Raw genomic sequence first — 104,508 nt, 5'->3', positions numbered from 1 at the left:
AGTCTTTTGAATCCTGCCCACAATCCCTGGAAGCAGCTTGTCCAGCAGGGAAATGTTGGCGTAAGGTGGGGGTTGGGGGGTGGGGGCGGTCAGGCAGAGATTCAAGCTTCTTTAGGGGACGTGGCTGGGGGCACAGGTCACCCTCTTGCATCCCCAGGAGAAACACTCACCCATGGGTTGGAGGGGGGCAGGAAGTCCTTGTGGAGGCCAGTGGTCCTCCACGAGGAGGCAGGTACGTTCAAGGTCAGCCGCAGTCCGCTCCAGAGGACACAGACTCCCTCTGCCCAGTGGGAAGCCCTGCTGTCCACAGGACCAGCTCAGAGCACTCTCTCAGCTGTGTGCTAAAAGGGAGGGGAAGAGTGGGGAGGGAGGCAGATGTGGGGTGAATCTACATCACTGGTGGTCACGTCCTGGGCATGGACTCCAGCCCCGTCCATAAGTTCTGCACATCTCAGGGGCTCAGAGCCATAACTCACAGTGGCTTCGTCAAATAGTTTTACTTAAGCTTTTTCTCCCCATTCTATGGGCCACAGTGCTGAGAATGGCTCCTCACTCACTCCAGCACTCTTGGTTCACAGTTCTTTCAAGAGACTCTGGCAACCCTTAGGGCACTCTCAAGCAATCCTCGAGGCCAGCTGGTGGGCTCCATTAAGGCGGAGACTGTGGCTACTGGGCTTACCATCACGGATGGCAAATGTGGCCCCTAGCTCACATATGGGATCGTAAAATGTGTGTGGTTGAATCTTAAATGTGTGGGTAGAAAGTCCCTTAGCCGTCTTCGTCCCTCCCCTCCACACTAACCCTCTAACCCTCCTTCATCTAGCATCATTGTCGCTTTGCTGAGTACTTTTCTGCCACCGTTCTTTGGGACCTGGCTTTCTCTCACCCCCAACCTCACACAGGGCAACAAAATACATACGATTTAATATAGCTATCTAACAACAGAGTGAGAAAAAATCTAAAGTTATAAAATATGCTAAAAATGGTATGCTTCTATAATATTTTGTAATCCTGTAATAGCAATAAGCAGCATATCTAGGCTCTCTCTGCATCATTCCAAATGACCCGCTGCTTCCCAAGCACCATTCCCTTGGGCAGCAATCCTTCTCACCCCCAGTCCATGAAGTAATCTCTGCTCAGGTGCGCACATGCTGCTCAGGTCCCCGGTTGTATGTTCTTCCCCTTCTCGTTGCTCCGCCCTCACCTTCATCGCTTTCTGCCCTTTCTCCAGGCCCTCGTGTCCCTGTTTTCCTCCTCCTCCTCGATCCAAGCTTTAGCTGTGACAGCTTCCTTTCCTCCGAGCATCTTATTGTTCCATCTTCTAGGAGAGGAAACCTCTGACTTGACAAGGCAGCTTCATATTCAACTTGGGAATTTTTATTGTCTCCCAAGTAACAGGGATCCAGTGGAAGCGAGGACTCCAAATATCATGGTCAGGGCCTTTGTTTTCCTTGTGATCAACGCAGTGAAGGGGTGCTATAGACCACAGGCAAATTCTAAAATTCCCTCAAGTTAACCAAACTCAGGGTTTTACTGCTTCCCTCTTTTTCTTTTTAAAGACATTTATTTTTCAATTGCAGTTGACATACAGTATTATGTTAGTTTCAAGTGTACAATATTGTGATGATACATTTATATATTTATATACCTTACGAAGTGATCGCCACGATAAGTCTATTACCCATTGGACACCATACACAGTGATTGCAATATTATCAGTTATATTCCCTGCGATATACTTTACATCCTCCTGACTATTTTTATAACTGGCAATTTATACTTCTTAATCCCTTTCCCCTTTTTCACCCAACCTCTCAACCCCCTCCCAGCTGGAGACCATCAGTTTGTTCTCTGTGCCATCTTTCTTGGAGATGTTCTGGAGGAGAGAAGAAAGGCCTTAAAAGAAAACTCAGAGCAGATAGAGTGACAATTCTCATGATTTGAATGGGACTGAGGGCTTCCCGGCTGAACCAGGACAGTTGGTTCCCCTAAAGGGACAGGGGTTAGAGTGCCAGGGAGAGGCCTGGCATGAAAGAGGGCAGGGGACCAAGAGGGTGACGAGACAGTGACCATGCCTACAGCTGATTTTTTGGAGCAGTTCAGGGCCTGGATGTGGTCCCTGCTTTGGGGACTCTAAGACTTTGAATATGTAGCTTCAGGGAGTGTCGGGATCGGGGGAGAAGACCTCCAGGGACTTGGGACTGGAGAGGAGCCTGATCGTTTGTGTGCAGCTGGTCACCACAGGCCCATGTGGGGCTGACACTGGGCAGCTGTGCCTTCTGTCCTGCTTTCAGGACCACTTGCCCTTACTGGGGCCTCCTCCTTGGCTGGCAGGGGTGCCCAGTAAAGAAGTAGCCTGGGCAGGAAAAACAGAAGGAGCTGTCCAAGCAGTCATGGCAAAGATGCGGGCACCGAGGCTCTTCAGGCTGACACTGCATGGAATGGTACCTTGTCCACTTCTGGGAGTGGGGAGAGGGGAGAATGAAGGACTGTTGACTTGGGCCCTGGAGGGGAGGAGGTCTGAGGGATAACTAGCACTTTTAAAAATTTTTTATCATCACGAGAAGCTTTTGTTCGGCTCAGTCCATTTGGGGGGCACACGTAAGCGCTGGGATTGACTGCGGGGCCTGTAGTACTGAGCCTATTTCCCTGAACTCCAAGCTCTGCGGTTGGGCAGTTGTCTCATTGTATGATGCCTGGTCATAGTAAGGTTGTAAGCCACTTTAGTGTTTCAGATATTTCTACCCTTATTCCCCAGAGCAAAGACTCCAGGCAGCCTAGCTGCTAAGACTAAAATGACTTAACTTAAATTTGAGCTGTTACTCATCTCAAGGCAGTTTGAGGTAAGCCAGGTTAACTGCCTACTTGAAAAAAGGTAATACTCTTTGCAGGAACATCACAGAATCTATAGTCTTTAGAATGTATCACTCATCGTGTCCAGGATACAACTCAAAATTACTGCAAATATAAAGAAATAGGAAAACACAAGACATTCTCAAGAGAATAGACAACAGAACCCATCCCCTAAAATGACACAGATGTTTGCTTTAGTACCCAAGAATTTTATTATACAAAGATGCAAAAACAAGCACAAAAACAAAACCTCGTTTTACAAAAAACGGGAACATAAGCAGAGACATAGAAAGTTTTAAAAAGAATCCATGTTAATTCTAGAAGTGAAAGATGCAATATGTAAAGTTAAAAAAGATCACAGGAGGGTCTCAATAGAAGAATGGACATGGCAGAAGGGTCAGTGACCTTGACGATAGATAAATAAAAATTATCCAATCTGAAGAACAGAAGAAAAAAAAGTTTTAAGTGAACAGAAACTCATGGACCTGTGAGAAAATATAAAACACTCTAATATACATGTTCTTGGAGTCCCAGGAGGAAAGGAGAGAACGAGGCAGAAACAATATTCAAAAGAATAACGGCTAGAAATTTCCCAGCTTTTGAGAAAGGCATCTTGATCTTCGGTAAACTCAAAGCAGAATTGAAAAATAACAAGAATGCACACATGGGCACGTCACAGTCACACTGCTAAAAACGAAAGATAAAAAGAAAATCTTGAAAGCATCCAGAGAAAAAGGGCACAGATCATTTTCAATGTCACTGCTTTCTTCTCAAAAACAATACATACCGGAAGGCAGTGGAACAACATCTTTAAAATGCTGAAAGAAAAAAAAAATTATCAACTCAAAGTTGCTTTTTCCAGTGAAAATATTCTTCAAGAATGAGAAAAAATGAAACCATCTTTAGAGAAAAAGAAAACTTAGAGAATTCGTTGTCAGCAGACCTGCACTATGTGAGATGCTAAAGTTCTTTAGGCTGAAGAAGGGATCCAGAGGGAACAAAGATGGGGCAATGGAACTGCAGGATGGAGAGAGAAGTGGTAAATACATAATATGTATTTTTCTTCTTAATGTCTTTAATATACACAGGCTTGTTTAAAGCAAAAAATTATAACTATATTGCTGGCTTTGTAACAATGTAGATGTAATATACATGAAAACTGTAGCGTAAAGGGTGAGAAAGGGACTCATATCAGGTTTCTTCACACAACATTAAGTCGAGAAGACTCAGAAATGAGGGATGCAGTTCTCTCCAGAGCAGTGGTTTTCTACCTGTGGTCTGGGGAGCTATGGGGGTCCCCGAGATCCTTCTAGGGCAGTTATGAGTCCAAAACTACTTTATAACAATACTAAGATGTTATTTGCTGTTTCCTCTCTCATCTCTCATGAGTGTATCAGGGGATGACCAGAGGCTAAGTGAGGTGTGACATCACCCCTTGACAATAACAGAATGTGTGCTTGTGTATCCTTGTGTTTTAAAATTTTCTCAGTTCTAATTTCTGCTACAGTGACTGAGTAGTTAGAACCTACATAAACAAAGACTCTTTGGCTTTCTCAATAAATGTTTAAGGGTATAAAGTTTGAGAACAGCTGCCCTGGAGTGACTAGCAAAAAAATTAAAAAGGCAAAGAGGTATAGTTAAGGGCCAATATATAAATCGAAATGGAATTTTGAACTCTAAACTGGTTTAATTTGGGGAAACTTATTTGTAAAAGGGCGACCTATTAGTAAGCGTCCTAGTTTGTCTGGGACTGAGGGGTTTCTTGGGACATGGAGCTTTCAATCCTAGGCAGGCTTGGACAGCTGGTTATTTCTAGCTCTTCAATCATCTATTTTTCTCTCTTTTCGCTTAGCTAAATGTGAGCCCCTAAAGAGCCAAGGCCACATCTGCTCTATTTGTAGGTCCCCAAATATAGGTAAGAGGACTGAAAAAAGGAAATGAGCTACAAAACTGTAAGTACACTGTTTATAGAAATAGAAAAGATCAGAACGATATGAAATAACTGTGACTGTATTGAAGTATAGGGCCACGGGCAATTTAAGAAATGTTTCTTTGTTTAGTACAATTTCTGACTGTTATTAAATTACTCTAATAATAATAAATTGTTTAAAATAATAATCATGACCAGATGGCCCCTTCTAAGTCAGACAAACTAACAGGATGAGGTCGTGGACCCTGAAGATGGTTCTGGACTCTGGCTCCCGTAGCAAATTTAACCTGTGTGATTAAAGAGAAAGAACTTTGGTCATCGGTTATAAGCTTAGGTCAGGCAGGATCCTTTTAACCTTGGGAAGCTTATGTCTGAAGACAAATTGATGTCTTGCTGTCTCAACTCTCCCCCTCATCTCTAGTTCTCACACCTTCTGAGCCTGCTTTTGGGTCCATTGAATTTTATTTCTCATTAACTGAGACAGGGGCAAAGGGCAGAAGCAGGGAGAGGGGAAAGTCTTCAAAACTGTGTTTGTGGGGGATGGAGAGAAAGCAGAGGAAGTACAAGGGTATGAGTGCAGGAAATGCGCGAACACATTTGAGTTCGGATTTTTATTTTGCTTTTGTCTTTGCAATGCCTGTTGGTGCTGCCACCTGCTGTCCCATATGAGAAAAACCCAGGGTAGAGGGGCCTGGTCCAGACTAGGGAGATTTTCCTTCTGCCTCCATCTGACCTTAAAGAGGAAAGAAAGGGGACACCTGCCTATCTCTGGACTTTAGAATTCCAGAGGGGCAGATGCTTAGATGTGGCCCCTGGTGCTGGGTGCTCAGTTTGTGCCTGGGCTTAGGGCTGGGAGACGGAAGGGCCTATGACACTGAGTGTCCAGCCACATCGTTTTGTGGCTGGTCAGGTTTTCACTGCCCTAAGTCGCCCACTGCTCATCCTTTTGCCAACTTGGCAAAAATTAAGGCTTTGGTGCTAGGATGAGGGTTATTTGTGATGACATTCAAGGTTTAGAACATGTGTTCGTTATCTGTGGTGTAATAGATCACCTGCATGCCCAGGAGTTTATAACTGCAAATGTATTATTTTACATAGTTTCTGAGGGTTGGGAATCTAGATGCAGCTGAGATGGGTGATTTCAGAAGGCTTCAGTCACGGTGTCTGTCAGGGCTTCCATCATCGGAAGGTCTGACTGAGGCTGAAGGGTCTGCTTCCAAGACGGCTCGGCTCACTCCCGTGGCTGTGGGCAGGCGGCCTCCATTCCTCAACAAGTTTCCTTATTCATAGGAAACTTGAGCGTCCTGGTGACATGGCAGCTGGCTTTCTCCAGAGTAATCTAAGGTAGAAAGAGCAAGGCTGAGGCCAAAATGTCTTTTTAAAAATATTTTTATTTCATCGTGATAGGAATACTTAACATGAGATCTACACTCTTAACAAAACTTTGGGTGTACAATAGAGTATTTTAGCTATAGGCACAGCACTGTACAGAAAATCCAGCACTGTGCAGAAACCTAGCCTTAAAAGTGACATAGGATCACTTCTGCCATATTCTTCTGCTAAAACTGACGTCCTGCTGTCAGGACCAACCCCGATACAACATGGCAGGGGGACGACATGTGGATGGGGGTGCCGGGAAGCAGGAATCACTGGGGCCATCCTGGAGAATGGCCATCACGGAAATAGGCATATTGTTTTAATATAATGAATACAGATCATTTAGCATGATGTTATCTGGGCTTACCTAATTCCAGGTGCATTAACCTGAAGCCACGGTGCCCTCGAGGGCTCTGGCCCTCTCTTCCTCTACCTTAAGATCTGAAGGGTCCCTTCCTCCGTCCCTTTCAAGGATCAGAACTGCACGGATCAAAAAATGACCTACAGGAGACCAACCACAAGAGGAAGTGGGACTTCGAAAGGATAGGAAAGGGTTAAAAAGGACCAAGAAGCGGTTGAAAAGGAGAAGGGATGGGCAGGAAGGAGAAGCCCCAGACAGAACACCCTTTCCAGCCTGGGGGAGGGGAGCTATCCTGTGAGTCCTCAGAATCTAGGGCTTTGGTCCCACGCCAGCAGGTTGTCCAAAAGGCAAGTCCAGAGGCTGGAGGTTCCGGTTCCAAATGCGCCACCCTGGGGGCTTTGTGTGGACTGTCAAGCCTGAAGTCGAGTCCTTCAGTAAAGGACTCTTTAACCAGACTGTGTATGTGCCTTGCTTGCTAACAGCGAGGCGGTTCCCGCGGTCCGCTGCGCCACCCCTGCCTTCCGCGTGAGGAGTTTATGGGTGAGGCTGCGTTTGTACCTCAGACCATGGACTTGTATGTTACTCTCTGCTGTAGTTCACTTTGTTTTCTCCAAGCCTTTGACAAACCCGTATGTAAACGGTGTGCCCTTGTTTCATCTGTGCTGTTGGGAAAGAAAGAAGAGGTGGGAGGAGAATGGGGTGGTGAGTGACAGCAGGGGGTGGGGGCTGGGGGCAGGGGTGGGGGCACCTGGAGGAGGGGAGAGCTGTGCGAACTCACTGCCCCTTCCCATGTTGGGGCTCTCCCTCCACTGGGGACCTGACAGGATAGGCTTTAATTATATTAAGGATGACGATAGTGTCCTTACGGCTGGGTCAAGGATGGGGTGCCAGGATTTTCCGAAAACAGCCAGAAAGGAGAGAAGCATGCACAGGAAGGGTGAAGGGCAAGCTAGTTGGTCAGTCATGGATATCAAGGCTGACCAGACCGGTCCTGTGCGAGAACAAAGTCACACAGAAAGAAATAATTTGTGCGGGATCACACAGTGAGGCAGCGATAGTGACTCCTCAAATAGTGCTCTTAGCTGCCTTGCCTGCCTGCCTGCCTGCCTGGGTCGGCGAATACCCACGGCTGTTGTTACATGGGAGGTGCTGGCTCTCAGCACTCTTCCAGAACGATGGCTGGAAAGGCCACACCAACAATACACGTCCGTCTCCCCATACACCGTTCGTAGAAGAGACAGGTCCAAGACGGACTCATGAGGGCCACGCACTTCATGTCGAAGGAAAACTTTGCAGGTGGCACTCAAGTTGACCCTCCCGCAAGATGTCTTGGCTAGTCTGCTGAGTAGGGGGTGCCCCAAACTGAGGCACAAACAGAGGGATCCCTGGAGGTTCGTTAGGGTAGAAAGATGACAGGGGACATGCTGCAGGAGATCAGGGGCAGGAGGGTGGAGGACTCTCAGGCAAGAGGAAAGCATGAGGAAAACCCTAGGGCAGGGCCGAGGGTGCTGGCTGGTTTGGGCATCCATGGCGAAGGAAGGGAAGGAGCCAGGAAGGGTCAAGGGAAAGTGGCCGCACCTGCAGCTGGTGACTGGAGGAACCAGGGGCCTGAACCCCCCCTGCCATAGGGATCCAGCCCCTTGAATGGGGTAGCTTCAGTGCGCTCTATGGGGGAGGAGCCCAGGAGGGACTCCGGGGGTGGGGGTGGAGCCTGATGGCGCTGTGGACAGCTGCCTCTGCAGTCAGGGGCTGGGCAGCTGTCCCACCATCATCAGCTCCGTCTCCCCTGCTCTGAAGCCTTCGCTCGCCGGTGGGAAGGCGAGGGTGGCTGTTGCTTTGCAACGTAGCCTGGCCGGCAGAAGCAAAAGTAGCCTTCCAGATGCTGGGGCAGAGCGCTTGCTTTCGTGGCAAGGAGGAGGCTGAGGGATACAGTGAGAGATTCCGGTCCTGGAGCCCTGGGGGCGGGGGGAGCAACAGCTCCCCATCATCCCCGTTACCCCCAGATGTTTTACCTGCCTGGACAGCCAAAGTGAGGGCTATCCTGTCTCTAAATCTCTGGTGCCAGTCACCTACATTTTGGTATAAATATAAGTCACCATGTGACCTCAGGGGCATGGACAGTGACGCCTTATCCTTAACTGTAAAATACGGCGCTTTCCTTCCAGTTAAGAGAATTTCGATCATCAAGGTAAGAATTAGGAGATAATAATAATAATAATAATAATAACAATAATGGCTAAACTTTATCAGTGCTTACTCTACTCCAAGTATTATGCCAAGTGATATCACAAAATAACCCTTGTTATTGCCTGCGTGACCACCAAATGTTGCTTGTTTACTAAAGGTTAGTGGCTTGTATATTCTTACAATGCTAGTAAGAGGCGGAAGTTGGATATCAGAGCCTGCTCACCTGACCACTACGTAATACTCCCTCTCAATTAGGGGTGCCATTTTAGGTTCATCTAGAGCAGCAGTCCCCAACCTTTTTGGACCCAGAGACTGGTGTTCCTATGAGAATTTAATGCCTGATGATCTGAGGTGGAGCCGAGGTGGCTGGGGAGCGGCCACAAATCCAGATAAAGTTTTGCTTGTTCACTGGCTGCTCACTTCCTGCTGTGGTCCAGTTCCTAACAGGCCATGGACTGGAACTGGTCCATGGCCCGGGGGTTAGAGAACCCTGATCTAGAGCCTCTGAGGCAAGTGGTTTATCCATGAACTAAATGTCGTAGTTATGCCGATGATCCTTGGCTTGGGCACTGCCCACTGGGGACAGAATAAGGCCTCTTAGGGCTCCCCCTCTTCCTAGTGGCCAGGACAAAAGTGAGGGCAGTGGGAAGTGAGACTTGGCACCAGGTGTGGGTGTGTGGAGGCAGGAGGTTCATTCCTAGATAGATGTTGGATCAGGAAGTCTTTGAGAAAACAGAGGTCCCTTTGTTCTTGCTAGAAGAGTAAATGTGGAAGGTCAGCTCCATTTCATGTCCCTGGAACCTAAATGGCCTCTGGTGAGGGTCCGTATTCAGTGTGGAGTCCAAGTGCCCACAGAGCTGGCCTAGAGCCATTGTTTTGACTGAGATCTAAGGGAAGAGGAGGACCTGGTGGGTGCTGGTTCTGGCCTCAGGGCGGGCACGACCACTGCTTACACCCCAGGCCTCAGAGGCTTTGGGTACCATCTTTGTTTCTTTCTGTCCTCCATGCAAACTCAGGTCAGCTACATCAGAGACCTGTATAGAGCCTCTCGATTTGCTCATCGGGCCCCGTCACCCTTTCACGTTACTCTTTCATCTCCTGCTGTACCTGCAAGTTCTTCCCCATCCTCACCTGTCCATAATCATGACACAGCCCTGGGGTGGCTCCAAGTCAGTGGCCAAGGACGCTGATGGCATGGGTGCTGTTATGGTTGAGGGAGTTATGGTGAGGGGAAGTTGGGAGAGACGTCCCAGAGAGCTTGGCGGGGGTACTGGAGGTGGTCCCTGGGATGGGCAGGAGCAGCAAGCTTCGCTTTGGAGGGGGAAGGACAGCCCGAGGAAGGGGTGGGAGGGGAGGAGCGGGCCATAGCCAGGGGCAGCCCCCGCCCTCGTCTTCACCCTCAGCCACATCATGGATGCAGTCCTCTTGCTGACTTTTGGGTATTTAAACCAAGATCAGATGGGGTTTTTGTCTCTTAAGAGATGACATTCAGGTGAGGAAAAGGGACCAATGTGGACAGGCCTGTGCTCTCTCTTGGGTTTGCAGTGGCTTCCGGCTAGGGCGGACTTTGTGCTTTAGGGCTGAGAGATTTCCTGCTTCTGCCTGAGCTACCTTTTTACCACACAGGTCTGGGCACGTGGGATGAGGAGAGAGGGGGACAGCTGGGGAGGGGTACAAGGATATACTTTGCCACTCCTGCTTCCTCTTGGGCCCCCTCCCAGAATGTGGAGCCCGAGCCCGTGCGCAGCACGCGGGCCTCTGCTTCAGAGGGCACGCAGCTGGTCCTGTCCTCCTGTTGGCCAGTTTCTTCTAAGCAGAGGGATCTGGATCGATCTCAAGGATCACTTGGCGTTTAGGCTGGAAGGTTGTTGGTAACCGTGTAGTGCTATCTGGGCCTGGCATGGGGCTGGCTTAGAAAGGTGAAGTTATTCCATCTCGCAGGGGAATAAACATCTTGAATTCCTGATCATCTTCCTGGGTTCTAAGACTCTGATCAAATAAATCAAAGTTAGTCCTGAGACCCACAGCTTTGTGTGCCCCGGGAAGGACTGCGGTGAAACCCACCTTGGGACCCACCCGCCTGTCTCTGGCTATTGCTTCCTCCCTTGTCTTCTTCACTCATAAGTTGGTGTCTCTGTTCACCATCATTGCCATCTGAGGATGAGTGAACAGCCTGATTTGAATGAGGGTATGGGTCTTGTCAGGGTGAGTCTGCACGTTGGGAATTGGTGTGCATGCATGCATGCGTGGGTGCGTGCATGTGTGTGTGTGTGTGTGTGTGTGTGTGTGTCTAGTGGGGAGTGGAATATCCCAGAAGGTGGCAGAGGAGAGAGGAAGGAACTTGGATCTCTGGCTCCCACTGCAGTGAGCAGCGCCCCCTGCTGCCCACAGGGGAAACAGCAGCCAGAGCTCTTCACAGTCTCTTGCAGATGCCTTTGCACAGTTCCTTCCAGGCTCCCACTCTCTTGCAGGTGCCTCTGAAGCTGCTTAGTCCTTCTCTGGTTGCTTGTGTTACTTTGGGGGTCTTTGGGCCTCTTGCTGGACTCTGGATCCTGGAGGGGTGATGTGGTGTGGATGCTCCTGCAGTGTGGGTGGTGTGGATGCTCATGTCCACAGGAGTTTTGGGGAATCGAGGCCGCTTTCACTTGGGTCTGATAGTCACCATGGAGACCTCCAAGCTTCTGGATCAGGCCCTCTGGTAAGGCTCCAGTGAGGGGCATTGAACTGACATGAATGGCACAGAGGACAGTCTTGTGGAGAAAGGCTTGGACATGCACTGTGAACTCAGAGCATCTAGGACACTGTGTTCATTTGGTGACTTAGGCAATGTGTGAATACACATGGAGCACCATCCTTCAGCTTCTCTTGGAAAGAGACAAATAGGACCCAATCCTCAGAGCTTCTCCTGGGCAGCTTTGCTGAGAGGAGTACTTCCTACTCTCAATCTGCTGAGGTCATTTGCAGAGAGGCCGGGTAAGGAATAAGCTATTCAGTTCCACTCTGAGTTTTTTTTCCTGTTCTTTCCCAATACATTCCAGGGTGTGTGGTAGGGGCAGAGTTACGAGCTTAGTTCCTCTTGGCCAAAGCACCAGTGACTGTCCTGAATGTGTAGGGGGCCTAGCTCTTACAGAAAGAGAGGGTGGGAGTGTTCATCTAATGAGCACAGGCCAGGGACTTTCCAGCAATCCCCCATCCCTACCCCACGCAGGCTCCATTCCCACCCCACACTGAGGCCTCTTGTGCCACAGGACTTTTATTCTGAAAGAACCGAGGCCGCTGGAGGTAGGGAGGTGCCAGAGGGAAGAGCTGACCCTGACCCTGAGCAGGCCTTATCCTTCTGGACTATTTTTTTTTTTTTTTTTTTCCAGGGCAGTGATTCTGGGCCCTAAGGGAGGAGCCTTGCTGTCCTTGGTTCTCCCCTTTATCCTTTGTCCCCAGCCTTGCTGGCCTTTAAGCAGAGGGTCCCTATAGCCAGGCCTGTTGGTGTTCTCCCCAACGTTGCCCCCACATCCCCATGGCTCTCATCTTTTTAGCCCTTGGCCTTGTATCCACCATTTGCTTCCTTCTTGTTGCCTGTCCTTCTCAAAGCAGATGCGGAGGCCAGGCCACTATTTAGAAGCTTCCCATTCTCCCCAGTACTGGAAGCAGGTCTTACCCAGTTCCCCACTTCTTCCTCGACATGTGGAATGAAAGTTTAAGATAGCCAGGATGCCTTCAGAAGTTGGTAAACTGAACTCCATGAGGGTAGGGCTGTGCCTTGGGCCTGATTCTATTGAGCATTTGAGGCTTTCTCTAGAAAAAGGACAAGGAAATGGACAAGAAGACTCTCCCAGTAGCTCCTGTTTAAATTCCTGAACCCTAGTCACAGTTTTCCAAAAGGTCCACTGGGATAGAGTTTTCATTAACTCTCAACTACTCAAAGCTTAGTTTTTTCTTAGATGGAAATTGAGAGGCCAAATGAACTAAAGAGAGTTGAGACTGGTTATTCTTAAGGGCCTTTTCCCCTTTGCTGTTTCTTGTATCTTGGAGGCCAGACCTTGAACTGGATAGGTGGTCACTATTGGGCAGTGGAGTGTGATAAAGAAAGAACTTTGGCCTTGAGGGCTGTAAGTTATAGATTAACATGGGGTAGGTTGAGGAGGGACCCAGAGGGAGGTTAAGTGGGCTGAGAAAGGAACTCTTGATCTGGGACAATCTGGGTTTGAAGGGGCATAAGCAAGCGGAGTCTGGGGACCGGCACCATCTGGAGCAGCCCTCAGTTTCTCTCTGGCTACTTGACCTTCCTGAAGACCTGCTCACACACTGCATCCCTCGCAGTCAGTTCCTGGGGATAGAGTAGGAACGATAAGGAGAAAGAAGGTTCTTGCCAGATGGATCTCCTTTCATAAGGTCCCTAACTTCCATTTACGCCTTCAGGAAACATCAACTAGAACATTTGATATATGGGGAATTGTATCATTGTTCCAGACCCTCAACTTTTCACCCCAAAGGAAGGAAGGTAGCCAGGTCAGGGAATGTGAAATGGTGAAGCCTCCATCTCTCCAGTTATGACTTATGGACATTCCTTTGACTTCTAGCCAGGACCCACCGTAGCCACTCTGTTTTTCCTCTTTCCACTCCTCCCTGTGCTTTTGTTTCCCTTCCTTGGTTGCCTTCCTTGGAGAGGGGGCAGGCAGTAGAGTAGTAGACTTATCTGATTTGGGCACAGGAGTGAATCTTAGCTGGAGGCCCCTCTTCCAAACGTGCTCATTTGGGTTCCCTTACCCAGCCCTCACCCAGCTTACCAGGTACAAGTTCTCTCCCTCCAGCCAATGCCTCCAGCCTCGGTTGGGCACCTCTCCTTTTTGCACACAGACCAGCTGCTCCTCCTCCCAGGTGACTATGGTCTAAAGAAAAGGCAAGAGTAAAGGGAGCCTGGGGGGGGGGGCAGGATCCCCAAAATGCACCCAGCTCACTTTGGCTCGGCTGTCCCCTTTCACACCACAGTGGATACTGTCTTGCTCCAGTTGCTTCATTCTGAATGAGAAGGCTGCTCTGATTTAGCAGGACTCCCCTCCCCTACTCCTAAAGGTCGCTGAGGGGGACGCTGAGGGGGACTCGCAGTTTGTCTACAGTGGGGCAGAGCAGAATAACTGGGGTGAGATCGGGGAGTGAGTGGCCAAAAACAGAGGCTTTATCCTCTGAATACTTTTGGAGGGGCCTCTGGGAAAGAAGAGAGATCATTAGGGAGTCCCACCAGGGATCTCTTTCCTCCCGTTTCTCAGTTTCAAGAACAGCGGTAGTGCCCCTGAGAATGAAGGATCAAGCCCCCTGACCCAGAACTGGGCAGGCCTGGCCATTGCAATTAGTATTTATTGAAGCCTCACACAGAATAGGTCCTGCTAAAGAAGGATCTCAGAATCTTGATCAGATAGAACAGTAAATAGATATCTACTACGACACCAGGCAAGACTGTGGGGGATGGGAGTGAGAGGAGCCAGTGTTCACGGAAGGGAGGAGTTAATCGGATTGTAGATAATGGGAAATTTCTAGCAAGGAAAGAAACAGCATAGAGCTAAGAAAGAAGAACAAATAATTCTGAGGGGCCTTAACCTAGCGCGTATGTGGTGGGAAAGACCCTGGTGTGTCCTGTGAAGCATAGGGACCTTATCTTGAGTGTAGTAGATTGTCACTGAAAAGGTTTAAGTCTGGGAGTGATGTGCTCACTTTTACAGGATAGATAGATCCTTGGGGCTACACTATGCAGAGTGGATTAGAGAAAGGTTAAGTCTGAAGGCTCATTTTGGGCACTAAGTGAGAAACGAAGGCCTGAATTAAGATGATGATAGTGAGAAAGGCTCAGAAAGAACAGATGAGAGCCGTGTGGAACAGCAGTGTGTAATAGAAATATAATGGGTCTTAACTGCAAGCCATGTATATAATCGAATGATTTCTAGCAGCCACAGCAGAAAAGTAAAAAGCAACTGGTCAAATTAATTTTAATAAGATATTTTATTTAACCTAAGTTGTCCAAAATATTATAATTTCAGCACATAACCAATATATAAATTTCTGAGATGTTTTACATTTTTTTTTCTTGTATTGCCTTAAAAAATCTAGTGTATATTTTACACTTACTACAGACTAGTTACGTATTGGATTAGTTACCTTTCAAGTGTTCAATAGCTATATATGGCTAGTGGCTAATATACTGGGCAATACAGAAAAGTTATAATGACTTCTTGACCAATTAGATATGGTATACTCATTCATGCATGCATGCATGTGTGCGTGTGTGTGCTTATGCGCACATGTGTGTGTGAGTGTGTGCGCATTCGCCCATGTGTTGGGAGCATAGAAGTAAGGAGACGTGAGATATTGACCTTGGCTCCCAGGTTTCTAGTTCTGCTGGTTATTACCATTAATGGATACTGTAAATACAAAAAGCAGGAATAGATTTGGGTAGGAAGATAATGACTCTGGGTTTGACCTTGGGGCAAGCATTTTGCAGGCAGTTGAAAACTTTACCCTGGAGCTCAGGAGGTAGCTCTGGCTGGACAATACTGTTAAGGACAGACTATAGATGGTAGCCGAAAGCATGGGTGTATACAGTTGTGCTCATGGATGGTGTACAGACAAAAGGAAGCCAAGAACAAAATCCTGGGGAAGATTCCAGTTTAAGAAATTAATAGGGAAACTAGGGTCTGCAAAGGAGAACACAAGGAACATATAAGAAGCAGAAATAAACACAAGTGAGTGGGGTTACAGAGGCTAAGGGAAAAGAGCCCCTGTGGTGACCAACAGGGTCAATGGCTACAGGGTAAATGAGTATTTACTCAATAGCCTGAGGTTGACCCTCTTTATGTCCTTTTAGCTGGTGATAAGAGAGGGCAAGGGAAGAGGGGAGGGCACCAGGAGCCAGGCAGTCATTCCTTCCCAGTTCTGGGTGGGTGAGGTCACTTTATTTTGTCCCCTATTGTTAAGTGACACTTACCTGCTCATCCACATCCCCTCCCACAAACCTGAGGAAAGGTACCTGGCATTTTCGTCCATCCACCACACTTAGGTCCTCCTCAAACTCAACTCCCACTTCGAAGTCTACAACGTAGTTGCGGAAGGTGCTGAGGGTCTTCACCGTCATGTGGTTGCCCTGATGGTCAATCTCCTTGTCTGGCCTGAGCAGCAGCGCTATCTTCCGCAAAGCCATGTTGATGTCTGTGGGGGTTATCTCATAGCAGGGATCCTCTTAACCAGCCAGCCAGGGTCTCCCCCACCTGCAGCAGCACCTTGGGTCTGTTAGCTTTCCCTCATCTGGGTCTGGACTGCGGATTTACTCCCTCCTAGCAGTGCCCCTGGCTAGAGATGGATCCTAACTCAGGTGTCAGCTCCTGAGACTCTCCACACAGTCCAACCCCAGCATTCCCCCTTCTCAAGGAGATGGAGAGGCAGAAAGGGATAGGGAAAGGGGTAGTGAAAGGGGTCCGAGAGGGGGAAGGCCATTACTTAGTGCTTGCAGGTAGTCCTCCATATTCTTCTGCGAGACAAAGCAGTAGTAGCCGGTGAAGTTGGGAGGCATTGTCCAGGCTGGCCAAGGTGGAGATCAAGATGTCAGGAGACTATAGGAGACTTGGAGAAGAGGGAAGGGTGTGGTCTGGTAAGTGGAGTGGTGAGACTCCAGGCAGGCCTTCGCCCTCACAGAGACAGGCTTGTGTAAAGGTCTATCCTTACCAGTGTTTTTATAGAGCTGGGGCCCTGTTGCAATAAGAGTTCCTGCCAGCTTCCTCTCTCCTCCTATGATGAGTCTGGGGTGGTGCCTGCGGCCTGAGAGAGGGGCAGGGACTTGGCAAGGTTGTGTGCTTTTCCTGAGGAAGAAACCAGGAGCAGGATCTGGAGCTGTCAGTTATTCAAGACTTGAGCCTTTCTGAAGGTCAGTTTTGGCTTCCAGCCCATTTCTGACAGGCTTGGGAACCATTCCAGAGCCCCTGAGGAGTTGCCTCTCCCACGAGGGAGCTAGTCTTGCTGTGTGGAGTGGGGGTCTCTTTCTAGCTCACTCAGGGAGGGATGAGTTCTAACAATATCCTGAGGTCCCTGGACTGTGTGAGGGATCCTTACAGGTATGAGAGGGAGAAGGTGGGGAAAAAAGGGGGGCAGCCAGCTGGCCAGGAGCCAAACTGAAGAAAATCCTATAGCACTGGCCCCCATAGTTCCTCCAGATGACTTGACTGAGCTGGGGCCCCAACTCTGGCATTCCAGCCTTTTCGTCCTATAAGACCATGAGGAGAGAGGTGGCAAAACTGCCCTTTCCAGGCACAAGACGGCCATGGGGGGCTATCGGCAGCCTGATGAGGTGTCAGATTTCAAAATCCAGAGCAGAAGGTGAGGGGGGAGTTTGGTTGGCTATTTTGAAGAATTTTGCACTCGGCTTGGGATCCAGGGGTTTCCTTCTCCCTCTGGAGTCATCGATGATGCCATCGCCCCTGGTCCCCAGCCCTTGGACCCCTCATGCTGACCAGCGTTCCCGTGGGGGGGGGGGAGGTGTGCCTACATTATTGTGTGCTCCGCCCCTGTCTCTCAAACCTACCAACTTCCCTGGCTTCGGAATCAACTGGGCTGGTTAATCATGGTTTAAGGTGGAAAATTCGGGGAGAGGGAGGGCGGGACGGTAGACAGTGGGACAAATTCTCACTTTTCCTCCAGCCCCAGAGCTCTTTCCACCGCCCTTCTGTCCGTCCCATGGTTTCCTGAGGGAGACCTGGGGCTGGGAACTGGAATGCTAGGATCGCTCGGGGTTAGGCTCTGAGTTTGACTTCTTGCTTCCCAGGAGGCACGCAGCGGGGACTCGCCGATGGAATCCTCTGTTTGAAGAGGTGAATGCAGAGTTGGGGGTGAGGGTGACGTGAATACCACCTCCCTCAGATCTCCACTGACGTCTCCCTTCCCCATCCCCGGGCTTCTAGCTTCTCGATTCTCCCAATGTCCATTTCCTACCCTCTCTAACAGCTTTCCAGCTTCCTCTCCAGCCCCCGCAGTTCCCTGGGTCCTACAAATTGCATCCCGAAAAAAAAGCCCTAACGTGTTCTCCCGCCCCACCTCCCCAGTCCCATTGGTTCCCTCCCCCCCTGCAGCACCTGGCCCCCCCAGTCGTTTAATTGGCCCGCGGCCCCATCAATCCTCGCCTGGCTGTGCTGACGTCATCCTGCAGTAGAGGGGATGGGGTGGGAATGAGAGAGAGAGCGAGGACGCCGGGCTGGTGAGCGAGCGAGAAGCCACAGCAAGTCCCTCACCTCAACCATCCAGGTTGGGGTCTGCCCAGGTCTGCCTTATGGACTAGCGTGGGCAGCAGGCTCCTTCTGCCTCTGCCCTGCTGCCCGCTTTCTACCCTCGCCTCCTTGAGGAGCCCCCCGCATCCCCACCCCCAGGGTGGAATAAACCGGCTTCGGGCTCCCAGGGGGGAGCAATCGCTTGGCCCTGCTCTGCCCCACACGACACCATACCATGACCCTCTTGCTGCTGCCCCTTTTGCTGGCCTCCCTTCTCCCCTCCAGCTCCTGTAACAAAGGTGAGTGAAGTGCGGGATGGGGGCTCAGAAGAGGAGTGTCAGGCAGAGCAGCGTGGGGTCCGGGTGGGCAGGAGCAGTTGAGTCTCTCTGGTACATGATAGGTGTGTTCTTCCGACCATCCCCCTTCCTATCTGTTTTCTCAGACCTGTTCCTTCTCCTCTCCCTGGAACTCCCTTTGCCACATCCTCCTGTCTGGCCCATCTCTACCCATGTGCTTCTTTTGCTCCCATTTGGTCCCCATTCCCATCCTGAGATCTCCGTCGCCCCCTCCCCCAATTTCTCCCTGCTGGAGATATGTCAGGTCTTAGGGGGACTTGCCCTGAGGGCTGATACACATCTCTGGATGGCTCTCTGTTTTCACTGGGATGTGCCTGCGCGAAGGCTGTGTGGCAGATCCATCTGGTTCATCTCCATCCCTTCCTGGGGAGGAACTGTTCCTTGTAGCTCAGCGATTCGGAGCACGTATGTTTTGGCGTGTTGCTCTGCATCCATACCCTTCCTTATGCCTGCATGCAGCTGGGCTGTGGGTTACCAGAGCTGCCCTCTCTGGCCGAAAGCAGATAAATTCAGCTGGGTGAGGCCGTCAGAGGGACCAAGAGGGAGGAAGTGAGGGAGGGGGTGGGGGAAGAGGACTCAGGTAGGTGGAGAAAGGCAGGAAAGGGCAGAAGTGGGTGTGTGGGGGGAGCTAAACCAGTGGTGAAAGGGAAAGCTGAGCAAGAGAAGGGAGGCGAGGCGTGGGAGGAGGATAAGAAGGGGCTGGAGAAGGGTAAAGGTGGAGGCAAATAAAAAAAAGAGGAATGAAAGGGAAATCAGGAAGAACAGATGAGAGGAGTGGGAGAAGGAGAGTCAAGGAAGGAGGAGACAGGGAGCCTGGGAGTGAGTGAAAGAAGATGGGCACAAGGAGGGGGTCAGGGGCCGAGAGGAGAGGAGCAGAGTCAGGGGTGAGCCGTGCAGAGGGTGCCCGGCGCTGGCCTTGCCGTGCGCCTCCCCTCCGACCTCAAGCCTGGCTTCTTAGCCTCCTGCCACTTCCCGTGCTGCATTGTGAGCACCATCTTGAGGCTTTCTCCTCTGCCACTAGAGATGGGGGTGATGGTGGTCATCAGCCAGAGAGGCAGGCTTTCAGATACCGGAAGGCTCTTCGGGGTGGGCTTGGAGGAGAGAGTGGAAATCAGGATTTCTGGCTCGGTGTGACATAGTGGGGACCAGTTTCCTTTGGTGACATCTTCTTGGATGATGTGTTCCTCTGCTCATGTCCCACTGATAGGCCATTGTGAATGTGGTTTGAGAGCCTTGGGGTTGGCATGATAAGATGAGATAGGGCGGCAGTGGAGGTTGGGTTGGGGCTGACACAGAAGGGGAAGGGAACACGCTGTGCCCTCCCCCGTCGCCTCTTACTAGGCTAGCGGGAGACTCGTCCTGGGAGGAGACACAGTTGGGCTGAGTCTGGTAGGAGACGGGGAGATCTAGAGGCTGAGTGAGTCCCGCATCAATCCATAATTGGCTGGTGGTTGAGAGGGAGTGGGGAGGGGTAGGCAAGAATTAGGACTGAGTCATGAGTCTGTAGAAAACGTGGGGTTCAGGGAGTTTGGGGTTCGGTGGCCTTGGTGAGAGGACATAGAAATGTGCTGGTTATGATGAGCGTGTCCTCTCGGCCGTGGGGGTGAAAAGCACGAAGGGGATTTGTCGTGTTTCTAGGCCAGCTCGATAATCCCTCAGGATGTTGGCTCTGCTGGGTCCGGTTATTTGGCATTGATTCCATCCCTGCTCCATCCCTGCCCTTCTTTGCCCCCTCCCTCTGTCCTATATATTTTTTCTTCTCTCATTTTCCCTCTTCCATTTACTCTGGGAGAATGGCCTTAGGTTGGGTCTTGGCTGGGTGAAGTTCAGAGTGAAGGGATCAGGATCGAAATGGGGTAGTGCTGCTGGTGGTGGAGAGGATAACAATAAGGAAACTTCTAGATCTTTTCCTAATCTCAACTCTGCCCTTAATCTATTCCTTCCCGTTCTCAGGATCTTCTGATGGCCTGTCATTGCTTCCTAAATCCCTAGTCTTCGCTCCTCAGCACTTAAAATCCCTAAAGAAAATTCTCTACCCTATGACCATGTTTCCCAGGGGAGATAGGAGTCCCTCTCTTCCCAGGGCAGTCTGTTGCCATAGAAACACTCTATCCTACCACAGAAAAAGGCAGCGACCTTCCTCAGACCCTCTGATTCCTTTAACAGCTGATTTCTTGACCTCAGTTCTTCCTCCAGTAGGTGCTTCTGCAGGTGTGAGGAGGGTGGTGATACTGGAATGTGAGTTTGTCTGGGTCAGCTAGAGTTGTGTGGGAGTGGAGGGTCCGGCTCACAGGTACTTCCTCTCCTCTCCCTGGGGGATGTCAGCCAATAAGCACAAGCCATGGATCGAGGCGGAATACCAGGGCATCGTCATGGAGAATGACAACACAGTCCTGCTGAACCCACCACTCTTCGCCTTGGACAAGGATGCTCCCTTGCGCTATGCAGGTAATTGAGGTTGGTGGATGGTAAGGTGGGTGGCACAGAGAAAAGTATTTGAATGAGCAATAAAGAAGTGGGGAAGAGGCTTGGAAAGTGGAAGAAGTAGGCTCAAGGAGCTGAATGGGCTGCATTGAAGCTGGCGAGTGAGTAAAGGGAGTCGGAGAGAAGGACATGGGCAGACATGGGCAAAACACACGGTGTGCCAGCTCTCAGACCTGATGGCTCTGAGAAGTTGCTGCTCAGAAACCTGGCATTGGAGCTGTATGCTTGATAATTATTACTTTCATGTGCACAAAGAAGGGACAGGGGTTTGGGAGGCGAGGTGAAGCAGGAACCCTGGGTGGGGAGGCTGAGGCCAGAAGGAGATGCTGGAGCTGGTGCATGAGCCTCACCCTTCCTTCCGCCCTGGGCCAGGTGAGATCTGTGGCTTCCGGCTGCATGGGTCTGGCGTGCCCTTTGAGGCTGTGATCCTGGACAAGGCAACAGGAGAAGGGCTGATCCGGGCCAAGGAGCCAGTGGACTGTGAGGCCCAGAAGGAGCACACCTTCACCATCCAGGCCTATGACTGTGGCGAGGGCCCTGATGGGGCCAACACCAAGAAGTCCCACAAGTGAGGAAGCCCCGTCCCCTGCCCCCTGCTGCAGGGCCCTGCTCTCTGCCCCTCACCCTCCTCTGTCCATACAGTTATCTACTATCTCCTCCCTCCCTCCTCTGTTTACAGGGTTTAGGGACAGAGTCCTTGTCCTCCTGGAACCTTCAGTCAAGGAGACAGAAACATATAGTAGAACTCAGTGGGATCTAATCCTGGCTCTGCCTCTTATGGCTTTGGACAACTTCCTCAGTCTTATCTGTAAAATAGGGATGATGATGACACCTACTTCTTTAGGTTGCTATGAAGGTGAAAGGAAATGGTTTGTGTAAAAAGCATGCACCACAGTACTTGACGGAGAATAAAGGGCTCGATACATGGGAGTTACAATGACGAGAACAGGGAGGAAGGGGGAGAGCATCTTCAGCACACGTCCAGACTCCCTCTTCCTGCCCCACCAGTCTATCTGCAGTGTGTGCCACGCTCACGTGATTATAGCGAGCGCGCACACGCACACACACACACACACACACACACACAGAGCCCTGGGTGAGGGTGGGCAGGGGGCGCTACAGCATGAAAGAGGCTGGGGCCTGGGACTCCTTTGTTTGTTCTCAGCTAACTTCTCATTTGAGAATAGGAAAAAGATTGGCAGTCAGGATTCTTGGGTCTCTAAGAGGCACTAGAGATAAACTACTTTTTGTGACTCAGTTTCCCATTTGGAGATAGGCTCTGTGCCTGTGGGCCCTGGGCAACTGGATGTTGGCTAGGGACAGGGCTAAGTGTGACGGGCTTAGCTCCAGCTCTGCTTGCCCTGTGGGTATCTGAGCAGGGAGGAGCCACAGCTGACATAGTACACATGTGCACGGAAGGCATCTGGCATTTACTCATGTCAGAGGACTTATGGCTTTTGTAGTAATGCCACTTCCCTTCTCATGGTTGGTTTTAACTTGGCTTTTACTCTGCATCTTCCTTGATTACCCCATTGGATCTGACTATTGTGGAGGAATGACCTGCTGGACACAAAAGACTCTCTTAACCCTCTTCTTGGCACCTCAACCCATAGCATTCTGTACAGAAGCCATCTAAATCAGCATTGGTGTCTCCTGGGATCGCTGTCTCCTCTCACAGCAGATACCCTTCCTTAGCACAGTTCCCTCGAGGGCCCCATCCCTTGTAGTGCGTGGTGCCCCGGGGGGCGGGGATGGGTACGCCTATGATTCAGGCTCAGGGACAGACGTCTTCTCTCCTGCTCTGATTCCTTGTCCGAATTCCTACACGTGCCTCTGTTGAGTGTCAAGGGCAAGGCTGGCTGACTTGTCCTCTCCCCGCCTCCTTCTCTGGCACGTGCAGGGCGACTGTGCACGTGCGGGTCAATGACGTGAACGAGTTTGCCCCTGTGTTTGTGGAGCGGCTGTACCGTGCTGCAGTGACCGAGGGGAAGCTGTATGACCGCATCCTGCGCGTGGAAGCCATTGACGGTGACTGCTCCCCCCAGTACAGCCAGATCTGCTACTACGAGATCCTCACGCCCAACACCCCCTTCCTCATTGACAATGACGGTGAGTCCAGCCCTGCCCACCCCAGCTGCCCAGCCCTCGTGTGTCCAGATTCCTTAGGACATCCCGGAGATGAGTTCTTTCCACTTTTTCCGCCCTTCAGGTCCTCATTCCACATCCTCCTTCCCAGATGTGGAGCCTTTTTTCTCAGATGCCTTCTTCCCAGCTTCTTGCTGCCCAATTCGCCTGCAACCCACTTAGCTCACGAGTCTTCCCTTTGCCTCCCTAGGCTTTCTCTAGTGCTCCTGAGCCTCTCTGTCCTCCCCTCCCCCTCCCCCAGGAAACATCGAGAACACAGAAAAGCTGCAGTACAGCGGCGAGAAGCTCTACAAGTTTACGGTGACTGCTTATGACTGCGGGAAGAAGCGGGCAGCAGATGACGCCCAGGTGGAGATCCAGGTGAAGCCCACCTGTAAACCCAGTTGGCAAGGTGAGGAGACCTCCTCTGTGATCCATTTTGTGAATCGCTTTTCAATGTGGTCTCCCTTTTTGCCCTTTTGACAGTTGTGGGAGCTCGGCTAGGAGTCAGGGGAGGGATATTTGGGGGCATTCTGGTAGCCGTTTACCCTGGACGGCCATTTTCTTAGCATCCCGAGACTGTCGGTGGAATGGCAGGAGCAGAATGGACGTCTTACTCTTCTCTCCTTCTCACCCATGCAGGCTGGAACAAAAGGATTGAATATGCACCAGGCGCCGGAAGCTTGGCTTTGTTCCCTGGAATCCGCCTGGAGACCTGTGATGAACCTCTCTGGAACATTCAGGCCACCATAGAGCTGCAAACCAGCCATGTGGCCAAGGGCTGTGACCGAGATAACTATTCAGAGCGGGCACTGCGGAAACTCTGTGGTGAGTGCGACCCCGTCCCCACCCTCCCAGGCCTGTCCCTTCCCACCCAGCCTCTAGTTGACCCTTCTCTGCCTCTTTCTTAAGAATCTGCCTTATATCTTCTTCTGCCCATCCACAGGTGTATATATCCACAGGGTATAGCATGCAGTTAGCTCTTGTGGCCCAAAGAACAAATAAATATGTTATTGGCGAAGATGCATAATTGTAGCATGAGATAATCACCAGATACACTGTGGGACAATGAGATAAGAGTTGGAGAATGGAGCTTTTCCTAAAAGAGAGGTTTATCCCTCTCTGGTCTCTGAAGGCCAGAAGAGGCAGTGAGACTAGCTGTAGGGAATCGTTTCCCGTCAGTCACTCTTCCCCTGCCTGCTTCCCGCTTCCCCATCTGCTGCTGCTCATCTCTGGCACTTGTGCCTTCTGGGGCTCCTGCAGGTGCTGCCACTGGGGAGGTGGATCTGTTGCCCATGCCTGGCCCCAATGCCAACTGGACGGCAGGACTCTCCGTGCACTACAGCCAGGACAGCAGCCTCATCTATTGGTTCAATGGCACCCAAGCTGTACAGGTGCCCCTGGGTGGCACTTCCGGGCTGGGCTCTGGGCCCCAGGAGAGCCTCAGTGACCACTTCACCCTGTCCTTCTGGATGAAGCATGGCGTAACTCCCAACAAGGGCAAGAAGGAAGAGGAAACCATCGTGTGTAACACTGTCCAGAATGGTGAGCCTTCCTCAGGGCACTGGTCCGAGTGGGGAAACTGGTTTCCTGACCTGTCTTTGTCATTGGCATGGTCTGTGATTGTGAACAGGTCACTTCCTTTCTCTTCCCTTGTAAGATGGCAGTGCTGGGTTTGATAGTCCCTGAAATTCTGGGATTTATTCCCAACCTGACAAACTGAGGCCCTACCGCTCTCAGGGTGCAGTGGGGCAGCTCACTGCCATTCTCACTGCGGTTGCTCGGTCCCCCTGCAGCCCACCAGTAGACTGCCCCCCGCATCCACTCCCATTAAACTCCTTCCTCTGTGGTGGAAAAGCCTGGGCAGTAGAGTGGCCCACTCTTTCTCCTCCGCCTCCACCCCATTCTCCTCCTGTAAGGGCTAGTTATCTCCATCCCTAAGTATTCCTCCTCCCTTGACTGCAATGGAACATCCCTCTGGGGGTCAGGGGGCGGCCCTCAGAATGTGGGAGAGAGAGCACGCGAGAGGATAAAGGGAATGCAGCATCCTCTCCCTCCTAGGGCGTCGAACCTATTCTTGCCCCAGGCCCTGTATTTAATCCACATCCCCATCCTCTCCCCTCAGAGGACGGCTTCTCTCACTACTCACTGACGGTCCATGGCTGCAGAATTGCCTTCCTTTACTGGCCCCTGCTTGAGAGTGCTCGTCCAGTCAAATTCCTCTGGAAGTTGGAGCAGGTGAGGCTCGTACCAGGCTCCTAAGATGGGTGGACGTAAGTTACTGTTAGGGAAGGAGGGCCCTAGAGCAGGAGCTGGCATTTCTGGGTTGCCCCGAGGCCTCTCTCATTCTCCACTTTCGGCTCCTGACCATTATATCCTCAGATGCTCTTGCTCTCTTTTTCCAAGGCTTGTCTCCTGGAGATATCGCTCTTGGATTAAAAGGAAATAGAGAAAAAAATGACTACTAACATCAAACCCAACCAACCATCTTCCCCCCCCCCTTGTTTTATTTTATCTTTTTCTGATCTAGAGCCCCAGCAGTACATACCCCTGACTCTCAAGTAGTTCGCTTGTTGTAATCAAGAAAATAAGTAATTCTGAGGTACACAGATTGGGTCTGAGTCCTGCTAGAGAACTTACTAACCGTGAAATTTTGGTTAATATGTCTAAATGTCAGTTTATTTACCCGTTAAATGGAGATAATAATAATTCTATATTTAAGGGTTGGTGTAGGATTAAATGATGTACTAGATAGATCTTTGTATAGCCACCCCTGCTTAATAATAGGGATACATTCTGAGAAATGCGTCGTCAGGCGATTTTATCATTGTGCAAACATCATACAGTGCACATAGAAAAATCCAGCCTACCACACACACCTGGACTATATGAGACAGCCTATTGCTCCTAGGCTATAAACCTGTATAGCACGTTATTGTGTAAAACATCAGAGTAAATCAAGTGCAAGAGAAAATGATGTAATCCAGACACGCGGTAAGCGTGAGATGGATGAGGCTGCTGCCAGCGTAACACAGGCAGTGATCGGCTTGCTTTACGGCAAACTTTTTTTTTGATAAGTAGAAAGAATACACTTTAAAATAATAAAATTATAGTACAGTAAATACATAAACCAGTAACATAGTCATTTATCATCATTATCAAGTATTTGTGCTGAATGTAATCGTATATACTATAATCGTGTATGACTGGCTGCGTGGTAGGTTTGTTTATACCAGCATCATCATGAACACATGAATAATGAGCTTTGACATTATGACAGCTACGAAGTCATTGGTGATAGGAATTTTTCAGCTCCATTATAATCTTATGGGACCACCATCCTGTATATGGTAGGTTGTTGCCTGAAATGCCTTTCACTATTCGGCACACGACTGTGGTCTGAAAAAGCACTTTATACATGTTAATTCTCATTATTATTATCATCTATGGTTATGAGAGAGAAATAAAAATGGACCAAAAAATACAAAAAGAAGGTAAAATCCTCTCTTCAGCCAACAGTTGCATTCTCCAAGCTGACCACAAGGACCAGCTTTGAGTTTCCATCTCCTATTTTTCTTGCAAGCCCTGGTGGAGTGGCTGAGTAAACAAATGACTAAAAAAAGACAGGAAGTGAAAGAGAGAGAAATTGAAATAAAGGGCCCAAAAAATCCACAAACTGGGTAATTGAGAACTGTTTATAAAAGCTTCTGCTTTTCCTAGCACTCCTTTAAGGAGATAGTCTGCCATTTGCTACTTCTTGATCTTTCTCCCACGTTGCTAATATCGGTAACAGTACTCTTTCTATTTTCTTTTATTTACTCTTATTTATTCAACACATATTTATTAAGTATCAATTAAGTCCCAGCCATTCTACTAGGTTCTGGGGATACAATGGACTATAATATAGATGAAACAAAATCTTTGCCTTCATTAGGTTTACATTTTAGTTAGTGATAGATTTTTTAAAAGTAAACATATAAGAATGATAAATTGTGATAAAATACTTTGAAAGAACAAGTAAGGGACTGAGATAGAGAATCGGAGAAGGTAAGGATTGGGGAGCTCACCTTAGATTGGATGTTCAGGGAAGGCCTGACCGAGGTGAAACATAAGCTTAGTCCTAAAGTATGGGAAATATCTGTGAAGAGAAGGTGTTCCAGGTATAGGGGAGAGCAGATGCAAAGGTCCTGAGGTAGGAAAGAGCTCAGCATGTTCCAAGCACGGAAAGAGGGCTCGTGATGTTGGAGCACAGTGAACAAGGGAGCAAGAACACACATGAGGTTGGAGAGACAGGCAATGATCAGGTTATACAACGGACTTGTGTCAGCTGAGGTTCATTTAGATTTGTCCTGAGAGATGGAAGCCTTTTGAGGGGTTTAAGCAAGGACGTGACCTGATCAGATTTACAGTTTAAGAAGATCCCTTTAGCAACTAAGGAGGAAGAGACATAAGAGTGTAGGTCTGTTATGATAGTATACCCGAGAATGGTTGAGGACTCGACTAATGTGTGGCAATGGAGATGGAGAGAACTGCACAGAAACCCACAGCTTTTAGTTCTGTTTGGACCTGGGATTAACAGCATCCACAGACGGATTGAATATGGAAGATGAGGGAAAGGGAAGAATCCAAGCTGTCTCCCGGGCCGTCTAATGGAGCAACTGAATGGATGGGGGGTCATTTATATTGTCCGGGAAAAACAGAGGGGGTTGGACAGGGGTGTGGACTTCCGTCTTACACATTTAACCTTGAGCTACCTGTGAGACATCCAAGTGGAGGGCACAGCATTCAAAGGAGAGTTTTGGGCTGGAGATGTAGATATTGGAGTTATCAGCATGAATACAGTGTCTGAAACAGATGAGGTAACCCTTAGGAAGAGAGTGTAGACAAGAAAAGGGAGAGGATCTAGGTTGAGCTTTGAGGAATTCCAACATTTGCAGTTGATAAGGCAGAGAACTCTAACTCTCATTCCTCTGACCCCATCTTGAATGACCCTCAGAGAAACTACAAAGGGTTTGTTTCAGTGGTTCTTGTTGGATCACAGACTGCCTTGTAGGTTCCAGCGCCATGCATACATAATTTTGGGAGGAAGTGAATTCACAAAATGGTGTGTTATTCTTCTTTGAAATGTTTATGGTTTTGAAGAGTTACCTAAAGAATGGAATTTTAGGTACTGGGTTGGTTTCCTGGTAGATTTTGGGCAAGGGTGTAATTCCTTGAACTGGGTAAGAATCGATTCCCTAGTAAGCCCTGTTGATCAAACTGGGAATATGAGGAACGGTTGGTCCTCTGATGCCTGGGAGAAAGGGCAGTGCCTTGCGCTGGTTCCCTGAAGATGAAGTAGCTGAGGGGGTCTTGCCCCTGCCCTCCTCCCTCAGGTCTGCGATGACGAGTGGCACCACTACGCTTTGAACCTCGAGTTCCCCACAGTCACGCTTTATGCCGATGGCATCTCCTTCGACCCTGCCCTCATCCATGACAATGGTCTCATCCACCCGCCCCGGAGGGAACCTGCTCTCATGATCGGGGCCTGCTGGACCGGTAAGTCCCTGAGCTTCTCAGTGAAGACACTGAAGGTTGGAGCCTCCAGTGGCTTAGAATTAGGGCAGGAGCAAGGACAGTCTGTCTGACTCCATGCATCTCCCTGCTGTTGGGCTGGGTGACTCAGAAAGCTCTCCAGTGGAGACCACATATCTCCCACGTATCCAACTGATTGTCGCCTCTGACTTGGAGGAATTTCCATCTCAGCCATCACCAGACTTGTTCTGTAACTGCAGCCAGTTTCCATGTTGTTCCACCACCCATTTCTCTGTTGGAGGCCAGTAACCCTTCAGAGTCATCAATCTTCCAACTTTTAAGCTATTTCTTTCATTCTCTCTCGTCTCTCTCTGTTGTGTGTGTTACCAGAGCCCCTGTGTTTCCTCAGCAACATATTTGAGTGTTTGTCTAGAGTTCTGAGAGATTAAGACATGACAACAGAAGAGTTGGGACCCAGCTCAGAGGTTGCAGGTCTTCCGTGGGCTGGGTCCGAGCAGGGAAGACCTTTTCTTCCTCTCTGTCAGTCTGTTCCCAGAACCTCGAGCTCACTGCCACTTTTTTTCTTTTTTCTCTCCAGAGGAGAAGAACAGGGAGAAGGAAAAGGGAGGAGACAACAGTACAGACACCACACAAGGTACTCTGTGTTTAAGAGCCGGAGACCCCGAGAGTTCTCACCTCAACTTTCTGTTCTGTGCTCTCTTTTCCGCATCGCTTCCTATCCAAGCCTTATTATTTACTGTGTTCCATGCCACCAGGGGGCAGAGCCTCCCACAACTACAGCAAGGCAGGGTTTCCTTGGTGAGGTAAGGCCAGATGGAGCTTGGCTGGATTCTGGGTGTCCCTTCCTGCTACAGATTGAAGTGAAGGAGTTCTCTTGCTGGAACGTAGGAGGCAGGAGTCAGTCACACAGCAGGGAGGATCTGGGCATCTGCGAAGCTCACACACATTCATCCTGGTCTCCTTGCATGCGACTGAAGATGCCCTCTCTTGCAGACTCCTTTTCCTTGTTGTGTCTCCTCTTCCCTCACTCCGATCTTGCTTTTATTTTTCACCCTTCTCCTCCTCCTGGATTTATTCTGGCTTCTATCTTTCTCTGCCTTTTCTTATTCCCTCCTTAGCTTCACTTCCCTCTCGTCGCTCTTCCTTCCTTCCTTCCTTCCTTCCTTCCTTCCTTCCTTCCTTCCTTCCTTCCTTCCTTCTTTTTTCTTCCTTCTTCTTCCTTCCTTCCTTCCTTCCTTCCTTCCTTCCTTCCTTCCTTCCTTCCTTTCTTCCTTTCTTCCTTTTCCATGCTTTTCCTTTTCCTGTTCTTTCCGAAGACTTCTGCTCTTTCTCTTTCCCCCTTTCTCTCAGCCTCCTTTTCTTGTTCCATTCCTCCTCTCTGCTCACCTCCTCTTACCTCCCGTCCTCCCCTGTGTTCCTGCCCTAGGAGACCCCTTGCTGACCCACCACTACTTCCATGGCTACCTGGCTGGTTTCAGCGTGCGCTCAGGCCGCCTGGAGAGCCGCGAGGTCATCGAGTGCCTCTATGCATGTCGGGAGGGGCTGGACTATAGAGATTTCGAGAGCCTGGGTAAAGGCATGAAGGTATAGCCCCTTCCTCCAGCCCTCTCCTCTCAGGCATGCCCCTTGTCCCCTGCCCTTGTCCTACTTTTCTACCTCTGTTCCCTTCCTCTCCTGCCTTTTGGGCCTGCTCTCAGCTGTGTCTGTGTCTGGGGCCCAGGTCCACGTGAACCCCTCGCAGTCCCTGCTCACCCTGGAGGGGGATGATGTGGAGACCTTCAACCATGCCCTGCAGCATGTGGCTTACATGAACACTCTGCGCTTTGCCACACCTGGCGTCAGGCCCCTGCGCCTCACCACTGCCGTCAAGTGAGTGTGGGGTGGGGCGGGCAAATCACAGAGCAGAGCCAGAATGTCAGAAGCCCTTAGCCTTAGATGCCACCTAGCAGTAGGCACACTCCCCTCACTTTATGGATGAGGAGGCTGGGCCCCCCGCAAGAGGACACTTGACCTGCTCAATTGACGCAGCAATGTCAGTAGAAGAGCCTGGACCAGACTCAGGTTTCCCAACAACCAGGTCATTACTCTTTGCACTGGGCCACACTTCCAGGATTTTGGACTTTTTATCTTCTCTGTGCTTCTGTGCTGATATGTAAAGTAGGTCAGAAAGGGTACAGGTTTGGGAGCCAGGAGAGCTGACATTAATTCTGACCCTGGAAGACACTGGGCAGATAGCTCCAGTTGCTTTACTTATTTTAATCTTGATTCATCAAGCTCTCGCAAGGTCAAAGTGGATGATCTAAGTCTGGGTGTTGCCACCTATGGCCCCAGGACCAACTCTGGCCTGCTGCTTGTTTTGGTAAATAAAGTTTTATTAGAACACAGCCATGCTTGTTCCTTTACATATTGTTATGGCTGCCTTCCCACTGTGGTGGCTGAATCGTTGGGACAGACTATATGGCCCAAAAAGCCAAAAATATTTACTGTCTGGCCCATCACAGAAAGTTTGTTGACTTAAATTCTAAGTGAATGATTTTAAATTCTTTTAAAGAAAAACTGTGCATTACTTTAAGGTTCAAGTATATTAGGTATTAAAAATTCAGATTAATCGAGAGGTAATGAAAGCACAATAATTACAGACATAGAGTCTATTACTAGCTTTTCAGCACTAAGAAAATACTATAAAGCCGGGATAACAATAGAATCTAACTCATGGAATTGTTATGATAACTAAATGTTATAATCCAGATCAAATGCCTGGCAGAGTGCCTATCCTGCAAATGATGGCATTTTCACCCCTCGTTAGGGTTTATGGGTAGTTTTTAGGAGATACTGCCATCTAGTGGGTGGATTACACAATGTAGGAGTCCGAATTCCTGAGGAAGCATTACCTTCTCCCCGACTCTGCCTTAGTTTCTCCATGAACTACATGAAGATAAACATCTCTGACTTGTCCCCATCCTAGGAGGGCTGGGTTTGGAGAGGAGAGGAGTCTGAGCCCTGGGCATGGTTATCCAGCCTCACTGTCAGAGCTTCAGGCAGGAGCAGAGCTTTTGGGAATTGGGCTATGGGGCCATGGTGTGTCATGGTGTGGAACTGAAAGCCCAGGTAAATAAAGTCACATGGGCGAAGAGCAGAGCTGAGGATGTGCGCTACGATGTGCTAGTCAGAACTCTCATTGTTAAAGGGCTAACATCCGGTTATGAGGGGCTCAATCCCTCCCAGTCTGCTCAGGACCACATCGGAAGGGAGGGCCCTGTCTCTTAGCTTAGAGTGGAGCTCTGCAAGGGATTAGTGATCTTAAATCAGAATTTTCATTCTCATACATCTCCAACGAAGAAGACATCAATGGCTTCATCTTGTCCACTGTACAAAAATTGCATTCGAAGCCCTCAACCATCTGGCCAGGCCTTTCCTGTCTCATGTTTCTCTACTCCCCTGAGTATACTCCTCACCTTCCTCCTAGAGAAGTCCTCCCTTCCTTGAAAAGCTAGCTCAGTTGCTATTTTCCTTGATCGTTCTTACTTTCCCTCACCAAATGCCTTGTTCCTATGCTAGCCAGAAAGAACCTCTCTGCCTCTTTGAACTCTCATGAGTTTTTGTTTGTTCCACTCATGGTGGTGATCATGTCTGCCTTTGTTTTAAGGTTTTTGCGCCATATATAATCTCTCAACCAGATCATCCCTTTTGTGTCTCTTTGATTGCTCATGTAAGTGGGCGTGTCTGTTGGAGCTTGTGCTCCCAGGGTCATCTGGGGTTGTTTTCCAAGAGGCTGTGATCTGGGCCCCTCTGAATAACGGTGCAGATTGTCTTAGGTCCCGCTCTTTGTGGCACAGTGACTCAGCAAGCTGTAGGCATTGGTCACCTCAGGGGCTTTGAGCTCATCGTATCTGCTGAGGTTACTCTCCTCCTTTTCGGCTCCAGGAGTCAAACTGGGCATGCTTGGGAACACTGATAATGGTCCTCTTAGCAAAATCAATTCAGTTAGCACAGCATATGGACCATAGGCCTTGCCCTTGAATTAGTAACTCCCTTGTGAAGACTGCTCATTCAAGGGGTCACTTCTTTATAAATGAATTTGACGAGTGCAAACTCAAATGGTGGGTGTGGTTTAGTGGAAAAGTTATGGACTTGGAATAAGAAGAAGGGGTTTAAGCCTTGACTAGGACACATATTTCTTGCATGGCCAAGATGCTTAACCTAAAAGCTTTGGTTTCTTATCCTTATTCTACAGTGTTGAAGTAAAGTCAAATGAAGTAATATGGACAAAGCACTTCATAAACCAGCAAGCGCTACAAGAATTATTATTGATTAACAAAGGATGAGGCTAGAGAGGGTCCTGGGAGCGCGTGCCTGGGTGGCTATGCTGTTGATTGGTTGAGCTTGGCTGAGTCCTCTAGGGAGAGTTTGTCCCAACACCAGATCAGTGAGGATTCATGGGAAGGCGAATGCAGGTCCTCGATGGTCAGATTAGCTCACCTACCAAAACGTGTTTCTCTGGTATTAAACAGAGTGAGTGGAAGACACGCCAAGGAGGAGGACATCCTTAGATAAGCCCTTCCCCCTCTTGTCGTTGAATATTTTTTGGCACATATTTGCCAAATATTGTGCTAAACACACTTAAAACCCTCCTAGGTAAAGAACTGTGTATGTATATGCATTTTTGTCAGCTCGCCTTGTAAAATGCAGTTTGATAGGTGTTCCATAATTTTGGGGGCAGGGCACTGATGATGTGGTCACCCCTATAGGTTAGGGTTGCCTGGCCTTCTGTCCCTGATCTTTCCTGCAGTGGCATCCTCCCGGGTGAGGGTATTTCCCACTTCAGCTTTGTTACTGGGGTGGTGGTGGTGGCGGCGGTGCAGAGACATTATCCCCCTTTTCCTCCGCTTGCCCTCCCTGACATGGGGTGCTGTATGTAGAGGTGGAGGCCCCTAAAAGTGAAGCAGAATATAGATTACAAGGGAAGGGGTGTTGGGGTCACAAGCTGCCTCTCCCCCTTTCTCATATAGGTGCTTCAGTGAAGAATCCTGTGTCTCCATCCCTGAAGTGGAGGGCTACGTGGTAGTGCTACAGCCTGATGCCCCCCAGATCCTGCTGAGTGGCACTGCTCACTTTGCCCGCCCAGCTGTGGACTTCGAGGGATCTGAGGGAGTCCCTTTATTCCCTGATCTTCAAATCACTTGCTCCATTTCTCACCAGGTGGAAGCCAAAAAGGATGAGAGTTGGCAGGGCACAGGTAAGGATGACCCCAGAAAGGGATATCAGCCTGAGAAGGATGTGAGGGGGAAAACCTGGAGCTGGGCGTGTGAGAGTCGTCTCATCCTGCACTTGTTTGGCTAGACCCACGTACCATTAGGCAGGAGAGCCAGTAGGAGGCCCATGGATGTACAGAAATTGTTGGATAATGACGTTCTTGAAAATGATGCCGACTGCTCTCACGGAATGATCTTGGAAGGGAAAGAAGCATGGGAATGAGGTGGGCCTTCATCCCTGACCCAGATCCTGACTCTCTCCAATTCAGTGACAGACACACGCATGTCGGATGAGATCGTGCACAACCTGGATGGCTGCGAGATTTCTCTGGTGGGGGATGACCTTGACCCTGAGCGGGAAAGTCTGCTCTTGGACATGGCATCCTTGCAGCAGCGAGGGCTGGAGATTACCAACACGTCTGCCTACCTCACCATTGCCGGTCAGTGGGGCCTGCGAGCCTGTATTCTTTGTGTGTGTGTGTGTGTGTGTGTGTGCTCCACCCCATAAGCAAGTACTGGGAAATCCAGAGGTCTTCCTTCCAGGCCCAGGGATGTAGCCAAGTGCCATTTTGCACCTTCCTAGCCTGGAAGATCCTCTGGCTTTCAAATTGCTCCTAGAGAAGGCGTACTGGGGTTTAGGCTCCAAATGGTCCTTTCTCCCTGCTTCTCTCTATAGCCTGGTTTACCTCCACTCTTCCTTTGGCTTAGCCTTCTCTGATTAGCTTTGTAATCACCTGGCTGTTTGGTACCAGTCATCTTCTCGATCTTCCATCACACTAATCTCATGTATACAGCAATGCTTTAAGTTAGGAGCTCATCTCTTAATGAAGAGTGGCAATGATTTGGTAGTGTAAAGGAAGCCTGCTCTCAGAAGGACCCTCCATAAGGGAGTTTGGGAGGTGATGGGCATAATCAGTTTCCTCTTATTTCCATTTCCTTCCACAGCCTCCATGATGACTTCTGTATTTCCCCTTCTCTCCTTTTCCCTCCTGCTTGCCACCTTCCTGCTGTCTTGTGGGGCGTCCTTATTTCTTTCTCTCCATCCTTACCCAGAAGCCGCAGAGCTATTAGAGAAGGACAGAGTAGGAAATGCAGCCTATCCCAGTCAGCCAGAGCCCAGTGGGGGGTGGAAGGGAGCATCTTTTCCTCTGAGACCTCGGGTCACACCCTCGTTGGGACTAACTAAGCCATTCTAGGCTGGTGGGAGTCTGGGAGAGAGTCTAGCCCTGAGCCTCTTCGTTGGCTCCTGCACTGAGCTGCTTCTTTGTCCCTCAGGGGTGGAGAGCATCACTGTGTATGAAGAGATCCTGAGGCAGGCTCGATATCGGCTGCGACATGGAGCTGCCCTCTATGCCAGGAAATTCCGGCTTTCCTGCTCAGAAATGAATGGTCGTTACTCTAGCAATGAATTCATTGTGGAGGTACCCAGGGAGTCTCCATTCTTCCATGGCCACCCCTTACTGGCGAGGAGCGAAGGCAGGGTGGAGTGAAACTGATAGTTTCAGCAGGGCAGACTCCTGGCCCTGGTAGCGAAGGAGGAGGAACTGTGGGGCAGTGGTTATGAGATGGCCCTAGAGAGTCAGGGTTGGCTCTGGGGAGGAGCGAGAGTGCCCAGCAAGCCCTCTCTCTCCAGGTCAACGTCTTGCACAGCATGAACCGAGTTGCCCACCCCAGCCATGTGCTCAGCTCCCAGCAGTTCCTGCATCGTGGTCACCAGCCACCCCCTGAGATGGCTGGGCACAGCCTGGTCAGCTCCCACCGAAACTCCAGTATGTACGGCTTTGTGGGGCCAGGTGGGGCGGGCGGGTGGCAGGGGACTGGGCTGGGGAACAAGCATTCTCCTCTGCCGCCTGCGAGGGGATGGACGGGGTGGAGAAGGGGGGTTCTCTTCTCTGTGGTACCTTAGTTGACAGCTGTGTTCCAGTCCCTTTATCTTCCTAAATCATTACCTTTCCCTTGTGAAGAACACAAGCATTGTGTGTTTGCAGGGAACACTCCTGCCTGGAATTATGAAATCAGTGTGGGATGCAGGCAAAGCCTTTGTTGTCCTTGCTAAATCCACAACAATATCAGATTAGCCGGGGACCTAGGGATCCTCAGTACTGAAGGTATCAAGTGTTTATAAGCTACTGTGTACTAGCACTGTCCTAAAGTACTGTTAGGAATATAAAAGCAGTATAGGATAGATACAGTCCCTATCCTCAAGAGAAAGTTGGTGCTATTAAATGTGTAATTATGTGCTATCTATAAAGTCGTAGTCTAAGTCAAAATTCGCAAATATGTGAAGTGTTACATCAGATGAGACGCTGCCCTTTGAAGCAATCTTGTTCCCTGGCCATGATCTTTCCACCGGTGAGGCAATTTTTTAATTCTCAATTTAAGAGTTGCTTAACTGTAGAAAAACTAGAAACAACAGGTATAAAGAAGAAAAATCAGCTCTAATTTCATCACAGAGAAGAAACCATTGTTGATACGGTATATTACATGTTGGCTTTCTTCTATGCCTATTTTTTTTTCTTTTTATGAAGTTGCGATTCAAATATTTTGTAACCTGATACTTATACCTAATATTATTATTAAAAACTGAAAAATGATTCTGATGTTGCTGGAAACGGTTGTTGGAACCCCATTTCAAAATTGCTATCAGAGCCAATTTATGAGATGCATTTATTTTATTTTATTTTTTTTTAAATTTTGGAAACACCTTGCTTTTGGCCCAGTTCAGTGTTATTCAACTTCAGCATCCACTTTTGTCAGAGTTGGTGCTGGATGTCATTTTATGCTTTTAAACATTAAATCTACTCTCAAAGGCCACAGGTTTGTTGTCACTTTTGAAAAAAGTCAAAAAGTATATCACAGGCTCTGAAGGTAATTCCTTAAGGAGTTCTAAGAATGCTTTCTTGGAAGAAGTTCATGGTCACTGAACACTATCCCAAAAGTATAGCACTCACTTCAATATGTAATAATAAGAGTAGGGAACATATCCATGTGTGCCAGGCACCATGCTCATGGACTTTTATACATAGTAACTCATTTAGTCGTTACAAACAACAAATGAAATAGATACTAGAATTACCCTCCTTTAAATGCAGGGAAATGGAGGCCCAGAAAGGTTAAGTACCTTGTCTGAGATCATACAGCTAGAAAGTGGTGGAGCCAAAATTCAAATCCAGGGGTCCTGTGCACTAAGCATTGCTCCCCATGCCCTTTCCATTTATGTTCGATACTTCAAAAAATTATTATTAGTCTCACTGCTTTATAGTTGTCCCTGATTTGGGGGAGCTCTTTAGGGCTTCCCAGGGCTTCTTTGACTGAGGTTAGCTCCTTGGCGACCCCAAGAACTCAGTCTGTCTTCCTTTCTTTGGGCAATGGCTACTACTACACTGTTCTTTGTGTTTCTTTTCCCCTGGGACTGGCTCCCTTCTTTCTTCTGCAGAGGCCTTTTTAAGTGTTTTACTGTGACTCACTATAGCAGAGCAGATGGAGGTAGGGGTGAGGAGGGAGTACAAGGCATAACCAAGTTGCAAAGTTTCCAAGAAGCTTCACTCGATCTCAAGTTGGTAGAGACATATGAATGAACTAAACCTGTTTTTGTTAAATACTACCTCAGGGCCAGCTTCTTTCTTTTTTTCTCATGATTCCCTAGCTCTTTGTCCAGTTCTTTCCTTGGGAATCATCCCACTCAACCTTGTTTGGGTTGGATACTGGGTCTTGCTACACGAATTAGGCTCAAAGTAGATCTGGGTTGACATTGCTGCTGGGCCTGATGAGATTCTCAGTCTCTGTTTTCTCTGGTCTGAGGTCCCAGGGGAGGGAGTCCCCATTCTAACTCTCCAGGAGCTTCCTCCCCTCACCTTCATCCTCCCAGCTACCGGGGAGTGCTCCAGGGTGTGTAAGTGCTTTCTTCCCTTTACTTTTCCATCCACTATTCTGAGCTGACATCCACGCAAAGCAAGCTTGCTCCGAGATCCCAGTTGAGAGCTGTAGGCTGCTTTTGCTTTTTCCCTTATTTTGTCCTGATTAGTGTGCAGAGGGCATCATTCACCTTAGGGCATTTGGGATTGACATCTGAGCTTACCAAGGAGATCCACTTCATAAAACCCAGTCCTTACGCCTCTTCGAGGTGGTTCTTCCCCTTCCCCTCCCATCCCCAAGAGTGGTATTACAAAATTATGGCTTTGCAATTTCAAATTCAAATTCAGTTTCAAATAGCATTCCCTCCAGTGGGACAGGAGGTTCGTTTGTCTGATACTTCTAAGTGCATCATTGGAAAAGAAAGATCAGTGTGAAGTGGGGCAGTCAGGAAATGTTTTGTGGCGCATGTAGAGTTTGAAGTTGGACCTTGAAGGGTAAAAGGGATTTTGGGTGGTCATGAGAGTGAGAATTCGAGAATTGGGGGTGGGTGGTTAGTTTGGGTGATTATGGTTAGGGAGAATAAGGCTGTCCGAAGGGTAAGACAAAAAATGAAGACAATATTTATCTAGTCATCCCAGATTTTGACGCACACCAGAATCACCTGGGGAGCTGTAAAAATATTTGATGCCTAGGTTACACCCCATACCAGTTAAATCAGGATGTCAGGGTAGGGGAGCCAGGCATCAGTGGTTTTCAAAGATTCTTAAGTGATTCCTGTATGCAGCAAAATTTGGGAGCAATTTCCCAACTTTGTTGACTACAAAAGCTTTGCAGAAAGACCTACAATGCAATAGGATAAAGATAGAAAATGAATTAGGAAATGTGGAAGAAAGGACAGTGATGAAAGAGGAATACGATGAAGCCAGAGAATAAAGTCGGTTCATAAAATACATACTTGTCCATTGATGTGGAAGCCTGGGAGGGACTCTTTCCCACAAATGGGCAAAAAGGTCATCTTCATCTCTGTCTTTCCTCCTCCCCCATTCCCAGGCAGTTGAGAAATGCTGATCCAGCCAGGCCCACCTCTGCCCTGAAGCTAGTCCTCGGGGAGCCTCCTTGCTCTGCTCAACAGAGTCAGCTCTAGTTGTTGAGTGGCCCCAAGTGGGCTATGGTTTGGGTCAGGATGGAGACCGACTTGGCAGAAGGCCATCAGGGTGGCGTTAGGGAGGTGCGAGGCTAGTGCACCTGCCCAGGCAAGGCGTTCTCCACACACCGGCTTGGCCCTGGAGCATGTGGCAGCGTGTGTGTGGTGGCAGTGTGCGGGTGCTGGAGGCTGGGGAAGAGGGGGCTGCAGCAGGGTGTGGGGAGCCCCTGTGCTGTGTGCTTCTCTGGGCTCTGTCTGCTCTGTTACTTGATATGTGAGTTTTAGAGGCTGTGAGTAAATTTGGGTCTGGGAGATAGATTTGTGGGCTGGAATATAGTGTGTGCGTGAGACACATACATGTAATAGTCTCTCAGCAGCGGGACTGCCCAAGGCCCGAGCTTCATGAAGCCTCTGTGGTCAGGTGAGTGGCTGTGCACACAAGTAGCAGGCAGGGGTGTGCACCATGTGGGGTGTAGTGACTTATCTGCCTAAAAGGGTCCTGGGCCTGGGGATGTGCATATGGAGGCTCTACCTCCATCTGCTGTCCCTGGGGCTGTGGGCGCTCCCGCTCTGCCTCCTCCTGCTGCTCCAAAGGCTGTTTGTGTGTGTGCAAGAGGCGGGCAGGGCCGTGCTCAGGGCTGTTTGTTTTGTGGCTCTTGCAGTCTATGTCCGTGGTGTTTATATCTTCCTTCAGGGGGTTGCTTGGTCTGCCCAGCTGGCAGGGAGCTGGGTGGCACTGCACCTATGGCTCTTCTCTGCCTTACTGGAGGCCCTGAGATGCCTCCCATTGATCCTGCTGTGTGAGCAGGCTGCTAGGTGTTTGGTATGGGCAGCTGCGTGGGTTAGCAGAGGCCTCGCTCGGGTGTGGGGTGTAGCGACTTTTATCCAGCTCTGTGCCAACATGGTCTTCTTGGGCATGTACACGTGCATGCACGTCTGCTTTTCCGCCATCAGCTCTAGGGTCCGTGTGAAAGTGCACATGCCCTTCAGTGTCTCGCTGCCCTTCATGGTCCATATCCCCCTGCGCCTGGGCCTCAAAGTGAGGCTGCGGAGCCAGAGGCATGACAGGGCCAAGGAGAAGTCGAGTGTACTTCAGGGGGAGATTCTGGAGGAGCAGAAACCCGAGATGTTCAAGAGCCCGAAGCCCACAAGGAGAAGGGAGGTGGCGCCGAGCAAGAGTGAGCTCAGTCCAGGTGCTCCTTGCCCCTCGGACCTGTCCCCAGCCTTGGACATTCTCTTCTCCTACTCCATCAAGCCTGTGTGGCTGTTTCTCCTCTTCCCCCTCTGGGCACTGGGCACTCCCTTCCTAGGTTGAGTGGTACCTGGGGAAGACGCAGGCAGGATGACCTGGGCAGGTTCCAAACCTTGCCCTTTGCCTGCTGAGAATAGAGCTGCTGTGACAGCTTCCGCCGGGAGCCTTTCTCCCCCTGCCCTTGCCTCCCCGCTCCTTTCACGTGCTGCTCTCCCTCCGTCTGTCTGTCTGTTCCTTGAGCCCTAGCAGCAGCCGTTCTGCTGCCCGCTTCCTTCCTGGTGTCCTGGTGGGGCTCTATTTTGCGTCCGGCTTCTACAGGGTAGTCTCCTCTTCTGGGCCATCATAAATCTTATCTTGGAGACTTTCTCTGCCCAGGGACCCCTTCTCGGCTCCCCGTGCTGAGTCCCCTTGTGTAGACCTGGCCACAGTTTCTGTACTGCACGCTTTCCCCGCAGTGGTCCCCAGTGCAGCGACTCTCATCATCGTGGTGTGTGTGGGCTTCCTGGCGCTCATGGTCATCCTGGGCCTCGTGCGCATCCACTCCCTTCACCGCCGCGTCTCAGGGGCCAGTGCGCCCCCAGGGGCCTCCAGTGACCCCAAGGACCCTGACCTCTTCTGGGATGATTCAGCTCTCACCATTATTGTGAACCCCATGGAGGTGAGTGGCCCTGGGGAGTGGGGTGGTCCACAGGGTCAAGATTCAGCTGAAGCATATGCAGCGAAGACCTCCAAGGAGTGGCCAGGCCCTGGGCAAAAAGCACTGGGCTGAGTTGCCATCAGTCGGAAAGAGAAAGGTTTGTATCGGAGAGGGGGTGGGGTGGGGTGGGGGTACGGAGGCAGAGGGACTGTGGTCCCAAAGGAGAGGTTTTAGGGAGTGTGCTGGCCACTGAGCCCCTCTCCTCTCTGCTGCTGCTTTCTCCAGTCCTACCAGAATCAGCAGGCCTCAGTGGCCGGGGCCCCCGGTGGCCAGCAGGAGGATGAGGACAGCAGTGACTCAGAGGCAGCTGACTCACCCAGCAGCGACGAGAGACGCATCATCGAGACACCCCCACATCGCTACTAAGGCCTACATCGCGACTAAGGCCTACACCCCTCCCCGAACAAAGAGAGAATTCTGCCCTGGTGAGACAGAGACACCTGGAAAAGAGAACATTCTGAGAGAAGAGAGACCAAGAGGAAGAGAGTTTGAGTCATATTTTAATCTCAAAATCCCAGTGGGCCCCACTGGAATCTGCACCCCCCGCCCCCACCCACCTCCCATGCCTCCGGGCTCTTCTTCCTGGGTGTGGAAGGCTTTGGCTGCCTTTCCTGACCCCCGCAGCAGCCCCTGTTGAGCTCGCCCACGTCTCTGTCTCTCCTCCCACCAGCCATGCGCTGTATTGTGGTGGGCGGGGGGGTGTCAGTAGCAATGGCAGGGGCCAGGGGTGGGACCGAAGAAACCCTCTCCTTTGTCCTTCCCTATTCTCCTGTCCATGAGGCCTTCCTCCTCCCAGCTTCCTCCGTGGGGCCTTCCTATTTCTCTTATGATCCCCCACCTCTCTGTCCATTTCACTCTGGGGACCCCTGTCTCTTCAATGTGCCCACTTTCCCTCCTTTGTTGTCCTCTTTCCCCTCCTGTCCTTGCCTGAGGTCCTAAAGCCCCTGCCCTTCCCACGTGACCTGCTTGTGGCTAGGCTGTGGGTGTGGGAGCAGGAGTAGGGGCCTTGGCGTATTATATATAATGTATATTTTTTCATGTGTTCGTGAGTGCAGACCCCGTGTTCTGTCTGCAGCTCACAGCTTGTGTGTGTGTGTGTGTGTGTGGCGTCGTCATGTCCTGGGTGGGAGTAGGGGAATGGGTATGGTGAGGGAGGGGATACACCCGAAGGTTTTCAAATAAAACCAGAAAAAAGCTCTGTGAGCTGCCTCCTGCTGCCTGATCCCGCGGGTGCTGTGCCAGCATTGAGCCCTCCGGTCTAAGGGCCCATTTGAGTTTCTGAGGAGGGATGAGGTGAGGGGTGCAGGCCTGGTTATTTTGGGTACCAAGCCACAAAGAAATAAGACAGGAGTAGATGGCTCCTACTGCTTTCCTCCCTCAATATCCTCTGGAAAAATATAGATGATTCAGAGGATGCAGCAGATGCCTGGCTTTGTAGGGTTGCTGTCAGTCCCTTCCCACCTCTTGGAACATTCTGTCTGTGGCACATGAAATCCCGCCTGGGAGTCCAGGGGGAGAGGGCAGGCAACCTTGCTATTGGTAATAAGAGAGAACAGGTTCCGAGACATGTTCCCTAGGTAGGAAGAGGCAGTAACCAGATGGGGCTATTTCAGAAGAGGGACCTGTAGTGGGAGCATCCTTCCTGTGCTGTTCCTGCCCCAGCAAATACTGGGGATCCAAGTCTTAATTCCTTTATGTAGGATCAGGGCTTTGAGTATCAGTAATGTTCTCTGGGGTTCTTGTTAACACAGGTGGGATGGAGATGGTGCTCACTGGTTCACCCTGTACCCCACCCAGAGCCTAGCTTTACTTCTGTTGGCTGCCTCATCCTTACCATTGGCTTAACTACCAGCTGCATGTGGATGCCTCCATATATATTTCTCCTATCCAGACCTCTTTCCTGACCTCTATTTACAACTATGTATGGGTATGTCTACTCAGGCCTCCTGTGCCTCAAACTTAACCTTTGCCTTAATTCTGTGCTATTCTCCCTTACCTCTATCACCTTTTGTCCACGTACCTAAGCCAAAAACTGAGAGTCAGTCTAGATTTCTCCCTCTCCCTTAACCTCATGTCCAAATGGTGATAAAACCCTGTAATGTTCACCCCTTAAAATATCTCAAATACGTCTTTTTCCTTTCTTTTCCCCCTACTGCTGTCACCGTCTTGATTCACACCCTCCTCAGTATAAGCCTGGTCTGTTGCCAGGGCCTCCCACCTGCCTCCTACCTGTTCTCCTTGCCTCAGGTGTCTTGGTCTCCCCAGCCCAACTCTGGATCCGAGTGACCATTCTAAAGTGCAGCTCTGGTTATGCCTCTCTCCTCTTAGAACCTTCTCTACCTTCTAGTCACTGCCAGGGTCAAGTCCTTAACCCAGGTGTGTCAGGCCTTGCCTCCTCCCCTGGCCCCTCTCTACTGCCGCGCCTGCACACCTGGGCTTCAGCCACACAAACCATTCCCCACGCCCCCCCCCCCCCCTGCTCTTCTGTTTCTTTGCACATACTGTTCCATTTGTTTAGCATTTCCTTTCTCTTTTGTATTCTTATGTTCTACTCAATTCTTCTACTTATCTATTCTACTCGGTGCATAATCTACTTACCTCTGCGACCCAGTTCAAGTGTTGCCTCTTACAGGAAGTCTTCTGTGCTCTGGCGCCTCTTGTTTACACTTCCATCACAGCACTTCCCACTGGACCATGGTACCTGTCTGTCTCCACCGCCAGATTTGCTGTACCCTTGGCAACTCAATAGTGCCTAACACATGACAGGGGCTCTGTAATTGATAAGGTGATGTGTGGCTGTCACTTTTTTGTAGGAGGGGAGAGGTGAGCTGCTCTGGTGGCCATCCGGCATGGGAGGTCAGTGCACAGAGGACAGGTGGCCAAGTGGATGCCCTGTGGTAACCTCTCCTGTGAAAGAGTGGGGTCTCCTGGAGGCCAAGCTGATGTTTCTGTGTCTGTGGCAATACCATGTGGGAGGCAGCTCTACCTGTTCAACCTGAGTCCCTCAGAGACTCAGGTGATGGCTCAATAGGTAGAACTTGCAGACATTGGAGAGCCTTAGCTTGCAGAGGAGCATGAGGGGGATTTTAGTTTATGGTCCTGAGTTTCAGTGAGTTCACCGCCTTCTCTTCTCCTTTGCCATCCCTTCTCATCTGCACTCATTCCAGTCTCAGTGACCATAGCAGAGGAGCTGAACCGAGTGCACCCCGTCATTTCTGTGCTTGTCCTTGGAGCCCCAGCACTGTGGATGAGACTCTGGTATTGGGTCTTTATTCACCTCCAGTTCAGGCCCCAGCTCTAGGGAGCAGGTGGGGGAGGGGGGCGAGCTTGCTTTGAACTCTGTTCCTCCTTGATGTACATGTATCTGTAGCATAGAATGGCAAATGGCAGCATAGGTCTTTCTTAGCATCTGCCCAACCTCTCCTGGACTCGCAGCCTTCCTGGATCATCTGTTTCTGGGAGCAAGCAGGGGTTTCTTCTGAAATGCACCATTCTACATTAGTTTCCTGGAGACTCTGCAGAATCAGAGCCTTTTATAGGTGTGTCTTATAGATATGACCTTTCCTGTCCCTTGTCTTCACTCTCAGTGTCTGACACCCCAGATCCCAGGCCCCCAGGGTAAGGTTACTGCTATCTCCCTATATGACAACTGGACAGGTAGACGAGTCATGGGTGGGTGGGGGCGTTGGTTTAAGTAGGAGCCTGGAAGCTTGGACAAGGCGTTGAACTCCTTGCATCACTATATGCCCCATATTACTACTCCCGCTTGCTGGCCCGCCCACATTTCCCCATCCCCCTACACCCTAGAAACAGAATGTGGGAGTGAGGCAAGATGCCAACTCTGATTATGCAGAGAATGGACAGCAGGCACAAGTCCAAACGGGTTTTTATTTTGTTGCTCAAGATCTCCTGGAAGGATGTTCCCTAATCTCCCTCACAGAAACTGGCAAAGCCTCAGGGTGCTAGGCCTTGGGCAAGGTTTCTAATTTACCTGTTCTCACTTAATTTGAAACAGCAAACACACCACCTTCAGCCTAATCCATTCTTTCCTTCTGCTTTGGAGGGCTGTTTTCCTCTGAAGTCCACTCTCTGCACTGACAATTAATTAGCTTTCTGAAAGGTGCACAGGTGAAGAGCTATGCCCTGGGGAAAAATCATGCTATAGAGAGGAGATTTGGCAACCACTGTTTCAAGAACAAAGTGTGTCCTTCCTGTTACCAGACCAGAGACCTGCAAACTCACCTATGTGCTTCTCGGTGCTGGACACACATACCGGTAGCATATAAATGCAGCAGGGCTCTGCCCACTCCAGGGGTCTCCATTCAACCTTGCAACCTTTGGGCTGATGCTCCAAAGGGCAACAATCTGGAAACATTCATTTTCCCACCTACCGGTCCCCTGGGGGCTTTGATGAGTAGGTCAAGAATGACACTTTTGCTCCCAGTCTCCTGGGAGTTATGGAAGATCTCATATTCCCTTCAGATTTCAAGCTCCATGTTGGCCCCCAAAGTGTCCTCTGGACTGTGTGTTGATCCAGTGAATCCCTCAGACCCTGGGCAGTTCCCAGAGGTGTGTCTAGGATGAGTTCGTGTCCACTCTGTTCCTCTGGGCACTGTGGGGATGGTTTCCGGGACTCCACCTCTCCTTGCCCAGCAGCCTTTAGGAGAGTCCCTGGTGGGGGCGGGCAGGCATTTTTGGCAGACAGAGGGGAGGAGCTGGCACACGTATTTTCACAGCGGTGGTGTCACTGCTGCTCCGGAGGCACCACGCTGTGGCTCCCTTAAAATACCCACGTCCTACAGGAAAAGGATAGATGAGGGTTTAAATTTAGCAACTGCGGGGAGCGGGGGAGTGATGGAGATTCTGGGATGTGGTGAAGCTGGCCTTGTCAGAAGAGGAGTAGGAACCCCATGATGCCTGGGTGAGGATTTCAATCTATTAGGATAAGGGAACATCTATCCTTAATATCCAGTCTCAAAGACCTGACCCAAATTCTCACCCCAGCTCTGCGTCCCTCTCCCATCTCCCCATCAGATGTGGTCTTTTCCCCTTAAACGTGTGCAGTTGGGATGGCACTGCCATCTCTCCATAGGCTGCACTGTGGCTGGTTCTGGGGGGAAGAGGCCGATAATGGGTAAGAGCAACATTTGAGAAGACCATTGATTTTAAGTTAGGCCTCTGACATGACAGTGGTCTTCCTTCATTCTATGGCACTATAGACAGGGTAAAGTCCAGAAGACATGTAGCTGTAATGAGAGGGTTATCCATCTTCCAGACGACAACTGGGCTAAGCCTCAGCATACCAGGTTGACTTCAGCTGCTCATGCTACCTTGTCTCCTGAAAGTTCAGCAGTCCTTTTACAGTATAGACCCCTGGGCCAAGGACCCTCTACCTCAGGCCCCTACTCTTGACATGCCATCTTGTTGCTTTGAGAAAATCCTATAGCACAGAGGACCCCCCTTCCCAGGTGAGGTGGTGGAGAGCAGGGTTGAGGAGGGCTTTGCCGTCAGCTCTGCCTCTGTTCAAATCCCAGAAACTGGGTGTTTGGTCTTGGTATTTTAACATAAGTTTTGGTTTATCAGCTAAAAAAGGGAATTGCTTACTCAAAGGGTTGAGTGATGCTTATGTAAGGTAACTTTTTCTGAAGTAACTGAGAATTAGCATATTACATGTTAGTTATCATTATCATTAATTATCAAGATGAACAAAACCATTCCTAGTCCCAGTGACAATTGCGTCTTTAAAAAAAAAGCATGGTGTTCTGGGGATGGCAGGATACCTAAAGTTCCTTCTATCCAAAGCCTAGGCAGCATGGGGTTGTGGCTTTGAACATATGCTTTGTAGTCAGACACACCTGGGTTTTTCTTTTCACTTTGGCAGCTTACGGAAGCATATATGGATAACGACCATAGGAGAGTGACTATTTTTATAGTTGCCAGGCTGTTTTAAATAGACACAGGGTTTGTTTTTTTTTTTTTTTTTTTTTTTTAACAGATGAGGGCTTTATAACAGGAGCTGCTAGGGTCTTAGCAAGCAAGAGCTCACAGGCTTTTGGGTGCTGACCTCTGTGGCTGACCCTGAGCTTGATAGTTTTTGCCCAAATCAGTGCTTCCCAAATAGCTTTCTTTTTTGATATCAAATAAATGCTTGTTGCCTCTCACTTTGGCCTTTCATTTTGCTTTCAACAGGTAGATGGAATAACTTTTTGTACTTCTGTGTTTTCCAGCCAGGTTTTCAGACTGAGCCTCAAACCTCAAAATGAGCTAAGTTGCATTCCTAAGCATGTGTGCATGACCTTTGTGCAGGCCCAAGTAGGTCATGCCTGGTTAGCCTCTTACTGTCCTTGTGAACTATCATGGGACACAGGAATGAAGTGTGAAGTAGTTAATATCTCAGATAATTAGGCTTATCCACAAACTCCCAAGAGTTACCTCTAACCATCTCACGGTGGCTCTAGAATTGTAACCTTTATAATCTTTTAGTTAATTATGCAATCCTTGGCCATGAATTTGAAGTTGGGAGACCCAGACTGAGGCCTTAGTTACCAAGGGGGGTATATTTTTTTCAATGAAAAATCAAAAAGAGTGGGGATCCTTTATTATATAGGGAATATACTGTTTTTTTTTTATTAAGATAGAGAAATAATTGAACTTCCTGCGAACCCAAAGTCTCAAGAATGCAATTGAAAAGGCCCATGTCTGAAACATTCTGACTCTAAGAATCATGTTTGTTCAAAGAGTCAAGGAAGAACTACTTAAAAAACAACAATAACAAAAACAAAACAACATAGGATTTGATATTATTATTAGAACAGGAACGGTAGACATTGGAAGAAAAAATAAAAGGCTGCTTAAGCTGGAGGAAGAGAGAAATTTCATTGGAAGAAAGGTTTATGGTCTTTGAAAACACGATAGACACATATGAAAGGAACGTGAGGTCTCAGAGACCAGGCAGTTGTGAAAGGGAAAAGGGGATTTATGTGGGTCTTATGACTCTTAGTTAGAGGATTAGAAAAGAGAGGACATTGACAGGGCTAGAGAATCAGGTAAGATAAGAAATATACAGAAAGAATGCAGGACTTAATAAGCGAGGGAAATTAGCTGATCTAGATGTGGGTGCAGTAGCAGTCCAGCTACCTAAGATGGGATAAGGTGCAATGAGAAAGATGCCCTGCTCATGTGAGTTGTGAACTGGTCCAGCTGAAAGTCCCACCTTGCAGCTAGCGGAGGTGGCTCCACCAGGAAATGCTGACTATGTTCACTGGTGAGAATTATCTTGGCAGCATGTAGCCCCACAGGCCCAAGCTTTCCTATCCTGCTCTTCAATCTGACAACTAACTTTTATGGCAGTCATTTTTTTTTTTTTTTTTTGCCTCTCCCTCCCCGTGCCCTGCGGCAGTGGTTTTTTGATCTAATAACCTCAGCCTTCAAGAGATGGCCAAACTGCTCTCCTGAGAAGGTGTAGAGTTTAGTATAGAGACAGTGAAGTAAATCATAATATTTTGATGTTAAATTTAATTTTAAGTATCTGTATAAATTTAAGTTAAGTTTGTGTTTTCACCTTGTTTCATAGCTAATTTTAGAGTTATGATTTTTAGTTGAAAGGTATAAAACACTGCTCAAGCTTGTAGACATTGTTAGAACATTTAAGACGAATCAAATGTCTGAACATGTAAATCAAGTGGTTAGATTTATAAGAGTTGCTTATGCTATAAGAAAAGATTTTGTATGTGAGGATTTAAAGTTTACCTTGTCAGGCAATTGAAGTGCATGAGGAAAAAACCAAATATATTAAGCATATGAATATGATCTAAAACAGTTAAGAAAATTTTACTAAGTCTCTAGATGAGACTAATTTAAAGGAAATTTAAATCTGTGTAAGTTAAGCATCAAAGATCAAGTGGAAGTAATTAAAAAAATTAAGTACATTTATAAGAAAAATTGCAGGATTCGTAAGTTGAATTTAAAGGCTTAAGCAAAACCAGATTTCATACTTATAATTTTAATAAATTAAATATTAATTTAAAACCTAGGTAACTGGAAATAGTCTTTTCCACATACATTAGACATTAAAAATATTTACAATGTTGAGTGTTTGTGGAGCTTGTATCAGTTGTTGGATCAGAAAGAGTGATGGGAGTCTAAAGAAATCTGAGATGGAAAAGACATGGCTTAGAGAAGACTGGAGATAAGTAAGGGGACTCTGGTCCAGGACACAACTGAGAGGTGGCCCCTCAAAGCTGCAGTAGAGTCCATGATAGAACAATTGAAGATTGGAAGATTAAAAGATTGAAGACTGGGAGACAAAAACAGCTATCCCAACCTCTTGACTAAAAATATCCTTTCAGTGGAGTTTAATTTCATAGTTACCTGCACAGCCTGAAATTAGTGACCAGAAGGGTGAACTATTGTTGTAGAGATCACCAGCAGCTCACTAAACTTTGGTCCAGCTCAAGGGGGGATTGGTTAAATTACGTTTTCCAGCCTCTTCTGCTGTTAAGTTGAACTGAGCATTAGCCAATGAAACCTGAGGATTATGCCAGATTAAATCTCTTGATTAAAGAGTCTGTTCTCTCAATGGAGTTTAATTTTATAGTCATGGGCATAGCTCGACAGTGAAAGCAATACGTCACCCATTACTCCTTTTTTCTAGTTACTTCTGAGTCTCCACTATGGCTTTGGCTGCACAGTCACACAATCTCTTACCTGCAAATCTGAAATCCACAAAGCTCTGAAAACCGAAAGTGTAATAAGTCCTATGCCAAAATCCAATTGGTGGCAAAACCTGCCCAGAACAGGTGTGGCTGCTTGTAGGTTTCTTCTCAAAGTAAATATTCATGTAGTTTAAATAAGAAGTATTATTTTGCTCAATTCTAAGGTGCTGCCTCAAACCTGGCTGGGGAAGGTGTATAATTCACATATACTGGTATGTAATATGTATACTGCATTACTTTATTACAATCCCCAATGTTCTGACTACTGAAACATACCTTTCCCCAAGAGTTTAAGATAAGAGACTGTGCACCTGAGGAAATATGGGTCTGGATCGTATAATGTTTTGTCTTAGATTCTGGGAACACTATTTTGCTTGGGATAATCACTTTTGAATTAGAGATCCGGGCTATTCCTGTTTGGTGCCTCTGCCATTTTTAACACAGGATTTCCAAGAACGCTGTGTATGATGGGCTGCACCAAGCTGGAAAGAGTAAGAATCAGAGGATGGCACATGTGGGGATTTCACAGGCCAGGCCAGGAAGTTGTGCTTATCATTCTAGTCAGGTTCCATTAGCTAATGCTCAATCATTTGGCCACTTTAACAGCTGAGGAGGCTGGAAAATGTAGTTTAGCTGTGTGCCCATGAAGAGGCTTAATAATCAGCTGGCAGTCTCTATGACAGTCCATCCTTTTCGTATTTTTGATGAAATATCAGTTTCACCCTTCTTCCTACATAAGAGAATACACTTACCTCCTTCCCAAAAGAAAAGACACACGCAAGTCTCCCATCCAGGAATTTCTGGATGGTGTGTAGTTTTCTCCATGTGACTCCTCACGGGCTGGTGATCTAGGAGCTAAAAAGACGCGTGATCTGAACATTGCCTTCTCCCCACAATGTCTGCTATGACTGTACTGGAGTTCAACCTTTTTCTCCTCAGTTTGGGAATATTATAAGCAATGCTGCTGTGGACATTCTTGTACCTGTGCACCAGTAGATGTACAGGTTCAAGAGTTTCCCTAAGTAAGGGTAGATTTAGGTTTGATCAGGTACAACTTTACTACCTAATGACAAACTAATAAGTGCTCAATAAAGCGATTTCTCTATCAATACATCAATATATCTATCCTTACACTGAATTCCTTATTGTTTTTAAGGTTGATGGTAAAGCCAATGCTCTCACCTGTTCTTCCTCATGACCATCTTAACTATTCCTGACTCTTTGCTCTATCGAGCGAATTTTAGAATGAACCCATTTAATAAATTAAGAATTTTTATTGAGGATTAACAACCAATTTAGGGGAATTTTCTACCTAAGAATATTTAGATTTTCTTTAATGCCTTCTAATAGTTTTAATTTTCTCCATAAAACTCTTGCAAAGTTGTTGGAATTAACTCTAGCCTTTTATGTTTTCATTTGATTGTAACGGTTAACTTTTAAAAATTATAGCTTGATTTTCACTAATGTGTTAAAATAAAATTGATTTTTACTTATTATTTCCAATTAAACTTTATTATTAATTCTAGTAATTTATCTGTATATTATTTGGAAAGGCGGGAAGGGGAGAAGGGGTAGGTAGACAATGATTCCCCTGCAAGTAAGAGTTTTTTCTTTTTGAATTTTTATAAAGTCGAATTCTTGAGTTCAGCTTCTCTCTTTGCCCAATCTTACTTTCTTTGCTTTCCCACTTGAAGACACTTCCCCATAAACACGGCGCATGAAAATCTCCATATTAGAATCTGCTTCCCCAGGAAATCCAACTGGTGACAAGAGTTACATGAAGTCGTGTCACAATAAAAAAAACAACAACCCTTCGTTTTTATTATTTCTTCCTTGTTATTTCTTTTTTTGTGTTATTTTCTCCCTTCTGCTCCCTTGACTAGGTTTGCTAGTGTTTAATTTTCTTAAATTTTTAAAAACACATTTTGGATATAATTATTCATTTTGTCATTTACTAATTTTTAAAAAGATTAAAACTTTTTAAAAAGCAGTTTTAAGTTTACAGGAAAATGAGCAGAAAATGTGGAATTTATATACACCCCCTCACTCTTCACCCCCAACTTCTCCCATTATTAACATCTTGCTTTAGTGTGGTACATTTGGTACAGTTGATGAATCAATATTGATACATTATTATTAATTAAAGTTCATAGTTTAAAGTTCACTCTTTGTATTGTATATTCTATGGGTTTCGACAAATGTATAACGACACATAGCCACCATTACAGTATCATATAGAATAGCTGCACTGTCCTAAAAATCCCCTCACCTAAAAATCTCTCACCAAATTTGGGAAGTTTTCAGCTATTATTTCTTCAAGTACTTTTTTAGCCCTGCCCTCTTTCTCCGCTCCTTCGGGGGCTCTGATGATACAAATATTAAATTTCTTGTTGTCCCACAGATCCCGAAGCTCTGTTCATTTTTTTTTTTTTCAATTCGTTTTTTCTCTGTTCTTTAGACTGGGTAATTTCTATTGCCCTATTATCCAGTTGACTGATTTTTTTCCCCTTCGTCCTATCCATTCATTCTACCTTTGAGATCATCCACTGAGCTTTGTACTTGGTTATTGTATCTTTCAGTTTTAAAATTTCCATTTTGTTCTTCATAGCTTTCATTTCTTTGCTGAAGCTCTCTATATTTCATTTGTTTCAAATGTATTTGTAATTGTTTATTGAAGCATTTTTATCATGGCTGCCTGAAAATGATTCTAATATCTCTGTTAACTTGGTATTGGCATCTATTGGTTGATATTCTTCATTCAGTTTGAGATCTTCCTAATTCTTGGTATGATGAGTGACTTTTTAATTGAAACTTGGACATTTTTTGCATTGTATTATAGATGACGATTCTTGTTTAAGTTTTCTGTTTTAACTGGCATTATAAAGACATCACTCCTGCAGGGAAAGAAGGGGAACCACCTCATTCCTGCCACGTGGAGGTAAAAGTCCAGGTTCCCCATGTGGTCTCCATTGATCTCTGAGGGACTGGGGCCTTCTTGCTACTGCTGGGCTAGGTAAGGGTGTTAGTCAGCTCCTCACAGTGGTCTTCATTGAGACTGCAGGGGTTTGGGGAGAGCCTCATTACTGGCCTGTGGAGGATTGACTCTCTAATTCTCTCACACCACCTCAGGGTAGGTAGGTATTGGGGTGTCTTGTACAGCCTCATGAAGGGTGGAAGTCTAGGCTTCTTCCTCAGCTTCTGCTAGTCTGGGTTATGGGTTGGGCTACAGTTTTTTCTTTGATGTTTGGCTGGGGCAGAGTAGCTATTATCTGTAAGATCAGGTAGGTTACCCCCTTCCTGATCTTTTGGCTAGAGAGAGAAAGCTTTTATTGGAGTTTATTATTTATTTATTTATTTTTGTCCAGTTGCTGACTTTTGGGGTATATGAGGCCAAAAGGAAGCCCATGGAACTGAATACCATGTTGTTTCTTGGTTCTTAAGGTCCCTAGCCAGTCTGCTTCCTACCCGCCCCCTCCTTTCAGAATCTTCCTTGTTTATTTTACATAAAATGTCCAGAATATAGAAAAGTATGTCTACTCCATCTTCCCAGAAGCAGAAGTCTTCCCCCAAACAAACAAACATACACAAACACATTGCTTATCTGTGAACACTGTAGATATTTGGTGATGAAATCTGAAAAGGGATCACTCTTTTGTGGGAAATACTACCAAGTCAAAACACCTGATTCATTCCTTCCTTCCTTCCTTCCTTCCTTCCTTCCTTCCTTCCTTCCTTCCTTCCTTCCTTCCTTCCTTCCTTCCTTCCTTCCTTCCTTCCTTCCTTCCTTCCATCCTTCCTTTCTTCTCTCTTTCCTTCTGGGGTTCGGGGGAAAGGCTCAAAGTGTTCCTGACTGGATTTTGGCAAAGGCAACACATTCTGAAACTTCCCTAGATTTCTAAAGGTGGTAAGATATTGCTATAAGCAGGGGTAAAAGGAATATGTAGTATAGTCCTTGTTGCTATCTGGGAGAATTCCCTGCTGTTTGTCCAGAATGGAGTTAGGTAACTTGTACCCGAACCTAGGCTGGAGATACTGGATATACCTGGGTACATCTAGATCTCATTACTCTGAAAACTTTTAAAGCAAATTGAGATTTGTTCAGATATACTTAGATGGGCCAAACTTTGGAATTTGCTGCTTCTCACTATACATATACAATTTTATTCCTTTGCAAGCTGTCTTTGCCAATGATGGTTACTGAAGCCGAAAAGAGAATGGGTAATTATAATCAACAAACCCTTCCGAATGTACATGTGTGAAGCCTGTCCCTTCATCTGCAATTTCTAAAGCATGGGTACTTCCATTACCCTGCATCTTATGTTGTTAATGAACTTAAGAATCCAACCAGATGACGTGGTTCCTCGTTTCCAACTCCTCCCCTAACAAAAAGGAATAAAGAATTTTATACTTACAAGATAAAGAGGTTCATTGACTCAAGTAGAGTTGTGAAAGAAATTAGTTGCGTTTAAATGAGACAATAAAAACTAGGTAAAATTGTAACTTATGAGTTGGATATTATTATCAGCTGAAGAAGATGGCCTTAGGGATCCATGATACAGCAGACAGAACTCATGTAAAACAGGACTGAGAGTGTCCACTTATAATTCATAGCATTGCCCTGCGAATACGTACCTCTTAAGTGTTGTGTCTTTGTCTCAAATATCTTTTATCCGTACTGTGGTTCCAAGTTTAACCAGTAATCTTGACATACCCACGTCAGTAAATTTGCTTTCCAGAGGTAAATGACTTTATGAGTTAAGAGAATCTTATGTATTAGCCTTCAATTTGGGAAGTGAAGTTTTAGATGAGATTTTAAGAGGACTAAGAGAATTTCATATGTTTATAAGCTTGATTTATTAGGTTTACAGGATTGAATAAGAGTTTAGAAAGATTTTGCCTGATAGGTTCACCCTGTTGGGCGTTTTAAAATGCTTCAGTATAAGTATATTAAATGCCACTTAGTTTAAAACATTTAAGGAAATTAAATTCTTATTTTTAAAAAGAGAAAGTCCAGCATAATGTATAAGAGCATGGACTCTGGAACCAGATTGTGAAGGTCGGGGGTCAGCAAACTATGGCCTATAGCTTGTCTTTGTACAGTCTGCAAGCTAAGAATGGTTTTGATATTTTTAAATGGTTGAAAAAAATCAAAAGAACAATATTTTGAGACATGGAAAATGAAATAAAATTCAAATTTCAGTGTCCATACAAGTTTTATTGGAATAGAGCTATGCTAATCTGTTTATGTATCATCTATGGCTGCTTTCATGGTATAACAGCAGAGCTGAGTAGTTGTGACAGCAACTGCGAGGGCTACAAAGACAAAAACATTTACTGTTTGGCTCTTTATAGATAAAGCTTATGACCCTGGTATAGATTCAAATCACAGCTTTGCAACGTGAGTATAAGCTTGGGCAAGTCGCTTAGCTTCTTTGTGCCTCAATTTCCTCATCTGTAAAATGGTGATAATAATGGTTGTTATTACTAAGTTACTGTGAAGATTAAATGAATCAATATTTGAAAAATACCCAAAATAAAGCCTGATACATATTAAATACAGTATAAGTATTCAAACTTATATTGTTAAACTTGATGTAATCAAACATTAAAAAGTAAGTAAAAAGGATTATTTCATTTAATAAAAATATTTTTATAAATAGAATTTATAAATTGAACCTGGATGAACAAAATCTAGAATTTTATATATAGAACTTTAATAAACTAAATATTAAACACCGAAGTGTCTTAGTTCTTTCTTAGCACCAGAGTCCTTCTTGGACTTGTGGGTCAAGTTCATGTCAAGAAGTCTGTGGAGTAGGAGACCAAACTGGGAGATGGTGGTGTATAATGGGTAGGTATTTGGAGTTATGTTTGGACTAAATTTTGACTTCCTAGCTGTGTGATTTTGGATGTCTTATCTATAAAGTAGGGTTAGTAATACTAATTTCATAGGGGCATTATGAAGATTACAAGTACTACTGCACATAAAGTGTTCAGCGCAATGCCTAGATTTTTTTAGTAAGCATTCAATAAACATCAGTTATTATCATTTCTCCACTGGGTACATAGTGAGCTATTGCTAATCAGTTATTACTCTCCTAGCAGAACAGAAAGTTATGTGTGTGATACAGTTTGAGTGGTACTGGGGAGTCCTCCTTGATTTTTATATTACATGCTTTCAGTTACACATTGCCCTCTTCAGGGATCCTCCCCAGAGGGCATCCCTTCCTCCTCGGAATGGTTTATTTTCTTAGGTACCAGGTATTTGCTTTACAATGGTAGCCTGAGAACAGTGAACATGAAATGCATGGGATTTGTGTGCAAGGAGAAAAAAGGGTATGGGGTTAGGGCCTCTGAAAGATGGTGGAAAGGTAAAGAGACATTTTGCACAATTTTCAGGTCTGTCCGTATTTCTGTTCCCTTGAGGTGTCACAGCAGTTTCTTTGCCTTCCTAGAAATAAGTATACACAGAAACGTCCCTCTGGCCCCCTGCCGCCTCCATCTTTGAAATCTGCAGGCCAACCAGAAAACAAACCTGGCCCAGGGCGCCACCTGCTGTCTATCAGTCTCCTCTCCTGCACCCTAGGCTGGGCTGGGATTTTTAACCTTTTGGCTCTAGCCCATCCTTGCTTACCTACCAGCAGCCCTGAGCACCTCTGCCCTTCCTCATAACATCAGGACTCCCTTCATTTTGGAGCCAGGTGAGATTTCAGGGTTTCTCAAAGACCTTGAGGTTTGACACCAGAACCAATTCTGTAGCAGACGGTGGGGCCTGAGGCTAAATCTATGATTAAAAACCATTTCTTGCATCATGTCTATGCTTTCCTAGTTTGGAGCAGTGGGAATAATACCACCACGGTGACCTGGACAAGTAGTGAGGAAGGAGGGAAGAGGAGTGACTCACTGTGCACCTTCCCTGTAGGTTACCAGCTTGAGGTCTCAGGATGCATTGGATCCTATTTCAGTCTCCGGAAATTGTCATCATCCAGTGCTATTTTCCCCATTACGTAGAGGTGGCAGAGGGATTGGAGGCAGGCCTTTGTCTCCATGGAGATTATGACAGTTCTGCTAGAGGCAATTTGGAAGGGGCGGGCCAAAAAGGCTAGGAAGAAGGCCCCCCCCCCCTCCGATTTGACCCTAGCAACTCCCACGTCCAGGCCTTTATCTGAAACTGAGGCCTAGAAAGGGCAGGGAATCCCCTTGAGTCACAGTGCACCTCTAGGGAAGAACAAGAATGAGCTGAGTCCAGTATCCCGAAACCCTGGCTTTCGCCAAAGCTCAGGGAGCCCCTCCTAGCTTCATTCTTCTTTAGGCTTCCCATCAAACAAGACCTAGAATCCGCGATCCTTTTAAGAACTCTGAGTCGACATCGAGGACTTCCCCTTTAAGACTCGCGGTTCTTCCTGTCACGCTGCGTCGCGTTCTTAAGGCTCCGCCCCTTGAAACAGTTTACGCGAGGCTGCGACGGCAGCGCGGCGGTCACGGCCCCTTTAAGCCTGAGCCCCTCCCCTGGCTCCCAGTCCCCACCCCCCTTTTCCTTTCCCCCTCCACCCGGCACCTGGTGCCCCGGCGGGTAGTGCGGCGCGACGCGCGGCGGTGAGCGGAGGGCCTAGGGGGCGCGAGGACATACTCCGGGTCTTTCCTTTTCCTTGCCTTGTCCTCGCGGGTCCTGGAACTGCGACTGGGGCGCGGGAGATGGGGTGGTCCGGAGCGCCAGAGGGGTGGGCCCTGACTGGCGGACCTGGGGGAGGGGCTCAGCTGACAGTAGGTGAGGGGTTGGCCCCAGGCGGTGCTTTTCCGACGACAGGGAGTGTAGGAGACTGGTATTACTGTCAGGCGGCGTTCTCACTCTTCCCTGCCCGGCAAATACCCCGCTACAGCCCGGTTGCGAAATTGTCCCCACGTAGTCTCCTGGAGTCCAGGCCCCTCGGTGGTGGGCGGTTGTCGCCCAGTCCTGCCGCCACCTGAGACCGCAGTCATGGAGGCCTCTGGGGAGGCCCCAGCTGGAAGCAGTGGCCTTCGGGGTGGCAGGAGGGCATTGGTCCCCTCTCGGACTGCTGGCAAAGGTGGGGGCCACAGCAAAAGGTACAGGGATGGAGGGTGGCCAGTGGCTAACAACCTGGGATAGTTAACTACTCGTCTCCCTCAGAGACGGCCTGAGTTGGGGCTGGGGAAAGGTCTGACTACTGGACCTCAGTTCCAAACCTTTTCTGCCCATCAGAGCACTGGCGGTCACCATGGCAATGCGGGAGCTGGTGGAGGCCGAATGCGGGGGTGCCAATCCGCTCATGAAGCTGGCGGGGCACTTCACTCAGGACAAGGCCCTGCGGCAGGAGGGGTTAAGGCCTGGGCCCTGGCCCCCAGGAACCCCAGCCTCTGAGGCGGTGAGTGTTCTTGAGGTGGAAAGCCCGAGTGGTGGCTTGGAATACTTTCTTCATTGTGTTGCAAATAATAATATTTACCACTTAATGAGTGTTTACTAAACAGTGTACTAAGCATTGTATATCTTTACATTGATGAAGGCATCCATTTTGTAGATGAAAAAACTGAGACTCAGAGAAGTTTTGTGACTTGCCCCAGGTCATATAAATGGCAGAGCTGGAATTTTAACCAATGTTTGAGTTGTGCGTCTGGTCTTCACCACTGTACCGTATTATCTCCCCTTTCTCTTCTTTCTTAGGTCTCTAAGCCTTTGGGGGTGGCCTCTGAAGATGAGGTAAATATACCAGTCTCTTCTGTTGCATTTTTCTTTTGCCCATTGTTTTTATTTTAAACTTTGCTCACCCATATTTCAGTCTTGGACTTTCCTGACCAAATGAAAGTTACCTTAGCCCTCCTTTTTTTTTCTTTTTTTTTTAAAAAATGTATGAGTATTTCCAAATCTATAGTTTCTGTGTTTTCCTTCCCTTGTATTTGACATTAATATCTCCCATCCAGTAAGTCTGTCTTTTCATTTCACCATCTCTCTTCTGACAGTTGGTGGCTGAGTTCCTCCAGGACCAGAGTGTACCAGTTGTATCCCGTGCCCCTCAGACCTTCAAGATGGATGACCTCCTGGCAGAGATGCAGGAGATTGAACAGTCAAGCTTTCGACACGCACCCCAGAGAGGTGGGTCCAGAGTCTGGTGGGAGGGAAGAGCATCATTTTCTGTGCAGATAGGGCCAAGGGGGTTTCATATTTGGATGCTATTGAGACTGGGGAACTGAGATGCACAAGGAGACAAAAGAAACAGTATTTTCATGTGTACTCAGGCATGATAGAATGATATGTATTTCTTAGTGTTCTCTCTCTCTCTCTCTCTCTCTCAAGCCCCTGGTGTGGCAGACTTGGCTTTGTCTGAGAACTGGGCCCAGGAGTTTCTTGCAGCTGGAGATGCTGTGGATGTAACTCAGGATTATAATGAGACTGACTGGTCCCAAGAATTCATCTCTGAAGTTACAGGTGAGGCTCATCATGGTAAAATCTAAAATGGTTTCTATGGGGCAAAGTTCTACACTGTTATCCAAATTCATCTTAGGATATAGAGTGATTTCAGCTGCTTATGTCTTTCTGTACTCTTGACTCATTTCTATCGCGTGTGGAACCTGATTTCTCTTAGGTGATAATAATAGGGAATTGAAAGTTATAATAAACAAAGGATTGGGTTTGAACTGGATAAGAGGGGTGTGTGTGTGTGTGTGTGTGAGTGTGTGTGTGTGTGTGAGAGAGAGAGAGAGAGAGAGAGAAAACATGAGGAGTTATGTTAAATTTTTTGTTACCTGGAACTTTATTGCTATAGTTTGGCGGAAAGATGAGGTGGATGCAGTGTGGCCCAGGAAGAGAGAAATATTTAGCATAGCCCATGAAATTTTGGCATTAAGTCATCTTGAACAGGTTTGGGCCTTGGAGAGTAGAATTGTTGAGTTCAAGGGCTTGAGGTATAAGGTCTTGGAAGATAAAGACCATACCTCGATCATGATAATAAAAATTAATAATAGCTAATTTTTACCGTGTTTAAGGCTTTGTGTCAAGTACTTTAAATACATTATCTTTTTAATCCCCATGAGAACTTTGAGATAGTTATTGTTTTTATTCCTAGTTTATAGATAAGAAAACTTTGCCCAAGGTGACAGAGCTTTGTGGATGATGGAGTTAGGATTTGACTCTGAGTTTGAATGATTCCAGACCATGTGGGTTTAACTATCATGTAGTACTGCCGGGCTTGCAACTTCAGCTCTTCAAGTCTCAGCCAAATTTTCCCTCTTTGAGAGTGTCCCATGCTTACTGCATCTTTTGGGATTGATTTTTCTGCCCCTAAGCCTATCTGATTAGGGGCATGAAGGAAGGGCATTCTCTTCAGTTTTTCTCTTCCCAGTTGCTCTCAAAGAGAACCATTGCTAGCCTTTTTCCAATTTAAGAAATAGAGAATAACACGAGATACAAATGGAGAAAGTTACAATGATGCTAGACTCTCATGGCGCTCATGTCATCATAGTTTCTGAATTTTCTGGAGATGGTTAATGAGACCTAATTAGTTTCTCTCCTCATCATTTTTATTCTTCTAAAGAGGGGGCTTCCTCCACACAAGAGAAAAATCCCAAAATCTAATAGCAAAAACTCACCTTTAATAAAGCTACTAGTCTCTTTTATAATGACTGCCTTTCCTACCCTTAAGTTGGAGTTTAAGGTTAACAGTAGGTGCTCTTGGTTTCATTAATAGTGCTAAGTATGTTATATTCTTAAACCCATTTGATCTCTACGGTAACACTTATAAGGTAGATGTTCCTTCCTCATTTTATGTATAAAAGGAAAGTAAGATTTAGAAAGGTTAAATACTTTGTCCAAAATCGTTCAGTAACAGAGATGATATTCAAACTGTCATGTCTGTTTGATGCTAGACTCCATCTCAGAACCATTATATTATCATTGAGAGTCTTTTCTGTGGAATTGCCTCAAGTGAAAATCTGAGCAGTAATAGACTCCCCACTAGACTGAAACTCAGTTTCCAATAAAAGCCTCAGACTTAAGTGCTATCTCCTATCACAGAGAGACTTTTCTTATAATGTGTGGGCATCAGTTATTTTTCATAACTCAAAATAAAATTATTGCTACTGCAAGCATTGAGATTGATGAGATTTTTGTTACAATACTTGAATTGCTTGCAGTTGGTGAAATCTTCCTTAAGCTATAGTTGAAAAACAACTTTAGAAAAACACATTAGACCTCTTTGGGACATCTCTTTCTTTTGTTATATGCATTCTTTTGTAACTGCCTGCTTCACAGGCAGGGAAATGGGAATCTAGAAAGGGAAGTTGAGCTATTTGGGGTCTGCCTTCATAAAAATGTCCCATTGCAGTAGTATATTGCTTTGAATGTAGTGCACCTTCAGTATTTATTGAATGAATGAAATGAGATCTGCGAGAAAGAGCTCAAGGAAATTGATTTTCTAGTAATTAACTTTTTTATTATCCCATAACGTTTGCGGATATTATACTGATGATATAAGTTACCTATTGCTTTATGGATAAGTAGACTTTGAGATGAGAGAATATGTTTTTAAATCCTTATTATTTTCAAATCTCCATTGTTAAGATTCTAGAATTGTTTAAAAAGAACCTTGAAGTTTAGTTTTTTTCTTGTTTCAATGTTTTCTTTGGAAATAATTATAGTTTCATTGGAAGTTGTCAAAAATGTAGAGAACGGTTCTGTGTATCTTTCACTCTGTTTTCTCCAATGGTAATATTTTGTATAACTATTAGTTATGCACAATATCAAAATCAGGATATTGCTGTTGGTTCTATCCGCAGAGCTTTTTAGATTTCACCAATTCAACATGCCCTTATTTGTGTGTATGTTTATATTTTTCCGTGATTTTGTCATGTGTTGATTTGTGTAAGCACCACCACAATCAAGATATAGAATTATTCCATCACCACATGAAGCTCATTTTTTAGTCTGCCATGTTTCTTGATGACATCCTCCTACCCCTTAATCTTATGGGCCAAATGATTCTCCATCTCATGAGTATTCAGCTCTAGGAATGAAATACATCTTTAAGGAGTTTCAAGTTTAGAGAGCCCCAGCTAACTTGGTATATGAGGTTCATATGATAATCTAGAAAGATAAACTTGCACTTTCAAAGGAAAAGCAGTGGGCAGCAGTAGCAAAAGATGAATGCCATAGATCTCCCCTGGATGGCAGAGGAAGAGGCTATGGAATGGAAGGAGTAATGATCTCCTTATGTTGTTTTCTACTTTTGGTGTGGGTTTGCCCTGAGTGGACAGCTATGATAATAATAATAGCTAATATTTGCTACTTTGTATTTTATGTATGCATTATCTCATTTGGTCTTCACAACAGTCCCTGTAGGGTAGCTATAATTATCTCTTTTTCATAGATAAGGAAGTGGAAATTTAGAGGATTAAGTAACTTGTCTGAAGATACACAGTAAATAAGTCATGCAGTTGGGCTGACTGTAGAACCTGCATTCTTTACCACTGTACTTTTTAGCAAATGCAGAAACTTTCGTAGGTCTGGGTAGGAAGTTCTAAGTTTTGCCCTTTGAGCTTAGAGTAGATGTGCCCAGATGGAATGAGCACACAATGAGAGCTGTATGAGGTGAACATTCTGAATTGGATTATTTGGTTTCTAGATTGTTGGTTCTAATTCTACTAATCTCTGTGACCTAGGACAGTCCATCCCCCTCCGCAGGCCTTAGTCGCTTCAATTTCAGAGGTATCCAAAAGGATCTGATTTTCTGTAAGAATTTTTCAAAAAATATTGCGAAGTCCAAGTAGTGTTATTTTATTTTGACTTCTTTGTTGAAGCAGGTTCCCAATGCCAGAAAATTTTGCATCTTGCGGCTGATATGACCAAATACCAAATTACAGCTATTTGGAGATGACTTTTCTCACCTCTGGGGTTTGCTTCTAATCTATCTCATGTCTGTTTGAAAGTCCAGGTGCTTTATATTTCTCCGTTGCTTCTTGCTTTTGAGAGGAGCTCTTCTCAGAAATGGTGCTCTATAATTCAAGGAGCACTTGAGGCCAGAGTATGCTTCTGCAAAACACTATGTAGTTGAGAGTAAGGTGTGACTAGAGAGTGAGGGAGGACTGGTTATTTTTCAACAGAATGGGACAAAGGAAAGGGGAGCTATTATAAAGTTTATTTAAGTATTAAACATCTCCTTATTAGGTCTCTATTCTTGAGCCAACAGTCTAGTTGGGGCAAAGGAAAGAGAAATGTTGCTTGTAAGAACTAATGAGGGAAATCAGGGTATAAATGTTGAGAGCCCTTGAAATTAAGAGAAAGAATTTACGATAAAAAATGGTCAACTCTTATCTTTTATTATATTAGTAATATATTATTTCCTTATAAGTAGGTGTACTCTGAGAGTCTTGATTCTTTTTTTTTTTAGATTTTGACATTCTCAGATATTGAGATTACTTTGTTGAAATTATTCAGGCAAAGTTTCAATTAAATGGAATATAAAGTTCTAAGCACTAACACCGAGGGGATAAATTATGCCTTCTCAGTGTTAAAAGCAATGACAAATCTTCGAATTGGGGACAAAGACAGGACGACTGTTGTAATATCTAGTTTGAAAAGATGTGGATGCAGAGCAGAAGGAATGAGCACTGCAGGTGCATGCTTCCTCTATGTTTACTCATTCTTTAGGGCCTGTTTGAATAGTCTCCTTGCCCCCCCTCCTTTTTTTCCTGGCCCCAGAATAGTAAAGGGCAAAGTCCTGTTGTCCTTGTTTTGATGTTGCCACAGTACCCTTTGCCACTAGAGCTAAGACAGTTTCAGAATTAAGTCTAAAAAGCATAGCCCTTAAAACTAATCAAAAGTGACTCAAGTCAGAATAATGTTTATCCCGGGGGGATGGGGACATGAGGGAGCCTTCAAGGGAACTGTAAAGTGTTCTATATCTTGATCTGGGTAGTGGCGATTTGAGTGTATTTATATGTAGAAATTAATGAAGCGGTCTACTTATGTTTGGTACACTTTATGTACTTGCACGTTTGTATGTCACATCTCAATTAAAAAATGAAAAAAATAAATATCCGGTGGGAAGAGTGGACCTATGAATCTTTTAATTCTAGCCTAGCATTCTGCTTCTCAGATTCTCTTGGTAGGTATATTAAGATGAAATATGAGGCTCCTTTCGTTGGGAGGGTGTGAACTCTGTGGATGGAGAACAGACCAGATATTTGGTCAAGGAACAGGAGTTCTTCTTTCTTAGCTTGTCACTGCTTTCCTGCAGTACCTTCTGGAAGGTGGAGGACCTAGTGCTTGCTATTTTTTTTTTTTTTTTGAAGTCTCTGGCACTTTGTGCAACAAAGTTTGGTCCTTACTCTTTTCCTGAGTCTCCTTGTTTTCTTTCTTGTTCTCAGCTCAGTAAATTTCTAGCCCTGGCCCCTGGGGGATGTTGTTTGGATATTGAAAATTTAGTAGTGTATATATATTTTTTTGACCAGGGATCACTGAGAGATTGAATAAAATTTCATTTGCTCTGGCTTGGTTGAATTAGGACTCTCTTTTTGCCCGATCTCTCACTGAATTCTGTGTGATTTCCCAAACTCTCTGCTGCTTGTAGACCCCTTGTCTGTGTCCCCTGCCCGCTGGGCTGAGGAATATCTGGAGCAGTCAGAGGAGAAGCTGTGGCTGGGAGAGCCTGAGGGAACAGCTGCCACTGATCGCTGGTGAGTGTAGCTGCTGCTTTCTGGATGGATCCCTGTGAAAGAGGATTAGACAGTTTTCCCAAACTCCCCCAACCTTCTCCATTCACATGCCCAGATCAACTCATATCCCCTCCTTTTCTACATTAAGGTTTCCACTTGTATTATGACCCCTATGAATTTATGTCTCAAATATAATCGAGTCAAGATTTCTAACTATCCTAACCAAAAGTTTATAACTTTGCCTTAGGTACCTTGTTCCCTTTTTAATTTAGAGTCTATCTATTTCTTCTTTCTGCAAAGATATGTTTTGGAAATGGAGAGGTAAAAGGATATAGCTAGTGCTTTGTATGTCCTCTGCAGGAGAGTGGAGTAGGGTCACCCTCTTATCCTCCATAGGAACTGTAATTGCCATGGGCTGGGAGTGGGGAATAGCATGGGAAGGTGATGGCTGACTAATGTGTAAAATTAGTTTGTTCTTCTCTGTTCCAGGTCTGATGAATATCATCCTGAGGAGGACCTGCAGCACATGGCCAGTGACTTTGTGGCCAAGGTGGATGACCCCAAATTAGCTAACTCCGAGGTGAGCTACACCCCACTGCTGCTTTGCCCAGCACAGCTGGTCTTGGAAGTGAAGGGTCTTGCTTTTCTTACCCAGGTTTAGTTTAAACAGGAGATGAGATCCTAGGTCCATTCCTTCCTGCCTGGAGAATAGAAATCTAGGATCCTGCCTCTTCTAACATTCTTTTCTTCATTTCCTTGCTTTCTAATCCTTTCTCTTTTCTGTGTCTTCTCAAATCTTTAGAGCCAGAAAACCCTTCTTTTGCTCTCCGCGTTTTCAGGGTCTTTAGCATATCTTGTCTGCAGCCAGAGGTGGTCAGGGGGAGGGGTAAGTGCAGGCTCCTGTTGGGCATGGTTGAGAGTGCACACCTGGAAGTTCTCTCCCGAGTGGCCTATGTGTGTCTCTGTGCCCCAGTTCCTGAAATTCGTGCGGCAGATTGGCGAGGGGCAGGTGTCCCTGGAGTCCGGTGCAGGGTCGGGCCGAGCTCAGGCAGAACAGTGGGCAGCAGAGTTTATACAGCAGCAGGTAGGATATTGTCACTTCCCAGTCCCACTTCAGAGCCAGCTGGTGCCTAGGCCTTGGGTTCAGTGTTCAGTGGTCCCAGATGTGGAAGGGATTTTATTGCCAGCTTGTATTGGTAGCATCCAGGTCCTGAGTGGGTGGGACAAAGATTCTGAGAATGTTCTTCTCAGAATTGTCCAGGTTGGTGGTATTTAGTTGGTGTTTAGTGGGTGGAATGGTGGTGGTGGTGGTATGACCAGGCCTTTTCTGTCACAGGGTACATCAGATGCCTGGGTCGACCAGTTTACAAGACAAGTAGACACATCTGCCCTTGATGTGGAGTTTGAACGAGCCAAATCGGCTATAGAGGTGAGAGCAGATAGTGCAGGAGGAGACACTGCAAGGCAAAAAGACTCCATCGAAGAGAGTGGATGTGTTAACCTCAGAGATGGTGAATGTCATCTGTGTCAGACTTGCTTGGGATGAGGCGGGTGCCTCCCCAAAATGCCATTCCTGGGCATCAGCTCAGATTAAATCAGATTCTAGGGGTAGGATCTAGGAATCTGCATTTAAAAAAACTTTCAAGATGATCTTAAACACATTGAAATTTAAGGACTACTGCTTTAGGGAGCTGAGGGTGGAGTGGGGTGGTCATGATGGATCCCCTTTTTCTATCTCTTTTCTTTCCTTATAGTCTGATGTTGACTTCTGGGACAAGCTGCAGGCAGAGTTGGAGGAGATGGCAAAACGGGAAGCCGAGGCTCACCCCTGGCTTTCTGACTATGAGGACCTCACAGCTGCTTCCTATGATAAGGCAAGAGCTGGTTTTTCAGGTTGCAGTATTTTCTTGTTTTGTCGTCTTTCATCTAATCCTTAATTTGGGTACCCACTTCTAGTTAATTATTTTCTTGGTCCTTTCCATGAAAGGAAGTATAAAACATTCTCTTACCTCTATTGTCCTCTAGTAATTGAGATTATGCTTTATTCTTAGTATATAAAGGTTAACAGTAATAGACCACCCTTGTCAAATAACAATGATATGGTGACATAATACCTGTGATAGATGTTTGCACATGATGTATTAAGAGCATGGACCAAGGAGCTCTGGTTTGGAGGTTGAGAACATTTTGAGAAGATTGATAACTTCTTTGGTAGAGAGTGGTAGTTGGTAGACTGTCTTTATGCCTCCACACTTTAAAATCTATTTACATTTTGAACTCACAAGTTTATTTTACATTCTAATCTCTTCCTGTAGATACTAACCACTTGCCCCAATTTAGAGTATTTTTAAAGAATTACGTTAAATAAATGTTAGGAAAATTTTCCAGCAGTCAGTGGTGAAAGATGATCAAATTTTGCATATAGCATATATTATTGATTTAGAAGCGTATGTTATTTCAGGGGTATCACTGTGAAAAATACTACTTGTGAATTGTAGGATATTCGGGGTTGTGGTTAATAATTGAGCTGCTGAGTTGCAGCATGATAGGGAGGGGAGAGAATTGCTTGGCTTTGTAAAAGGCAAACCAGGGACTGGGGAGGTGAGGAGTAATGTCTTTTTCTCAGCTCAGATCTGGTCAGGAAAGGATTCTGGAGCTAGAACCAGAGCCTGAGATGTAAGGCAGGATGCTGGAGATGGATCTTGATATAAGGGAGCAAAGATAGAGAAGAATAAAGTTCAAGATAACTTAAAAAAAGCTAGGATTTGAAAGCCCTTGGCAAAATCAACCTAGTACTAGGAAAAATGTGGTTTTATTTATCATCCCAGCCTGATTTCCTGAGAGCTCTCCTGTGATGTAATAGAAAAGAGAGCTGGCTTCTTGAGACCCTGCTGTGTATTGTGCTGTAATAAGAGTTTCTTCTATAAAATTCTAATGAGGAACTAAAGGAAATACTTGGAGATAATACTTTTATTAATTTGTATTAACAATCTGATAACCTGGATAGACTAAGTCAACTTATAAATGGCAAGTTAGAAAATTTCAGATAGAAGTTTCCATGCTTTTGATAAACACAGGCATAGCACTAGTTTCATGTGAGCAGCATTTCCTCTTAGCATTTTTTAACTCCCATATTGATGATATCCAGGCAGAATAAATTTTTTAATTCAAAACTTAAAAATATACTTATGTTTTTATATTTTTAAACCCTATTTGATACCATTGATACCTTGGGATATTATAAAGTTAGGATTAGAAACATTTGCATTAATGTGCCACAAAAATGTGCCGTGCTTTGATTACTCTTTAATAATGATCAATTCAGATTTTATCTGGCTGTATACTGTTATGGATTTATATGTCATTAGTACTTTTTTTTTCAAATGTGGATCTGGCTCTCAGATGATACATTCATGGGTCTCTGAATGTACAATTTTTAATTGGTGGTCCTTAAATTTTTGAGACAACTTAGCACCTATGGCTCAAGCAGATATTATATATTGTTAGCATAAAGGAGAACTTTCTGTGATGGGACACAGTCTTAGTAGTGATCCTGTTTTTTGCAATGTGATCTTATGAGATTTTTGTGTAGACCAGACAATGATCAGACCTAATGATTGGCTTGGATTAGACTTTTTAGGATGAAACAGCGACCCCAAGCTTATCCTGTATTCTGTGGATTGTTGAAGGTTCTTCCAGAGCACTCTTGTTTTCATTTGCACAAATATTCTAATTTTGAAAAATTCTTCTCTCATCAGCGATTGTAAAACCTCAATGAGGATAGATAATAGATAATAGATAATAGATAATAGCACAGACAAGAGGATACTTGTGGTTGCAACCTGGTGGCACGACTTGTTGGATTGTCTGCCGAGGATAATACCTATTTACGAATAGTATTTTAAACTTTTTGGTAAAGCTTTGGTGAATATTTAATGTTTTCAGTAGCTCCGAGAGGCAGGAATTACTTTCATTAGTGTTGTAGATGGCAATGATCACTGTTTCCTATGGGGTGGCTTAAAACATGTACTGATGATGAATGGTAGTTGAGGATGAATGCAGAAGGATTTATTTTGTTGAACTTTAATAGTCTAAGACGGGAGTTGGCAAACTATGGCCCACGGATAAATCTGGCCTGCCACCTAGTTTTTTATGGTCTGTGAGCTGAGAATGGTGTTAACATTTTAAAGTATTTGTAAAGAAATATATATTTTGTGACATCTGAAAATTATATAAGCCATGCTTATTTTTAAAAATATTGTCTGTATCTGCTTTCTCACTACAATGATGGAGTTGAGTAGTTTTGACAAATATTTATTATCTGACCCTTTACCAATAAGGCTTGCTCTGATGCTAGTGAAGGGTCATTTTCTACATTCTGAGTTTTCATATTTTACAGAGATGTCCCAGGAACTTGCCTATTCTCAACATGAATATACTTTTTATACATTTACCCCAAATTCATCTCTTGTCTATTTTGCTTCTTAAACCTCCATTGTTTTTAATTTTTATTTGTCACAAATAGTTTGCATCTGATGACTTCTAATGGTTTAGAACTTTCTGATAAGATGTGTTTCTGGTTCTTCGGCAGTTTCGCAAAAATAGTGAAAAAGGGTCTCGCTCATGTCCTTATTACGTACAGTTTCATTCCGATTTGTCCTTTACTGCATTTACCCTGCCTAGTGTTTTGCATCTGGTCATTGCGGTATGTGATAGCTCCTCCAAAAAGGAACATTTTATGTGCTTGTCCCAAGCCATACAGCTTATTCGTCACTCCCATTTTACCGTAGTGCCTCTCTGCCTAACACGAAATCCCAGGAGCGAAGCTTTGCACATAGCATCATAACTCTTCCCTCGAATGAGAAATCCTCAGCTGGAGGGGAACAGTGTCTTTCTGCAGCATTTTCTGTTTTCAGGATTTTAGGATCTAGCTTTCATTTACTCTCAGATATACATTAATATTAATAACTTTTAAGAATGAAATTGGGGACTAAATTAAAATTTTCAAAGTGTTTGAACATGTTATCCCATTAGTGTGCACAGTGAAACCATGAGCTAGGTAAGAGCTGCATTTGAATGGCAGGGCCTCTGACTCCAGATTGCCTTTCCTTTATACATTATCACACTATTGCAGAATACTAGGAAATGCCCTTTAAACAGCTAAGGAGAGCTTATCTCATCACCATAAGCAAATCCTGTTAGATATGTTCTGTCCAGTGGTGAGAAGTCACGGATGTGGAAATACAGGCCTCTAAAGACTTCCTAAAATAAGCTTATTCCCAGCATGGATTAGAGTTTGTAGACTAGTCGAGCTTTCTAGTTGTTGTGAACAGGAGATAGCAGCATGAGGACAATACTGAATGATTTCACTGTAGTCATAGATCTCCTTTATAATATGGACAATTTGCCCGCATTTATTCAGATACCTTTTTGGAGGCCTTCGTCTTCTTCTCCACTTCTGTCTTGGTTGTCATCTCTCATTCCTGCTGCTCCCTGTCATACTGGTTTCTCACTTGGCTTGTCTTCCTTTTAGGGGTACCAGTTTGAGGAGGAGAACCCCCTGCGTGACCACCCCCAGCCTTTTGAGGAAGGGCTGCGGCGACTTCAGGAGGGGGACCTGCCGAATGCTGTGCTCCTTTTTGAGGCAGCTGTGCAGCACGATCCTAAGCACATGGAAGTGAGTGGCTCATTATTCTGACTACAAATTAAAGACTACTTCCTCTCGTTCTGAGGGAGGCTCCAAAGAATGATGCAGATTGATGAGGGCTTGGATAGTGGCCTGGGGTGGGAGGTGAGAGGGAGATGGTGAGTGGGGGAAGCCAGAGGCAGGGAAGATAGAAAGGTGAATACATGGGTGATGGAATCTATCAACTTCTCTCTAGGCTTGGCAGTATCTGGGTACCACCCAGGCAGAAAACGAACAAGAACTATTAGCCATCAGCGCACTGCGGAAGTGAGTACACCGAAAGGTGGGGTGAGTTGCTTCCCGGGCTCTGCAAATAGCCTTTAGAATGAAAGGAGCCCAGACCCAGGCCCTTCTTTCCTTTCTGGCTGTTAACAAAAGTGTTTCTCATGATTGAAACTAAGGTTTGGAGTGAATTAGAGATAACTGGTTCCATCCTTTCAACAGCTTTTGGTTTTGTTTGTTGTTGTGGGACCCTGGCTGTTTCCTTGGCAGCTAAAATGTAAGATCTGTAACTTTATTAATAACTTAGATGTAGAGGATTTCTTCTATATCTTCATCTGAGGGAGTCATTGGGTGAGGCCATTGTGACTGTGCATTCCAGAGCTTGGCTTGGATCTCATGGTGCTGACGGGTGCTTGTGTCACTACATTACTGGCTCTGCCTGTTTCTGTTCACACAGGTGTCTGGAGCTAAAGCCAGATAACCGGACGGCACTGATGGCACTGGCTGTCAGCTTCACCAATGAGTCCCTGCAGCGACAGGCCTGTGAAACCCTGCGAGACTGGCTGCGCTACACACCAGCCTATGACCATCTGGTGGTGTCTGGGGAAGAAGGGGCGAGTGGGGCAGGACTGGGCCCCAGCAAGCGCATCCTGGGATCTCTGTTGTCTGAGTGAGTGAGGAGTTCCTGGGATGAGAATGGGAACCTGATTCGGAGGAGAACCTTGATTTTGGAAGTTTGGATAGATTGAGACTTAAGGGTCTAAGAGTGGGATGGGAGACCCAGGGTCTACTTGAAGGAGGTCGGTCTTCTACAGTGTAATTCTGGGATGAGACAGAAAAACAGGTTTCTAACTTGGAATTAGAGTAGGAGAGGTGGCTGGTATGTGATTGAATTTCGGGGATGTGATCGAATAAATAAGGAATTATTTTGAAGGGGTAGGCATGTAGACATATTCATCTACATACTTTTTTGCTTTTTTTTCAGCTCCCTGTTTCTTGAAGTGAAAGAGCTTTTCCTGGCAGCTGTGCGCCTGGACCCTACGTCCATTGACCCTGATGTACAGTGTGGGCTGGGAGTCCTTTTCAACCTGAGTGGGGAGTATGACAAGGCAGTGGACTGTTTCACAGCTGCCCTCAGCGTTCGTCCCAATGTGAGCCTCAGGGGAGGAATGAAAATGTGGCATGACTATACCTTAAGGAAAAATCATTTGTTGGGACCTTTGGAGTCATGGGATATTTCATTCCAATGTTCCATGTAGTGATTACTTTGGGAGAATTGGGAAAAGGAGGGAATACGGGGTCATCTGGGCTTAAGGGAGTCTGCATGGAGTGAGAGTGGTTACTTTGTGGCCACATAATGAACTGTTGAGGAAAAAGGGATGGGCTTATTACCAAAATTAGCCAGAGTGTCGAACTGAAGGGAGGAATGGGAAGAATTTGATCTGAGCCTGGCTCATGACCCTGACCCTTCTCCATCTCTATCCCAGGACTATTTGCTGTGGAATAAGCTAGGGGCCACCCTGGCCAATGGAAACCAGAGTGAAGAAGCAGTAGCTGCCTACCGTCGGGCCCTTGAGCTACAGCCTGGCTATATACGGTCCCGCTATAACCTGGGCATCAGTTGCATCAACCTTGGGGCTCACCGGTGAGCGTATCTATTGAGTAATGAATGAATGAACTCTTTCCCCCTGTCTTTGGCCCTAACTCCTCATTCTCCTGTTATTTGACTAACCAACCCCAGCTTTCTTTCTCCCCATGCCAGCTGACCTACCTCCTTCCTTGGCGTTCTTCTCACTAGCTCTCATTCCTCTTCCCTACAGGGAGGCTGTGGAACACTTTTTGGAAGCCCTGAACATGCAGAGGAAAAGCCGGGGCCCTCAGGGTGAAGGGGGTGCCATGTCAGAGAACATCTGGAGCACCCTGCGTTTGGCATTGTCTATGTTAGGCCAGAGCGATGCCTATGGGGCAGCTGATGCCCGGGATCTGTCCACTCTCTTAGCTATGTTTGGGCTGCCCCAGTGACAGTGGGATGGGCTGCCCTGTGAGTGTCTGCTTGGAGGGGTCCCTGCTCTGGATGTGACTCCCTCTCCCCAAATGGGCCTACCAAGGGGGTGGGCTGATGACCATAAGCAGTACAGCCTCTCAGGAGCTGCCTCAATGTAGGGTGGGTGGTCTGTGTTCTAGTGCCTACATAATTGTAGGAAAATGAGCTGTGTTGTTTCTGAGACCCTTGGTAATTCAAGGGCTGCACATCCAGCTACAGATTGCTCGTCATGCTCTTTCTTGGTGCTGCTTTTTGGGTAGGACCCAGAGATGTAGGGTAACTGTTGTCATTAGCTGCCATTTCTGATAGAATCAACCATGTCCGTTCTTTCCCCCACTTTTCCTGGGAGTTGATAAACCGTACAGCTTCCTCGGGCAGTTTGTAGGAGGTTCTTCTACCATGTGCCTCTGTGGTGACTATATCTATGATGGGATGTGTCAGGAGTTGGCCTTTTTGACTTAAATGTTGATTTGGCTCAGCAGAGCTGCTGAATTTTGATAGGGGTGCTTATAGTTCTGTCATTCTTGGACCTCTCCTGGCTCTCTCGGGTACCCTGGGAATGATGCTGCATGCAGTAATGCTGGCATCATTATCGTAGGGGAATGTAAGAGCTGCTTGAGTCAGTGTTTGGGCGTGGGGTAGGAGGAAGGCTCATTGTAGAGTGAGCCTAGAAGAGACCAGATGGGATCAGATCAAGGGCTCTGTGCTGAGGCCTTTGGTAGGAGGACAGAGCAGTGGGATGAGGGATGTGGTGAGTGCAGCAGGGTCTCCTCTTAGAAAGGCCTGCGAGTAGGGATGGAGCTAGCACTTCTAGAAAGTCGGTTTAGAGATTGCCATCTTGCCAAATTCCTAGCAAAGAGGGGGTTCAGTGTTACCTCAAGCCTTTGCTATACTTCTTGAAATGTTTCTAGGTGAGAGTGTGAAAAATCCCTTCCGGAAGATTGAGGGAAGATGAGGCAGCAACTTGGATTCCTCTCAACTGTCCCCTGCTTGGGGAGCTACATTGACCCCCAGAAATGACTGCCGAGCCTCTTGCCTTGTCTTCAGGAGCTAATGATCAGAGAGATTTCATTTTAAACTGAGGTTCCATCCTGAAATTTGTTTTTCTTTGTATGAATATGTGTAAATGATTTAAAAATAACAATGTAAAATATTTGTATGAAGAATAAATTGAACTGACATGGTACTGAGTTCTGCTGCCAAGCGTGATGTTGTGTGTGGGGTTTGGTGTTTGGAGGACTTGTGCAGAACTGCTTTCCTCTTCTCTGTTTTTCAGATTCTCATTGGTATAGCGATCATCCATCCATCCAGTAATTATTCATCACCTAATACACGTTAGGCACTATGAATGAGATGGACAGGGTCTCTCTGTTCATGGAGCTCATGGTTTAGCAGGAGAGACAGACGGTTTACAATCATATGCTTTTTTATACTTGTATTCTATAAAGGAAAATATGGGGTGTTCTATCATTGTTTGGTATTATTTTATTGTGAATTACATGAGTGAATTTTTATAGTTTTTTTCAATGCTTAGGGCTTCTTATGGTTTTCATTTGGTTCTATCTGGTTTTCTCAGGAACTGAGAAAGGTGGGTCACTATCCTGGGGACATATTTTTAAATATAAGCATATTTATATTCGGTAATAAATGTTCACGGCCACGTTAGAATTAAAAGAAAATGTCTAAAAGAGAATTAGTGCAGTAAATTATCAGACATTGAATTATTGTTTAGCTATTTAATTATATTTATGGTACATTTTTAAAGGACAGTAAATGCTAACAACAAAATGAGAAAAATTTAGCAAAGTACAGGTTATCTCAAGAAAAAATACATTGAAAAGAGAATAAGGAAATATCCCAATATGCCAAAAGTGTTAAGATTATGATTTATTCCTTGCTTCATCTTATTCTGCAATTCCCAATTCATTTATTTTTTTAGTGCATGTGTAATACTTTCATAAGAAAGAAAATAAAACCGTGGGAGAAGATCACCACCTGGCTATTGGAGTCCTGGGCCCTGAGGGGACAGGCCGTGTGAAGCCACCGGCCTGGGGGTGGGTTGAGCAGCCTGAGGCAGCAATTTTTACAGTATAAAGATACAAAAAGGAAAAAAAATCTGGCTGCGTTTATGGCTTGAGGATTGAGCCAACTGCTAGTTTGAGTGAAGTCTCCAGGTTCTTTTCTATTAAGGTGAAGAGTGTGAATTTTAAGTTCTGCAAGAAATCATCAGAGAGATTCAAGCAGAAAAATGATGTGGGACTTAGTTTTAAAAGACCACTCTGGCTGCAGCGTAAAGAATGGGATCATGAGGCTGTGGAGGCTGTGGTGGGTCGGACCTGAAGCAGGTGGACCAGTTAGGAAGCTCCTATAGTAAGCTGGGCGCGGGATGTTAGTGGCTTAGTCCAGGGTGCAGATGGAGTGGAGGGATGGGTAGATAGAATGGAGATGTAGAAAGCCAGACAAATTTACTACCTGTATTATAGGTACAATGGGTAGAACTTGCTGCTGGATTAAATGTAGTAGAGAGAGGGTGAGGGAAGGAACTGAAGGTTGACTTCTAGGTTTTCGGTCTGAGTAACTGCAAGAATGGTGCTGCCCTTACCTGAGGGAAGGGAAACTGGGTGGAGCAGGTTTGGAAAGGAGAATACGAAGTTTCATACCAAACACGTTAAACTGGAGGTAGAGGTGCCTTTATAGTTTTAAAGTAGATAAGTCATATATAAATGTTGGGAGAAGTCAGGGCTAGACACAAATTTGAGAGTCTCATTTACATAGATGGTATTTAAAGCCATGAGACTAGATGTGTTTTCCTAAAGAGAGAATGTGATTAAAGAAAAGCGTGTAAGGCTGAAGACCTTAATGATTGCCAGGCATACAGGATCTGCTGAGGCAGCTGTTTGTTCCTGTATGATATACAAATCTGTAAAGAGTGACCTTGTTATTATTATTTTTTAAATCTGAGTTGCAACTTTCAAGAAACAATTTAACTTTCAATATTTTTTCTATTTATAGGAAGAAATGTAACTGGCAGATGGTCTGAGTTCTCAGTTCAGTATAAGCAGAGCATTCTCCCTATAGGTAAATTGATAGAAGGAGAAATGATTAAAAGGCTGCTTGATGAGTGAGGGAAATTAGTCTCACAGGATGTCTTAATGGCTGCAAACTCTGGCTGTTGATGGGGCATCTCCACAATACTATCATGCCGGCCAGACAAAGATGTAAGAACGCCAGGGCACCTTCTTCTTTAAATGGTGCTTGCATGGGCATTGTCTCCTTGAGGCTCTTTTATCCTTACTTAAAAATTTTTTTTTAAATTATGTTTAAAAATTTAAATTAAAAAAAAATTTTTAGAGCAGTTTTAGGTTTACAACAAAAGTGAGAGGGAGGTAGAGATTTCCCTTAAGCCACCTGCCCTGAGAAAAGCTACAGGACGGGTCCTTTTCTGGAGGGCTCTACTAAAGAGACGCTTAAGGGCGCACTCCCCTTCAGAACACAACCGTGGAATGAGCCACAGGCCTTGTTCAACTGCTTCTGGGATGGAAGGAAGAGCACAGCTCCCGGAAAGGGACCTCTGCAGCCGGCGGGGAGGTGTCCTCCACAGAGGCGTCTCAGTGCCCAGTGCCCAGGTGTCAGCAGTCGTGTGGTGTGGGAAGGGGCTCTTTGCAAGCCGTGGCTCTGGAGACTGCGGCTTGGCAACAGAGCTGATGGGAAATTTGTGAGGGGACCCCGATGCCAGGTGTCAGGGAAAAGCAGCACGATCGAGACCGTGACGGTGGCGGGGAAGCGCAGTGCGTGTGATGGAGCGCTGACTGCCTTGACCACCAGCGGCATTGCAGAGGACACCGACACCTGGACGAAGTGCTTTCCCGTGCCTGGGGAGCTGCGCCTGTGGTGCTTTCATTTACCTGGGCTGGGAAGAAGGGAGAGTTTTGGAGCAGAACTCAATCATGGCCCACGACCGACTGATAAGAGAATTAAAAGAGAACTTCGACAAACGACACCCCCACAGCCACACACGGACACACAGGAATTCTCAAGAAGTTGCCAGCAGAGCTCAAAAGGACTTAGAACCATTAAACATGATTTTCTAAGTAAAAATGCAATACAGAACTAGAGAAGGAGGGTGATCACTGTCAAGAATCAAAATAATGGCCTGAAAATCAAGCAAAAATTATAGAAATCTCTAAAAACGGAAATGAAAATGAAGGAAAAGACAAGGGGTTAGGAAGACAGATAAGGAAACCTAATGCACACAATATATGGAAATTCCAAAAGATCAAATGAGGAAATTAAATGAACAGAAAATGTTTCTGGGCTCAGGGCATGATTAAAAAGCTATACTGAGTCCCATATCAGATTAGAAAAACCCGGCTCCCTAGTGTCAGGATAGCAGGATTCTGGAATAGCAGAGGTTGTGCGGAGGCATTTGACCATCAGAGCAGAGCAGGTGCAGCTACTGTAATAGATGGTAAGGTTGGAGAGGGAACTTGGAGACCCTGACCTAAAGGAAACTATGGTGATGGTTGATAGACCATGAGTTTCTTAACAGGTGGTGAGTAGCCAATGAAAGCATTGTACAGGGCTGATGTCACCCACTACAAAGGAGAATCATGGTCCCTTGCCCAGGTTCAGTTATTGATCGAAAGAGAGTCTAGGTTTTTTGAGAAAGGAACCCTGCAGTGCTACCACAAGTGTATTCAACGTTCTCCAAATCCTCTCTAAAGGACCTATGGCTATAGATCATGGTAATCATGTACTAGGGAATAGAGAATACATACCTGGATTTTCAAAAGACCAAAAATACCCTTATGACCTTGCCCAATACACTGGGGAGTGAATGGAAGCCAATTGTAAATGGAGTCCTGGCTCTGGTTCTTCTCACAGTGGGTCTTGCAGTTTCCCAGAAACCGTAGCTGGAGACCGTAGTTGCCAACTCTCCTTCACTCCCACATCCCATCAGTTACTAAACTGGAACTGGATATTTTTAATTCGTTATTTAAAGTTATTATGTAACACTTGCTACAAAGAATACATTTAACTTATGTAATTTATGAAGTACGTAATGAAATTAATTCCACTTCACAAAAGGAATGTTATCAATAACACTCAAACTCTGTTCCCTTTGTTTTATCTCCTGGCCTTTCCTTCGGAAATAACTATCCCAGTTTTTACAAAATACTTTTATCACACATATATGCTTCTTTAAACAATAGCCTGTTTATTTTTTAATTTTCTAAAAATGGTATTCTCTCATAATTTCTTAGGATTTGCTTTTATTCATTTAACATTTCAAAGACTCATTCATATTTCAGTGTGCAGCCGCAGTTCACAAATACACCACCAATGATTTGTTTATTCTTTTGTCAAGGTTTAGGTTGTTTCCACTTTTGGCTATCATGAACACATCCTTGCTATATATATTCTCGTAGCTGTCTGCTAGTGCACATGTGCAAGAGATGTATTGGTATATTTTTGAGCATATATCGAGGAGTAGAAGTGTTGAGTGTAGGGTATTTAGCAGTCGTTTGGGTATATGTCATGGAGTAGAATTGTGAATGTTTAATTTATAAGGTAATGCTGAATTGTTTCGAAAGTGAGTATGAGAATTCCCGTTGATCTAGGTCATTCCTATACTTAGTATTGTTGGATTCTAACTTGTTCTTTAACTTAGTATTAATTTTTATATGCTAGTGACTTTAAAATGGTATTTCATCGTTATTTTAATATGCATTTCATTGAGCATCACTCTGTGTTTATTAGCCATTCATATTTCCCTTTCTGTAAACTGACTAATTTATGTCTATTGTACATTTTTCCATCGGGTTATCTTTTTATTACTGATTTTTAAAGAAGATCTTTATATATTCTGGAGACTAATTCATATGTATTACAAATAACTCCTGGAGACAGGCAAACTAATCGAGACCAAAGTTTCCTCTAGGAAACTGTACAACTGGGTTATATTCAATTTACCCATTTATTTTCTTCAGAAATAGCCTCTGCAGGTACTGCTTCTGATTCAAACGGCTGGAGTTCCCTTGGGATCCTGAAATCATCTTGGGTTCTGTCCTTACCATGTTTCAGTACTCTTAGGCATTTGTCTAGGAAAACAAACCCTAACTCGTTCAAACAATAGATGAAGATAATTAATGTTTGATCACGCTAGACATCACATGGCAACCTTGTACTTCAAAGAAAAAGAAATAGATGAATTGGGGTGGGGGTAACCTACCCACAATTTCAGGATACAATACTTGTCCTAGGATTTCTGGCGAACCACACATTTATTCTACTCTTTAAGGCAATGGGTCTCTTGAGGAAGGGCTGCCACCTAGTGCCGTATCTTTTGTTCTCCTCTATACTCTAGTCAAAGTTTTCTGGCAATCAGGAAACAATTATCCTCTGATTCCTGCTAAATGGCTTACTCTCAAATGTCACACACACACACAAAAACCATCTGTTTCAAGTTGGGTTACTATCTATCTAACCTGATCAAATTTTCCAATAATTTTGAAAATTTCCAAGAGGTCAGAGCTTAACACCCCTTTCTTCTAAGTTTGACTACAGAGACTATCAGTTCAAAAAATTCATGTGCTGACTCCACTAAGAACATCTGGCAGCAGCTGCTATGGAGCCAAAACTACTACTACTACTACTACCCCTATTATATATTTGAGGTCCTCTTACTTTCTATTAGTTCTCAAGGCAAAGTTATTCTAAGTTGTTTGGACCATGTTCAAGGCAAGCACAAGTCTGACAGGCTCCAAAACTCAGAGAGGTGAACTCATTTGAGGGTCACATCCTCTCTGCCTTTTGTGCTTTTGCAGTTCAATCAACCAGTTCAAGGTACCATTTTTTTTTTTTTAGTTTAAAGAGAACCAATTAATCTCAATCTCTTTGGATAAATGATCCAACAGGAGAAGAACACATTGTATGCGATGGTTCAGAAGGGAGGAAGAAAACATCAGTTATAGGGAATCCAAACCATTTGCTCCTGCGAACCCTAGATCAACAGCAGATGGCACCAAAAGGACCTTAGTAGCAACCAAGGGCTTTGCTGCCATCTCCTTTATTACCTTCTGTTCCCTACTCTGTTTACCAAAGATTGCTAAGAAGTGGTGATTAAAAGTATAGACTCAGAAATAAGTCTGACAGGAAGATAAACACCGTATGATTTCACTTATATGCAGAATCTAAGAAACAGAACAAACTAATCAAAAACAGACTCACAAATATAGAGGACAATCTGGTGACGGCCAGATGGGTGGGGGGTTGGGGGGCTGGAAGAAAGGAGTGAAGGGTTAAAGAAGTACAAATTAGTAGTTGATAGATGATCGAGGGGATGGGGAGCATTGCATAGGGAATGCAGTTAGCGTTAATGTAATGGTTAGGTGTAGAACCAGAGAAGGAGCAACCAGGGGGATTGTTTCATAAACTATATAAATGTCTAACCAATGTGCTGTAAACTTGACACTAAAAAAAAAAAAAAAAAAAAAAAGACCGAGGTGGTCAGACTACCTGGCTTTACAAGAACACATTTGGTAACTGGACAACCTTGGATGAGTTATTTAACTTGGTTTTTCTCTTTGTAGAATAGGGATGTTAATAAAAATTCTATCTCATAGGATGTTGTGAAGATTAGATGAATTATTCCATATCATCACATAAAATAGGTTCTGGTACACAATAAGCTTTCGAAGTGTTATCTATTACTTGTTGAAACACACTTCCCCCCACATTTTAGATCTTCAGTGGCATCTAACCTTGTCGCGTTGCCATCTGTCTTTTACCCTATACCTAGGCTTCATGGAAAGCTTCTTATGACCAAATTAACTGAGAAAAAAAGTTCAGGTCTGATTTACAGATGGTTCTGATGAAATGTTGGCACCATCTGAAACTGAATGACCGTAGTATTAAAGAATATCTCAAGGGCAGCGAGGAAGAAATATCTTTTCAGTGGACAGAACTTGGAGCAGTGCCTTTAGTTGCCCACTTTGCCTAGAGGGTGAGAAGGTAAGAAGTTATGGATATATATTGATTCATGGATAGTGCCTAATGGTTTAGCTGGATGTTCAGGGACTTAAAAAGAACAAGATGGAAAGATTAAGGAGAAGAAGAGGTAGGTAGATCTATTTCTTATAAAGGCACAACGTATGAAGATATTTGTGGCACAAGTGAATGCACACCAAGGTCATCGTCTATCACAGAGGTGGTGCTCAGAAATCATCTTGATAAGATAACATGCTTTGTGGATGCCTATCAATTGCTTTCCCGAGCCATTTCAGTGCTTGCTCATTGGACTTATAAACAAAGTGGCCATCATGTGAATAGAGGTTATAGTTGAGCTCAGCAATTGAACTTTCCCTCATCAAGGCTGATCTGGGTGCACTTTTGGTGAGTACCAAACCTGACAATTGCAGAGCCCCAAACCTCATTCCTAATATTATACTATTTCCTTGGAGACCAAACAACCATCTGTTAATGGGCTGCTTACATTAAATTTCTTTCATTATGTATAAGGATGTAATTATTTTCCTCACTGGAATAGACACTTATTCTGGATATGGATTTGTGCACAATACTTCTGCTTGTACTGTCATTTATAGATTTACTGAATTTCTTGTTTACCATGATGACATCCTACTTAATTCTGTTTCCGTATGAAGAGCTTATTGTACAGAAAAAAACTCAGGCAGTGTGCTTATACCCTTGGTATTCACTTGTCTTATCATGTATCATTTCATCACTCAGAAGTGGTTGGCCTGATAGAATTATGAAATGGTTTGTTAAAACTTGGATTATACAATCACCTGAATGACAACTCCTTGAGGAATTAGGGTTCTGTTTTATAAGATGTGATGTGTGGTCAGAATCAGTGACCAATTCATGGAGATTTCTTCCATAGACAGAAAACATATGTCTAGGAACTCAGGGGTGGAAGTGGGGTGGCTTTTCTATTGTTATGTAAAATTAACACACATGATTAGTTCTTTTTGCTCCTGCAACTTTGGGATCTCTGTTGTTATTTTATTTTATTATTAATTTTTATTTTTCAATTAGAGTTGACATTCAGTATTATTTTATCTTAGTTTCAGGTGTATAGCATAGTGGTTAGACAATTATATAATTTACAAAGTAATCCCCCTGATTAGTTTAGTACCTACCTGGCACTATACATAGTTATTTCAATATTATTGACTATATTCCTTATGCTGTATTTTACAACCCTGTGACTATTTTGTAATGACCAATTTGTACTTCTTGATTCTTTCGTCATTTTTACCCAGTCCCCCAACCCCCCTCCCATATGGCAATCACCAGTTTGTTCTCTGTATCTATGAGTCTGTTTTCATTTTGTTTGTTCATTTATTTTATTCTTTAGATGGAATGTTTGATTTAGAACTTTTAGTTCTCAAGGGATGAACCGTAATATAATTTGGTTCAATTGAACTGGATGTTGATAACATCATCTGCCATTTTGGACTCTTCATGCCATTGAACAAAAGGCAACATGGTAGGCAGAATTATGCCCCCTCCTCCCAAGATGTCCACATTCTAATTCCCAGAACCTATGAATATGGCAAAAAGGACTTTGCAGGTGTGATTAAGTTAAGGATTTTGAGATGGGGAGACTATCTTGAATGTCTCACAACCTGACTTTCTGGCTCTCCTTCTCTGTCTGGTGTTACCCCCACTGGGAATTTACTGTACTGTGCAGGACAATTTAGTTGTCTTGGTCTTTACATCATCCTTCAAGATCAGCTCAAAAGGACTCCCTTTCTACAATGCAAAATTCTTATTAAGCTGTTTTCTTCAGCAAAAGAACTCTTTCTCTGCACCTCATCTTTATCCTTACGTCATGTAGGCAGTACTATAGTACTTTTTAACAGCAAACATTTCTTCTGGTACATTCCTGTGTGGTTTTACTTGAAAAGTAGCCAAATGATAAATACATATATAAATATCCTGCCTCGTCTGTTGGGTCTGATAAAGCTTAGTAAGAGGCCTTATGGTCTCCACCTGTTAGTATGTTGTGGTTTGTCTTGCGAATCTTTGGTGACAGAGATTTGCAGCATTTGTGGTTATGTATTTTTTGGTGATAAGCTGTTTCTATGTTTGAAAATTAAAATTTGCTTTAATTGTTAAAATCTTATGCATTCGAAACTAAAATATCAGTTACCTAAATAATGTTCTTAAACATAGTTCTTCTTACTTTCAGATTTGGGTACTGGCCCAGGCTGAGATCGCATTTACTCTGTCTCCTCTCAGTACTCATTGTCTCCCTCCTAGAGCTCAGTATCTCAGTCCCATAACAATCCTTGGGAAACCCCATCCCTCTTAGTTTCTGCTCCTTCAGTGTTGGTCAGATGTTAGTGACGCTTCTTCTCTTGATTGCTCTGAAGTGCAGGGGTGGCTTTTGGTCCCATGCCCGGGAGAAACGACAGACGTTTTGATACAAGTTCCTCTCTTCTTGCTAGGAGAACTGTAGGAATTTCCTCAGAGGTTACTTTAAAAAGCAACAACATTTCACCAAGGCCTGCATTCTTTTAATTTTCCTTGAAACAACACCATTCAGTGTCATTGTACTAAAAACTTATCCTGTTACTTTACATGACATTGGACTTGTTCCTTGTAAAACAATAGCCCTGGCCTTTCAGAGCATTTGGTGATTTCTAAGCTGGGCACACATTACAGGAGTCTCCACTGTGAAATCCATGATGGGCACTGGCAAAAATTATTCCTTCAAACACAATTTATGCCATAACATAGAAAAACATGGACCCTCAAAGACTGGGTAATTCAGTTTATATTATTTTGAAATGTTTTAAAAATTAATAATATATTTTGGACACCTTTCTATATCATTCTTCTTCTTTTACACACTAACAATGTTTCATTGTAGTATTACAAAAATATAGAATATTACGGGGATAATATGGAAAATTTAATTGCTTCCAATTATTTCATTATATGACTGACACCCAATATACTCACCAAATCATCCATGTTTGGCATTTAGTTTTGGTGTTTTTTCTATTATGAAAATGTTGCTCAACTTCTTTATATTTAAATGTAAAGACTCTCCATGATCATTTCTTGTAACAACATTTTAAAAGTGGAATTGCTGTTTTATAGGCTGGGAGTACCTTTAATACTTTTGATACAGAGAAATTACTTGTCCGCCAGAAATGTTTGCACAAGATTTTATTTGCACTAACTTTGGATGAAAATGTTAGTTTCCACACACCCTCACCAATACTGGCCTTTTATCAAGTTATTAAATCTTAGCCAGTTTTGTAGGCAACACAGATGTATATTAGCTAATTTAATCTTTCATTTGTGAATTTCTTGTTCAGGACATCTGTATTTTTTATATTGGGATGTTTGTCAAATTTGTCATGATTTACATTGGCTCTCTATACTATTTATACTACTACTACCAGAAGCTTATACTGCATTCACTTATATGAACTCATTTGCGTGCACAACAGTTTTACAAGGCAGATAACATCTTTTTTATTAAAAAAAATAGATCAGGAAACTGAGGCAAAGCAAAGTTAAATCACTTGCCAAGGTGAGATGGATGTAAGTAGTAGAGGCAAAACTTGAACCCAGGCAGTCGAGTCCAGAGTCCCTGCCTCTATTGACTTATTCCATTTATATTTTCCTCAGTTTATTGTTTTTATTTTATTTTTCCTTTGTTTTTACGTTTGTGGAAGGTTCAAATATTAATAATCTATAAAAATTTCCTTTTTTTTATTTCTGTTTTCAGAGCTCTGTTATATTTCTTCACTTCAAGTTTAAATTATTTTATCTTTATTTTAATAATTTTATAAATATATTTAATACTAAATAACTATTTAAGTTATTTTATTGTAAGATATATGGTGATATCTAACTTTATTTTATTTTTTTCTGATATTATTTCCTGAATTATGTCATTTTTTTTTTCACTGATTTGAATGCCACTTCAAAAACATGATAAATTATAGCATGGAGTTTTCTGTATCTGCTTTTTAGAATTTATTTAGACTTCCATTCTATAAATGTTTACTAAATTAAAGATGGACTGGTAGAGTGTTAAGTCCACCCCCTTTGCCCTTCCCTAGGTGCTGAGGCCCTAGTGGTGATGAATAAAGTGTTGCCTGGCCCATTCAGCTTATAGCTTAGTGAGGCTGGAGATCAAAATGAGAATTTATAATAAACTCTGGTAAGTGCCATTAGTAAAGACATCAGTAGGGTTATTTAATCTAGGCGGAAAAAGCAGAGGTTTTCCTAGAGAAGTAAAATTTAAGTTGACTTCATGCATTCTTGAAATGAAATTGCTTATTGTTTATAATTTGTGGTGTTCTTGATAATGTCTAATATGATATATTATGTGGACCCATGTATACATACATGTTTAGTATATATTTCTATAATATCATTTATCTTAAATCATGTATTTCAACTATTAAGGCTGAGAGATATGTTCTAAATTCTTATTACTATTATTCTGTCAATTTTTCTTTACATCTTTAAAAGTTTTTTAGTATATATATACTTTCCTTATTTTTTGCTTTATTGAGATATAATCAATATATAATATCGTGTACACATAAAGTGTACATGATTTGAAATGTTTATATATTATGAAATGATTAATGAAGCTAGTTAACACATCTGTCAAATCACACACATTCATTTTTGTGATGACAACTTATTTTTGAAATACAGTATTATTAACTGTAGTCACCATGCTTAACATTATAGTCCTAGAATTTGTTTATGTTTTAACTGACAGTTTGCGCTCCTTGAACACCTTCATCCATCTCTTCTCTCTGCCCCCACCCTGCCCCTTGCAACTACGAATTTACTCTGTCTCTGAATTCCGTTTTTTAAAAATCCCATACATAAGAGAGATTATATAGTATTTGTCTTTCTCTGTCTTATTTCACTCAGCATAATGCCCTCAAGGTCCATTCACGTTGTTCCAAAAGGTAGAATTTCTTTCATTTTTATGGCTGAATAATATTCCATTGTGTATATGTATATGTATGTGCATATCTATACCTATCTGTATCTATAAATCTACATATCTATGTATAGCTATCACATTTTCTTTATCCTTTCATTCATTGATAGATGCTTATGCTGTTTCCATGTCTTGGCTATTGTGAATAATAAACATGGGGTTGCAGATATTTCTTTGAGATCATGATTTCATTTAATCAGATATATAACTAAAATGGAATTTCTAAATTATGTGGTGGCTCTATTTTTAATTTTTTGAGAAGCCTCTATACAGTTTTCATAGTGGCTGTAGCAATTTGTAATCTCACTAACAAAATACAGAGGTTTCCTTTTGTCCACATCCTCTACAATACTTGTTATATCTTATCTTTTTGATAATAGTCATCGTAATAGATGTGAGGTGATAGCTCATTGTGGATTTGATTTGCATTTCCCTGGTGATTAGTGATGTTGAACACCTTTTCATATGCTTGTTGGCCATTTGTGTATCTTTTTGGGAAAAACGTCTATTCAAATTTCTTTACCCATTTTAAAATCATTATTTTTTACCAATGAATCATACGAGTTCCTTATATATTTTGTATAGTAACCCCTTGTCAGATATATAATTTGCAAATACTTTTTTTGATTTCATAAACTGTCTTCTTATTTCATGGATTATTTCTTTTTTTTCTACAGGGTTTTTTAAGTTTGATGCAGTCCCATTGTTTATTAAGATTTTGTTGCTTGTGCTTTGTGTCATATCCAAGAAGTCATTGCCAAGACCCATGTCAAGGAGCTTTTTCCTTATGTTTTATTCTAGAAATTGTATGGTTTCAGGTCTTACATTTAGGTCTTTAATCCATTTTTAGTTAATTTTTGTTAGTGGTATAATATAGGGGTCTAGTTTCATCCTTTTGCATATAAATATCTAGTTTTCTCAGCACCATTTATTGAAATGATTATCCTTTCCCTACTGAGTATTCTTGGCTTCCTTGTCAAATGTCAGTTGACCAGATGTGCATGTCTTTATTTCTTGGCTCTCAATTCTGTCCCATTGGTCTATGTGCATGCAAACGAATTCTTTTTATATGTCTTGCTTAAGTTTTGTTTGGCTTATTTACTCTAAGATTTGGTGTCTTTCATCAGTTCTGGAAAATTCTCAGCCCATATTTCTCAAATATTGCCTCTGCACAATTCTCTCTCTTCCATGTCTTTCTGTCTCTGTCTCCCTCTCTTCTTTCCCACATTTAGATTTCACTTATTTTAAATCTTCTTACTCTGTTTTATGTGTCTGATCCTCTCCTCTCTATTTTCATCTGTTTGTTTCTCTGTACAACATTCCAGATAATTTCTTCTGACTTATTATTCACTTAACTAATTCTCTCTTTATCTGAGTTTAATCTGATGCAACAAATATATTTTCAACAAATATATTTTTCATTCACAGAAGTTATTTTGGGGTTTTAACAAATTTTCTATGCATTTTTTTTTAGCCCCTCATAGAGTCTTTAGTTCCTCATAGAGTGGCAGTTATATAGCTTAGTTTCTGATGTAGCTACTATCAGAAGTCTCTGTGTTTGCTTCAGTAGTTTCTCTTGATTCTTGTTAATGGATCTTTGTTTCTTTGTGTGTCTATTTATTGTTGACAATGTACTATCACTTTATAAAAAATATTCATAGAATTAATTTGATATCTAAGATGAAGATAATTTTCTCTACAGAGGGTTTTATTTTTCTTTTTAAAAATAATTTTATGGTATTATCAGTAGTGGTCCACCTTAGTATAAGTATAAAAATTGGCATTGTCTGGACAGTCGAGGGCTTTAGACTCTGAATCTAATCCTATACAAGGGCATGATATTTCATATAAGGGCATGTTCTAGCCTATTGTGGAGAATGTCTTGTTAGATGTCTCACCTGGGTGGGTGTTTGGGATTTGATTTATGCATCTTCCCTATCAAAGGTCATAAAAAACACATTTTCTGGGATAGGCTAATCTCCTCAGGAAAAAAAGCACATCATGCTCCTGTATCTCAGTGGATTCCCATTTCCACTTCACATTTGTTCTGATTTTTCCTTCCTGTCTCATCAGGTTTTTAATAGTTTTAAGATAATTTTTAGTATATCTTATTCCACTTATTTATTTTCAGCAGAAGAGCCTTAATAACCAAGCCTGCTATTACTAAGAAACTCTCCTGGAATCTTCTGCTTGTTTGTCTGTGTCATCGACTAGATATAAGCTATCTGAAGGAAAGAAAATTGTCTTATTATTTTCTATATTTATAGCACTTAACCCAGGACTTGTTTCTCAATAAATAATTCTATTATTACTAAAAGTAGCTTTTTGTGTACAACTAGGGTCTCATTTTAACCTTTAACTCTTACCTCAATGTCAGACTTTTAAAAAACTCAGAGTAGGCATCACAGGATGTTTTCTCTTTTTCTACTATATTCTTTACCTCCTTCCAATTTATCTCTATTATCTTCCTACAATGGACCTCCCCAGGTGCTATAGACAAAATTGTGCCCCTCCAAAATTCATAGGTTGAAGTCCTAGCCCCCAATGTGATTGTCATTGGACATAGGGTCTTTAGGAGGTAATTAAGGTTCAATAAGTTTGTAAGGCTGGGCCCCTAACCCAATAGGGTTCTCTTCTTAGGGTAGAAGTTTGATAGGATGATGTGGAAAGGATACACAAATTCTGATATTTTATGATATTTTACCATGTACACCTCTGTTTTTTTTGCATTGTTTTGTGTTTATGTGTTTCTTTCTGTTTCAATTCTTTTATAATTTTTTAGGCTATAAGAGGTAACTAAGGTTCAATGAGGTCATAAGGGTGGGGCCTTAATCCAGTGGGGCTGGTGGCCATATCAGGAGGGAAAAGAGAGAGATATCTATATCTCTCCCCTTCTCTCCTGTGCACAGGTGCTGAGGAAAGGCCATGTGAGCATACAGCGAGATGACAGTGGCCTACAAGCCAAGGGAAGATGTCTCGGAATAAAAATTACCTCTCTAGCACCTTGATTTTGGACTTCCCAGGCTCTGCCTCTAAAACTACAAGAAAATAAATAAATTTATGTTGTTTAAGCCACGTAGTTTATGGTATTTTGTTATGGTTGCCTGCCTGAGCAGACCAATATACCAAGGTTCTTTCCAAGTTCAGCATCTTTCTAGATGTTTCTTTCTTTGATGATTCACTTTTGTTTTCCAGAGTGGAAGCATATGGAGTCAGGAATAGACCTGAACAGTGAGTGACCTTTGCATATCTTTCTTGCAAAGGCATCTCAGGGACAGAGTCCTGATTAGATTATAAGAAAACAATGATCATTTTGATGACCCCAATTCAAAGCTGATGGAGATGATTCTAGGGCCTCAGAAAGCTCACTTCTTTGTTCCTGATAGAAAAGCAGGAACCTGGCTACTAAATGAGAAACAGATATGATGAGAGAGATGGTTTGGGTCTCAGTTCCAGGTAAGACCAATGTTGTAGAATTGGTCACTCGGGAAGAAATCTTATTCGAATGAAGCTTTTAAGCCACTGATATAGATCTTCAGCGTTTCCATCCTACAGTTTTCTGACTCTGCAGGGAAACTCTAAATTAGTTATGTATTGCTGTGCAGCAAATTACTGCCAAACTTGGCAGCTTAAAACAGCAAACATCTAGAATCTCATAGCTTTTGTGAGTCAGGAATCCGGGCATGGCTTATTTGAGCTCTCTGACTCATGATCTCTCACAAGACTGTAATTATGTCAAGGTTCAGCTGGTGGTGAATACCACCCATACTTACTTACGTGTTGATTGGCAGCATTTAGGCCTTGGAGGACAGTTTAGTTGAGAGCCTCAGCTCCTTGTTGGGTGTTGCTTAGAAGCCTCTCTCAATTCCTTGTCACATGGGTCTCGCCACACACAGTTCACAATATGGCAGCTGGCTTCATCAGAGCAAGCAAATGAAAGAACAAGATAGGTCAACAAGAGAAAAACCAGGATCTTCTTGAAACTGAATCTCTTAAGTGGCATCTCATCACTTTTGCCAAATTCCACTTGTTAAATGCATATGCTACTAGGGTCAGCACATATTCAAGTGTGGGGGAGATTACATTAGGGCGCGAATACCAGGAGGTAGGGAGCACCAGGACATTTTACAGGCTGCTACCACACTGTCCTCTTTTCCAAAGATGAGAATGCTCCCAATGGGACAAAGAAGGGGAGGGAAGATTCCTCCACTGGCCTTGTGGGCCACATTCTATAACTGAGATGGTGAAGCTGGGCCTTAGGTATATCTACTGGGCTGGATGCATCCAGAGTCCTCCCAAGGCCTGCCTTCAGTGGTGCGCCTGGAGCTGGGTCCCACTGGCTTGTGAGACGCAATTGTGTGTATCTCTTCCCAGCTCCACATTTAGTGATACCACATTGGTAACTTAATATTGGCCACAGCGGGAACACTTACACCACAGAAATAAACAATGTTACACATCAGGGCTTTTAAAATTGTTATTGTTACCTCAGAGAACTAGTTTTTTAATACTTCCCAGCGCAGCACTGTGTGGTGTCCTAAAACCTTTCCTGTGTCCTGTATTCTGTGTCTGTTCCTCTCTTGCAGCTGTGGAGCTGAGGCTGAAGAATGGAGGCCACCGCTGTGAGGGGAGAGTGGAAGCGAAGTACCAAGGACAATGGGGCACGTTGAGTGATTACAACTACCAGTTGGAGGATGCAGCTGTGGTGTGCAGACAGCTGGGATGTGGAGATGCTGTCGATGCTCTCGAAAATGGTCATTTTGGAGCAGGAGTTGGGCCCATTTGGCTTAAATATCTTAATTGTAAAGGGACAGAATTGACTATCAGTGATTGTCACCATTCTCCTTTTGATAACTATCATAGTTATGGCTTTAGTCATAACTGGGATGCCGGAGTAGTCTGCTCAGGTAAGGCCTGTCTGGTCTGGCAGACAGAAGGAATAGCCTCAGGCTCCAGAAGGAATAGCCTCAGGCTCATTCCAAGAATAACTGTGAGAATGCAGGATCACAGCCTTTAGAGCATACTTGGGTGAAGACCAGTCACACAGTGAATCCTAGAGTATTAGGTGCCCAAGGGAGCACAGGGCTTGCTTGGCCATGGACAGTAATGGGTCCAGACCTATGAATCACTGGATCCTTCTCTCTGTGGTGTGTCATGAGAAGTAGGGAGATGGGATCAAAAGTTTCATATATAGCTGGGTTATAGCTGTGTGAATTAATTTCATCATTGTAGCTACTTATATTCTTTCGTGAGACGGTTAGTCAGGTACAGCCACAAAAGGGGACTTGGAAGAAACACAGGAAAACAAAGTTTATTATACTCACAAGTCCTAGAGAGACAGAGTCCCTTAATGCCACAAGGGAGCCAAATGGGGAAATGCCAAAGAAGCAGGCTCATGCAAGCAGGTGAGAAGAAAAGAGAGAGAATGAAGACCTGTCGACAAATGACTTATATTGGGAGTCAGGGTGGAGTACACAAGCAAAAGGCATAAGGAGACGTCATTAGTGTGTTTGAATGTTGCTAGATCATATCAGGGGAGGGCAAAAAGGGGGACTTTTGGCAGGGGTCCACTGTATCACATTGGTCACCTGGTCACCTGGGTGGGGTGCTCGCACCTATTTGTGGGGGTGTTGAGGCAGCAGGAAAATGTGAAGTTTTAAAATTTACAATACAGTAGCTGGAGCAAAACAGATACTAGATAGTGAAGCCAAGAGAACTATAAGTGGCACACAAGAAGGGCTCAATACTGTCTTGTGTATCTGACCTGCCAAAGTGGAGGCAGTGAAGACAGCAATGAAACTGGAGTGTGAATTGATGGTGTTAGTATTTGCCAGAGTTGTTCCCAATTGTTTTCACAATGGTTCACGAAAAGTGTAGGACACTAATGCCATCAGAACAGCTTGACTTGGGGAAGATATTATCAGATGTCGCAGTGAGTTCTAAGGTACATGGGTGGGTATTAGGAAAGGGCTATTCCATTTGATGGAATTGTGGGGCAGGTGGAGACCTGAGCATTTTTGCAATAGGTTCTTAGCAGCCAAACAGACTCAGCTCTTAGCCGGTCAGTTCTTTTGTGTTATGCATGAGGAAGATCCCTGGAAAACTGGTCTTTTTCAATCTTGCCTTCAGTAGATCTTCAATGATATAATTCAGGCCCCTAAAAAAAGAATTATATACAACTAATGAGTTTGGAGATAAGTATACATCTGTGTGAAACCATGACCGTAATCTATGCCTAGGGTTTCAACAGAAATGGGTCAGATTAGCCTGTCTCTTTGCTATGATCTCTGAACTTTTTTAACATCCAGACTTATCTTTCCAATTTAGATCACCTAAGATATTCTTGGAATTCTTTTGCCACCCAAAATTATCATAATAATAAAATATGATACCGTAAAAGTGGATTTGTTAAATGTCTATATTTCTAATCTTGTGCCATCAGTCTATGTATAAGTGGACACGCATTCATGGATATAGCCTTTGTGATTTTCCCTGTTCCCAGTCATTTGAGAATTGGCTCCTGAGAGAGATACTGATCAGAATTTGAGCCCCATAAATCTCAGGAGGGCTTTTCTAACCTTTCGTGACTGATGGGTCTCTACCCTTTCGTAGACCATGTTCCTCTAGGTCAGTTCTGTTCTTCATACCTCTTCATTAAAGCTTGAATGCTTATGTATTGTGCAGTTTTTTAGGGCCCTATAGATCATAGTTCCCTAGATGAGGACTTCACTTCTCTAACGAATACCAAAATACATGTCCCCGGTATTCAGTCATTACAAATGATCTGTCTTTAGAAACTCATTCATAGAGTTCCCATTTTGACATTAATCATAAAATCCTCTTCCTATTTCCCTGGGAAAAGGAAAACTTTAACAACATTGTTTATGACATGTCACTTCTAATTGCCAACTTTTGATCATGAACACTCACTGGGTTGGATTTTTTTCTCTTAGAATTTCTGCGCCTGGCTGGAGGGGATGGACCCTGCCCAAGGAGAGTAGAAGTGCATTCTGGAAAAGACTGGATTCCAGTGTCTGGTGGGAACTTTACATTTGCCACTGCTCAGGTCATCTGTGTGGAGCTGGGGTGTGGTAAGGCTGTGTCTGTCCTGGGAGACCTACCAATCAGAGAGTCAGATGGACGCATCTGGTCTGAAGAGTTCTGGTGTGAGGGGCATGAGACAAAGCTCTGGTTCTGCCCTCGAGTGCCCTGTCCAGGGTGCACTTGCCAGCACAGTGGAGCTGTTCAAGTTGTCTGTTCAGGTGAGATGTAGAGCAGGGCTTTAACCTCCATGCATATCTGTTAGAATAAGAAAAACATAAGATCTGGTTGCAATCCTGTCTTCTCTTACCAGCATATACAGAAGTTCGACTCATGAAAAATAGCACATCTCAGTGTGAGGGACAAGTGGATTTGAATATTTTTGGAGAATGGAGAATGCTCTGTGCCTCCCACTGGACTATGGCCAATGCCAATGTTGTTTGTCATCAGCTCAGCTGTGGAGTCACCATCTCTACCCCAAAAGGAGCATACTTTGTGGAAGGAGGTAATCACGTCTGGAAAGCCCAATTTCATTGCTCAGGGGACGAGTCCTTCTTATGGAATTGCCCTATGATAGCCCTGGGCATTCCTGGCTGTACCCACGGAAACACAGCCTCTGTGATCTGCTCAGGTAAGAGAGAGGGAGGGGCCAACTGGTACTCAGTAAGTTCCTTGAGTGAAATGTCCCTAAGAGCAGACAATATGGGAAAATTGCCTTCAAAATTAAGATATTTTATGGTGAAACAGGGTTCTTTTTACTGTTCATTTATTTTTCTTTTTTTAGTTCAGGGTGAGAAGTGTTAAGAGGAATAATATTTTTTAAAAATAAACAATATTATTTCAGTTTAATCATAGAGAATAATTTGTAAGTAATAAGTATATTCCTTGGTTATGTACGCCAACTCGGATTAATAAAGAGAACATTAATAGCATTCAGGAAGTCATCTTTCCATCTCACTAATCACTCTGTCCTCCCTCCTCTCCAAAGACAAGGTCCTCAAAGAACTAAGCTCAAATTTAGTAGAAGAAAGGAAATAACAATGATCAGAGCAGAAATAAAGAAAATGGAGACTAAAAAGACAATTGAAAGGATTGATGAAACTAAGGACTGGTCAAACCTATGTTGACCTCACAGATTGCAAGGACTTGTCAGCTTACAATCATTATTTTTTTATTTTTTACTCTTTTACAGCACCTGCTCGTCTTCGGTGGTCTCCCATCCAAGTACTAACCAGGCCCAACCCTGCTTAGCTTCCGAGATTAGATGGGATCCGGCTTATTCAGGGTGACATAGCTGTAGATTGATTTTTTAAAAAGATAAACAAAATAGAAAAAAACTTTTAGCTAGACTAAGAAAAAAAAAATAAATAAAATCAGAAATAAAAGAGGGGACATTATAGAAATACAAAGGAATGTACTCTAAGAGGCCACTACAAACAATTATATGCCAACGAATTGGATAACCCAGAAGAAATAAATTGTAGAAACATACAGTCTACCAAGACTGAACTATTAAGAAATAGAAAATCTGAACAGACCAATAATAAGCAAGGAAATTGAATCAATTCTCAAAAATCTTCCAATGTAGAAAATTTAGGGGAGATGTTTTCACTTATGAATTCTACCAGACACCTAAAGAATTTAAAACCAATTCTTTTCAATCTCTTCTAAAAAATAGAAGAGGAGGAAAAACTTCCAAATGTATCTTATGAAGCCAGCATTACCCTGATACTAAAGCCAGATAATGACTTTGAAAGAAAACTATAGACCAGTATCCCTGGTGAATATAGATGCAAAAATTCTCAACAAACAATTAGTAAACTGAATTCAACAACACATTCAAAAGATCATACGCCATGACCAAGTGGAATTTATTCCTGGGATGCATGGATTGTTCAATATACACAAATCAATAAATGTGATGTACTACATTAATAGATGAAAGTTAAAAATCATATGATTGACTCCATAGATGTAGAAAAAGCCTGTGACAAAATACAATATCTTTTCATATAAAACCTTCAACAAATTGGATATAGAAGGAACATGCCTCAACATAAAAAGGGGCATGTGTCACAAATGCACAGCTAATATTATACTCAAGTGTGAACAGTTGAAAACTTTTCCTCTAAGATCAGAAAAACTACAAGGGTGCCCACTCACTATTCATATTTATGTAGTACTGGAAGTTCTATCTAGAGCAATCAGTCAAGGTGAAGAAATAAAAGCAACCAAATTTGAAATAAAGAAGTAAAATTGTTATTATTTGAAAATGATATTATTTTATATATAGAAAATTCTAAAGACTACCAAAAAAACAGAAGTAACAAACAAATTCAATAAAGCTGTAAGATATAAAATCAGTATAGAAATCACTTACATTTCTGTACTCTAACAATAAAACATCTGAAGAAGAAAGAACAAAACTACCCCATTCACAAAATTATAAAAAAAAAGATTAAAATACATTAGAATAAATTTCACCAAGGCAGCAAAATATCTGTACAATAAAAATTAGGAAACTCTGATAAATGAAATTGAAGAAGACCCAAACCAATGGAAAATTATCACATGTTAATGAATCGGAAGAATTAATATTGTTAAAATGTTAATACCATCCAAAGCCATCTACAGATTCAGTACAATCTGTCTGAAAATTCCGATGGCATTTTCCACATAATTAGAAAAGCAATCCTAAAATTTGTATGGAATCACAAAAACCCCAATTAGCCAAAACAATCTTGAGGAATAAAGTCGAAGGCATCACTCTTCCCGATTTCAAAGAGTATTACAAAGCTATTACCATACCAAAACAGTATTGTATTGGTACGAAAACAGACACATAGATCAACTGAACAGAATAGAAAGCCCAGAAAGAACCCATGCATATATGGTCAATTAATTGACAGTAAAGGAGCCAAGAATATACAATGTGGAAAGGATAGTGTCTTCAGTAAATGGTATTGGCAAAACCTAACAGTCGTATGCAGAAAAATGAAACTGAACCCTTATCTTACAGCATATACAAAAATCAACTCAATCATTTTTTTTTTTGTTGGATTTGACACCAAAAACAAAGACAACAAAAGCAAAAATAAACATGTGGGATGACATCAAATTTCTAATGCCTCTATAATTCTCCTGGTTTTCCTCAAATCTCTCTTCTTTTTGCCTGGGTATTATGGATTGACAGACATTGTAGGTGAATATTTGTAGAATATCTTCTCCCACTTGGTTGGTTCCCTTTTAGTTTTGCTGATGGTTTCTTTTGCTGTGCAAAAGCTTTTTAGTATGATGTAGTTCATTTGTCGTTGTTTTTTTTTCTCTTAATTTTTCTTCTTTTGACTTTAAAGTCAAGGTCACAAAACACTCCTGCAAGTGTCCATAAATTTAGTGCCTATGTTTTCTTCTGTGTATTTTATAGTTTCAGGTTTTATATTTAGGATTAGTTAATATAAGTTAATGTGAGTTAGTTCTATGTATCATGTCGGATAGCAGTCTTATTTTATTCTTTTGTGTGTGGCTTTCCAGTTTTCTTCAACACCATTTATTGAAGAGGCTTTTCCTTTCTCCATGTATGTTCTTGGCCCTTTTGTTGAATAGCCAAGCCATGGAAATAACTGGAGTGTCCTTTAATAGACGATTGGATATAGAAGATATGGTACATATATACAATAGAATACCACTTGGACATAAAAAAAAAAGATGAAATATTGCTATTTGGACAACATGGAGGGATCTTTAGAGTCTCATGCAAAGCGAAAGAAGTCAGATGGAAAAGGATCCCATACATGGGATATTAAACAATAATCAACAAATGGACAAACAAACCAAACCAACAAACATAGATATAGACAACAGAATGGTGGTTACCAAAGGGGAGGGGAGGTGGGGAAAAGACCGAAAGGGTAAAGAGGGTCACGTGCTTGGTGACAAAAGGAGACTAAACCGTGGGTGATGAGCACACAATAGAGTATACAGATATCATAAAGTTGTACACCCGAAATCTATATGATGTTATTAACCAATGTTATCCCAATAAACTGAATACAAAGACAGAATATAGATATTGTCAGAAGCAAAATCTCCACAAAGAAGTTGAACTCTAAAATTATGATAACATTACTGCTATGTTACAGCTTTCGTCTCAGACCCCATCACTATGTTATTTGGTTTAATTCATTATCTTGTTCTTCAACCCTACTAACCCTCTGTCCACCGCTGTTTCTGTAGGAAACAAGACCCAGGTACTGCTCCAGTGCAGCGACTCTGCGTCTGAACCAGCAGGCTCTGCAGCTTCAGAGAAGAGCACTGCCAACTGCTCAGGTGAGGGTCCCACAGGACCAGAAAAGCCTTCTCTTTCCGTGTGTAAAAGCCCCATCGCCACGACTCTCTCTCCTCAGACAGCCCACAGCTCCGCCTGGTGACCGGGGGTGGTCCCTGTGCCGGCAGAGTGGAGGTCCTTCACCAGGGCTCCTGGGGCACCGTCTGTGATGACAGCTGGGACCTGAACGATGCGCGCGTGGTGTGCAGACAGCTGGGCTGTGGAGAAGCCCTCCATGCCACGGTCTCTGGACACTTCGGGCAGGGATGAGACCTCATCTGGCTGGACGACGTGAACTGCACGGGAAAGGAGTCGCACGTGTGGAAATGTCCTTCCCGCGGCTGGGTGCAGCACGACTGCGTGTACAAGGAGGCTGCAGGGGTCATCTGCTCAGGTCTGCGCTGCACACTGTGCATAGGCTGGGGGAGGGGATGCGGGCTCTAGAGGATGGGAGTCTAAGTCCTGCGGGGTGCTGCTCAAAGGGCCAGAGGACATGGAAGAAGCTTCCCTCCACAGTGTCTTGTCTTTCTAGCAGATGGGAAGGTTGGTGCTTTCATTTTCTCCCTCAACAGATGAAGCTCTGCTCCTTCCTTCTCAGCAATAGTCCCACAGAGCCATTTCCCACAGTTTCCATTTGAATGATGAGCTCACTCTTCAGTTCATCTAGTGGTTAAAACCTGAGACCCACTGTACTAGTTTCTATTTGTTGCTGCAACAAATGGTCACATAATTAGTGGTATGCAACAATGTGTATTTATTATTTTATAGTTCTGTAGATTAAATACCCAACACAGATCACACTGGCAATAGTCAAGGTGTCAGAAGGGCCGCATCCACTCTGAATTCTGGGAAAATTTCATTTGGTCTCGTTAAGCTCTACAAACCGTGTGCATTCCTTGGTGTATAGCCCCTTCGATCATCACCAGACAGGTAATGTTGCATATCTCCAACCATTCTTCCATAGTCACATCCCCCTTTAATGAAAGCCAGGAAAAATATTCTACTTTTAAGGTGAATGGGTCCAAGAATGTGATTAGATGGGGCTCACTTGTTTACTCCATGGTATTCCAGGTTTATGTCAAGATCCCAAGGTCCATATCTTAATCACAGCCGTGACGTCCCTTTGCATAAAAAGTAACAGTTGCACAGGTTCTAGGAAGTAGGGTGCAGACATCTTTGGGGGTCCGTTATTCTACCTACCACTCACAACCCACACTCCCTTTCACATAGTCTGTCAGAAGCCTCGTCAGTAAGTAGGCTTCAGCTTTCCTTCTGTGCAGTGCCCAGGGTGGTGTTCCTCTCAGTTCGTGCGTGCGTCACTACATCATTGTGGTAGAACTAGACAGACACACATGAACAAAATCAGGTAAGAGGGAGACAAATTTTCAGTCTCATTAGCTGCTTTCTTGGCAGAGTCAGGGATGAGTGTTCATAATCTGTGGGAGAGAGAAAAAACCCAGGGCGTTGAGTGGAATCTTCACTATGCCCATTCTTTCTGTCTTTCAATTTTAGAGTTCCTGGACCTCAGGATGGTGAATGAGGATCGGGAGTGTGCTGGGTGGCTGGAAGTTTTCTACAACGGAACCTGGGGCAGTGTCTGCCGCAGCCCCATGGAAGCCATTCAGGGGTGCGTATGTGTGGGTGCGTGTTTGTATTTGTGTGGAATATGGACGGTGATAAGAAATAAACCTTTTTTAAAAACAGAAGTAAAGAGATCATTTCAGCTGGTGATAAGGGCTAGGATTCAGTGAATGTCGCAGTAACTCAACCCATTCTATTAATTATGAAGCCCGTGTTTTCCCTTGTCATTGGAGCCAAGGACCTTAAATAATCCTGTTTTGGGACCAGACCACGCCCAGCTGCCTTTGATCCAGGGCTTCCCCATTGTCTGCTTCTGCAGGAATGAGACCCAAGAGCTGTGCAACTGCTGCGCCCCGCACAGGTACATGAGCCCCTCCCACCTCCCCTGTTGGTTCCCAGGGGCTCCGTCCTTCCCACCAGGCGCAGTAACAGGAGGTTCTGCTGCCTTTTCAGACAAAGAGAAGCTCCGACTCAGGGGAGGAGACACCGAGTGCTCAGGGCGAGTGGAGGTTTGGTACAACGGCTCCTGGGGCACAGTATGTGACGACTCCTGGAGCCTGGCAGAAGCCAACGTGGTGTGCCAGCAGCTGGGCTGTGGCTCTGCTCTGGAAGCCCTGCAGGAGGCGGCGTTTGGCCCTGGAAGTGGACGCATCTGGCTGGACAAAGTGCAGTGTTGGTGGCAGAGAGTCGTCCCTGTGGGCCTGTGCTGCGGAGCCCTGGGGACAGAGCAACTGCAAGCATGAGGAGGATGCTGGAGTGAGGTGCTCTGGTGAGTGGAGGAGCTTGGATTCCACAGGCTCTGGCTGAGCCGGGGCTGGGCTGGGATGTGATGGGGAGTTTGTATTCAGAAAGCAGCTAGGTCCTTAGCCTTGGATCTAGGAGAGATAGAGTTGTGAGGACTCACGATTGGTATTGGGGTACCTGAGGGGTGACTTCAAAGCTCTCATGAGAAAAGATGGCTGCCATGTGACTGACCAACTCCTGTGTTCTAAACTCCTGTTTAGAATAGGAGTCTAGGTAAAAAAACAACATTGCCCACCCAGCACTACAGCGGCTACAGTGCCATGGTCCATGGGCAGAGGAGAATATACAGGTTCATGGGACTTGTTTTGTGAAATCTCTGACATAATCAGCCGACTCAGGAAAGGAAAGATTTTGAGGAGCAACTTGGTGGCGGGGAGGTATCAGAGTTTTTCCCTGGAAAAAATTCCCTTCTGTGGTTCATCATGCTGAAGTTTCTCAAGGGGTCTCAGGCCTTTTGCATTAGAGAAGCTGAGGTTTTTCACCTGCCCACAGGTGTTGGTCCTTAGCAGATGCCTATCCCAGGGTTGTTTGATGCTCTGGTCTGTTGAGGCCACAGTAGGGGTTGAAGCTGTGTGCCCTGGCCCTCAGAGGCTGTTGCAGCCTCGAAGCTCCCTGATAATCCCAGCCCTCCCTTGGACCACACTGGAGTGGAGTTGAATTTGTCTCAGGACACGGCCTGGGGGAGTGCCCACCAGGGCTGCAGACAATCCTGTTATGTCTGAGGCTAGGGCTTCACTGTTCTGAGCACTCTGAAAATGGTGGCATAAGTGAGTTTTTCTCTACTCATGTCCTTCTCTAAAGTCTCTTGCCTTTGTTCTCCTTAGGGAGCAGACCTGACCCAAATCCTGTTCCTGGCATCTTCTCCCTGCCTTGGATCCTGTGCCTCTCCCTGGGGGCCCTTCTCTTCCTGGTCCTGATCATCTTGGTGACTCAGCAGTACAGATGGAGAATGGAACACAGAGATGGGCTTCAGGGGATGCTGGGTAATATAGAAATTGTTTGGAGGCAGGAAATGGGGCCATGTATGACAAGGGGAAACCCGGTCTGTACTTACCCTGTTAGTTTTCAAAATCCATCTTCTCCATGGTAACCTCTAAGGGCTGAATATAGAGCTTTTTAGGGTTGGGGTGTGAGCACTCACAAGTCATGGCTTCTTATGTGAGACAAGAAAGAGTAGGGACTGAGTTGTGAATACAGTGTCAGACAGAGGCAGAAAGTACAGACATGGTGCATGGTATGAGACTATACAGGGGTCCCAGCAGCCCCGAGGGATTTTCCACATGCGAGCATTGGGGACAGTGAAGGATTAGCTTGTTGGTTTAAAGGTTCTCAGCTGGCAATCTCTGATCTGCTGATGGTTTGCTCAGCTTTATCCAGTGTTGGAGATGCTCTCGATGAGCCTATGCACGAGGAGATTAATCATCTCATAACACCGAAGAGAGAGGATCTGCCAAACAGCACAGGTATGTGTCTCTGCCTTCCCCTCCTGGGGCATCTGGTTGTCAGCTACCCTCTGGCTAATCTGCTCCAGACGTTTCAATGGCCAAACAAAGACACTCATTTTCCAGAGAAGAGTAGTTCTCCATCTGAGGGCTCAAGTGATTCCTTGGGAAGGGGGCAACTGAGCAAGAATCCTGTAATTGTTTTTGTGGGCACCTGGGAACACAAATCAAGGCCACCAAGAGCAGAGTTAGATCGTCAGTGGGGAACCGAGATTTCTCCAGATGTGATCTCCTGTGAACTCAGGACCTGAAATTGTGGGCTCAGACCTGACAATTGTGAAAGGAGAAATTGTCACATTCCACGTTATGATTCTTAACATTCCTGGGCCAGATTCATGCTGATTGTGTAAATCAGGGAAAAATCTTCAGAGAACCCTCGTGTTGGCCACAGAGATCCTGTGATCCAGTGTTTCTCAGATAACCCGAGGCCCCAGAGACCCACGTGGACTGGATCCTGATAAGATTGCTCTGATACATTCCTGCTGTAACTAATATTGCATATTCTGAGCCTCCCTGAGTATTAATGGATCCCCAGCAAGGCTTTGTCATTACCATTGACTACACCGTCCTTCCCCTTTGTCATAATTCTAATCGAACTTCTCTTTACTGTTGCAGACTCCTCTCTGTACTTTCCTAGAGGGGCAGCTAATCCTAGGAAAGGAGAAGATAGCCCCAGCCTGCTCCATGGGGAAATAGAGAACCCCATGTATGATGACATTGAACTAAGTGCTCCTGGGACATCTACAGTGGCTTTCCCATGATGCTGAATTAAAAATGAGATGAGGCCTCATATATTCTAACTGCACGTATTCCACTAGAGTAGTGCTGAGCTATAATTGTATGATATGGAAATTGCTCATAATTAAATATTCTGAATAAAGTACTTTTTGCTTTATTGATGATTTTAGACGATGGGTTCCCCATCAGTTTCTCTCAAAGGAAATGCAAGGTGAGTGAACTGACCTGTTTTCTCATGTCCCCCACAGGCCACTCAAGGCATTATTTGATACAGGCTCACGAATGTTCCAGGTCATTCTTACTTAGACAAGGGACTCTAAAGTTGGTCCGCACTCCTACTCTCCTTCCTAGCAACGTGAACTCATAAAAAGAAAACCCTATCCTGAACATTCATGTATGCTCTTCCCCGAGATGTCACATCGTCTGCTTTTAAACAATTCCTAGACACCAGACTTGGGTATCAAAGTGTCAAAGTAGAGGATGGGAGTTTGGCTAGTGGGAGAGAATGAATACAACTTTTCTTATCCTGCTCAAATTTCATAGAATAATTAAGAATGTAATTCTACATAACTGTCTCTTCCTTTTCCATCTCCAATTCTCTAGACTAATTTTTCATTTATTACTCAAAATGAGAAAAGCTGCAACTATTTTCCTTCTACCTAACCAACCCACACTTTAAACCTCACTTCTAGGTTTTATAGAAGATAGGCACAATATTGTATAATATTCAGTTTTGTTTATGAGTTTATCTTCCTAAGAGTAAGCACTTAGTTCAGAGCCAGATTTCATAGTTTTATGCTCTTCAAGAAAAGTGTAAATTCTTTATCTAAAGGAAGGCAAGAGCATAGTCTGAGGGGAAGTGTAACACCAATTTTTCAACGTAGATTTCACTTGAGGAAAGAAGAATGTTTGAAGACTAAATTTCCTAAGGTCATTTGGGGTGAACATACCTAGATTCTTAAGTGAACAGCATTCATCTATGAAGCTCAGAGTATTTATTACGAATATTTTCCTTTCATCAGAGGTGCATGTGAAAACTTTGCAGTAATGAAGACAGAACTATCATTTATTTGATATGAAAATGGCAACATGAAAAAGATTTTCACAGGGTATCTGGCATACTTGCTCCAAAAATGGCACTAAGTGGTGCCAAGCTCAACATCGTCATGCTCAGAGTCCTCTTGTCGCAGGACCAATGAGGATCCTTTCTCTCTCATGCTAGAGTTGATAGCTTTTCTAGGAGGCTGAAGAGAGATGCCTGAAATGATTGAGCAGAATCCTGGTTTCAGTGGTGACAAAAAAATAGGACAGAGTCCTCTGGTGGAAGGAGACTAGTGTAAAGTGGCTACAAAATATATAGGCGCGGGGGTCCAACACTTGTCTGAAAGGCTAGATAGAGCTACTTCATACTGACTCAGTTGCTCTTGGAAAGGAGGTGGATGAATAATGTCAAGGACTGAAAAAGAGACAGGAATTCTCTCTTCCACACTAATCTGGTCTGATTTCTTAAGAAATGTAGGAAGGAGATGACCTCTCAACACCTCAATAACAGATAAAATCTGACATAAAAGTATTCATGAGAACAATTGGAGTCCTCTGTTAGATGCCGAAAGGGGCAGCCGAAAGGAATGAGAGTCTTCATATGTCAGTGGAAACAATGAGAGAAAATTGCATTTTAGTTTCCTTCTCAGCTGTGACTTTGCGACTCTCTAATTAAGGCCACTGCACATTCAAAGGCCCACAATTGATCTCAGTGTTCTCGGAAATTATTTAAATCTTCTAAATAGTCTAATATATCAAGGTTAACAATATTTTTCTAACATGGGCTCTCATGCAATAAAATATCAATGAAAGGTATTTGGCTATGAGTTTCAGGTACTATTTTCAAGTATATGATACAGGGTTATAACGTAATATGGACATATCAGAGACCGAGGGAGGATGAATCTGGACCAAGAGAACCCAGGCTGTCCATGTGCCTCCTGAAGCTATGGAAGACACACACTGACTGGGAGAGGGAAGCCTGGACATCTATCATTCAGAGACAGGAGATCCCACCAGTCCTGATCACAGTACATCTGACTTTCAATCTCTCTAGTGATTGGTTGGCCTTAGGATCCAATCCCTAGGAGCCCTTCTCAACAGGCCTCATCCCAAGAGCTGTGCATCATTCATATCTGGAGAAGATCTATGGGAACATTCTCCTCTCTTAGATCTTTTGTAAATAAGAGCTTCTGGTAGTCAATAAGAACAGGCATCAAGCACTCCACATATTCAGAGTTTATTAAAATCAACTTTTGTTCTCAATATACACATATCCCACTAAATGATCCCAATATCATACTATCTCAGGATCCAACCATCCTTCTAAATGTTCTTGTTCAACACAGAATTTTTGAGATGATCATTTTAGATGTTTAAAAAAATGGCCTATGAATCCGTATTAATATATTAGATGCATGTTTGTAACTGAGTAGAAGTAGCTGTGAATACAGAGAACTGAGTCTAATCTTTCCCTTTCTGAGGTCACAGAGTGGGCACAGAGAGGAAAAGCTGCTGTGAACTGGCAAGAAGCGATCCTTCCCATGCTAATCACAGGAGGAATTCTCCCCAGATGAAGTTCCTCCTCCACATTGCCACCGTCCAAGGGAAGACCTATCTATCTCTATTACCCAGGGCAGATTCAGGGTCTCCAAACTCCTCATTGTCTTCTGTGTAATACATCAGCTTAGTCATTGAGTCATCAGATGGGTTACCTTGCAGAGAAAAAGAATCAGACAGACAAAAACTTTCCACAGTAGGAGGCCTAATGTCTTGGTTCAGAAGAAATCTTGAGGCTTCAGGCTTATAGAGGGAGGGCTTATAGCTCCTGCCTTAGGAGGAGGCTAACCATGTGAGGTCGGGTTAGTGGTTGTGTCTGTGCTTGCTGAAGACAACTCATAGCCAGCTCATGAAGAGAGGAGAGGGCACGGAACACACCTGGGCTGTCCAACAGATCTTCCTTCTCTGGTGTTATGAGGTAATCAATCTCCTGGGTCAAGACCTCATTGACAGCATCTTCAAAAGCAGATAAGGCTGAGGAAAGTGGCATGAGTTTAGAGACTGCCCTAGAGATAGTCCTTTTACAATAGACAAAGCTTCAGTGCTCTCCAATACTCATCCTTAGAAAGACTCCTGTGGGTTTCTAGGGCCACTTTCTCAGCCTTATGGCCTTCTGGGACAGACCTAGGTTTCTTGACCATGATCTTGATCCTACATTGAATTCTACTGATATTGTCCACACAGGAAGTCATAATTTTTTTTAAGAAAGTCATATTTTTTTAAAGGAAGTCATAATTTTTTTAAGGAAGTCATAATTTTTTAAAGAAAGTCTTAATTTTTAAAGTGATTTTTGAGTGATTTCACATTCAACCCAGGACCAAGGATTGAATTCTTTCAAATCTTGGAGTCTGTTGTAGAGAAGGTAGAGTTTTGCCAAAAAATAGTAATGGAGACTGATACTTGTGCACTTTTCTTGGTCACAACTG

At 44.6% G+C, this 104,508-nt stretch overlaps 4 protein-coding genes and 1 pseudogene across 11 annotated transcripts; 3 read left to right on the top strand and 2 right to left on the bottom strand.

Moving 5' to 3' along the window:
- Positions 1 to 8,757: 8,757 nt before the first annotated feature.
- Positions 8,758 to 16,418, bottom strand: RBP5 (retinol binding protein 5). The gene is made up of 4 exons (XM_016162854.2): positions 16,191 to 16,418; positions 15,724 to 15,902; positions 13,493 to 13,594; positions 8,758 to 13,032 (listed from the first exon to the last, which is right to left on the bottom strand). The coding sequence occupies exons 1-4, from the start codon at positions 16,261 to 16,263 to the stop codon at positions 12,979 to 12,981; spliced, it is 408 nt and encodes a 135-aa protein (XP_016018340.1). The 5' UTR covers positions 16,264 to 16,418; the 3' UTR covers positions 8,758 to 12,978.
- Positions 16,419 to 16,538: 120 nt separating this feature from the next.
- CLSTN3 (calsyntenin 3) lies at positions 16,539 to 41,849 on the top strand. Of its 2 annotated transcripts, XM_016162846.2 has the most exons (19): positions 16,539 to 16,614; positions 17,509 to 17,554; positions 20,629 to 20,751; positions 21,160 to 21,355; positions 22,688 to 22,896; positions 23,174 to 23,323; positions 23,554 to 23,739; positions 24,175 to 24,456; positions 25,037 to 25,149; positions 28,287 to 28,449; positions 29,024 to 29,080; positions 29,873 to 30,030; positions 30,167 to 30,315; positions 33,456 to 33,682; positions 33,968 to 34,138; positions 34,974 to 35,119; positions 35,332 to 35,467; positions 40,405 to 40,607; positions 40,872 to 41,849. In XM_016162846.2, the coding sequence occupies exons 3-19, from the start codon at positions 20,676 to 20,678 to the stop codon at positions 41,010 to 41,012; spliced, it is 2,763 nt and encodes a 920-aa protein (XP_016018332.2). In that variant the 5' UTR covers positions 16,539 to 16,614; positions 17,509 to 17,554; positions 20,629 to 20,675; the 3' UTR covers positions 41,013 to 41,849. The 2 variants fall into 2 exon arrangements, with proteins under 2 accessions (XP_016018332.2, XP_016018331.2); XM_016162845.2 differs by lacking the exons at positions 16,539 to 16,614; positions 17,509 to 17,554 and adding an exon at positions 17,846 to 18,246.
- A 14,196-nt stretch (positions 41,850 to 56,045) lies between these two features.
- On the top strand, positions 56,046 to 73,166 carry PEX5 (peroxisomal biogenesis factor 5). Of its 7 annotated transcripts, XM_036237159.1 has the most exons (17): positions 57,130 to 57,445; positions 57,582 to 57,744; positions 58,041 to 58,076; positions 58,337 to 58,469; positions 58,671 to 58,802; positions 63,940 to 64,045; positions 64,514 to 64,604; positions 64,998 to 65,108; positions 65,361 to 65,453; positions 65,779 to 65,898; positions 69,558 to 69,701; positions 69,907 to 69,977; positions 70,390 to 70,602; positions 70,918 to 71,083; positions 71,420 to 71,577; positions 71,753 to 71,973; positions 72,888 to 73,166. In XM_036237159.1, the coding sequence occupies exons 1-16, from the start codon at positions 57,339 to 57,341 to the stop codon at positions 71,952 to 71,954; spliced, it is 2,046 nt and encodes a 681-aa protein (XP_036093052.1). In that variant the 5' UTR covers positions 57,130 to 57,338; the 3' UTR covers positions 71,955 to 71,973; positions 72,888 to 73,166. The 7 variants fall into 7 exon arrangements, with proteins under 7 accessions (XP_016018337.2, XP_016018339.2, XP_016018338.2 ...); XM_016162851.2 differs by lacking the exon at positions 57,130 to 57,445 and adding an exon at positions 56,046 to 56,061 and having other exon boundaries at positions 71,753 to 73,166; XM_016162853.2 differs by lacking the exon at positions 57,130 to 57,445 and adding an exon at positions 56,870 to 56,956 and having other exon boundaries at positions 71,753 to 73,166.
- Positions 72,206 to 101,004, top strand: LOC107519760 (antigen WC1.1-like). The gene is given in 14 exon segments (XM_036235870.1): positions 72,206 to 72,232; positions 73,939 to 74,030; positions 75,466 to 76,067; positions 89,578 to 89,898; positions 91,945 to 92,253; positions 92,346 to 92,663; positions 96,266 to 96,358; positions 96,436 to 96,750; positions 97,869 to 97,983; positions 98,146 to 98,611; positions 98,613 to 98,739; positions 99,566 to 99,724; positions 100,067 to 100,204; positions 100,859 to 101,004. Coding segments are annotated over 14 exon segments (3,228 nt in total).
- Positions 93,216 to 93,334, bottom strand: LOC118614206 (annotated as a pseudogene).
- Positions 101,005 to 104,508: the final 3,504 nt, after the last annotated feature.

Source organism: Rousettus aegyptiacus, unplaced genomic scaffold (genome assembly GCF_014176215.1).
Source record: "Rousettus aegyptiacus isolate mRouAeg1 unplaced genomic scaffold, mRouAeg1.p scaffold_m13_p_2, whole genome shotgun sequence".
Lineage (NCBI taxonomy): Eukaryota > Metazoa > Chordata > Mammalia > Chiroptera > Pteropodidae > Rousettus > Rousettus aegyptiacus.
The sequence above is the reverse complement of the archived record's forward strand: the minus strand, read 5'-3'. Positions and strand labels throughout refer to the sequence as shown.

Coding starts and splice junctions, on each gene's coding strand:
- CLSTN3 (XM_016162845.2), top strand. CDS start 18,183: ATGACCCTCTTGCTGCTGCCCCTTTTGCTGGCCTCCCTTCTCCCCTCC. Junction 18,247..20,628: donor CTCCAGCTCCTGTAACAAAG/GTGAGTGAAGTG, acceptor GGGGGATGTCAG/CCAATAAGCACAAGCCATGG. Junction 20,752..21,159: donor TGCTCCCTTGCGCTATGCAG/GTAATTGAGGTT, acceptor GCCCTGGGCCAG/GTGAGATCTGTGGCTTCCGG.
- PEX5 (XM_036237159.1), top strand. CDS start 57,339: ATGGAGGCCTCTGGGGAGGCCCCAGCTGGAAGCAGTGGCCTTCGGGGT. Junction 57,745..58,040: donor GAACCCCAGCCTCTGAGGCG/GTGAGTGTTCTT, acceptor CTTCTTTCTTAG/GTCTCTAAGCCTTTGGGGGT. Junction 64,046..64,513: donor ACAGCTGCCACTGATCGCTG/GTGAGTGTAGCT, acceptor TCTCTGTTCCAG/GTCTGATGAATATCATCCTG.
- RBP5 (XM_016162854.2), bottom strand. CDS start 16,263: ATGCCTCCCAACTTCACCGGCTACTACTGCTTTGTCTCGCAGAAGAAT. Junction 13,595..15,723: donor TGGATGGACGAAAATGCCAG/GTACCTTTCCTC, acceptor CCTTTTCTTTAG/ACCATAGTCACCTGGGAGGA. Junction 13,033..13,492: donor AGGGAGAGAACTTGTACCTG/GTAAGCTGGGTG, acceptor CTCTATCCCCAG/GAACTGACTGCGAGGGATGC.